We start from the raw sequence: 144,179 nt of genomic DNA, 5'->3' as shown, positions 1-144,179 counted from the left end.
TCTTCTGGTGAAGATCCACTGCCCTCTCAGTGAAGTTCCCTTGGTTTTGCAGGGGTGTTAGTCATGATGGGAGCCTAGATGGTGCAATTCAGTTCTCCTGGTTTGCAGCTTTTCTTGTTTATTTTTAAGGAGGATACCTCCTCAATAATTGAACTCAACCTTTCTTGTTATTTGTGCCAGCTGGTAGGACTACTAGAATTTTACCACTTGTTAGCTCATTATAGTTCATTGCCAGATTTTCTTCTTTTTGCCCCAGTAAGGAGGAGGATGTCTTCACTGGACTTGTTTCTTGAGGGCATAGTCTTTTATAGGAAGCTACTGTAACGTTAAGAATTTGTCGTGTTTGATTCCAGCAATGCTTGACCTTCCTATGTGCAATAAAACTTGAATTCAGCAGTAGGACACTTAATCAAACATGCAAAAATGCTTCATACTACTAAGTTCTGGCTTGTTATAAGATAAGTCCTTCAGGATGCATAATTAGAAATCCCTGGATAAACTGCTAAATCCCAAAGTATTATAAATTGCCAGTTTTGTAGATCTTCAGTTTGTACAAAACTTTATGTCAGAATATATACAGGAACAAGAAATTACAGCATAAAATTAGACAAATCTCTTGTTAACTTGGTAATAAATGTAAGCGTAACTCTGGTTAATGTTAGTCTCCAGCTTGTCATGACAAATGACATTTTTGGGTCACCTATAGTCACGAAAACTAGTTGTGGGTATAGGGATGCCTGGCATGTATGCTGGAGACTGACTGAAGTAAATGAATGGTTCCTTTTCACATTGTTCCTAGTCATCCTTCCTCACTGAAGAGTGAAAACAAAAGGTTGCTGCTGTCCTTAATGAGAAGTGGAACATTTTGTTTAAAATTGAATAGTACAGTTTCTCATCTTCCTGCTATTTTATATGTTTATTACTGCACCATTTTTCATCTCCATCTGAATTAAAAAGTACAATCTCTCAGATGACCATTAAAGTCTTACTTTGCTGCCAGCTTATTATATATAATCTCTTCCATCTATGTCATCTTTATAACTAATAGCATACATTTGGAATCCCTCAGGAAATTTAGGGAGAGAGTGTCAGAGCAGACACTCTTAAATATTGTCCTCAAAATGAACCATACCTTTTTCATCAGACATAAGCGATAATTTGTCCCTCATGGATAAATAATAAAGAAAGATAGGCTAACTCAATTTCTGAGCATTTTCTGTTTGTGAGGTGAACAGTTGGACCACTTCAACCTAATAAACTTATAGTTTCATAAAGTCATACCAGCTGTAATAAATGATTCGAGAGATACACAAAACAGCAAATGGAACAGTAATGGAAACGTATTCTAAATTTGAACTCCTCCACTTTGATTTCTCCTGAACTGTGGTAAAAGAGCAACAAGTTCATTTCTATTTTATGTTCACATAATACTGCAAGTTTAGTCTGGGGTCTGGTTCCAATTCACTACAGGTATTGTTACCAGCTTTGCAGTATTTTGACAGACAATCCAGAGAGAAATAGTAATGATGCTGCAATTTCCTTTCTTATTTTCCTAAATATAACAGCAAATTCGCCATATGTATTGAATTTTAGAAGCAAAAAAAAGTGACTGCTATTTCGCTTCCTGATGGATAACCTTCATGATGGCAAATATGATTTGTGTCTCTTCTAATGTGTCTTCAGTCTTGATAGTTACTAGAGCTACCTATTTTAAAAGTCTACATTTTATAATCATCATTTGTCAAGCTGATCATTCCTAAATAGACAAACATTTGCTAATAACTTATCCCAGAAATAAATTGCCAGAACTACTGACGCATGCGCAAACCATGGTTAGAAGCTCTCCGCTGTGTGTGTCATCTGCCTCCAGGATCCTCTTTGCGTTTTTGTATATTGCTGTTTGCGACTCGCAGTGCATCGCTTAGAGGTCTCATTTGATACGAGGGGTTTGTTATGCAGGATGCTGCATATACATGGGAAGAGAGTGCCTCTGCCTCAAAGTCCACCCCACACTCTGCTCTGCCCGGGCAGTGCAGAGGATGGTAGGAACTGTCCTTTCCAAGGGTCTTTCAGCAGACCTGTCTCTACCCACACCCCCTCTCCCCCTGCCACGTAGGGCTCGTACCCTTGGCATCATCCTCTGGTAGCGAGCGCGGAGATTGCACCATTGTTACTCAAAGGAAGTAGAGATGGGTCCTTGCGGCTGTCTGTCTGACACCCTCCCAAGTCTCAGAGGAAAGAGAGGAAGGGTAGAGATTTGTAATGTCAGATCACCATCAGCCTTGTACAAGGTGTTGCCTGTATGCCCGAAAGTGAGCAGAGTGCACAACGCTATTTCAGACGGACGCCTGCATGTACGAAGGTGACAGAGGTGAATCAGAAATCTGGTGCTCTTTTCCCTCCCTTCTGCTCCCCACTCTCGAAAATTCCCAGTTGCTCTCCAGTAACCACCCAGTCTGTGAGCAGGTCACTGGAGGGTCAACAGTAACCTCAGGCAGGGAATGGAGGAAGTTGCCAAACTCTTGGAGGAGATGAACACTGCTCGCTTCCTCATATATATAGAAACAGGCTGGAAAAACACAGCAGAGAACTGCAACAACCCCCCACTCTTTCCTGCAGTCCACTTGCTGCGGCACCCAAGCGGCACCCAGGTAATCACTGCGACTCCCCCAAGTCGGAGACGACTTGCACCAGCATTTTGTAAGCCATCCTGCCCAGAGTTCTCCCCCAAGCCGTCTTCTTTGGACATGGTCTGTAAAAGAGCAATACAGACTAGGAAACAAATAGTGACACCCCAGCGTGCCAGGAGCAGCCGTCATCCTGGGGCAATGGTTTCCGACGTGAGGTTACAGAAGTTACAGCCTGACAAAGGAGCAGCAGATTGGTTTAGAAATCTGCTGTAAACTGTAAGGTAGTCAGACTGTTGTGCAGGCTACAGCTGCAGTAGTTAAGACTGAGATAGATCTCTCTCGTGATTTAAAGACAAAATAAACGTTCAAGCATCTCCTCTTTGCAGTACTGCAGACGCTCCAATTAGGAGGTGAAATAACAAGAAACTGTTAGAAAAACTGCAGTCTCAGCTACAGCAGCAGACAGAGCAAGAAGAAGGTGTGGCTAGAAGAGCAAGCAATGAAGGAAAACAGCAGCAAAAATGCAGAGCAGAAGCTGCTCGCAGCACAAGCTCTACAGCAGATCTTCAAGACTTGACTTTGTCTTGAAATCTGTAAATATAATTGTTGCAAAAAAAACAACCTTCTTTTTTGTTTCCTTTGAACTGGTTTCCCGCTAGCTTTAGTAGTTTAGACCTCTAGGTTTCACATTGTATAGCAGCGAACAGATTTGTAGACCTCTGTTATATCCCCGCCCTGTCTGTTAGGCTGTGAAGTTACATGGCAGGTGAACGGACTTATACAACGGAACAGTGGTGCTTTTTTTCCTAAAAATTCACATTTGGCCTGCTATTTGGACCATTACTGGGCACTGAGCTGATGTCTTCATGGAATTATTTAGCATAACCCCACCATGTTGCCCCCGAGTTGTACAGATCAGCTCTGAGCCCATTATTTTACAATTGAAACTATGCATATCTTTACACTATACATATCACTTTACACTTACGCCTGTTGAATTTCATCTGGGTACATTTATTACAAGACTGAGTGACTTGGAAATGTCCTTCAACTCTTCATAGTCTGCCTTAAACCTTACTGCTAAGTTAACCCGCTTGTTCATCTCGTTTTCTGGTGAGCAGCACAAGTCCTTGTAGATACATTGGTGATCTCTCTTTAGCCAGACCTAAACATTTACTCTCTATTACTTAGCTTTTTAACTAATTACATATTGATGCATGGGCCTTCTGTTTTATGCCATAGTTAGTTTCCTTGAAAGTTTTGGTGAGGGACTTTGTCTAAAGACACTGATGTATTCTACTTATTTGTCCATACTCTGGAAGCTCTGATGGACCAGGTACCACAGGACATAAATCAGTCTGTCTTCTGATGAGGCTGGCCCACTAGCATCCTCATGTAGTGAAAAGACTACTCAAACACAAGCAACAAACACAGCATTTAAGAAGCACCAACAACTGCAACAGCTGATGCAACACACAGAGTAATGAGCTGCAGGCTGTTGCACAGTGAGGTAGAAAAATGCTGAGGGTCATAGAGTCACAGAACAGTTTGGGTTGGAAGCATGCTAGTGTGGTATGTGAATACGTATGTGCAAAATCTGTAGGGTACATACTGAGGCAAGGGTCTCTCTAAGCACCACGCTGTATGAACAAGGATGAGGAGCATTAGGGATAGATCCAAATCATTTTGATGCAATCATTTTGACCCTCTGGCAAAGGGTCACTATCATGTGATATAATTACTATAACTAAGCATATATGTGTGTGTATGAAACTATGCATGCATGTATATAAAATGATAAACCCAATATGTACTTTAAATGTTTAGTTTAATATTCAAGTATTGAATAATATTAAACCATTACTTATTAATTGAATCATTTGTTACTGACTAATAAGGCATGATTATTAAGTGATTAAATATTAACATATTTCTTTTTAAATTATTAATTTTTTTAAATAGTTTTAAAATTTGTCTCTCAGGAACTTCCATACCCTTTCATATTTAACTTTCACCTCTTACAGGAACTGTCAGGAATCCCAATATCATATGAATATTACAGGTGCCAATGCAGGAAGAAAATCTACAACCAGACAGCTGCTTTTCAGTTATGACTGAACCTAGAAAATCCAAGAGGTTAATTTCTGTTGCTACCCTTCTAAATCCAAGTGCCTCAAAGGTCACAGATTTTGGAATTCAGGGAAGCCACAGATAGCACTGTGACAGATGTGAGGAAAGAACCAGAAAAGACAAATTTTGTCGTGGGGTACTACCCAGCTCCTCACATATTTGATAATAAAATCAGATTTGTTGAAAGAAGAGCAATACCTTGAAAGAAGCTGGTTTAACAATGCAGTTCAAGTCACATATTTTTTCTAAATAAGAATTAGGAGGCAAGTTTTCCTCCAACTAGCATTTTTCAAACTATATTTCAGATCTACTTTTCTAGAGTATAGCAATAACTGTATGGCATAAGAGTGACAGAAGCTGTACAGAAAGTTAGCAAGCAAGATTTAAAATAGATCCCTGAGAATATGTGAAGAGGAAAATCATAGTCATACACATTGAATCAAGAATGTCCTTGGACGCAGAAATGTAAAATAATGAACATTTCAGAAATTTCATCTTTATTCTTAACACATTATTGCAAGAGAATATCTTTGGCTAGTAAAATACTTCATGTAAGACTTTTCATTTCTCTTTCTCTCTCTTTTTTATGAAAGGCAGAACGAGATTTTGGAATAACTTTGTTGTCATTACCAAGACTCTGAAGAAGCAGTAGGTAAAGCTTTGCTTTCAACATGGTCAGTGCATATCAAAGTACACTAAGTCAGGCAGAGCTGTTCTGGTTTTATAACCAGAGAGCCAGTGTTATGTTAGCTTTTCTTTCTATAGACAGTGCTGGGACACTTTACTCAGGTGTGCCTACAGAAATTGCTGGTGTGATACAGTACTAAAAAAAAACCCAAGAATAAAATAATAAAATCTGTCCCAGTAGATGGAAAATCGTTCTTGCAAGCCATCATCTCAGTAGTGGATCCAAGTTTGATGACCTATACTCAGGAAAGATGAATCTTAAAAGGCATGTGGAGGAGGCCTACCTGAGAGATGAAAGGAGCAGGGGGCTTGTTTTCAGAGAAACTGTGAGAAAGTATTTGCTGTTTGATTCCAAGCAATCCTCCTCTAAAAGGCAAAAATTATTCTAGCATGTATACCTATACACATAATAAAAGATATTTGAGGTCACATCAGGGAAGAAAATGAACTATTATGAATGAGAACAAATGACTCTTAATGAGCCATGACTAAATACCCATTTGAAATGAGAAGAGGATATCTAGACCATTGACACTATCATGTTCTGAAATGGGATTTTGAGGAGAGTAGGATCAAAAACCTCAAACAGTTTAAAAACACATCTTAATAAGTTCATGCTTACCATACAGCAGGACTGATTTGGCCACCCAGGAACTGTTCACAAGTTCCATTGAACAGGGGCAATCACAGTTTGGGTAGGACCATAAGCATATTGCATGGCTGTTTCCCTATCTGTGAATGACTGTGAAGTTGCAAATGAAATAATTTAAAACCATGAGAATGGCCTTCGTGAAGCAGGAAATGAAAGAATGATACTAAAGAAAACTCTCAGAAAATGGAGTCTTCTATTTGTATTTTAAAAACTATTTAACTACCTTTATATTTGAAGTTTTATTCTATTTTTAGGCATCTGCATCTAAATTCATATTAAAACTGCATCTTAAACATGCTAGTGATCATTTTCTATTCCTAGCCAGCGTCATCCTTCCTCTTAACTGACAGATTTTTATTCAGGTCCACAACGAGGTGCAGCAGGCAGTCTCAGACCTTCCCAGCAGAGTATCCTGAAGGTTAGGTCTTTAATGAAAATTAATTGACTGACATGACATTGAAACATTCAAAACCTATTGAAGAATACCCGTGGGAATAATTCTTCCTGTAGACAAAATGAAGAGTAAATATGCAGTGGCTAAAAAGTACAGATAATCTGAAAGGCAATGAAAATGCAAACACTAGATAGGTCACCTGCACTCATCTTAACCTCGTGTATAAAAAGGGCAAAAAGACACGAGAGAGATAACACAGGCAATTTGAACACTATGACCCCATACTCTCAGAAGTTGTAACGCAAGCAGCTTCCCTCAGTATATATAGGTGAGATTTTTTCAGAATAGGCTGAACTAAAAGCACTTCAAGGTGTTTATACAGTCTAAGTACAGAAACTACTGCTACAGCTCAAGAACTATATCATTTGCTTCACAAAGAGCTCATGCTATAAATGGTGTTTTCTGGAGTCTGACACCATGGCCATTAAACTGAACAGTGATAGAAATAGTGCAGCATCCAATATGTAATGATGTCAGAAGCCAACAAGTTACTATACTTAGGAACTCCTGTTTCTTATGCATAATTCACATGGAAGGAACAACAGATCTGAAGACAATTAACCAAATTCCAACTTACTAACTGATACAAATCTAGAAAATCTGGAATCAAATTATTAATAGTTTGACCACATAGCCCTGTAATACAGTTTTGTCATGGCTAGTGACAGGCCATAAGCTTTGTGCTGAATTTAAAAGGCACCAGACCTGAAGCTTCTCAGACCTGTTCTGTCTCAACTTTTCTTGTCCTGCCTTGTAAGTTTGCTTTACTTGGTTGTTCTAAATTAATTTACTTGGTTAGCACATGTCCATGGCTAACTGTTTTATGTGGGTTTGTATTGTACAACCATAGATTTATATAGATAACAGTAGTAGTAAATTATGCTATGTAGAATGGGATATCTATGCCTCTAACATAATGATAAAACATGGAGAAATATAGGCCTGGTAAGAGAGCAGAACGATAATACGTTTATTAACAGTAATACATAAAAGACACCAGATATAGTAAATTTTGATGTAACACAGAGCTGGAGATGAATGAAGAGTGAGCAAAGGTGTAAAAGTGTGTTAGAAAACATGGAGAAATGACCCCAAGTGGACCCTAGAAAGAAGACAACAAAATTATCAACATGAACATCATATTCCTCCTGGCAAAGGACAACAGGTGCTGACAACTCACCATAATATCCACCACTACCAGCAGAATGAAACCACAGACAGTGGGATCCAGAGGAACAGGGAAAGGGTGAGCATAACATCAAGAAATGGAGTAATTAGTGATCTGGATGATGGGAAAGAGTGCTCCTTCAGCAAGTTTGCAGATGACCCAAAGCTGGGAGAAGTGGCTGATATGCCAGATAGTCATGTTGTCATCCAGAGGGACATTGACAGGCTGGAGAAATGGGCTGACAGGAACCTCATAGGAAGTTCAAGAGGAAATGCAGGATCCATCCAATCCTCCCTCAAGTCCTTCCCCATCATTGGCTGGATTGAGGAGAAAACCACCTGGGTCTCCATGTGCTTGACCCTGAACACCAGAGACGCGCAGTCGCTCTTGATATGCTCGAGGTCTCCCCAGCAGTATCACCAATGCCCACATGGAAAAGCAAAAGGGGAATAGTGTGAGGGCTGCCCTTGGTACTCTTTCCACAATGGCCCAGATCCAAGCACCCAGCAAGAAGCAAAACTCCCTAGACAACAAGTCAGGTTACAAGTGGGAGCTTCTGTTTCCTGCAGGACGGAGTCTCCCACTGTCACCAAGGGTCCCTTCTTCTTGGTGTTGTCACATGGTTCAGGCTTGGCCAGCTCTGATACCTGCCATCCAGCCCTTCACCTGCTACCAGGGCACTGAACCGATTCTGTAGCTGCAGATCTGCAGCTAGAGAAGGAACTGCAGTCCTGCTGCCTGAAGTCACAAGCCTCCAGCCTTCGCAATCATGGAAGCCTCCTTTTGCCACCCTGATGAGCATGAGATCTGTCTGCTCCTGCATGCAGCCAAGAGTTCAGGCTCTTGTTCCTGCAGTGACTGGATCCAGCCAATCTGTTTCTTGTCATCCCTAATGCTGTGCTATGTGCCACCCTCCTCCCACAGCTCCTTAACCTGATGGCACACCTCCTGCAGGTAAGGACCTCATCTTCCTCTACCCCAGCCTTAGCCAGCGGCACCAGGGACTCCCGGCAGCCTCCCCTGGAGCTGCATCTGAGCAGAGACCTCTGATGCTCCCCGGGTAGTTGCTCCAGCCCGTGCTGGCAAGGACAGTGCCCAGAGGCACCAAGTTGCTGTCCCACACGCTGTCTCATTCTGGGATTAGTGAAAATGATGCCCTTGCAAGGAAAATACAGGTCTACTATGATTTAAATTCTAGGGCGGAGGTATGAGTAGTAACAATTTATCACACACAGTAAACTAATAGGCAAATTGGGGGAGCAGGGGGAGGGAAATGCTCCTTGCTGATATTACCAGGAATAAATACTGTAGTCTTTTGTTGTCTCCTTTCCTATTAGCCTTTAAAAAGCCAACTCTGAATGGTACTGATAATATTTAATTAGCTTCTTGTTTATCAGTTATTGTTCCTTTCAGAAAGAAAGTGTATTTTTCAACCATTCAATACTTTCCGTAAATATTCTGGCTATTTAATTATATTATGAGCAGTTAAAGCTGATCTTTCAGTATATCCTCTCAGCTAAGTTAAACTTAAAACATGAATTTTCCACTTGTAACAAGAAAACCTTTTGTCTAGCCTAAACCTCAAAAATATCATGTGCTGGTTCCCTCCCCCCACCTCTTTTCCCTGAAACTGTTTTGATGCCCACATAGTGTCCAAACTAATAATCTTCCTTGTTTGGCTGTTTTTCTCTCAGTCTTATCTAATGTTGCAGTACAGGTTTTTATCAATAGTAGAGTGCCAGTCATTTTCTGAATCTGTTTAAGCTCTTGACTTCACACCGTGGCTCAAGAGAAAAGAATTCCACCTGTTAATGATGCAAAAGAAATATTTTAATCCTATCACAGATGTAACAAGCTGTCTTCAGAAACAGTCCTGATTTTTTTTTTATTTTTTTTTTTAGAAAAGATCCATCAACCGTTTTGCATCCAGAATAACCATATCAGGATATAAAGAAGTCACGGCGGTGCATAGAAAGGGGATACAGCAATCACCACATCTCAGAATGCTTAAGACAGGTGTAGCAGATTCATATACAAAAAGATAATCTCAAGGAGAGAGCCAAAGTCATCCTCCCAGGCTTTTTCCACACATAAGTGAAGCAAACTGGCAAGAAATATGGGGGGTATTCCTGATCATCTAGGCTGATTCCTTCCTTTCATGATTTGGGAAACATATTCAAGTATGGTTGTAGAAGAAAAAAAAGGCTCTGTAAGGTGTCAGTCTACAAGACAGTAAACACTCCTACTAAGAGAATGAATTCTTTTGATAAAAGTATTTTAATAAATTGTTACTAAATTAATTATAATTTATTATATTGTATTATAAATATATTCTAAACAAATTTTAATAAATTAATAAATTGCTATTTTCTAAATACTAGGATTAAGAAACTAAAGAAAAATTATATTGATAAATATTAGAACTGTTAAATAGTTGAGAACAGAGATGCTTAAGTCCCTTAAAACTCCTTTCAAGAGAAACTGAAATACCAAGGTATAAAAAGCTTTCTTCTTCAGTTCATCTTGCAGTGTGGTCCTGTTTTAACAGGAGGGTTTTCTTCACTTCCCTTGATTTACTATGGGTGTAGGATGTGATGTAGGAAAGGCTTCCCCCCAAGTATTACCAGCTTGCTGTGACAGAGAGAAAAAAAATTCATGCCTATTTTTATTGCAAGCAAAATGAAGCTTTTATTTAAAGGAGCAGGAGGGGCAAAAATGTAAAAGCAATCTCCTGTTTATGCAGTTCCCTGTATTTTTCATGCTGCCATCTCATGAGGTCAACCACATTGGAAAGAAAAATAGGATCATAGAATAGCTCGCATTAGAGGAGACTTCAGCCTCAGAAGGTTATCTAATACAACATCCTGCTCAAAGCAGGATCAGCAAAGCATTACTCAGGGTTTTATCCAACCTGGTCTTGAGAACTTCTAATGATGGAGACTTACACAACCTCTCTGGGAACCCTGGTCTACCATTTGACTGTCGTCATAGTTAAGAAGTTTCCCCTGATAACCAGTCAGAACCTCCCATGTTTCAATTTATACCTGTTGGCTCTTACCATCCCACCAGGCAACCACTGTGAAGAGCCTGGCTCCACCTTCTTGATAACCTCCTTGTGGGTCCTGGCAGCTACTGTCAGGTCCCTCTGAACCCTTCTCCCCTCCATGCTCAGCTAGCCCCAGTCCCTCAGCCGCTCCAAGAAGAACACATGCTGCACAATCCCTGAGCTAACTCACTTTCAACAGCTTCCCCGAAAATCTGCAGCTAGATTAAGGGAAAGCATGGGTATGTGAGCATCCTGACATCAAACTGCAGTCATAACTCGGAGAGTGTGCTGTCCATATGGCCGTGGTCAGCAGGAAAGCTACAGCTCTAGGTTAGCTACAGGCTTCTGCCCAGTGGCGAATATCACAGGAGACACGTGAGGCACTGGGATGGAGGGTAGGAGACAGAAAAAATAAAACCAGAACAGATTGAAGTTCATTAGTCCTGCTGCTCATAAACCAGCCTGCTTCTATGAGGTTTTGTTTTCTTCAGATACAAAATTCAATCAAACTCATTATGTAGGATTTGTATTTGCCATAGCCCTTTAAGCCTGTTGCTTCTGCATAGATATTATGATTATATCTATTCATTGTTCTCCTCTTTATAGTTAGAAATAGAGCATGAAGCAAACAGATCAGCTTGAACAATTTTATTCTGCATTTTTCAACTCAATCCAAGTCATCAATATGTGACTTTTTCTGAATGGCAACTGTTTTCCATCTTTGGAGAATAAAAGTAACTTTTGCAAACTGAAAAGAATTTATAAAAGATGAAAATAGCTTCAATTGTTTCCACTGAATGGATATACAGTAGTTATTCCTGGAAAATTACAAGCCTGTGCATGGACATTTTACTTTGTGGGACTCCCTGAGGTTAGCTTTTTTTTTTTTTAAGACTATCATCTCAAATAGTGAACAACTTAATTAGCAGCATGATTTACATTCTACGGATACACAGAATGTACCTGCAGCAACAAAGGAGACAAATTTAATCAAAATGTTCTCTGCTTCCAAATCTTGATATGTCACAAATGAAAACTGTAGTTCAGTGGGATGCAGGACTGACTCATAGGTCTAGAAGACCATATTTTTAGGTAGGTTTCCTAAGAAAATGAAGCTTGTGCAATTCCGTTTTCTAGCTGTCCATCTACATGTCTTCTATTAGAAGATTCTGTTCTATTATCCAGCTTCAATCAGGCTTGAAGGGGGTGAGTATCAGGCAGCCGACAGAGTTACTCTAAGTCACATGAATGTTAGCAGCTTGGTAGAGGAGACCAAATCACAGCAGCGTACTTGAGGAGGGGAAGTTGCAGAATTCAGCTTCTACACACTCCATTTATCAACCACTGAAGATGCTGACATTTGAGTCTTAAGTGCTTATAAAAATATGAGAGGGCGATATTATTATTTCAGTATTTTACACTTCTCAAGATATTTTAAAAAAAATAAATCCTGCATTATATTAAAACTCTTCAGAGCACTTCCTTAGCTGCTGTAAACCAGTTAATTCCACAGCAGTGTTCTGACATGCACCAACAGAGGAAGCATCCCCACAGAAAATAAGGTAATACTGGATTGCAGCTAAGGAGAAAAGAATTACCCTGATGCATTATACAGTCTGTCTGATCTGTTTTTTCTCTCCATGTGGGGGCATACTAAATGTTTTTATAATGAAGTAATGAAAGTCATCTAGATTTCACCTCCCAAAGTCCATGTATAAATGGAATAATTATGGAGTAAAAATTTACTAATTCCCTGCATGTGAAATCACTGTTTTTTCAGGAAGGCGAGTGATTTAGTGTTAGACATTGTTAAGTACAGGGACTAAGAGTATTCCTGCATACCTCTAGTAAACACTGTATAGTATGAATTAAATACATACAAAGAGGACATATTTAGTTTAGAAACCTCTTTAAAATCATGACCAAGGGATTCCTACACACATTACAGCAGCTCCCAGGCTGCCCTAACCTGTACCCAACCAGAACAGCCGACAGTCCAAACCAGAGGGCAGACCAGATAGGCAACACTCAGAAATTTGGTGCAATTAAAATAATCAGTGGAACATTGAAATGATAAGGTACAGATTAGATACAAAAGAAGCTTCTATACATTAGACAGAGCTTGAGTTCATATATACATAAGTACATTAGCCTTACTAATATTTACCACAGACTCCACTGGCCTGAATCCTGTGTGTGGGTAGATGCAGAGCCGTACCAGAAACAGCATAGGCTGCACAACAGAGCAGTGGGAATGACAAGTTGAGATCAGAGTAGTGGCAGATGGCAGAACAGACAACAATAACTGGAGGCTCTAGTACCACACAGTACTAGAGGTAGGTGGGGAAGTGGTCCAGCGGTGCACAATGGCCAAAGAAAGTATTAAGTCCCTGTAAACGCCTGCAAACTTCCTCTCTTGTTTTATTCTTCTTCTTTTTCCTCACCCGCTACAGGTCCCACTGATCTCTCCCTCCACTCCCCCTCTCTGGTGCCTGCGTGCAATTAGCGTACTCTTCATTTTCTCCTCACTCTAAAGCCCTTTACCACTCTCCTGTGTAGTTGAAGGAACCAGTATCACCAGCCCCTTTTAATGCAATTTTCTTTATTTCATCTTATTATGCCTTTTCCTAGATCCCTTTCATTGCAGAAACTCCTTTTCTCCTCTGTCCCTTTCCCTTTCCCCACAAACCACTCTCAGCTTATCTGGAGACAGCTTACCTCACCCTGAAGCCAGCTAAAGCTCTGGAAACTGCTGCCTGCCTCTGAGGGTGGTGAAAAGAGATGTAGCGGGAAAGAGATGTCTCCATCTGGACCACACAGATCCCCTCTCCAAACCAAGTCCTTTGCAGCTCTGGTTGTTGCATCCAGAGGTGTTATCTCGCATTCAATAGCCCTGAACGGGTTTCGTTTCTTGGGATTTGTCCAACTGCTTCTCAAACTCAAATAAGATTTCACATACAAAATCTTTCAGGAAGAAATTGGGCAGCTAAACCAGGAGTTACAAAAATTGTTCCCTTTGATCGCTTTTAAACTGCACCTGCGTGATTTGTTTGATGCTGTTCAACTGTTATTAGAAGAGACTGGCAACTGTTTGCTCACCTGATATTTTAGACCTTCATCATGTCCATCTTCATTTATCTTTTGTCAAAGGAGAAAAGTCCTAATCTGTGTATCCTATGCAGTCTTATATGGAAACTATATAGTTTACATAGAAAGTAAACAGGACATTACTCTCAGTCTCTCCAAATTTGGCCATACTTTGAATAGATGGCCCAGATTCTTAAATTAATCTGAATTGAAGAATGCATGTAATGACTGAGAGTTATGCAGAAGCAACTTATGTGGGAAAAAAAAGACATATGGGCCAGGCTGCATTGCTGAAAGCTTTTTTTAAACCTGCGTTAAATGCAAAGTAAGAAATACAATACCAAACCAGAAATCTAAATTATTTTATGAACCTCCAGCAGACAAAGGTTTGGCAAAACACCAAAGGTTTGATACATGTTGGGATCATCCTGCAAGGGCTCGACCTTGAGGAGAAGGAGCTGTGGCATTGAGAAGATGGTAAACAACTAAGAGGAGGTAAAGACACCTGGAGGGTTTGACCTTGAGGAGAAGGAGCTGTGGCATTGAGAAGCTAGTAGACAACAAAGGAGGAAGTAGAAGCGTGGGATATTTTTGTGAAGGGCCATGGGGAGGTACTGGAGCAGAAGAAGGAAGGAGAATGGTTAGAGAAGAGCACGTGGACACCAGCAGGCAGCCAATCCTGACTGTGTGAGAACCACATGGACTGTGTGTGGTAACCAATCAGGATGCATTTCGTGGCGCGTGAGAGAGCTGTAACTGTATAAAAAGCAAGTGCCTGTAGCAATAAAGGTCTTTGGCTTGAATCCCTGCCAGAGTTCGTGCCTTAATACTCCACAGATACACAGTAGTGACAAACCATGATTTTTTTTTCTGAAGGACTACTCATTATACAGCCTAGGAAGTAGCCAGAGAGAGAAACAGGCTCTAGGAAAGATCTCCTTTTGGAAGAAAATTCAAGACCCTTCCGCTACGGTAGAGCAAATGCTTACTTCTGACAGTGAAAGCCAAGCAGCTCTGTAAAACCACACATTTTTCACAGTGTCAACATAAACACAAAACAATGAAAGTCTTAGATGCTCTTACTCAATGTTTGTCTAAAATGGAGGCAAGTACCCCAGCAAAAAGGTACAAGATGAGAAATAGATGTTAGTACCCTTATCTCCAGTAATTTCCAAGAAGTGGAAGGAAGATAGGAAAGAAAAGCTTGGGGCAGGGGGGTACAACGACACAAACATAAAACCAACACTCAAACCCAGAGTGCAATAACTTTAATTCTGGCACATGAAAAGATAATCTTGTGAACAAATACAGTTGTGTTTAGAAGTTCTTCAATTAAATGGAAAGGCCTATTTAAATACAAGGTCTACTGATTTAGCCTGTTTCACTTGCAATTCCAATTCCTCTTTAAAAGCACAAAATTAACCCTTGACGTGATTGTAACACAGACTCCTGCATACAGCCTGTGCTGCACAGAAGAACTGAATGAGGTTCTGGTTTGCCCATGTCTTCGCTCTGTGTTAGAAGAGGACTTTTATTCCTATTTATTCTTCCCCATGCACATTTAGTGAACACAAACTCATTTGCCATGGTCATGGCAGATATTACGTTACTGACTGAAGATTTCACTCTCTCATCTGTTTAACCTTCAGAAAATAGTATTAATAGTAAATGGACCACTGAACTACAGCTGGGTAAGACAGGGAATATTAGTTCCTGTTTGCACAAGGCAAGGAATACACTTGAAAATAGCTCCAAGCATCATCCAGATTGGGTGTCTTTTACATCCATGCTGAGTATACTCTATTTTCAGCTTGCATCTTAAACTTCAAGGGAGAAGAAAAAAAAAAAACAAAACAGACATTTCAGGCCACCTAGAGAAAACCTGTCAGTGTCACAGTTCCATTCCCAAGAGCACTTAGGAATAAAAAAATCTCTTCTGCAAGCTAAAACAATTAGGAGCTCATGCACCTGAGCTGGATGTGCGTAGTTAAGGGACTGAGAGATCCCTAAGAAGGAAACAACAGTTTAACATCTGGAAGTATAAAACGTTATGCTGGTGGTATGGCAGCACAGCACAAATCAAATGTAGGTTTTCCCAGGTACAGTTTTGATAGAAAAAGAATTACCTTGGTCAGTGTTCCATTACTGATTACAAATAAAGTGTTCCGAATATTATCCTTATGAAACAAAATTAAATTACGTTTAAAGCCACCCTGTGCCTCAGGAAAGGTTTTTCAACCAAGGCAAGCACCACCTCCAAACCAGAAGCGGGTGAGCCGTTTACTTTGCGATGGGACACAAGAGCGGTGCAAGAGCGCACCCTCTCTGCAGTCAGGGCAAATTTAATTTAGCAAATTTCAATTACCATATTAACACAGAAGAAAGTCTTGTAGTACTCGGTAAGGAGATAAGTAAGAAAAAAAATCCTATACTTTTAAAGTCTTATTGCTAGATGAGCAACATTCAGTTCCAGGACTCCATGGGGACTTTCACTTAAAATAAAATTAAAAAGCTCTCCAAAATGCACAGGAAAAAAAGCTCTTCTTTTCTCCAGATTCAATGTTTACCTAGAAAAAAAATAAGGACAAGCTAATTGTGAAGTAACTACTGACAGCAATCTGCTTAAACAATGCTGAAAAAATGAATTCACGTTCACCACAATCCTTTTCATAAAACATCCTTAGAAAGATCCTGCTGAGCTCTTTCTACCTCATGTGCATCAGAAGGGTCTCTGAAATTTAACTGCATAATGAATAGTGCATTTTGCCTTGGTAATTTCGATAGCATTCATGCCTAGAGGATTACAGTCCTCACAATCTCAGATGCCTCCCCAGCCCTCCCTCCCCCACAGTCCTCTCTCCTGTCAGGAGCTCATGAGTGCCAGAAAGCACAGGTTTTTAGTTCCTACAAAAGATAAAGGGCTATAGGGAAACAGAGAAGATAGCTGTGAGATGAATGAACAGGTGGAGCATTCTGAGAAGCATTTATTAGCCTTTTCTTTCTTTGATGTTTGGTTGACATTACTGTTTATGCCCTTGGATACTCCAAGCAGCATAGAGCCATAGAATCATTTAGGCCAGAAAAGACCTTTAAGATCATAAAGTTCAATCGTTAACCTACCACTGCCAAGTCCACCACTAAACCATGGCCCTAAGTATTACATCTACACCTCTTTTAAATACCTCCAGGGATGGTGACTCAACCACGTCCCTAGGCAGCCTGTTCCAATGCTTGACAACCCTTTTGGTGAAGAAATTTTTCATAATATCCAATCTAAACATGCCCTGGTGCAACTTGAGGCCATTTCCTCTCATTCTATTGTTTGTTACTCAGGAGAAGAGACCAACACCCACCTCGGTACAATGCCCTTTCAGGTAATTGCAGAGAGCAACAAGGTCTCTCCTCAGCTCCTTTTCTCCAGGCCAAACAACGCCAGCTCCCTCAGCCACTCCTCATAAGACTTGTGCTTTAGACCCTTCACACTCCAGCACCTCAATGTCCTTCTTGTAGTGAGGGGCCCAAAACGGAACACAGGATTCGAGGTGCAGCCTCACCAGTGCAGAGTACAGGGGCACAATCATTTTCCTACTCCTGCTGGCCACACTATTTCTGATACAGGCCAGGATGCTGTTGGCTTTCTCTGGCACACTGCTGGCTCCTATTCAGCCAGCTGCTGACCAACACACCCAGGTCCTTCTTCTCCAGGCAGCTCTCCAGCCACTCTTCCCCAAGCCTGTAGCATTGCATGGGGTTGTGATCCAAGTGTAGGACGCAACACTTTGCTTGTTGTACCTCATACAGTTGGCCTTGGCCCATTGATCCATGCTGTACAGATCCCTCTTGCAGAGCCTTCCTACACTTCTTTAACCCTGGCCTCAGGGAGGAAGCAGACTTCCCTAAGAAGTGGGTCCAACCTGCATATTGGGCCTTCTGTCTCCTTCAGAAGGGAGTCTCCTATGAGAATGACAATTTTTTCTTTAAGGAAGCAGTTTTGATGCAGGGCCTAAGCCAACTGAACCTTGGCGACACCTCCAAGTGAGATCAACCATCATCCTCGTTGTTGTTTGGTTCCACTTGCAGATCCTTGTACCTGCTATGCAAGGGCACCTGGGAAGATGGGGTAGACACAGAGGAGACGGCCTGCTGCGCTGGGCAGGAACTTGTCGCCATTGCCCCATATCCCTTAAGTCACTGCGCTCAGGCAGGTGGAGAGAGGATAGGGAATCCTCCATATCGTGTGTCCTGCCTGCCTGTCAGGCCTGTCTCGGGGAAGGCAGGGTGCGATTCCAGAAGTCTATCTCTCACTCTCTCTGATACTCCTCAACCTACTCACCTCCTCCCGGAGCTCTGTCATGGAGCAGAAGAGTTCCTCCACCTGGACACACCTCCCACAGGTGTGCTCACCACTGCCGTCCGGCACAGGCGTAGGAGCACGGCACAGCCTGCGGCCTGGCACCTGGCAGCAGCGTGTTCCCACCAGAGCTCAGTCTGGGAAGCTGCGTCGATCATGAGGCCATGGCATTCTGCCGGGTGGGTATCATCGCTCCCTGGTCAAGCCGGAAGAGCTTCAGCGCCCTTCCTGCACGCCCTTCTGCGCGAACTGCCGCACCATGCCCTGTTTGCCCACCCTGGTCGCTGGCGCTCCCTAAGGGCTGCTTCTGGGGGCGCGGGGCTTGGCCGCCATTGCTCCTGGCCTGCCCAGATCTCATCAGACACTGTCGCACAAGCTGGGGGCTCTTGGCAGCTCTCTCTGCTTCCCCAGAGGTTCCCTCAGTTCAGGAAACCCCCTGTGCTCCGCATGGAGCGCTCTGCTGCGGATCGTGCTGGCACCGGAGACGCTCACCTCGGCGACCTACGTCTTTGGGTCTGTCTGGACGTTTCTGAATCTTCCAAGCAAATAACGGCCTTAGCACTGCTCTGCAAAATGCCGCCGTACGCTCGGGTGCCTCAAGAATGCCACAATGTTTGGTAAAGGTACACGTGGACATGCCATCTAGCTGTTCTGAACACATTCAAGATGGAGGCATTTCTGAGCAAAGCTCCCTGCATGGCTCATGCCATGGTAGAACACGTGCTCTGATCACTACGGCACATCCTGTGATTACTGCGTGACCATGTAGCAGACTCTTAACGTGATCTAATATGCCCCATCAGCTTGAATGACAACTGCATAGTCAGGGTTGGTCCCAACGTCCTGTCTGCTGTAGGTGCAGCATTGAGACTAAGGCTTAGTGTCACAAGCATCTCCTAGGTGTCAAGAAAACTTCAAAAATTCCTCTGGCCTGGAAGCCTCTGATCTGAGAAAATAACCCAATAAATTAATTTCCTAATTCAAAAATGTACTTCAGAGAAAGCTACATCAGACACTTGAAAGGACTGAAAACAGGAAACTAGCAAGGATAAAGATTCAATAAGGTCAGATCTGTCATTAAGTCCTGAACCTTGACTCTTTCCACGAGATTGGTGACAACCACCAAAAATTCTGTTGTATAAAGCTATACGACTATGCTATAATCTAAGGGCACGTTCATGACAGATTATTTTTTAAGCATCAGATTTAGACCTGCAGAGAGTGTACAGAGGAAAAAAGCAACTATATCCTGCATAAAGCTGAGAACATTGGTCATAAGAATATTGCAGACTGAGTAACAGGCAAAATCAGCTTTATGGAGATATTTTTCCCCTTTGGGACAGCCTAGATTATTCATACCAACTTAAAGCAAATACACCAAAATAGTGGAGAAGAAAATTCTTTCAGGTCACTAAGATATTACTATACTAAATGAGAGAGGGACTTCGGGAGAGGACAGACAAATTTATTCCATTTAGACACAACAATCTTGTGGTAGATCTCTCCTTCCCCATGGGAGGACCCTTCTCATTGATTAAGAACTAGCCTTTTTTCAAGTCATCACAGACAGCTAGGAGCCATGCAATGAGAATTTAAATAGCTTTCATGCCTACAGGATTGCATTCCTCACAATCTCAGATGCCTCCCCACCCCTCCTCTCCCACACTTTTGAGTTTGACCTATCCATATCAGTATGTCAATGAACAGCAATGGGAAGCAAGAGCCATCAGGGACTGAGATAGGTCTTGGATGCCAGGCTGGGTCAAAGGGCATCATGAAATTCCCATCGCATTTTATCCACTGAAGTGCTCAGGGTTATTGGAGGGGTCTGTGATGTTGCATCCCTTTTTCTTCCAGATACCATAAAAGCATCTGACAGGAAGCCCGTTGTAAAACCACATGCTGTTCTTCATCAAAATTGGGAAAGGAGGGCTGGCTACCCCAGTCATACCACATTACCTAGACTGGATCTTCTACTTGTCATCTACAAAACTGAAATGACAGTCAGCTAGTGTGTTCAGCATCCCCAGGAGGCCAGTCACTCCTACATCAAAGCCAAAGATCAAAAGTTTGTCAATACAAGAACAGTGCAAACTGATGCAAAAAGCTGGGTGATTGTATCTTTCATCCCTGGTACTTCACAATATTTTGACATGACATCATAGAAGCTAACTTGACCTTTGATGAATCTCCACATGAAGTAGATTCTCAAGTGTCACAAGATTCTTCAAGCCTGTGTCTGTAGCCCCTGCCATGACTGAATAAAGAAAAAAGAGGGTTACACTTCTTTTCTTTTTGTTCTTTTTCTTTTTTTTTTTCCCCCCCCTGCAATGAGAAAAGCCACAGGTAAAACTCTGGACTTGTAATAAAAGAAAAATCACTAACGCTACTGGAAATATTTCATTTGATATGTGTTAGGTTCACATATAATCTGTATGAGACAAGTTGGTGAATTCAGTCATACTGTCAACAAATAGGCCCAGGTCTCTCTCCTCTTTATCATTTCTAAGCCATAAGCTTTCAGTGTTTGGAAGTAGCTATAGATTCTTAATTTCTAGCCTTGTGCTTTGTATTTCATCCCATCTCTAATACTCAGTACTACAAAACTCTAACACTGTGTATTAGCCAGGCTTCCCATATTTGTCATATCAGCAAATTCAGCCAGTGCATGGCAGTTCTTTCATGTCACGATCATCAGGAAACACAGTTAAAATAATCTGTTTCCAAAGTTAATCTTCAACTCACTGCACCACCTTGGCCCAAAAATTTGCACTCAGCGCCATCTATTGATTCCATTCCGATTAAGGAGAAGGTAACACCCTGGTTTATTCATCGTGGGGCACTGAACCGTATCATATGCTTTACTGAACAATTAAAAAAAAATTCTTTCTTTTTTTTTCCCCAGTAGCAGCAACAGTGGGTTAGGCATTGCAAAACATGTGATAAATTAGTGTTAAATTTTGCCTCAGTTTCTAACTAGCCTTATTCTGCTTTCCCACAGAAATAATGATGAAATACTGATATAAGTTGTCCAGTTAATGACTTTTGCCATTTCTTAGCAGTACCAGTATCTTAGAGATCCTAGAGTTCTTCTCCATACACTATACTAGCACTAGGGCTTTTTTTTGCTGGTGGTTTTAAGTCCTTATTAGTATATCTGCAGCTTGGCATGTCACAATTCCCATCTGCTGGGATGGTTATTTTATATTTCAAGTTAAGACTATTAAGGTCTTAGATTTTGCTTCCTTTTACTTTGTGGAAATTTCCTTTTCTATACACTCACTCCTAATGAGCATTATTCTCTGATTTCTACGATGCAAAGTAAGGGACAGGTCTGATCTAGACACATATGATCTAGAGTTATTTAAGTAAAACTTGGGCTAATAGCAGCTTCCAAATCTTACCTCTAAAAAAGCCTTTTCATTATGTTTTCAGCTCCATCAGTGCTGTTTTACTACCTTTCAGGCAGCATTAGTGTAAGTAATCTACTTACTCCTGTACTGCAGAATAAATCAAACAAGCAGATTTTAATTATCAAAAGCTTCCATGATGAATCTATGCAACTCTCATCAGGAAGAAAAGGTGTAGGTCTTAACATTTTGTAGTATTCTGCTGATGTCCTACACAAACCGCTACTCCCGCACATCTTCATTGTGTTACCATTGCAAATGCAAGTTGACAGAAATCAGGAAAGGCAAAATACATGTTTATCAATAATAATACAGAGAAGATAAAAACAAAAATGCTTTTTAGTCAGTAAGATTTATTGATTTGCTTCTTGATCAGTAATCTATGTTTGAGGACTATGCATTTCCAGGGATTATTACCTTCAGAAGTCAGTACGTTCTTACCTGTTTCAACCCGTCGGTCCTAGAACTTGCAGATACATTTTATGATCAAGTGCAGGACAAGGCAAAAAATTGAACGATTCCTGCCTGACTTCTATCCCCATTAAAACACTTCATAAAGCTAACAGAGATAAAGTCAAATAAAAAAATAGTTATTATTTTTTGTGAGATCATAGAAAAATTTAGATTAGGAGGAGCCCTACAGAGGTTACATGGCCCAACCTCCTGGCTCAGCAGAACTGATTTTGAAGTTAAATTAGGTTACTTGGGGCCTTGTCCAGGCAGGTTTTTAAAATTTCAAACAATGGCAGTTTCACAACCGCTCTCGAGCATTTGTATTCAGTGCTTAACCACTCGTGATTTCTAATACGCACATCCACACAGTGCATGTAACTCGCATAACCTTACGTCTCTTGACCACTCCTTTTTAACAGAGGAGTGGGAAGAAGTGGCAAGTCATTTTGTTCAACCGCTATATCAAGAACTAGTCAGAAAACTGTTGCACGGGCCTCGTCTTGAGCAGAAGTGGCAGCATTTCCTTTTAATCTGAGGGGCAAACAGACCTACTGTGCTGACTTTGCTCCCCTCAAGGTCCTCGGAAGGACAGCAGGACAAATCTCGCACTTGCAGCGGAGTACTGCAACTCTGCTCTGCTCATCTGCAGAAAACTGCACGCACATACATGAAAGACTAATAGATTAATCTTATTCTCTGTTCTTCAGTCTCCTAAGAAATTTCCAGAGATGATTTGATGATCTCACCCATGATTATACAGGAAGTGGTACTCAAGTTGTCTGTTATGACCTGGACAGGCAACTCTTGACAAGGGTGAGATTTCACCTATTCATCTTGGATCCTCAACTTAGCCAGATGCATCCAGCAGTAATCCTGAAGGGCTGGATGTAGCCCATCAGAAGATTCAGTTTTTCCTCACGGGAAAGGAAAAGCAAGAAGCAAGGGATCTTCTTGCAAAGATTTTCTCAACAGAACATCCCCAAGGGGATCAATGCCAAAGTTTTCACTGAGAGGGTGTGGTAATTGCAGCAGAGAAGCTACAGACTTATAAACACCGCTTTCATCCTCTCACACAGAAAATCTTGTCATAGAAGCTCCTAAATCCTGCTCAGTTTAGGTTTAAAAATGAGTCAGCAAAGCATTTATCTGGAACCCATTTTTTAGTAAGACAGTAAATCAACCTACTGTTCAACTCTCTTAACTTACTGGAGCAGGAAACAGCTTGCTGCACAGCTAAGAATTCACAACAGAAAAACGTCACATCGGTGCATAAGGGGAAAGTACCTGGGTTCGGTACCTTTGCACCCATAATCCTGGCATGAGAGGCAGTGGCACAAAGGCCATTAACAATAACACAGCAAAAAATTTTTCTGATCTCAAGCGTAGACATGTACATCAACAGTATGAGCATGCATATGGGCTACTCCCTGAAGGGGGGGGGGGGGGAAAAATCACTGTTTCTTTTTATGTTCATACAACAGTCTCTCAATAAAAAAGGCTTGTTAAAAAAGCAAATGGTTCGAGAATCCCTAATTGATTTGAAACGGAAAGGCTGCCATGCCATAGGCAACATCCTGTGCTAAAATGGCATTCTATGATACTTTGGCAGTAGCATAATACTGAGAAGAAATGTGACCAGAGCTTTTGGCAGCAATTTGACATGTTTCTGGTACCAAGATGTTCTACAAGAGGCATCCCTATGATCCTTTCACTGAAACACAACTGTAGCCTGTGACCATTACTTCAACCATTTATAACATAAATATATAACTGATCTTCTACTAAGAATCTTCGGTTAAAAAGTTAAAAACATTTTGCCCAAAAGATGTCTTGCAGACAGAAGCTGTCCATAGGTTTCCTTAAGTGATCTCCTACTGCCAAGAACAAGTGAAGGACTTCTGTCATCCAAAAATAGGCAAGGCACTTCCAGGACTGAAACTTCTGCAGTGTGTCGGAAGTAAAAAAAAACAAAAACAAAACCAAAATAAACCCCAAACAAACAAACAAACTCACAAACTCGCCAAATTTAATACAACAAGTTAATAACCTGGTTGAAAAGAAAGCCTAAAGCCATCTGAATATTTTGGGAAAGGTCAACTATAACAGGCTTCTGGCTGGGAGCCTGAGGTGCAGTAAACAGTATTGTGGTTCTGATGCCATTTTCTATTACAGGTGAATTAAACAACCACCTGTACTGGGTCTAAATACCGGGGTTTATTTACAAACCAACAAGATCAGAGCTTTTATCCCAGATGTTTGTTTCACACACTCACGCACTCGCTCCCCCAAGGCATTACATTTGCTGGGGTCTCAACCTCCTTCCCAGCAGGGAGGCTTGCTGCTAGCGCATGAAGGTCAGGCAGAAAACCGTGCCCCTTCGTGCCATACACCTACCCACAGTTACCAGTCTGAGGCAGTTCCAGCAGCATCCCCTGGTATTTTTCTCCACGCATCTTCCTGTTCTCCAAGATCTTTCTTTTCAGGCTTCCCTTCTTTCTAAGGGCATTTCCAAAACCCTTCTTTTTGGCACCACATCTACTTTCCAGGACACTCCAAGCCCCAATCAAAATAGTCTATGTGCAGAAGTACAAGACATGATCAGCCACCTAATCAATGGCTCTGTCATGTCTCTTAGTTGGAGAATTCAGGCCGTAACTTTGGTTTAGTCCAGGTGTTTAATTAAATTTATAACCAGACTATAGTGGCAGCAGCCAGCAAGTAGGTGGCTTGCTGTCCTTGAGAGCTCGGAAGTTGACATATTCGCCCAGACACACGTATACACTGAGTTACCTGTTGCCTGCTAGCATTCACAATTTAAGCTTTTCTTTTTGCCCACAAACAATAAAGAGGTCACATTGCTTGAAGGTACGCTGTATTTCAACACTGCTCTTTGACAGACTGTTGCTATGCCCATTCTCAAGATGCTGTCCCACAGCCGTTCCTATGGAAAGAAACACTGCTGAACCAGCAACACTGCACCAGCAGTCACGTTTTTGTCTTCTCACCCTGCTGCAGTGCATGGATGGATGGAGTCCAATGCGACACCAGCGTTGACATCTCTTGGAAATAGCAACAGACAGCAACTAAGTTCTTTCTATGATGTACTGTGTGGGTCCTGGTCATCCATTCAATTTGCAGTCTCCTTTCATATCTAAAGTCCATGGCTAATTTTGCCGATGTACAGTACAGAAAATAGTCAGTAGGGCTGGGAAACATATCAGGTGGAATATCTGACATTATTATGAGAGAACAAGGGTTCAAAGGAACGGAAGTAAGACTCATGCATTAAAAGGAGACTGCTAACAAGGATAAACAGTTGGGCAGAATCTGTGGGAAAAATAAAGCAAAGTCATGATCTGGACAGGAAAAAGGAAAAGGTGGAGCTGAGGAAAACCGCATTTCCAAGACCAATGTTGCTGCACTAAATCTTTGTGTCTGCAGAGATTATATATGCCACTATCAGCCATCCCACTGGCTAACTGACCTTGACAGGAACAAAATTATTATCCCAGCTATTACTTAGTGCTTACTATTTTCCTTTCCCTTCCTACCACTTCTCTATTTTTCTCCAGGGGACACTCATTAAGACTGACCAAGTACCACACACCTCTCTGATTCCAAATCCCTAGCCCTGCATTACTGTATTAAAATACTCTAGTTCCCTTTCTTGGAGTTCACAGATTTTTCACACGTTCCTTCCAAATAGTCAATTTCTGAAATTTTGAATTCAACTCAGCTATTGACATTTCAGAGTCTCAGAGGGTTAATAGAAATCAACAAAAAAGAAAAGGTATGTCCAATCTTTGAGGAGGCTAAAAACTGGACAAAGAGTTTGAAAGGAATTCAGAAGCTACAGGGAGGGACTAAAAAATTGTATGGAAAGTTAAGGTATCCCAAGGATCAGTTAGTCAATCGCCTCTTAAGAATATTGTTGGCAATCACCTCCAGCTCCTTTGCTCTCTCATTATCAAGGGATCAAATCCACAACTATAAAACCAGCAGCCATGTTCATTACTCCCTTTATAAACACATCACAAACATTTGTGGAGGGCATCCATCCACCTTCCAAGTTCATTCTGGAGGTGTTCAGCATGAACAATTTAAAGCAGATGTTCCAAGATGTCCCATCAAACAATGGGGTAAAGTCAAGTATTACTTCATCCATTAAATGTACAGAAGAATGACTGGTCTCCAAAGTTTATTAAAAATCAAAGAATAGAAAACTTTACATAAAAATATGTCAATTTTAGCTTCCACATAGTTGTCCACACAAAAAATTTAAACATGATTTTTTTTAAACCTGTAGCACATAACCACAGTGATAGCCAGGCCAATTTATTTGGTTCACCATGACTGAAGTGTTACATGATATCACTTTTCAAATGAGTTTTGCTTTAAAATGGACGCTAGAATAAGACACCAACTAAAGCCTTTGAAGGCTCTTTAATGTAATTATGCTCAATATTGCTAGTGTGTGAAGACTAAGCAGTACAGGCTCATGTAACAGCCCTTAGATATTATTTATGAATCAGCTCACAATTTTTAAAACTCTTTTTAAATTGTGATGAGTCTGGAGCATTAAGACAAACTTTTTGCAAACAGATATGCACTACTCTACTTTGGAATGTTGCCCTCTCTCCCCTCAAGAACCTGTTTGTGTTTGACAGATTCAGTAATAACATGAACTACTTCTGCTTCAAAGGCATACAGCATATTAAAAAGCTTCATGCTTGACACCTCATTTTAATATTCAGATATCAGTTTTAAAACCTTCTATATCTGTACACAGTATAGATGTCCTGTTAACAGGATTCTTCAGCTTTCTCTGTTAGTGGACTTAAATAACTGATCTGTAGTTTTCTGTATAGCTTAAAGAACTGTCATAAAAAAAATGGGAAGTCAGAGGGCATGAGATGTGACCTACTCCCAGGACAACTGTGGTGCTTTAAAAACTCAGGGTTAGGCAGGATGTACATTTTTCAAAAAGTTAAAGACAGTGTTTGTCATGGCAATACACACTTGCATAGTATACCTGTATGCATCTGTAAATTAAGTGCCAGCCACTCATACTGTGTACAACACTGGGCTGTGCTCTCCTGCAATACATTAAAAGATACTTCTCATAATGCTTAGAGCAGCTGAAGTACTTTTTATATATTTGCTCTTAACAGAACTAATGCATACTGCTATACAGATTCCTTAATGGAATCAACATATTTCCTTTCTCCACATTCCTTAAGCCGGGTACCTCTGTTTAATAATGTTGTTTGAACCCAAACATTAACAGGTTACATTACTAAAATGCATCAAAGCGTGTAGTTCACAGCTTTTTAATTTCACATCAGGACTTGAACCAACCTTTTTCCCCTTCCTCTCAAAAGTTTTACTTCCAATACTACAAATGCTGGGTTTGTTGTCTAGTTAAAGGAATAAAATTAAAACTCATTGGTCAGAGCAAGACAACTGATAGAGGCCAGACAATGAGCTAAAAAACACAGGGTCAAAATGCTTTGGAGCTTAATACCTTCTTAAAACTGTAAGCCAAATCGCGCTTTCATTGTGAATCGAGAAGCCTCAAATATTACCAAATGTCACGTTTGTAACACTGCTCAGACAACCTGCCAAAACTATGAACCCAACTTAGATAATGCAACCTGGGAAAGGATCTGTAAATTAAAAAACCTCTTCCCCTTAAATATAACTTATGTGACAATATGAAATTAAATTAAAAATTCCAAGTTATTGCACAAATTATACTTCCAATATTTACAGAGCAAAAAATTCCAAACTTTGAAACAAAAACAGGAGAGCAGCAATTTTACTTTTATGAATTCCCAACTTGATTTGCTGCAAAGAAAAAAAAAAAAGAAGAATTCCAAGGGGCTGAAGTTTCCTTCACTTCTAAAATAAAAGAAAACAGAACCCACAAAGGAACAGATGTAGCCACAGCAAAAAAGCCACAGCATTTGTAAATGTCCTTGCAGTTCTATTGTCAGAGCTGCTTCGGCACTGTATGAACCATTGTGGGAAGGCAGAAAACAAACTTCCACATTTAATAAGGCTTCACAGATAAGCACAACTACTTCTTGAAGATGGACTGAACCACCACACAAAGAAACATGCAAAGAAGTCAGCTGCAGATATTTGGCAACACCAATAAAACGATGTGCTGGACGCTGGTCTCCATCCCTCAACTCGAGTGGCACTCGCTCAGTTTGTCTGAACAGGGAAGGTCATTTTGGCATCTGCCATTATCTGCTCAGACTAATAGGCAAACTGTCTCTGTGTTTTTTTCTTCTCCATATATTACGATTGTACTGGTGGTGTCCTCTGTTACCAACTGGTTGCCTCATGCCTCCACTGCTGACGGGGCTGTAGCTGTTGCCTTGGTTATGAGTTCCTTTCATGGAAAACTTCATTCCAGTGTGCTGCTAAAAAACACAAGATAAGCACTCAGTTTAGGCATACAAACAACTGAAACAAAGCATATATTACTAGTGGCATTTCCTCAACATACAAGTCATTCCCACAGAACACTGCTTGAAGCAAATGGTCTTTTCATGCTTGTCTAATTTTAGCTGTGCAAGTCCAATGGCACTAATAGCTTAAGAAGTGTTTTCTGAAGTAAATGTACTACAAATGAAATGGTGTAGATTTCAAAGTGTCCTTAAAACATTTGGATCTCAGTGTGAAACACACTCACTATGCATCACCCTTGTAAAAACACACACCTTCCACACTGAATGCTGTGACAGTTGTGTCTATTTTAGAGGATCTTAGCAAGAGCATGACCAAGTGACTCAATAAGACTTTCAGAAGCATCATGGATAAATGTAAGGGCATGATCATACAAGCTGATACATACAAAGCACAAGCCTCCTCTGCCCATAACCTCACTCAGCTACAGGTAAACTACCTATGGCTTGTAACTCCTACTGGTCTGACCATAGGGCTCATGGCTCCTAGACCATACGACGCATCCAGACCAAGGCAAACAATCAGGAACATAGCATGTCACTTTCTTTGGGGGGAAATCTCACATAACTTGGAACAGAAACTTCCAAAAAGGTTTAGTGGCAGCCTGAGTGGCAGCCTACCACACCATAAGGTACTACAGGCATCCCTATCACTTAACAGCATACAGTAAGTTGGTTTAACATGTATGTACTTTAAATACATGCAAGAGTTTCAAAAGATTAAATTCAAACAGATTTCCCAAATACTGGTAACTTCAATGCAAGCAACCTTTTCTGATGTCTGACAGCAGTAACTTTCAGACAGACAACTGACTGCCTTTAACAAAAGCTAATACATCATTTTGTCTACCATAAGTAGTTAAGCAGGAACACCACAAAGCTAACATTTGAGGCAACTACCTAAAATATGAAATATCTGCAGCAACTTTAGTAAGCTGTATTTCCAAACAAGTTTGGAGTAGAAAGAAATATGAGAACAAGCAGCTATCATTACAAATGTGTGCAAAAAACCAAAACAGTTATTGAAGGCATAATTCCGTAAGTAACATTTTACTGTCAAATTATAATTAGAAGAGACATGGAACATACAGAAAAACAAACTGATGAAGACTAGTATTAAGGAATAAAGTTAACCGCATGGTGGTAAAAAACCCTTAAACCGTTTTTGTTTTTTAAATTTGTAAAGTCTGTCCTACAGCAACCTGATCAGCCTTCAACATGTAACTTCTAGACTCCAAAGACATACATGCTAAGTGCTACCTCAGACTACCAATGGCAAAATATTCAAGGACAAACAGAAAAAGGGAATGCAAGGTGAGAATCCCTCATTCTTAAGAGATGCAACTGCTCAAACCTTATTTATTGAAATATGTTGCTAAAACAGCTACTAGAAGCTATTTATGAAAGGAAACATGAAACTAAAAAAAATTAGAATATGCTTTGTAATTTTGGCAAGTGGGCCTTCAAGCAAACACACCATCTTGTCTCATTCTTGCACAAAGTCTTCTAGTTCAGTAAGTGTACATCTGACAACTATATAAGCAGACAGTTAAGCATCTACATTAAATGAGGTCAAAATACTAAAAATGATCCTTCAATCATCAAAACACTAAAAACAGCCAGTCATTACAGTTACCCTCAACTATATGCTGAAAAAGAGACAGAAAAACTTTAGTTTTGCTACTGTACAACCAGAACAAAACTATGATCAAGGAGCACAAAGTCTCAGCAAGTCTATTGTCTTCAGCTGGAAATGTGAAAAATCTGGAAACTTCATCCTCAATTTGAGGATTCGGCCAACAAATTATTTGGGGCAGGAAGGCAGGTCACCACAAGATCAGACAAGCACTACAGCAAGTACGACACTTAAGCCTATCTACCTGTATCCTAAAAGAAGTCATATCCCTGCTTTGTTCAAAGAATTATTAATAAGCTAACCAGAAAGTGATTTCTAGCTTGACATGAAGCATTTTGCATTGGGTTTTTAGGCCATCAAGGCCATAAAGACTGTCAAACTATCAGAGCAGAATCTGAATCAGTCTTACCAGACTGAGAGCAGGTGCTTAAGGATGTTGACTCAGGGACCTCTTAAGCCAGAGATGATGCCATTCTATTTACTGGTTCTCAAGTAGGTATTGTTCGGTAGTTTGCTCAGGTTTTGAAACCATAAGCTTTTAGCATCCTGTGTCCTGTGCTATGGCATTTCACAGCTTAAATGAGCATCATGTTTAATTTGAACCTACTATCTGATGATTTTTTTAGTTCAGTAATTCATTTCTTGTCAGTCTGCTCTCTGACTTTTCCATATACTGCTTATGACTACACAGTCCTAGATCATACACCTCCTCATTTTCTTCTCCAGGTTAGAGACCACTGATTCTTCACACAGAAGCAATTCTATATGTTTGACCACTCTTACCATCCTTCCCTGTTCTTCCATTTGTATTGTAACTTCCTTCTGATGTAGGAGGCAAAATTATACTGACTGTGGTGGGAGATGTAAATGGATTTTTACATGATGTTTTCATTTCTGCTCTTTATTCCTAATAATATCTGAAATTTGGTTTGACACTAAGTTTTCAGTAGGAAATCAAGAAAGCATTATCAAAGCAGTTTTCTGCAAAAATGTCAAGATCTCGTATTTGCAAGAAACTGTCAGCCCAGGGCCTACCACTCTCTACAAAGTTTAAAGTATTTCTCACCCTCCTGATGCATCACCTTGAAAGGTCCTTCTGCACTACCTCTCAATTGACCCTTAAAGAACTTAAAAACATGAGCAAACTTCACCACACTTCATTCATTGCCTTTCAGATGTTAGGCAACTGAAGACCCAGCACAAACTCCTGCAGGGCTTTTCCAGTGAACTCCGTTTACTACAAAAATTAAATCTTTGTTTCTCATCTTCTAACTAGTTAATTGTTTTCAAGAGGACACACATCAGAATCTTTGGTAAAAGAAATTTACTTCATATCTTTTGGAAATCCCAAGATGCTGTATCAAATAGCTCTCTCTTGTCCCCACAGTTCTGGATATCCACATGCTCAGGACTCGCATAATCACTGAGAAATGTCATGTCCATAAGCAGATGATGGAGAGATATCAGATAATCAAAAAAGAAAGCCCTTCATCGCTGATACAACAGACAAATATTTTGTTTAGATGTTTTGACTTCTTTAGATGTATTTCTCTTGACAGAATGATACCCTCTCCCATCACAGGGCTATCAATTCAACAACTGAATAATAGAACTGGTTTGGGTTTTGGGTTGTTGGTGTTGGGTTTTTTTGGACAAGTCTGTAGCATTTGATCCTCTGCAGATTAAAGCTGCTAGATCTGGAGGGAAAAACTAAAAAATTGTATTTAAGACAAGCCAGGGGGCTAGAATTCTGTATCACATACCAAGTTAAAAAACTTTCCAGATATTTTAATAGAAACTTAATAGAAGGATATTCCTGGACTTTACCCCGAACAACAGAGATCTGGTAGAAATTGAAATACCAAGTAATTATTTTCTAAGGAAAACAAACTTTTGTTCAAGTACTGCCAAATTTACTATACAAAACTGCTGACATTCAAAGACTGTCATTATTCAAAAAGAAAATTTATAGCCAATAAAAAAATTTATAGCCAATAACACAATTAACATAACACAGCTGAAGTCTAAACAAACAGCGTTTCTGAATTGTTTGGTGTTTTGGGGGTTTTTTTGCCTGTTGGTATCTCTAAAGTAAAGAGAAAAAAAAGCAGAGAAGTGTTAGTGATAACAAAGAAGTATCAGTACTCTTCGCTTTAAAAGAAGAGATTATTCATACAGTGCTCAAAAGTAATTGGTAAGGACCTACGAAGCTAAAGAAAGAGTTTAGAAAAAGCCTAAGACCGTTTAGAAAGAACACATATTTACTATTTTGTTAAGACTACAGAACTAATGGCCTTGATTGAATCTAGTCTGCAGTTAATTGGAATTGTAATCAAACTTGTACAATTCAAAATCATTCCATGTGAAATATTACAGAAGTACTCAAAAGAACTTTAATGCACCGTTAAGATTTTAAGTATCCCCTTACATAATTTAATATAAATCCTCAAAATACTTCATAAAGTTCTTTTCAATTTCTCACCATATTTCCAAATTCTCTATTTTGTAGCCAAAAAAAAGGAAATATAAATAAAATTTTCTAAATCCTTTAAAAAAGGGTTACTTTAAATTTTGAAACTCACTTTCCCACTTTCTGAGCATAACATCTGGAAAGATACTTTAAAAAATGCATCTTGCATCTAAGTAAAATTTAACTTCTTGTTCTTCATGAAATAGATTCACTGTTTTGTGGAGAAACAATGGGCAATGATTTAACCAACATTTGTCGTTACTGCACGAGCAATAAATCAAGCATTAGGCAATGGTTTAACCTAGCGCCTCATTACTTCAAATTAGCTAACAGGATTCTACAAGATATTTGCACCAGCTACCTGGTCGTATTCTTAACATGGTAAAATTTACAAGTGGTTTACATTTCTAAGCTGAAGTATAGCAAAACCAAAGTAAGTTCTCACTCAAGTTGTTTAGAACAGGCAATCTGGGGGAATAAGGCCCAAAGCACTGCAAAGACACTTCCCCTCCTTTTGGGCCCCTTGTTTGGACCTACTGCTTACTTTCAGCTACAACTGACATCATCTTGAGTCCTGAACAGATTTTATAAAATGAGCCAAAACCCATTTCTGCTCCCATTAAAAGGAGAAAACAACCTTTATGCAACCAGCTGTGAGAGCAGCAAAGAAAAAAAAAATCAACATGGAGACTAGAAAGACCTCAAAATCAAGAAAAGTTTTAGGTGTTTCTTATCTTCTAACACTAGAGAACTGAAGGGCTCAAAGCCACAAGGGAGCAAACTGTATCAGTTCTTCATATCTTATTTCACTTTGTGCAGTAGCTCTGCCAGCAGCCTGTAACAAAGGGAAGCTTTTGGTTCTCTTCACCTTTAACAAGAAGTTAGGCAACTATTAGTATGACCAGTTCAAAGATAAAACTAGTATTTGAGAGATCAGAGGCCCTCATCCACAGAATGAAGGACTGAGTAGAGACTACCATCATAATCTGAGTGCACTTTGAACTACCTTATGGCAAAGAAAGTAGAATCTGACACACAAAGTACGTACCCTTTTTGATCTTGTCACCAGTCAAGTTTCAAAATGAGGGGTGAGAATCAAAACAACACTACCAAAAGACAGAACTCATACTGCAACTTTGCTACTGTTGTGACATGGGCCATGAAGTGTTATCTGCATACTTGTCATTAAGGAGAACAAGAGATAATAGCTTCTCTAGCATAAAGCTGACAATTTTAGACCTTAAAAAGAAATCTTACGTCACTGAGATTCCTCACCTTTTTATTTGGAACAAAGAAGTATTATCACAATGAGCAGACACAAAACACTTTCCAAATGGCGAGCTGATATCAATACAGTACATGTGAAAAAGTCAGTAGAGGAAATGCGTAATATGAATATTCAAATCAATCTCAGTTTGGGAGCAACAATCTGATTACAGTGACATTGGAAAATAAATGTGTACCATGCAAACAAAAATCAGGTATTACTTCTACAATTACATAAGTCTCCTATTTATGGTGGGTTTAGTTATGTTCCTAAAAACTACTATTTAGACTTTCTGTCTTTCCTGCAATTAAAAAGCACTCAGGAAGCAACCAAGGTGGCCAAGACTTTCATACAGTCATAGAAACATCTAGGATGGATGTTTACATGGAGACCTCTGGAGATCGCTTCTACTGTAAACAGGGTCAGATTAGGTTATCCAGGGTCTAGTCAAGCTGAGTCAGTTTCCACACACAGAAAGATATCACCACATAAAGACTGCCCATACAAATATATGACAATCTAAGATGAAAAATATATTGAGTACTGTTTTCAGCTGAACAGCCTCTGAAACTGAGATGCAGTTTTTTCTTCTCTCTGTTCTTTAGGAAAGGAAATGAAACATCATCATCTTTTCCTAATTTTGCATGTATTCAATCAAAAACCAAATAATGTTCTGTCATACACAGAAGATGGGAGTCTGACATTAAGAATCTAAACTGCTTCCAAAGTAGACAGTAGTACCCTCCTTCCTTTGCTTAAGAAAATGCATGGACACCGAAAAAGTATTCCACCCTAAATGAGAAAGCTCTAAATAAAAGATACGAGAAATGCCATTTGGTTGACTGAAGAAACCTTCAGTACCTAAACAGCTTAATAATGCCATTGAAGGAACAAACCAGGACATTTCTAAATTGAAGTTAACATACTAAAAACTCTGAAGCGTCACACTATACACTGAGGGAATTTAGCATATCTGAACTAGTTGATGACACCTGCATTCTCAGAAATATTTGGTAAAGTCCAACCTTGACATGAATTAAAATGTATCTTTCCAAATGTATCTTTCATCAAAGTGAACTACACTTAACCACTTGCACTCGTCTAAAAGAAAGAGATTTTTGATTCAAGCGCCTGACTAATGTTATTCATGTTTCCAATGCTGCTAACTTTTGAGGAATCATTCCAGAGATACTAGCAGTATCAGCATTACTAGTGAGACAAAGCAAGACCATTAACAATTGTTCTGGATAAGAGCAAGCTCCGAAGCAAAGTATTTTAGCCAGTGAAGTGCCTGTAAAACAATATAAACAAGCAGTTTATAAGTTAGTGCCTGACCTTATATGGCCAAACACAAAAGAATCTAAAAAACAAAACTACTTCTACAAGTTCTTCTAAGAGTTATTTAGACTCTTAGTGGTATTTCAGCACTGACATTAAGGTTTTATTTCCTAGTTGTCTCCTGTGCTTCACAACTGAGCCAGTGAATGCTGCTACGAAATTTTTAGTGAACATATTCATGATCAGACACCACTCACCTAAAGGGTCTTCAGTAGAGGTTCTCTTAGATACACTGGAAGCCAGCACAGCAGAAGGACTGGTGCTTACTGGCTTTAGATACTTTTGAATCAAAAGACCACTTTGGGCAAAAAAACACAACTTAAAAAGTAAAAGAAGATAGTACTTCTGACCTAAGCAATATGAAGTTTCTTCTGTCTTCACTGGTGACTAAGTGACCAGCAATCCAAGGACAAACTGAATTTATTTCATCCCAAAAATAAAAACAAGGAAAGTAGTCCTTTCTTCTCCATGGGAACTCAGCAAGCAATTTCCACTCCCTCATTCATCTGGACATGCATGCCAATAATTATTCTTCTGCTTATTCTAGTGGGCAGCACTGCTTCATAAACTCTTCTGCTCTCCCAAGTGAAATGTCAAACTGCTTGTCAGCAAAGTAAAGTAATTATTACCTTGGAAAAATTATGATGATGATGATCCCGAAAAGCACACAGACCTGTATCAGGAGCTTAATTAGTTCCTAAACTACCTGGAAATTCTCCAATTAATTATGCAGTATGTAAACAAAATTGCTAATCATACCAAAGCTGTTTCAAAAAAGAAAGTATCAGGCAGCTCTATGGCAGAGAATTTGCCTAGAAGGCTGCAAGCTGTGCACAATACAGTTAGTGCTCTTGACATTGGCACCTCCTGCTTTTGAGGGTAGTGCTGGACACTTAGGTATAGCTTCCAAGCTGAACTGAGACAGAGGAAGCTGCCAGGGAAAAGGCTGAAGACACCATGCAGACAAATTCCTTTCAAAGACTTTTTGAATGTGAAGGAACACTTGCTGTTAAGAAAAAGGCTTGCACATGTTCAAGTCTACCAAGAATCCTCTGAGCTACTAAACCGTGCCCATTAAAAGTTATAAACTAGCAAGGTCTTCAAGATACAACTGCAAAAGGAAAGCCATCAATCTGATCTAGCTCAGTCATGCTCCAGCAAGTTGAAAATGGAGACATTTAAAGTATTCTGGGTGGGTAGGATGATTTCATTTCCCACTTCTGACTTGGTCATAAATCCTTAGCAAAAAAGAACATTTCTACTTCAAAATATGTAAGATTTTGATAAATTCAATGCAGAAAAACCATCATCTCATTTCTGAACTGTAGATAGCAAGAAATCCCTCTGATTTAATAAGAGTCTCAAAGGCACATCTTTGTCAAGCAAAAGCCACAGAAAAATTCACAGAATCATTAAGGTTGGAAAAGACCTTTAAGATCATCAAGTCCAACCGTCAAAACCCAACACCTCCATGCCCACTAAACCATGTCCTGAAGTGCCACGTCTACACGTTTTTTGAACACTTCCAGAGATGGTGACTCCACCACATCCCTGGGCAGCCTGTTCCAATGCTTGAACACTCTCTCTGTAAAGAAATTTTTCCTAATATCTAATCTAAACCTCGCCCGGCACAACTTGAGGCCATTTCCTCTCGTCCTATCGCTTGTTACTTGGGAGGAGAGACCAACACCCACCTCACCACAACCCCCTTTCAGGTAGTTGTAGAGAGTGATAAGGTCTCCTCTCGGCCTCCTCTTCTCCAGACTAAAACAACCCCAGTTCCCTCAGCCACTCCTCGTAAGACTTGTGCTCCAGAACCCTCACCAGCTTTGTTGCCCTTCTCTGGACATGCTCCAGCAACTCAATTGTCCTTCTTTTGTGAAGGGGCCCAAAACTGAGCACAGTATTTGAGGTGTGGCCTCACCAGTGCTGAGTACAGGGGCACAATCACTTCCCTACTCCTGCTGGCCACACTATTTCTGATACAGGCCAGGACACTGTTGGCCTTCTTGGCCACCTGGGCACACTGCTGACTCATACTCAGCTGGCTGTCAACCAGCACCCACAGGTTCTTTTCTGCCAGGCAGCTTTCCAAATTTTAAACATATAAGTATTGTACAAACTACTAAAAGAACAGTTAACAAGTATTGGAAAGGACAGCCAAGTAACAGAAAGCTAGAAAAAGTGCTACAAAGCAGTTGTTTTCCAAGATTCAAAATTACAACAGAAATCCAAAATTCATGCAACACATTGCCTCTTCACAATTGAGGCAAAAACTCTTGATGCCAACTTCTTTTGCACCAACAACTGCATGCCTCAAAACTGGATTCTTCTTTTGTGTAATTTTGATAAAGTTAAACTCCAGGATACCTCTTCAGAAAATCGGAGTTGTTAAGGAAAAGAATAAACTAGACTAAGGTTGTATTTTAGATGAAGTTTAACTTAAAACAGATCTCCAATTTTGAACAAACTTCACAAGTTTCAGACTGTACACTAGCATGTGAATACTCAATTGCACACTAAAATAGCAATATATTGTTCTATTAGCTTCTCACTAATAGAAAACATTTATCATGCAGATAAGCTGTTTTTGCCTAGGTGAGATTCAGAAGTAGGGGAGGACAGGGAAGTGGGGAAAGGAACCTGTGTAATCACCTAAAAGACTAAAATAAGACATATACCTTGAGATACAAGTGGGGATTGGTAGATGACTGAGGATTGCAGAGGTAGCTGAGAACAGCATGTGATAACAGCTTTCAATGATTCTATATTAACCTGCCTGCAAGGAAATAGTGGAACACCTGCAGTATGCAAAGAGAAAGTAGCCTGGTCTCAATGAAAGAGAGGGTGAAAAATATTTCAGTGAAGTGACTAAACCAAGCAGTTCTGTAGTAACTGTGAAGAATTTTGGCATCAAGCTGTAACATGCCCTAATTCAATGCTGGTGTTACTGAACATTGAAAATGCTGTCCAGGTGAAATTTTTTCATTATTCATCTAAAAGTTTTAATGTTTAAAGCACTGATTTTTTTTATTATTCTGTAGTAAGTGACAGTTACCATCTCTAGACATAGAAATCAAACTCACAAGCTGAACGAAAAGTATTCCATTACATGTCAGGCTCAAAGTATTCTGATCAGCAGCACAAAGTCCAGCTGGAGGTCAGCAGCTAGTGGTATATCCCAAGAGCTGACACTAGGGCCAATACTAGTTAACATCATTAATGACCTAGATGATGGGAGGAAATGACTCTCAGCACAGTTGCAGATGATACAAAATGGAAAGGAGTGGCTGATACGGAAGACAGGTGTGCTGCCATAAAGAGGGACCTCAGAAATGGGCCGACAGGGATCTCATTCAGTTTGAAAAGGGAAATGCTAAACTCCGCCCTTGTGAAGGAATAATCCCACACACCAGTACACACTGGGCACTGACCAGCTGGAAAGCTGCTTGGCATAAAATGACCAGAGATTCCCAGTGGACAAGCTGAACATGAGCCAGCAACATGCCCTTGTACCAGGGAAGGCCAACAGCATCCTGGGCTACATTAGGAAGAGTAACTCTAGGAGGTCAAGGGAGGTGATCATTACCCCTCTACTCAGCACTGGTGAGGACACACCTGGAGTGCTGGGCCCAGGTCTGGGCTCCCCAGTAATAGAGAGATATGGACATATGTAATTGAGTCCCATGAAGGTCCAAGATAAATAAGGGACTGAAACACTTGTCATACAAGGCAATGATGACAGAGCTAGGACTGTTTAATCTCGAGGAGAGCGCGCTCGGGAAGGATCTTATTGACACAGGTCTAACTAATGAGAAGGTGTAAAGATGACTGAGCCAGACTCTTCTCACTGGTGCCCAGTAAAAGGACAAGAAGCAATGGGCGTATGCTGAAATACAGAAAACACCATTTAAATTTAAGAAAAAACTTTTTTACTGGAACAAGTTACCCAGAGCAGTTGGGGAGTCTCCATCCTTGAAGATACTTAAAAATCTGACTTGAGCAACCTGCTGTAGCTGACCCCATTTTGGGCAGAAGGGTTGGACTGGGTGACTTCCAGAGGCCCCTTCCAACCTCAACTATTCTGCAATTCTGCAAAATACTTGAACAATCTCAAAGCAGAAACTGAAGCAAATACATCTTGTGTCATGCCCAAAGCATCAAGAAAGTGCTGAGTCAAATAAGACAAGGTCATTAAGTTGAAAATATCCTGGGCCTACATTCACAAGAACTGTGATAGAAGTATTGAGAGAAGGTAAACATAGTAAGAACCTGACCAAAACTAGGTTTCAAAAAAACCAGCTCATTATTTTACCATAGGCAAACTACAACCCACAACTTGCATTAAAGATCATGTGAGGCAGCTGTTTTGACTAATAGTTTTAATAATCAAGACTGAGGGAATACTTTCCTCCCAGATAGAGGCACTGAGGCTGTAAGAAAAACTGAGGATTTTTCTTGCCCTTGCACTATAATGGATACATTAACTAAAATACTTCAGGCTAGTTGAGTAACATACAGTTTCCCAGCACATTCAAGCACACATGTAATATTTTGGTAAAAACTCTTGTATAATTTTCATCATTTTCTGTTCTCTATCTTTAAAATGTATTCCAGAAAGTTACAAGTGTAGTCAGATCTGTTCGAAAAATTCAAAATCAAGACAACTAAACAAGCCTAGACAGGTCAGTAATATTTCTTCAGATTCAAAACCTAGCTTACAGATACATCACCTACATGAAGTTTCTATTTTAAGAACAGGAAGTTAAATAGCCTACAGATTTGCAAATATCCCACTGGTTAGGCACCAGGAGTCTCAAATACAACATAAGGAGTCACACATCTGACAATCTCTCTTCAACTTATTCCTAGGTGTCAGTGTGCTGTGGAAGGGCTCATATTCAGAGATGCATCTCAAACACCAAACCCTTTCCCACCCATTCTTCTCCCCACACTTCTGACATGCCAGAATAAGTACTTTTATGATTACATGAAGTTTAGCACATGCTATATGAAGGTTCTCTTCAGAGGTTTTTAGACTGACAGCACAGCGCAAATGATCTACACTTCTGGTTTGATCACTTTCTCATTAAAAAGTCGCTCCATTTAGTTGGCTCATACCTGATTACTGGCGGCCATTATCAAGGTTCTCGTAGGCGCAGATTGGGGTTTACCACTTGGCATAGGCAATGCGGGTGGTAAACTGGCCATAAGCTGAGTCGGTGCTTGCAGACTGAACTGGTAAACATTAGGAGCTGTGCAAGGTGGTGTATCAGAATCCTTTTGGCAGAGAAAAAGGGGAAAAGAAAAGCAACTTTACAGAAAGTACAGTATATACAGGCTATGCATGTGAAAAGGCACCCAAATACCAACTCATGTGAATACTGTAAAATTTTTTTTTTTTCCCATGGTAAAAATAAAATACAAGCCAGCGCTATGTTTATTTTACACATCTAGCAAAAGTTTAATTGAACCTGCATCAAGGAGACAATGTCAACAGGCCTACAGCAATCAGGTCAGTTCCAATCAGCACAATCTAAAGCCAAAGTTATATCTCTACCAAATTCGAATTAAAAGATGGGAACTAAAGTTGGGAAAAAAATGGAACAAGAACAGTGACACTGCTAGTGTTACAAGGGCTAAAATTTTTAGTGTCATGACAGAATCAGTCCTCTGAATAGTGTTCTGGATTGTACTTATCTGTACAGCAAAGTTACTCACTGTAATTGTTATAGTCTTCTCCCATTCTACCCAGCAACAGCAAAGTTAGGGCTCCACCTACCAAGAAACAAGGAGATGGTCTGCCAGTCAAGACTAGTATATGCATACCAGTCACTTCACTGGTAGTTAGGAGTTCTATTCCCCTCGCTTTCCATCAGAAATCTGAGTGATAATTCTTCAGGGGAAGCAAGATGGATGTAAGATTACAGAAAAAGATCCTGTAATAGAACTGGTATTACTGATTACTATTCCTCCTTCTTCCAGCCTGACTGACAGCAATTACAGATGCATCATAAGCAGTCATACTGGTGACGTTAAAAACACTGAGTGCCTGAAGCACTTAACAGACAACAAGCAAAGAGGCAAGCACAGATGCATGGGTTTATAGGAATTACTGAAGTCTGAAAACACCCGACTGACTGCCTCAATTCTTATATGACCAATTATTTTCTAAGCTGAGAAAGTTGAAAAGCAAGCTACAGCCTTTAGAAACAACAGTGAACACAGATCTTGTAAAACTTATTTTTCAGTCATAACACAATGGAAACAGATAAGTAGCTTTACCCACATTTTACTGCTGCTTTTTTACCTTGCCCTTAACTCCAGAGTATTCTGAACTTGAAAATAATGGAAAAACCTATTCTTTATCTCAAACCACTAGTGGTTTTTTTCCATTTCCAGCCATCTGGCTCAAAGTATAGCAAGAGATGGGGCTTGGCCAATTAGTTTAGGAGTTACCATATTAAAAGACATTAATGGCTCCTATCAGCAAGGATCTTTACTGTTAAAGTAATTACTGAAATATTCTATTGCTCTTTCTCTAAAGATTGATTGCCTGGAAGCAAAGACTCTTCACTTAAACCAAGCAAACTTTAAATAGATCTCCAACACTACTACTTGCCCTTACATGGCCTTGCTTTCCAAATTAGATTCTTCAGTTAGAGAATAGGCTGTCTAGGAAAATATTTTCAAGAACAGAATCAGGAAGATATTTTAAAGTTTTTCTTGGGGAAAGAAGAAGGTCATTTAAGAGAGACAGACAGTTGCAAATACTGGGCAGTCTACGCAATGACCTACTAGAAAGCAGAACTGCATCCCAGCTGAAGTGAATACCCACAGTAGAAACAATCCTCAATAAAACTGTCTGCTATTAGAACAATCACTCCTTTATTGGTCCACATAAAGTTGTGCTTACTAAAAAATAAGTTCTAGAAAGAAAGGAGCTGCTCTGCTACTAGGTCAACTCGTGATAAAAGTTACAGTATGCCTTTGTGAAGCAGTTTCAGATTATTTACATCACAAATTCACTAGAGACAGATCATACTGGTAAGAAGAATCTGTGCAGAAACTTAAGTCTTATGAGACAACTACATGCTGTAGCACTGATCAAAAAATTAAGCTTAGTTGTATGCACATGCAAAGATGACTGCCTGGATGAGACGGCATTTTTCTTCTTTGCCCAATCCTACAATATGAGCCACAGGAACAGGCTAAGGTCTCTACAAAGATGAAGCTGGTATGTTCTTAACTAAGCAGGTGGTAGAGTCAGGCACAGGGGCACGAATTCGGATTTCCAAGCTGAAGTTTTGTTAGACGCTATTGGTCATAGAATTGTTAAAAAGCTTGTAAGAAGATGGAAAAATATAAGAAGAGGGGGTAGTCATGTTTGAACTTCTGAGCAAGCTCACAAATAACCATGAGCAGGCAGATGGGAGGGAAATGGGGATCTTACTGTCTATCCAAGCCAGTGTGTTATCTTCTGCAATACAATCTTCACAAACCTGACCAGAGAATAGTTTTTGTCTCTCCATTCAAAGAATCTCCCCTTTCTCTTCTGCTTAGATCTGTTTAGGCCGTCTGAAGATTCACACACTTAACCCAGATCGGACGTTTCCCACTTGTAAGATTCCTAACTTTTTGTTGCAGAAAACCTCTTAACTCCAGTATGGAAGCAGCAGCAGATAGAAAAGGGATTCATATGGTTTAACTGAGACTAGATAAATTTCAGCCTAAGGAAGCTTGTGTTGCATTAATTTTGTAACAGGTATGTTCTTCTGCCTCATGTCTCATACAAGTAGATTGTATCTCTCTTCTGAGGCGATCCTGGATTGCTAACAGGATTACTGTATGGAGTTGAAATGATGACTTCTCATCAGCATCAAAATCCTTTTGTGAAGAGAAGCATTACTTTTCTTACTCAAACTGAAAGGTTAATCTCAGTGATCAGAAAATTGAGCGTAATGTGAACAAAACTGATTTTCCACAAGCACTGCCTCCACTGAGAGATTAAGTATTACTTGGTCTTCTGGACAGGATTCTTAAGTGTAATGTGCAAACTTGAAGCATTACAGAAGCTTGGAAGACCTACAAGTAAGTTAAGTGCATACAGGTAATACTCCAACTCTTTAGATCCATGTCCGGAAGACAAAAGCTCTGACCCTTACTGGGGTAAGGGCTACAGAGGTCACATTGTAAAAGGATGAATCTAAAATAAAGGGGTAAGATCCCCCAATTCATTTTAGCAAATAAACTATCGATAAAGCTACAAGTGCTTTAAAAGACAAGATAAGTTCCTGATCTCTTGAATACTACCACCTTGAATGCCTATCATACAGCGTCCCTCATCCAGCAAGGAAAATATGTTCTAAGGAGATGCTTTTGGAAAAACAAAGAGTGATATAGGCTTATCCTACTGTGAATTTTCCATTTTAAAACATACTCAGGAAGTCGAAATTGGTTTAAAGAGTAAGAACTTAGTACCTGAAAGGACAACTTCTGCTACTCATAGCATTGATTACCGAGGACTCTCATTTACCTTAATGTTGGAAAGAAGATAAAGTACGGAAGAGACCTCAAGTGTTACTGATGAACTCTCACCTAATTGCAAATTTTGCTTGATAAATGGGATCCCCTAGCCTTCTGTCTAGACAAAAACAGTGAAACACTGCAGTCTATGAAAGATGAAGAGCTGAAGTAATCTTACAATCCAAACTTCTCTTCCTGACATTGGAAAGAACAAAAAAAATCCTTTACTGTTCTGCAAAATGCATGTCCCATTACAAAAAATCCCAGGACCTCATCAGCAAGAGATTATTTACTCACCAGAAGCTCCTTACTAACTAGGTCTGGCCGTAAGAGCTTATTCAAATTCCATTAATAACTTGAGGCTTAAGACAGAAGGTAAACTGTACTGGTACATTCATCCATCAAGACAATAGTTCAGTTTCCACAAATTTCATATGCACTCAATTATACTCATAAGCTTCCTTTCCATGATTCTAAATGCATGAAAAAGTGGCACCTTCTGCTTTGTTTCACGATGTAGTCAGTTGAGATATTCAATTGGCTAACAATAGCTACCATTTTAGAGCTTTCAACACAGTATATTTTTAAAAATTGGAGTGGCCTAAGAAGATTAATTCATGATCCCAGTCTAAGTTTTGGCCCAGTGATAAAAGACTATCCTAGAAGACAGTATTTAGAAATAAAAACTTAAACAATAGAATATAAGTTTCTTGCTAATGTGATATATTTGGGTTCTTAACACCCCACTCACCCCCCAAGAATGAACTACAGAGGTCCTGGCAAAAACGTTCTTATTGTTTCCATTCTCCAAACTGCTCCCACTAATTAAACAATTATTTTTAATTTCCCACAACATTCAGGAGCTGGAAGCTGTGAGAGAACAATGACAACTTCAGTAAAAATTGTGTTCTATCTTTGAAAGCAAAGAACTGAAAATAGTAAGAAAATTGGTGTTTACAGTTAACACTTTATACAGATTTTTTTCATGTGCTCCTCTCCTTTCTTACAATTAAAGTGATTTAACAGATAACTGCTGCCAGTCTTACTCCTTTTACCTCTTTTCCATTCTGGCCTTCTCCATTACACTTGCATTAGCATTTGACATTATTACAAGACAATTCACAGAGGTGAACCACAGAAACAGCAATCCCCTTGCTACTAAGCTTCATCTTCTGAATCAGCTCACCACAGTTTTAGGTGAACACCAGTGCAGAAAGCAGGAGCTGTTAGTTAACAGAAACATCCCTTGCAAGAACATGTAACTAGTGCATTCGCTTAGTAAAAGTGTAAAACCACACTCCTTAGAACGTAAAGCAACACCAGCAGACATTTCATAGTTTGGGGCCACGTGCCAGGGCAGAACTTCAATGCATACTCTATCTTGAATGGTTTTAGCCCCAACATACTTTAATCTGCTTGATAAATCAACATGGTTCCAATGTGATTTCATGGATTACACTCCCTCCATCTCATTGATTCAACATCAGCTTGTGCCATTTCCCTTTTTGGTAGGTGGAGCCATAACTTTAACAATGGTGTAAATAAATGATAATTGAAATGAACAAAATTTCTACTTCTATGGGATGCCACAGAGTAGAGAATTTGCATCAATACAGTTGCACCATTTCCATTTGGCAGCCTATAAACAATACAAAACAGTTTTGAGTAAGATGCAATTGGTTGCTTTTTCTACCTTTAGGTCAACTGCATTACATAAGGAAAGTATCTTGGTCATTGTGCTTACAGAAGGGGAAAAGTGAAGGAGATATAGGATACACAAGCAAACTGTAAAATATGCATCCTCCAAAAGCATTAGTGTTTGTTTTACAGAAAGACAACTAAAAATGCAATCTCATTACTATCTACCAAGATTAAACACAAGCACAGTACCCCTTTAACCTCACCTCATTATATCCTGCCAGGCCTGACTGTGGGCTTATTCCATGTTTTATCAATACTCGCTGTATTTCAGATAAGCCACCTTAAAATAAGGTCACGAATAAAATTAAGTTTAATTAAAATTAAGTTAAAATTAAGCCACGAACAAAAAAGGTCCCAGAAGTGTGTCATTTCAAATTTCCTTTGTTACCCTCAATGTTTTAATTTCACAAGCTTTCAATTGGTCTGTTTTGTTAAGAGTACAGTAATATTTCAAGTTGGTGTTTTTCAAGGTAAGCACTAAATTATAGGACTCATTATGCAGGCTGAACATATACCATGCTAGAATATAAATATTGAATTTAGGTTTTCTTCCATCCTAAAATGGCTTAGGTACCTCTGTTTTTTTTCAAGGGAGCTAATGTTAAGATATGGCAAGAATACGACTAGCCTTTGGGCATCAGAAAGTAATCTGAGCTTGACTTTTACAAATTTGTGTGCTTCTCTCCTTGCTTCACTGACATCATAGCAGTAAAATCCAATTTTACTTGCTGATTTACACATTGTTTCTGTACCTTTACTGTTTAGAATAACTTGTTATTAAATAAACTTACGTTATAATTTTGTGTTCAAAATTGTGCCTCCTGCAGCTTTGCAGAAATTTACTTCAAGTGGATACAGATAAAAGACTGCTCAAGCAACTGAGACAGAAGAACTGAAGGAGAACATGGGACAGTGTAAAACAGCACATGGCCAGAGATATGGGTTAAAAAAAACAAAGACAAGTGTGGGACTATATGGCAAAAGAGGAAAATAGGCAAAAGCAGCACTGAGAAAATTTTTTCCCCTCCGGTCCACAGAAACGGTCAGTAATCTGCACAGCAAGAATAGAAGAATAGAGCTTTAAAGGATTTGGGGCTTAAACTCTTAAATGCCCCAAATCAAGTGCCAATCAAAAGCTTTTCCCTGGTAACATCAGGTTGTCTATGTCCTCACAATCAGGGTTGCCCACTGTTTTATTTGGAGACAAGCTGGCTACACATCAACACTTGTATCTTTCTTTAAAGATTAAGAGGCCTGCCTGCATTTTAGAGCACTTGCCACTATTTGTTCAGGAAGGGGAAAAGAGTAAGATATAATCTGCATTCTTCCACAAAAGGATGATCAAATAACCATACACATACTTGAATTGTTACTTTGGTTAGGACATGAGAATATCCAGGCATGTAGAAAGAAGGGAGAAAATCTGTGTAGCTCTTGCTCTCAGACTGAGAATTTTGTTAGGTCAACCCCTTCTGGCCCCTCTCCCTACACACACACATTTCAACTGGAACTCTACAAATTAATCACAGTCATTAAGACAGATTTCACAAGACTACATGAGCAGCTGCTGCAGTAACTATTCTGAAGTGTCTGTCCCTCTACTGCAGATAAGCACAGGCCTTACACCTGCAAATTTAATAATTTAAAAAAAAAGCAACATTTATCAGGACAAGATAATTCATACACTCTATCACCTCTATCTGTGCATAGGGAAGTACAACAGTTCCTGCTAATAAACTGAAATTCACAGTCTTTGACTAATAGGAAAGAAGGGGAGATAGTGATAACTTCATTAAGCATGTTGAGTTCAAATATTAAGCCACAATTACTGCAGAGCAAGTAACAGTTCCAAAGTCATTGTGGATCTTGTATGCACTTAGCAGAATGATAGGAATAATGAGTATTAGTCTTACTGGTCATATTTATATAATACTCTCACAATGTAAGCATCTGATGAAAGTACTGAATACGTAATACTTTAAGACAGTGAAAAGACACATTCCATGAAATGCTTAAGGTACTGCTTGGCATATCCCCTAGCTGATGGGGACAGAATGGTGGGCAGATCAAGCACTGACATTCTGATGAAAGGTTGTTATAAATCCTGAACAGCAATGGCTACAGCTAAAATTTAAAGAACAGTCTGAAACAACATAATGTAAATGCTAAAACGTTAGAGGCAAGGATTGTGTTCTCTCCCAAACTAGACTACACAGGTACCTTATTCACTGAAACTTCAACTACCTTGACATGACTGCATGGTCTTGAGAAGTCAGAACTCTTCATAAAATTATCTTGTCATAGAAGCCCAAAGAACATTATCACCAGAAACAAAGATAAGGCATATGAAATTTCTTAGACTCAAACTTCTAACAGACAGCTTTGAGATTCTGTGCTGGACTGGATATGAGATTATATATCCATTAGGAACAGAAAAGAGCTTTAGAACTCGCCTATGAGCCATTACATCCATTTCTGATATGCAGGTATCACTGTCACATTAAATGCTATGCCCTATTTGGCATAACTGCATCAAAACTGCGGAGCATTCTTAGCACCAGGAATTACACCAGACCAAAATGAGACTGCAAAAACATACCTAGGATTATTTTCTACTTGGCAGAGACTGTTGATCAGGCAGTAGATATTCTCCAGAATCACTCTAGCACTTCCTGACCTAATAAAAAGCAGCTTTCCACAATGCTTAAGTAATAAGAAATCCAAGTCACCAGTTACAGAGTGCAGGTCCATAACAAAAAAGCATCCAGGAAAAAAAAGGCATTTTCAAGAAGAATTTGGTCACTGCTTAGGTCCTCAGACTGACATCTGCAACTAGCCAGAACAAGCAGAGAGCTGGAGGCAAACATAGCTCATTTCATTTGGTTTCAGATTCTCGTAACAATCACTCAACTCAGTATGAAGGTTAAAGTGAGATTTCCTAATGCCAGAGGCTTATTTTCTATTGTGGAACAGTTTGACTCTTGCTCCCATAGAGTAAAAACTCATACACTTTGCACTGTCCTTGACAGCAAAGGTATTTATAAAGCATCTTCCATTATTTACTTCAACATTTGTTGGATCATGTGGGAACGTGTAGTATTTTGCAACTTACCTGTTTGCATAAGTGAAGAATACACACTACCTTTTTGTCAGGGCAGCATATAGTATTTTAAATACCTGCACAGCAGAATAATTCACTGAGAAATGACTTACTACGTAGATCAGTTTGATAATTAACAGAATTCAGAAACATGTACACGCAGTTGAATGCATTCTGATGATCAGATTCCCTGTATCCATAGGTTTATTTCCATGTGTTCCTCAGTTCGCTCTTGATCACTGATTTTTATATTCTTCACAGAGCTGAGGTAACAGGCCAGGAACTTCAGTACTCAGTATTCAGCGAGGAACTATATTAGAAGTGCCAGTGAGAGAGTCAGAGCTCTGTGTTGACATGTGCAGTAAGACAAACCTATAAACTGAACAGCTATCTCACTAATAGTAATGCCAGAAGAGATTTCTCTTCTACACAGTCTTTGATCCAAAATTTATTGGTCTTTATGAAAGGTTTATTTTATTAAGATTTCGCAGTTTGCTAGGACACTTACGAAAGAAGGCACAACTAGAATTTCATCAGCCAAATAATGCTAGCATAAAGTATTTTGCAAATAGCTTTGCTGCCTTGGAAAAATCTATAAAAGGATACTTTTTGTACAAATTATGATTCAGTCTCATTAGATCCAGTTCTTAGTTTTGGGCTCTACAGACAGTCGCCCAGAAGTGTGCTCCCTGCAAGCTAGCCCTGGCTGTGCAGAGATGAAAGCAATCATCCTTCTGAATTGGAGACAGGGTACTGAAGAAAAGCATATACATCTAAAATACAGGGAAAGAGAAGACTGTCCTTGAAGGAGGCAGTTCTCTTGTTCCTCAGTGGCACACAAGTTCTTCAAAAGGTTACCATCAGTGTGGTCACCAAAGGAAGGAAAGCAGTAGCAGGAATGGAAAGAACTCAGGGTAGTAACTTCCATTTTTCTGAGTATGTGCAAAAGTTGAGAGGCTGACTTCTAAGTGTTAGCTCGAAGTTTATGCCAATCCAGTCTCCATAAAAACCCACTCCTTACTGTTCTGACACCTATTCTCCTGCTGCTGGAACAAGTCTATAACCATCTCTATCTCTGAAGTGCCCTTAAGTCCAAGGCACCAGGAGCCTTGTCTATTCAGCTGCTGAGCCACATTTACAGAATATAAGGCAAAATCTGTAATGCTGCAGAACTTCAAGGAAGTGGATCTTCAGAAACCATACAGCATGCTGTATTGCAACCAACTAAACTGTTACAACCAACTATTAAACTATCGAGTTTAATTAAAAAAAATCTAGGACTCTATGAGCAAAACTGCACTGCTTTTATAATGCTTGCATACTTAAAATACACTGCCAAAATTGCTTCCAGAACATATTGATGAATACATGCAAGGCCTCCAGACTCATGGCCAGTGTACAGTGATGTCATGACTTCAGAATATAGCTACCTCTGTGCTAGAGCAGACAGATGGAATACTTGAACCTCAGTAGAAGCCGAAGTTCAGAGAGGGGCAATATGACCAGGTAAAGTGACAAGTTGCCAAGCCTATTTCCTTTTCCTCAACATACATAAGGTGACTTCTATTATATTGGTTGGCAGATCTCAGAAAGGTCACGGTGCATCTGGTCACTTTTACTAATGAAACTTTAGCAGTAAATTGAAAAGCAAATACACTATCAAGTCCCTCTAAAATTTGACAGCTAGGATCTTGTAGTTGATACACAGAAAAAGATATTCTACAGTCATGCAAAATAAATCTCCAAAAACAGTGTCTTGATGCAAACCTTGCTTAAGGTCAACAGTAACATCATAAGGATAAATATTTTGCTATTAAAGTAAAACCTTCATTATTGGGAAGAGATCAGCAAACTATCAATCTAGAATCTCCCTTTCTCCTACATTTTCTTTATAATCCTTGCTTTCAGTCTTCAGTATCAGAGAAATTCACAAGATTTAACTTTAAATGAATACAGAATCATTCCTGAAGAACAATCCTTCCACAAGATCAGAGCTAACACTACATATAAATCTACAGTGATGAAATACACCATATTCACATTCCCTTGTTCTGAAGCTGGCACCAAAGTTCACTACATCATACCTATTTGCAGTGCACCACAAGATTTGGCACACAACCAGTTGTCACACAGGCTAAACATTCCTTTGCTGGAATCTGGGCATAATATTACACCAGATCATGTCACAGATAGCCTCTTCGACTCCAGTAGAACAGGCTTCTCTTCCTGAATCAGGTGCTCAACCAGAACTTGCTCATCCTCACATATCCAAATATGAGTAGGATAAACTCATCAGTTATTTGTCAGAAACCTGCCATTCCATTCCAAATTAAGACAACATGCTGGCAGTCTACTAAGGACATAACACCAATAAATGACCAGGGCTTAAACTAGGGCCTGTCACAAGCACATAGGCATAAGGCTTTTTATTTTGTTAAAAAGGGTAGCATTTCCATTTACTTTGTGAATGCCCAAACTGATTGCAGGTCTTTCTTGTTGAGAGCTTCCTTTTCATTTTTCATTAATTTCTCTGGCATGGGGCAATGAAGTTTCATCTTCAACATGAGGCAAGGAGGGACTAACAAGAGGTCATAACCATTCACCACCCATTACACTGGGACTGCACAATATTAACCAAATATTTGCATTTTCCCATAAAAATTACTACAGCAAAATCTTTCTCGCTGACATACTCAAACCAGGAGCATGGCTAGTAGTATCACTGGCAAGCATCACGCTGTTCTTCTTCCATTGGCCAGATGGTGCAACTAAAGCATTTACTGTATTTACTGGAGGTGGACTGAGAAGACAATGCAACACAGAAAATTCAGTAGTGTAAAAGAATTACAGAAAGTAACCAGAACATATAAAGAAGGCACTTGTCCCTCAAAAGTTATTAAATTTTTATTGAATACAATTCCCAACTTTTAATTCCTTATTTGACTAGTTTTTGAAAGCAGTCAAGAGACAGGTACTTGGACATCTCTTGGCATCATCCAGTTATTCACTGTTGTAGTTAACCGGATATTACATCTTGTTCCAGCCAATACCTCTGCCTAGCATAGAATGCTTCAGTAGATCTATAATGAGCACCTCATGCCATGCAATGCAATTTTGTGCTTTATAATCTGCACTGCCCAATTCCATGTTGATTTAACTCCATACTGAAACAAAAACATCTTATAGAATCTTCAGAATCTGGGAACATACCTAAAGAGACTACAGCCTCCTCTTCCAGGAAGTTACAATAAAGCCCAGCAATTACTTTCCAACTGCGCTTTCAAACAAGGATGGTGACAGCCTTATTACTATTAAAACATGAACTGACTGCTTGGCTGAAAATAATATGGAATATTATTCACAGCATGATATGATGTTCATGTTCAGTTTGGGGTGTGGGGAAAAAGGATCAGAATTTGACAATGGGAGATTTTGCTTGATGAGGAGATTCATGAAGATGTATTTCTATTCTTCTACTTAATTAGCTACTGTCAACTTGGGTTTTTATATTTTATTACATCTAACTACTACCACAAAGAGTACCGAAGATTTAGGATGGAATTAAGACCCATTTAATGAAAATGTATCTGATCTTAGTAATTTCTCTGAGCAGGGAAAGCTACTAATTTGCTGTAGCAGTTTAGAGATAGTATCACATTAACTGCTGTTGTACCAGTTGAGGCTTTGAAGAGTATGATAAACTCTGCTGCTTATTAGTCTAACCCATTAAAAGAAAAAGCTTACAATGTCACTGCCGGAGAGTGATGATACAGAAGAGGCAGACGAGCCAGAGGATAACTGTTGTGTACTAGCCAATGACAACGCCAAACGTTGGTTGTAAGATGGTTCAGAGTCTCTGTTCTGTTGCTGTTCTCCATTGCATGGAGTTATCTGGTCTCTTATTTTCAACCTATTATCTGTTAACAGAAAACATAAGTATCATTTAAGAGCACAGAATACGAACACATGGGCCTTGACGTCTAAGACAACCTGCAGTTTAGCAAGCTAATTGAAAAACAGGCTCTGACAAAACTAGTCTTGGGTTACAAAGTTACAAATTCCTTTTACTTTTTCCCACATATCTGAAAGTCGTTAATTTCAAGGCATCAGTATTTTGAGTTACATCAAATTCAAGAACAAAAATTTAAGTTGATTTCAAAGTTTCCTGCTATACCTACCAAGTTCAGGTGATAAATTAATTTTGCTCCCCCACTTCTTTTTAATCCAGGCCCTGTAGTCAATCACTTCTTGGGTCACTTTGATGATTCTACCTAATGTGCTAAAAAAATTTTCAATTAGGTATTAAACAAGGACTGTTGGTTACGTATTTACAAATATTTGCAAGCATTTCAACAAGCAATCAAATTATGCTAAAAGACAGTTTCAGATAACCCTAACCAAAGAATCCTTTTGAACTTTCATTTCCTTAGCCCACCATTGAATCCACTGAAGTGTCACAATTTTTACATTACTATATTACTTATCTTCTACCATACTCATAAGCAAGCACTGACACATAAGTAAGATTTTTATTCTGTACTTCTAAATGGAACGCATCTTAATTATCAAGTATGTACATGCAGATACCAGTGTATTTGATAAAAGCTAGTTGCAGATTCTTGCATTTTTCTGTACAGAAAATATTTTTTCCACAGAATCTGGATTACAACAGTTATGGGATGCATTGAAGACATTAATATCCCAGCCCCGCAGCCAACCTTCACACTGAAGACAGAGACCTTCACTAGTCCTTGCTTACAGATTTACAAGATAACTTAAAATGTGCAAGATCTCCACAATTATAAAGGAAGTACCATGGATCGTGAGGTAGTGGGAACAAGAGACAGACTGGCTCTAAAACCAGAGTAAGTTAGAATTTAAGAAAATTCATAATAGTAACTGGTTCAAAGAAAAAGCCTACGTGGTCCTGCTGAACAGTGACTAGTTAATCGACAAGTAAAAAGTAATGGCTTTTCCAACATACCTACCTTCGCAACATTCAGCTATTTGAATTGTACTTCTTGAGCAGGACTTGTGTCCTTGTTTGAGAGCTAAACTTTCAAACTTTCCTTTCATCAGGGACTAGTGGCTAAAATACTAGCTATAAACTCCATGCTCAAGGTACACGAAGGACTGACTATTGTACAAGAATGGGGTGTGAAAAGTTACTATCCTGGAGAAGGTAATGTTATTTTAGTTTTGAAAATCTTCAATGGTTACAGTAAAGCTTATTTTGTATTTCACATCATAAAGGTACATTGTACCTGTACCGCAATTTTCTTTTGGTTTAGGTGTATAACAGGAAGGGAGGACATACATAGCCTAAATGTATTTAGGCTACCTTTATTAGGTCATTTCATAGTAACACTTTAAGAAGAAGCAATAATACTCCTACTGGCTTAGGGATTACTATTACATGCAAGACTAAATACCACATGTTCCATGTTTAGCCTTCCAACTTCGAAGACATGTCAGTGTGTTAGTACTGAAAAAGGCAGTCCAGCATTTTAAGAAAAGTTGAACCAAACAGTATCATCTAAGTCACAAGTCCAATAGCAGCAGAAGGACCACACGGACAGAATGAACATCAACCACCATCTTATTTATGTAATGTAAATAAAACGATGCATGTTGGAAAATAAAATCATGAATTTCACATGCAGAATTAAAGGCATGGTTGTCACCACTCAGCAGCTGAAGGTCTGGGTTATAATACATAATTCTTTGGAAACCACAGTTTAATAGCTAAGTAGAGCACATTAAGAAAGGAACAAATAAAACACAGGATAGTATTTTGTCAACATACACTCCCATGACATAACAGCATTTTAAATACTCGATGCAGTTCTGGTTTCTCAATCTCAAAAAGGAAGTTAATGAAGACAGGGATGACCAATACTTCAGAGAATCAGCTGTGGCCTTGAAGCTGCCGTTCCCCATACAGCAATGCCAGTTATAGGACTCAAACATAAACATGCTGGGTCTGTTCAGCACTAGGACAGAGAAGGAAATCTTGCAGCTGAAAAGTTTCATCTGAGAATGTCTTCAGATTTGAGCTTTTACTCCAGGATAACCTATAAACGCCACAACTACTACCAGCTGTGGCCTTAGAACCAGAAAATGAACGTAAGTGAATAACACAAGCTCTTACGGAGAAGTTTGTCAAATCTGAAGCTTCTTGAAGTACTTTCCCAGAAGCAAATCAATAGTCATGTCTTTATATACAAGAAGGAAAATGAATGGTATAGGATGGTATTTTCATCAGCCTGGTGACTGATACACCAAAAATGCCTGCTATCAAATAGGTGTAAAGGGTGAAACTACTGTTACACCAACAACTATGGCAGAGTTGCACATACAGAACCTGGGAATCTTCTCTCACTAGCTCCTTTCACAGAGAATAGAGATCAAAGCCCCAAACTCTCATTTTTGGTAGAAAGATAGAAAAAAGGGCAATTCACTAAGTTATTAGGTCAGGAGTTCAAAGGCAGATCCATGCTACATTGCTCATACACCGAAATTAAACACATTCATTATGAGACATCAGAAACTGAAAGGTGGTTAAGGCTATACTGCCATATACTTAATATAGCAGCAAAGAAACAGGAAGCAAGTGTAATCAAACTGGATACTGCTCTCAAAGAACACTATTTCATATGCATGGGACTCGAGCACATCCACAGGTTCAGAGAACAATTTTTTTAAAATAAACATTTAAAAATTGCGCTTATATCTGTTTTCAACACTGAAAATGCTTAGGAACAAAGAAAAAAACTGTTAATCTGTCCCACCTTTAGTGTGAGGAAATTTCATGCTTTTCCGTTTCTTTCTTTGGCTGAGGCCAGAATTTCTACAGATATGAGACAGTCCCACAACTCCTCAAAGATGCTTCTTTGGAAGACATGGGAAAACCAGTTAACTGGTCAATAAAATTTGACAGCTCTCCTATGAAAGACACCCCATTAAGGTTTTTCCCTGAATATTATCATATAATAAAACCAGGAATAAGCTATTTACATACCTAGTTTATTTTATGATAAGAGCTTAGACGCTCCTCTTTTTACAGAACGCAAGCCCTCAGTTCACAGGGACACTTTCTAGCTGTCATTACAGCATAACTACAGTGCAAACAAATCTTAACATCACTGTTAAAGGGCTCAGATTGCTGACATTAAGATTCAGTAAAATCAAATATCTAAAGCTCCAGACAAGCTCCATATGAACAAGAGTACCAGAGCAGGAAAAAACATCAAGTCTGTGAAAGGTCAAAATAATTTTTCAGTTGTCCTTAACTGAACTTAAAAGATATCCCCCAATGTTAAAAGGACAATATAATCTAAAAGCAGACTATGGAGCTCCTAAGTATCTGCTTGAGCATGAGGACAGAAAAAAAAATAAAAGTCTGACACCTTTACCCAGACAAATACTCCTTGTAGGAAAAGCTGATATTGCTGATACCTCTTAAGAGACAGCATGTGTTCTAGTGACAACCACCAACCATTCAAGATGTGAAGCAAAGGAAGGACTGTTTCAGACAGCATATTTCTGCTTTCTGTATCAGCAGATCTAGCAGGCAAATGTAATATTCCCTTAGACAGTTCCCAGAGCTCCCAGGACTATCTTGGCCATGCAGGGGCAACCCAAATCTAACACACAGACCTGTCAGCAGCTAGATCAGTTGAACTGTACGCTAGGAACAGACCGAACAGCTTTCAAGCACAGAAGTGGAAAGATCACTTTATACATGGCCCAGACTACTGTTGTTCTTAAGGTTATCACCTGTAAATGACAACTCCAGACATACAAAACCCTGCCAAGACTTCCTCAAACTCTGAACTCTGGCCTGTTGGCATGACAGTCCCTTTCCCTCATCCACCTGCACCACATGTCTGGCACCAAAAAGGAGGAACCTGTTACCAATCTGCAACTCTACAAACTGAAGAAAGGTTTCAAAAGTCTTAGTTATACTGGAAGGCACATCAGAGCAGAACCAGTCTTCCATTCCTCATTTCATATGACCTCATCTGCCTCCCAAATGTGGCTATGCTGCTGTTTAAAAATGCAGTCTGAGCACACATTTCATATCTGAACCATGTGACAGGCCAACATGTAAGCCAACATCATTATCTACAGACATACGTATTAGTCTAAGGATGCACTTTTGTCACATCCAGATCAGCATAAATTGTGGCTGTCAAATGGTACAATACCACTCTCTCCATCTTCCCCCAAATGTGAACTCCTGCTGCTTCTCTTGCTTCTGATCTGCCCATCATGCAGCCACAAGCTGGATCAACTTCTTAACATGACAGAAGTGTTGACGTATTTGTTTTCAGTCAAACCAGAGAGTTCATCTGACTTGCCTTCTGACTGCACGATCACTAGATCTGATCCAAGGCAAGACTCAGGAGTATTCAGACTGAGAAGTAAGAAAAAGAGCAGCTGACAGGAGATAGCTCACAGATAGGCTAGACAAGGTATACTGTGAAATTGCACCTTACTATAGAGGCCATGGACAGAGTAGTAACAGATAGTCCACAATTTCAAATAACATGAATCAATGAGCAAGAGCTTGTTGCCAGACATCTGCTAAGGTTTCCTGTGGTTTATCAAGAAACAGATTAAAACTGGGAAAATGGTCAATAAATTTAAACTTCGTGACCAAAGAAGAGCAACAAAGCTGGTGAAGGGCCTAGAGAATAAGTCTTACAAAGAGTGGCTGAGGGAACTGGGGTTGTTTAGCCTGGAGGAAAGGAGGCTGAGGAGAGACATTGTTGCTCTCTACAACTGCCTGAAAGGAGGCTGTATCAAGGTGAATGTCAGTCTCTTCTCCCAAGTAACATGGGACAGGACAAGAGAAAACAGCCTCAAGTTGCACCAGGGAAGGTTTAGATTGGATATTAGGAAAAATTTCTTCACTGAAAGGGTTATTAAGCATTGGAACAGGCTGCCCAGGGACATGTTTGAGTCACCATCCCTGGAGGTATTTAAAAGACATGTAGACATGGCACTTAGGGACACAGTTTAGTGGTGGACTGACTTGGCAGTGTTAATAGTTGGACTTGATTATCTTAAAGGTCTTTTCCAACCTAAATGATTCTGTGAAAATATCACTCCTCACAGACTTCTTTAGTTAGCTCACTTAAGATGACACACTCTTCTCCAGAGACCAGCTATGGCCAAAGACCATACTAAAGCTGTTCAAAGAACATACTGACACTGACCCTCAAGCAGGAGCTATCCTGTCCATAACTGCATTTTACAGCTACACTCATGTCCCCATGGCACCAAATATTAAGAAATCAATTGTGATTTTCAGTCACCTTGGCTGAAGTCAACACCAAACTTCACCTTGCATACAAGTTGTACAGATTCAAAACAGATCAGTCTCCTCATTTTCCTGCTAGGAAAGCCCTTCGTTCCAAGATGATGGGCATCTGTTCACTCTTACAAAATCTACTGAACTGTCTATCAGCCTCTCCTGAGCTGTTCTTGAAACGGGTCTTGGGTGAGACAGACTGGGGACAAAATAGTGTTAAGGTAATTTGGGTAGCTGTAAGAATTACCTTCAGGACTCAGCTGATTACTGTTTCCACTCAGATAGAAGACAGCTTCCAACTCCCACTACACTCCAGATGTTATATTTGGAAGCTTAAATGAAAATGTCCGTAAGAGTGATTTGAATCTACCCCTTACTGTTCTGTGGCACTTGTTACTACAGAACATGGACAAGAAAGGCCTCGGCTGAAGGACCAAAATCTGACTTTTTTTTCCACACTGGGAATATCAGAAGCAGCAGCTGGCTAGAAAGACTTAAATTAACTTAGGTTTGTGTTCCTTTGAGTTGGACTGACCCTGAAAAAGAGCAGTAATGATGATCACCCAGAAAGATTTGAAATCTACCGAGGTTGTCATCTACAAAACAGGACTCTACACAGAAATTTTCCCTGCAAAGAGCTGATATGAATTCAAACCCACCAGGTAGTTCAAGAACAAACCTTTCCACTTAGAGGAAAGCTAGCCTCAATTATGATAAAACTGAATAAATTCAAGTCAGCCTGGGGAGTTCAGCCTCCTTCAAGTTCCTAAGAACACCATATAGCTAGTTACTGTTCTTAAAGGGAGCCCATTGCTTACAGTTTAACCTACCACTAACAAGCCGGGGCGGGGGGGGGAGGGGGGCAGAATGTATCAGAAAAAGGGGCTCATGGATGGCTAAGGCTTTAGGTCAGGCCACCACAAAAGTCTTTATACAGAGCCTGGACCACTCTGCTGAACAGGTGGAATAAGGATCTGAAATACACCTGGATTGCCAAGCACATCAGGTTTAACTAAAAACTGAGACTGAACATGGACTGATGTTGAGGTTCTGCAACAAACTTGTTTGCCAAACATTGCATCATCCACCTACAGGTCCTTTGGCATTGACAAGACTGGTGCTGGGGGAACTAGTTGCGTACAGGACTTTGTTGAATGCTGTTCCTCTTGAGACACCACTCCCTTTGACAGAATGGCAAGCCACTTGCATGAGAAGTTCTGAGCCTCAGACATCACTGGCAAAGACATCCCAGAACCAGCAGAAAGACAGGTCAGATATACAACACCTGAACACTGCTGCTGGGACTTCTCCCCAGGTTTGAAGTTGTGACAAAATTCAAGCATTTTCCCAAATACAGTATGAAGTGTACATGTGAAACACACATATTGATGACATCTGAGGCTTCCATTAAATGCCTTTATAAATATACTTTTTGATGTCTGTAATAAATTTAGGTACCACATGAGAGAATGACTATATTCTTTGGAGAATCACGAAGATGTTAATGAAAGTCAGGACCCAGGACTCAAGCAAAACTTCAAGAATCCCTAAGTTGTTCTATCTCTACTTATATAAGAATGAAGTTTCATTCAGCAGCAAGAATTGTCAGATAGGACACACATTTAACAGATACATCTTTAATCTATCTTAAAAGAACAGTCTCAAATGTCAGTGTGTAGCACTAAGTACCGCTCCTCCTGTACCTCCATCACACACACAAGTACAGTCTCAACCTTTGCAAATTTAATACCACAGAAAACCTAGATATTCAGACACTATCAAAATACTGTCAATTTTAAATCCACTAGTGAAAGACTGCATCCACTTTGTGGTAAACTTACTGTAGTAGAACTATTTCACCTTCCAGTGACATTAATGCTAGAAGTTAACAGCTTGACGAGAGTTTGGAATTTTATCTAGATGGTTTGTGTGACTTGTTACAGCCGTCCCTCCCCAGATTAGCTGGGGAGCTTAAAGCCATTTGGATTCTAGGGAAATCTCCACAAATAGATATCCTCTGATCTAGCCCAAATAATTTGTGCTGAGGATTAGAATAACAGATGCTAGAGCAGATAGAGGAATGAAAATACACGGCTGACTTGCCTTCAATTTCTTTCTCCTCCCCCTTTCAAAAAACAGAAAACTTGCAAAGGTGAGAGCTGAGAAAGTACTAGCTGTACAGTGTTTCCATGAAAGACATGAAGAACAGCATTAAAAACGGCATGTCTAAAAGTATGCTACTTTTAATGGCAGTTCTGACACTACTGCCAAGCTGAACTGATCCTTTTAATAGCTCAATTACCTATCAAGCCTTTTAAAACCGCTTATGGGAATATGTATTAAAGAACTAGGGAGATTTCTAGCCTTGTTGTCTAGTTTTGTGTCTAAGCAAGCAATTTGATCACACACATTTCTTTCTGCCATAGTACAGACATACATCATACCAAACATTAAACCATAAGACCTTCCTTTGAAATATTTTATGCAGAATGTTTGAGGAAAGGCCGATTATCTTTTGGCTCCCTTCCACACTAACAGAACCTCACACTGAACAGAACCAACATCCTGGGTTTTGTCATGCTGTCCTCACTTCAGTGCTGTACATTGAAGTATTACACTCATACCACTGGGCAGCCTAAATTTCTGGGCAGATTTCAATACAGCCACAGTTAAAACATTAAATAACAATATTTCTTTTATTGATTCAGATGCAAACGTTCCTAATTGATTACACAGACAAATGGATATTTAAAAAGTGGACTAATTACCTCTCAGAATCTCTATTTGGATATGATCTTGCAAGTGGTGATACTGCATGGCTAAGAACAATGTAGGCATAATCAAAAACTTGTTTCACTTGCATGGCACCGTAAGAACTTCTGCCAACGTCGTTTCCTGAAATAATGTGACAGTCATCAGATCATCTTTTTTTAATATCAGTAACCATAAAATTATTCATATTTAAACCTCTGAAGCCTTAACAATACAGCTTAACTCTGTTTAAACTGGTTAACCCATTCAGCTCATATCAGGAACAACTAAGTGTGCCTATCTCAATAAAAGAAGCTAACCTTAGGAATGATATTTAACATTATGCATTCAATTTACCACTTTTAAAATATTGATGTATCAGTACCTGAAAGAAACAAAGAATAGAGATCACCTTAATGCTCTTACAGTCGTCTTAAGGGGGAACCTACCAAGCTTCAAGCATCATGTCTCACTTACCAGTAGAGTTTCTGCAGGCCAAATTCAGCTTAAAATTCCACTTGTGCAACCATATTATCTTCATAGGGCCAAGTATACTTACATCAACCCCTACTTAACCTTATCAAACTACAGATTAATAAACCAGCTCATACAGGTTATTTATCTCCACAGGATAAACCAGTTTGTCAAAATCTATCACAGAGGATTCCAGAACTTTGCACAGCATTGTTTTTTTCATCAAGTTTGTGGCACTTCTTGACTGCCCCTCTTTAAGCATGAGTGACGTTTATAGCAGAACTCCTTCCAAATCCAGTGCCATGTGTGAGGAACTGCAGAAGTTAAGAACATGCTGAAGGTTCTATATCAGTGACAACGTACAAGCATTGGTCTCCCATTTGACACCTAGAAAGACCTTGCTATTACTAGCAAGAAGAAACATTTGAGGGTTTTTTGTAGATATGTTTGGCAGCAGCCAGCAAAGGTTCGTTGCCACCACTCAATTTAAGAAACACAAAGAAAACTTCCTTCAAATTGCATGTCTAAAATATAGACTAGATCTTGAGTGGGTATAAAGCTGCTTACAGTAAAAGACTCCCTCCTTCAGAATGATGCTTGAAATTATCTGAGAACACTGGAAAGAGATGAACCACCAAACATGTTTATTTTAAGCTTGAAAATTAGATCAGGGCCTATGAACAGCTTTTAATGAAGATTCTGCTTTGAAAATTGATGGGTAAAGGACAGAATCTATCCTCTGGAGGACTGAATCCAATGAGACTGAATTTGATTTTAAAGGAACCCTTCACTCACTGAAGTATTTTGTCCAGCAAGCCGTTAGATAAACATGCTGACCTCTGCCATGCAAGAGAAAGAACAGCCTTGGCTTTACTACTTGACAACACATTTTAGTCCTTCCAAGATTCTCCAACCATACTGCTACTTTAACGGAAAAGCATAATCAATGAAAACAGACTGGGGACATAAGAGCATTTTGGGAACACAGAATTTCTTCAGGAATTTATATGGTCAAATAAAAACTGATCAAGAAATACTTCCTGTTTACTGAGGTAACTGAGTATCTTGTTCTGAATGCACTGCTGCAGTATCCAGCAGTTACTAGGCTCAAAATTACAGAAGCCTCTCTAAATGCTAAAGTCTATTTGCAATTAGACTCTATCCTGAAGTAGAAGCAGAGACTAATGCGGACCTAGGACAGTGAATCTCAGAAGAAACACATTATTGTTAAGCTAGAGTTGCACTACAAAGAAGCAAAGGACTTCACAAAGGACTTAGTCCAAAGGCAGTTGAATAGAGACCAAAGTATTTCAGTGGTCAAGCAATCAGAACACAAAAATGTTAATTGTACTAGAAAAACAATGATTAATTCAGTACAGATTTTCCAGGGGCAGGATAAACTGTTGTGTCCTGCAACAATGCCACCTTCTGCATAATGACATGGTGAACATATATACAAGAGAATTAAATTGAGAAGCAATACAGAAATGTAATATATACAAGTGGCTAAACACATACAATTGCACCTACCACTAAATTCGAGTCCATCTGCAGTTGGACTCAATGTTTTCAAGGGTCTTTCCCAACCTGAATGATTCTATAAATTCACGTAACAGGAATTAAGAACGCACACTCAAACAAATTGCATTAGTTTAGTCTAATCTGGTGCTAAGGCAGCTACATTTGACATGCATCCTGCATGGAGTTACAGCAAAATGAAGACACTGCTGCTACAAACTGCTGGTTACTCCTTTTGCCAGTTGTTGTCACCTCTACTGTTGTGCCAGCAAAAGAAATCATAAGCCTTCCTTAAACCACTTATGGCAAGCTCAGGCAATTTAGTTTAACCACCACCAAAGTGGCGTATGAGTCTTGATTGAAGCAGATTTAAGAACAAAGGCAGGATAGCTCATGCCATAGCATGCCTAGGTTCCTGCATTGCCTCATTCTGCACCTGTAATTAGTTCAAAAATGTCTGAATATGTGTCTTATTCAATTATACAGCCTGCAGAGCTTCTGACTCGCACCGCAGCTGAAAAGCGGGTAGAGAGCCAAAAGATACTACGTGAGCTACTGTGAACTGTACCAGTCAAGTCTGTATAGAGGTGACCCTACCCAATCCAGAAAGCAACATATTAAGGAAGCCAGAAGATCACACGTTTGCATTTGCTATCCTGAATAGATTTTCTTCTGAGAGCTCGTTCTCATTAGTAGATCACGTCTTCAATACCTAAGCATCCTCCTTTTGTCACAATCTACAGACTGATAAGTTAAAGCACGTAACCCAAATGCTCTCACTTTTTAAAAAAAATCATACAGAATTCAATTCTCAGATGTACATTAGTAGATAAGAATGGTGTGTGATTTCATGTATAATTCAATCTTCATTCTTTCTTACAAAGCCTTCATCCCTAAAGGTGCAGATCTAGGATTTCCATCACTCACTTTCAGTATTACCACTCCATCAGGTAGCCTTCCATTACCTGAAGCAGTTTTAAGAACATGGCCTGGAAAGGTAAAGGTAAGACCATGAGCTAGAACTGATGCAGATCCATTTATGTTAAGCTATTATTTAATAAGTACCTGTTTGCAACATTCAGTGTTAAAGGGGTTCTTTCAGATGCTAACTTCAATGAACTTGTGTATTTTTATAAATGCATATATTTTATACACACACATATATTTGCAGGTTCTAGTGACAAATAGCAGATATTGAAAAGCTGCAATGAATAACTTTGGGCAGCCATTAAGGCTAGAACGGATAATCCCAATAGTTGTTGCCAATCTCAAATCCAAGTGCTTCCTGTATTTGTGACCTACTAAAATGCAGAAGCAAGCAACATGAAGCGTAATTAGTTCTGCAAGTTAGAGTGTCTCTTTTCAAACAAAACACATTGAATTTAAGGCTTAGAACTGTTATTAGTGCCCATAATTCAGAATGAAGAACGACCTTTCTCATGAAAGGGAGCAGCACAGGTGAAACTTCAAGTCTAAAACTACAATTCAGGTACTTGCCACTGCCAATCTGAACCAAGATCAAAATCATTCCTGTTCTCAGCATCAGACATGACTGAAGGACCTTGCTAATCACCTGATTCACAAAGGCATAAAATAATAAGCTTCCCTAACAATCTGCTGAATAAATGCCAACTTTGTTTTACAACTACAGATTAAAGATGTCACCTGCAACCAGAGTCATGTCTTCCAAGACAGAATACTGCTAAACCAGCTCCACACAAACCTCTTCTAGGATGATATCATCTACCCTGCTCCAACGTGTTCCTGTGAACAGACTTCTGAGTGCCTGACCTTGCTGTTCTCCTAAATGAATGCTTTCACTTTTTTACACATCAAAGAAAGGACAACTGCTTTGAGAAACTGAAACGGTGGCAGCTACAAGATGTTTATAGAAACCCCCTTCTTTGGATTATGCTAAGGGAACGACTTGCATCTCACTACCCTGTCCTAGGACACTAACTCAAGATCAAGAAGCTTAGGCTATGTATGAAGATCAAGTATAATGCATCACCAGCTAGATTAGTCTGCCATCCCAGATTCCAACACACTTCCCACTTTAAGTGTAGACTCCTGACATCTCTTGGAATCTGAGTTCTCAAATCACCAAAATTATAATCCCCTAGCACCCAGTAATCAGACTTTGAGAATCTCAGAGGAAATCCTACAGCACCCAGAAGAACCTAAGCAAAACCCACCAACACAACAGGTTGATGCCTGTTCCTTCCAAATGTAGGAACTAACACAAGGTATTGAGCAGGTAGAACTGAAGTATCATACACTTCTGATGACATCATTTATCTGTTAGCCAGACATCATTATTTCACACTGAAGAAAAAACAGTTCCTACAACTTAAAAGAAGTAATCCCATAGTACTTAATCCTGTCCCCTACAAACTGTCTAAAGCTATTCTTATGAGTTATACCTTTCAGCATCCTATTGCTGAGCTAGTCCATATACTCATAAGAGGGACTTTTATACTACTTGGATAATCTTCAGAAATTTAAAGGGTTTTTTTCATCCCTGTATTTTTTGGCTCATATCTGGATTAAGAAGTCATCTTTTGACATGCTCTTCAAAGGCTTAACCAGAACTTTAGAAAAAGCTGTGATCAGGCTAAAAAAAAGGGTCACAAAAAAAAGCTTAAAAACTTGTGCATACAGTGCAAAAACAGGCTTGAGGGAAAAACTCGACAGCAGCTTATGGTAACTTAAGTCAAGAAATATCTGTTTCCACTCTTTACCAAAATACTTGTTCCCATCTCCTCCACAGTACTGGCACTGACCCTCATGGAGTTAGACACTGAGTGGAACTGACCACAAACTAACCAAGCAGAGATGATGACTTGTCAACTGGGCAAGGACCTGAACCCTTGGAGAAAAAATTCTGTACTGGGACACAAGCAGTAACAAAACTAAACTAATTAACAGAATTCTAGACATTATCTACATACATTTGACAGGTACTTTTAGATACTGTAGGAATATGTGATTAAGTCTAGATCTAAGGAGGCTATATTCTTGAAATCTGATTCAAAGAGCCATCCTATATGTTCTATATAATTTTCCTCCTAGTTCCATCAGGCAAGTCCTGAAGCTCTGTGGTAGCTGCCAGAAAATATCCCTATGGGACATAGTAGTCAGATAACTTCAAGTTATTGTCAGCTTTCATTCCCTCACCGAAACGCTTTCTCTCCTGTAAGAATTACATTATCTCAGCCCATATAACCTCATCTAAAATTTAATTCTTATCAACTCTTTCATAGCATATAATTAGATATCTTTCTTCTAAACTATAGTTCTTTACTTCTGCAAGATTTATGCTACAAGGTACAGTTCAGAGCCCCTACTGGACTTGCAATTTATTTTTCTTCTTCTCTGAAGAGTCAAAGAGAAGAAATAATTCCAAAGCGCTATTAGCAGTGATTAAAACATTGTGCAGCATACATAATTTCTTCTCTCTCAGTCCTCAGCAGATAGGAAGGAACGTAACTGGAGGACAGTAAAGGTTTTTTGATTCTAAAGAAGTGTGGCTCATGCTGCCACTCAAATGGGTCTTCAGGCAAGTAAGTACACAGCTACTGAAGCAAATCTCAATAACACAAAGTTGTGCAAAATCACACCTATGCTTGGCCAAGTGCAAGAGTCACGACGGACACAAACTCAAAGCTACAAACATATCAGATGTAGTCAGACAAATGAGTATCTTAGCTTGCAAGCTCTGCTAGAGAACTATGAACATTCAGCATATTGAATATTTAGAAAGTTGCCAGACTTCAGCTCCTGATCCATGGTATTTGCTTTAAAAGTGCTGTACATAAGCAGTTTACCCACAACACATGACAGTACAGAGTTTGAGTGCCAATTACATTCTAGAAATACCAATGCTGAAGTCCAAATTAACGGAAAATTGACTTTGTTAAAATGCTGTTTTGGAATTCCAGCTACTTGTGTCAGTCTAAATAGAATCCAAACTGTGTACTATAGAACTAGAAATTTTTTTCAGGAGCTCAGCCAAAATTAATCTTCATTATTTTGAAGGTTACTGAAACAAAAAACCTCCACACAAAAATTCAAATATTTTTTTCTTCTTTAAGTTTGTTACTTTCAAAAGTACATGCAACTGTAACTGGCATTCCCTAAAGGTCCCTGTGCAGCACAGAAGCCAGTTATGCAAACCACTCTTCACACCAACACCATAATACAGCTGCTCCCTTGCTACACATTCATGAGTATACACCCATGTTTCTGTGCAGTCTACTGCACCTCCCTGCAGGACAGGTACCTCATCTGGAGCATTTCTTTCCCATATGGTATAATTTATCATCTGAAGTACGGCACCACAGACTGTGGCAGGAAAAGCTATAACTTTCATTCTCATTCTCTCATAATGAACAATGGAGAGCTGTTCCTACTAACAAACACCCTTCCAGGATTTCCTGGACCTCCTTCTTTCACTACCTCTCAGCGCTGTTAGAGAATCTTATACACTAACACAGTTCTGAATCCCCAATGCATTATTTATCTGCACTGTTTGCGTGCAATCCAATTTACTCTGGCTATGAATCTTGGGAGACTTCAGGTCCTTATCCCTTAGCCCATCTCCGTAACTTCACCTCAACACCAGCAACAGTCGCATCTCAGTCTGGCTTCTTAACTCATTTGACATACTTCAGGGACTAACATAAGCTATGAGAGCACAAGTTGAGCCAGAGCTCTGGAATATTGCAAGAAGTGTACAATCTTACCAGGCAGGAGAGGATCTTCAATACATAACATGGATGGTCTGTATCCATTAGTCATGACTTTCATTATTTCTTCTTTGGCAATATAGGCACCTCCATTTTTTATTCTAATACCAGTTTTCAAGTAGTTAAAATTCCTCCCATAGAGTTCAAAAAATTCTATCAGAAGCATTCCAAGGTTTTCATCAGCTCTTCTGGCATCAATTCTTGGATGCAGCTGTGATACAGAACAATTATTAATTATTGAAAATTAGTAATTTTCAGACCATAACACAGTGCAACAAAAAGCTCTCATTTAAACAGCTGAGTATAATCTCTCTACACAAGTCTGAATTGAGTCATTAATTCGGGTACTTAGATGACTTTTACACAACCAAGACGCAGCAGTCCTTCAGCAGTATCTGGAAGCCAAAGAATTCTTTCTTCCTTCCTCTTCCAGCTTTTTGAGGGTTAATGAGTTCTTTTCCCTCGGCCAAAAGCCACAAAGTAGTACTGCATACTACATATACAGCTTAGTTAGTAACAGAGTAATACCTGATATTTCACAGCAAATCCATTGGTCTCAATGTTTTCAGAAGCTGGAAGGGGGATCTATTTACCCCAATTGTCATACGGGGTTTTTTTCCCCTCAATCTCCCCATATTATATACGATATGTAAAATCTAATGTAATGTTTCAATTAATCATTAACAGCAGCAGAATATGTAGGTTTTTCCATTATCACAGCTGCTGAGAGACACTAACGTTGTACCTCATCATACTTGTCCAAAGCGTACTGTCACAAAAATATATTGTAAGAAGTTGTAACTCAGTAGCTATTTTATCAGTTATCTACAATATCCACCAGTTTTAAGTACGTCAAAGCCTAACCAACATAAAATTAAAAAAAAAACTGGACTGATTTCATAATTTTAATGAACATTAAAATCAACTACTCTGCACATTCAGTATCACTAGTCTAGGAAGCAACAGACTTAAAACTGCATACTGCCAGATGTACAAAACACCAGTAGTATGATTCAGGTACTGGAATAGGCTGCCCAGGAAGGTAGCATAATCCACATCACAGGTCCCGGCATAGAAAGCAATTCACAGCCTCTACGCCATTCACAAGGTTCCTGCTGCTGTTTCACTTCATACAGTGAGCAGAAGGTCTTAGAGATATGAGATGTAGGAGCTGCCTATGATCAAACACCTAGAGACGTAATAGCAAAGCTGTGCATTGCTAGGGGAATCTAAAGAAACAGCACCATAAGAGGGCGTAAGTACAGAAACCAAAATAATTTAAAGAACACAAATAAGGAACAGGCTTACCTGCAGGAAACTAATTGCCATTAAAATTAGGCTGTAAGAGCTAATTCCACCAGTAAAAACTTCATTTAAGTCCCTCTGAAGGAGGAACTGTTTTAATACTAAAATCAAGTAAGGCAGCAAAGAATATTTCTGCAAAGTAAAATAGGTCTTATCAATAACAATGTCAACACTCCAAAACAAAGAACAAACTACACAATCTCAACACAAGAAGATTAATCTTCTGCTACAAAAACGTTATTCAGTATTTTGCTATAAAGTCTTTCCACAAGAACTGAAACATGCATTTTTTCTATTCTAGAAACAGATGAATATACTTCAATTCTTATTTGATCAAAGAGCTTACTTCTGAAATTTATTCCCCACCCCCAAAGCAAGATTTTTATACTCCTTTTTGAATGCCAGTGCCACTCATAGTCAAAAGCTTTCCATGTAAACAGTACTTTCACTGCAGAGCGGAAAAGTAAACTTGATTTTAAGTATGTAACTACAAAAGAATTGGTTTTAGACATTGTTTAGCAAGATAGTATTCATAATCAAGCATCACTTAAATTCAAGGTAAGCAAAACCAGAACAGACTTGCTTTAAAAGCAAGTTTAGTATCTATCTGCAGATCTAGATATGACTGTAGATGTTCTTTCAGTGTACAGGTTTATCCATACAAACACCTAGAATTCAAAGGCAACACTGAATAGATACCAGTAGAAAATAAGTTAAAATATCCATGTTTAATTAGTACTAATAGTAGTCAGCAATAAATTTTCAAAAGTCTTAAGCCATATCAAAAAAGGTTAGCTAAGCATCTAGCACATCCTTGCCAAGTAGTATAACATTCATTACATGGCTGATACCTTCATGTATTCCTTAATAAATCGAGCTGCCTTCACACCAGTTTCTACATTAAAACTGATGTCAACTTTCACTTCTGTCTCCTGGTCAGTAAGTTTTATTATTGGTACCTGAAAGATATTAAAACAAGGTTTTATGAATCCCCAGAAATGCAAGACTGGTGCTATTCTCCACCTTACTCAAGACACACAGATACTATCAGTCCAAATGCAACTATCGAGACAAGGAGGTGTGGTTTTGAGGAAAGATAACAATCTTGACTGACAAAACAAACACTTTTTAGTGAGGCTATTAAAAACACAGGCATGTATGATCACATTAACTTATCACTCATGTACTCTCCCATAGCTATTAGATACCTGCCTCCATAGCTGCAATATCAGTGTTTTGTAAGACAATTAAATTTACTTAATTTCATGACTCACTGCTGCTAATAGGAGACCTTCTACTTTCATAACCTGTGGGAACTGCATTCAACTGACCCAGCACTGCAGCATTCTCTTGCTAAACTGACAGAACACCAGCCTAGCAGAAAAAATAAAGCACTGTCTGTTGGTTTATCAAGCTGAACTGGTTCACTCTGGTGTCAGACAAAAGCCAGAATGGATAAAATCAAAGCAGGAGTAGCAATACTTCCTCTTCTGACAGCAATAAATTATTACCGAACTACTGAATATGTAGTCTAGTGTTTATCTCGTGATATTGAGTTGTCTATATTGAGTTGGTGTCACACCACCACTTTCAAGGCAGTATCCTACAAAACTGTCTTACAATCATAACTAAGCTTCATCTGATAACATTTATCTTAAATCGAACTTCTTGTATTTTTGATCTGAAATGGAAAACAAAAGAGAGCAGAAGTATAGCATCATTTTATACCAACAGCAGAGGGAATAAAATAAGAAAGGTTAGTAAAATTAGTAAGCCTAGCCTAGTGCCATTTTCCATCACTAACTGGTATCACTGATTCTGAAAATCTCACTCATTCTCAGGTAAACAGTAGCTCTGGTGATCTTTGGTTATGTACTGCTACTCCAACAGAAGCCACAGGAATCTTCTAGTCACCCTTTTTCAGAGACCACAAAATGTAACAGCTTGCTAATAGAAGTTTGGAATACTCAGTCTCCTGGAGAAAACACCACTTGCTCAATAACATAAAATTCTCATACTTTAAGTTTTTAACATACTCAATATGACCCACCAAGCTTACAAGACAGATGCAAGAGATACTACACATCAGTTTCACAAATGAAATAAAGCTGTTAAGTAGCATTTTTTGGATGGGAAAAACAAATGTTAGGTTTGGAACACTTCACTAGGCCAACAGAAACAAGACAACCTGAAAAATCAGGGTTTCAAGCTAGACAGCTCCAGTTACTGGCCCCTGACTACACAAACGCCTCTCAAAGGTCAGTGGAAAAAACATTATACAAATGGTTAACTTATTTTACTAGATATTTTGCAAATACTAACTTTCAGACCTTTATTGACAACATTAGCATAAAGTATGGCCTTCCAGCAAATACAGTACACAGAACTACCACTGTCCATGTAAAAAACTGTGTGCTATTGCTAAGCACGTACAGAGTCTACTAAAATCTTGCACGGACAGAAAAAAACATTTTGCTTAAGACAGTGTCATTTGCTTCATGAATTAAGAAAACTATTTATCACCAACATCTTAGGAAGTCCGAAAGCTTTTCAGTTTAGTATTCCAAAGGCTATTACTTACCGTAGCTTTATCAAGTACTTTAATGGAATACGGCTCAGCCACATTGTGTTTTCTTAGTGCTTGCTCCAGCAGCTGTAAAGGGGGCCGTTCCCATTTCCCAAAAACAACTAGATCAATATCACTAGACAAAAAGAACACAGCATGAGATCCATTATGTCTAAAGCATAGTACTCCAACAAAAAAGGTAAAATTGGCACTCTGCATATTGCAAGTCCTCTAAGGTGACCATTTTGCAACCTTTAATCTAGGTTCCAAATAAGCTTCCTTTAGCAATGTTAACTAAGAGATGGTCTAATGTGCTTTAGGACCCAAAGTAGTGTTCTAGTTTCTTGCTTCCAGTTCTCTGATTGAGCTCCTCTCCCTTTTACATTTCTTGCTCCCTCCCCTCTGACTTCCACAGCCCAATCCCATCCCCCATCTACCCATGCTGACAGGCATGTTAATAGTCCAAGTAATTTTTATCACTGATTGTTATTCACAGAAATTAAATTTCCAGTGCTTTCCTACTGAAAATTTAATTGGTGTAAAGACAACATAGTCTTTAAGACACAGCCACACAGGTCTTCCACATCCATCTACTGAACCATTAAGCGACATAAACAGCTGAATTAAATAAGACATTTTGCTCTCCAAAAAGAATAGGGAAACACAGCTGTGATGACTCCTCTGACTTTGCACAGTTAACTCTGTGATAAGTGACACTCTCAGTAATTCACCTTATTTAACAAAGCACAATCTTTACACAGGAAATACTGAACATTCAATTTCACTGTATCTTGAAAACAAAGAACAAGGAAGAAAAGGTAATTCACCAAAGCATCAGTAAGTACCTAGAGCACAACAATGATGTATCAAACACTTATCTCTAATCTCAGAGAGTTGAAAAGCTCTTCCCTTTGTCACATGGGACATCAGGCAAAAATTTTACTGGAAGTTTGATAGGTTTACACATTCCAGTCTAAATTCCCCTTTGAAATTTACCATTACTGTAAAAGCAGACAAGCTTTTATACAAAAATAAATTATTACTTACCTAGTTGGAAGATAAAGCCCTGTACTAAAGCTGCCAAATATCTGGACCTGAAAAAAACAAAAACAGACCAGTGAAATATCTTGTAATTACAAATGTTCATTTCATTTTACTTTCACAAGACTTAAGATTTTTCTGGACCTGTTAAGGATACAGCCCAGTAAAAAAGTTATTGAATTTACTACATACTCTGTTAAGCCTGTACAAATATACATTCTCTTATAGATGCAACTTTAGAGGAAACTGTGCAGGAGTTTTTTTAACATGAAATGACTACCCAATCCTGCTACCAGCAGAGCACAAACGTTTGAAAGAAGCTCTTTTCATAATTTATTCAGAAGTTCAACAGAAGTATAAGCTGTTCTAAATCTCCTTTCTTCCTCATAGGATAGCTTTACTGAAATTGGAAGAGTTTAACTTTTTCAAATTTTTTGGTTTAAAAAAAATAGCAAGTGCATGTAAACATATAATTCAGATAAACATGAATAGTCCAGATTTTACTGTAAGAATGACTATGAAATTGCGGTAGGTGTTTGTGTGTGGAAAAGAAGGCACGCTGAAGAGACATTCACAGTCCACATCAAATACTTTTCGTGTGCTTCCAACCTAGAGAATTGAGACATTCTTCCCACTCTGCTACAGGAGAGCACAATTTACAAGTCCACTTCTTTGAAGTGACCTATGAAAAGGCTAGGCAACACTGCGCCGTTCCGGTGTTTTTCTCTGTTCCCACAAGCTAGAAAAATGTTATTACTAAGGAAAACCCCAGGTGAGGATGAAGTAGATGAGCTTTACAGTATCTTTAGTTCAGTACTGTGGCCACAGCCCTCAATCTTCATCATGAAAGGCTATGAAATCACAGTGGTCTGAAACATTTTCTTACTTGTTAATGACAATGCTACTATCTGGTAATCAGAACGGTAATGCTCAAGATAACAGTTTATATTACACTCCTTTTGGATTCTTTTGTTTGGAGGAAACTTACTCTTTGGTAATAAAGGGTTTGAAAATACAAAACTTTAGTTGCAAGATATCTCAGGAAGTCAAGTCCAATTTTCCCACTAAAGCCAGGCTAAACTAATTCCCTGAATGTCAAATTTGCTAAGAGTACCAAAAAAAACTGCGGTTTTTATCTGTTCTTTTGTAAAAATATTTGTATTTACAAATATGAAGTGTCAGGACTCCTTTCAGTAGTCAGTCCCACATTAATATTCAAAATGAAGTTATGTGAAGATAATTTAATAAGCTTTTACTTTAGGAAATGCACTTCTTAAAGTGGACAGTTCTTCACATCCCCAGTTCCCAAAATGAAAAAATTATCAGTAGCCTTCATTAACCTGAAATCTAGGTTTTAAATTTCCTCTGCTTTTTAAAATAAACTGCCAAGTACTGCAAGAGCTGTCATATTAAGTCAATTGCCTTAAGTTTGAAGTCTTATCTGTTCATTTCTAACACACAGAAAGATAATAGCAAGGTTAAGTGAACAGAGCTCTACAATTTACTAGAGAAGCAAATCAACACTTAAATTACACTCACATCAGCTGTAGGCCAAAGATCTTTGATGACTGTTTCTATTCTTTTCACCACTTCTCTTCTCATAGCTGCTTCTTCAGGACGAGGGGACATGAAGTCATAGAAGTCAATTATTTCTTCATGTAGTCTAAAGAAGAAAGTAGCACCAGTTATAATGACAATTTAACTATTACAATAAATTTCAACAAAAACAGGACATAGGCATAACTTAATATTTAACCAAAATCAGCAGTAGTCTCAAGAAAGGTGAATGCCACAACAATTAGGCTTTCATATGGGAAACTGGAGGGGGGTTGGCATCTGGGATTTGTGATAGATATATTCAGACCTGATTTTCATGGCAGCACCTCACAGTAGTCTCAAAAACTCCTACACATCAGACCTCATCACACTACCTAAGTGCTAAAGATGTCAAAAGAAACAGGACAAAAACACCAGTAAACATTTACTAACCTTCTTACTGGCTCAACAGTGAAGGTCAAATTCAATTCCTGATTTGCAAAGACTGTTTTCTTTGATTGTTTTCTTTCCTAACACTATTTAAAAAATAGTCTTAGAAACTATGCCATGATCCAAATGTTTATCGGCACAAGAACAATTAAAATCTTCAAGCAGGTTTATTCTTCCAGGGGTTCTTACTACTGTGTATGTGGAAGTTTACACAGACTTGGAAACAGACCACTGGCATTAATGAGTCTTTGTACAGGGCTGTAAAAGGGACATTTGAGTATTCCTTGATGTGAAAATGTCCACTTTGACTCAGGGATTCCTTTGACCACTCAAGCCCTTTATTAGCCATTCATTCATATAGGAAGTAACCTTCCAACCGAACTACTCAAAGTGAGAAGTGTTAAATATATTCTCAAATGTAAAGTACATTGATACCAGTGTTACATGAGTTCTGACACTGAATCTTTATACACCTGTTAAGTCCTTTTGTTTCCCATCTCCTAATACTGTAGAACACTCACTGCCAAATTTGAAAGAAGATACTGAACCTGATACTTAGCCTTCCAAAAGGAAAATTTTACACATCTCTAGTAGAACTCTTAGCTCTTCCCCTGAGACTTTTGCAATTCATTTTACTAGGGAATTCCCACTCTGACAGATAGCCTCCAACAGACCATATGCCAAATTTTTTAAGTGTCAGGACTCTTTTACATACACAAAGATATTTTAGCAGCAAAGCACAAAGATACTTCTAAAAAGCATACATATTTAGAATTACTGTTTGCCCTTTCTTTTATCTTAAACTGGGCCTGGATCCACAATTGAAGATTTAACTACACAGCAGACTTATCAACTAAACATTTCAATTTGATGATTCTACTTGATTTCAAAACTTCAGAGCAAGACAGAAAATACAAACTAACATGCTTCTATTTTATTTTGTTTCTAGAAAGTATGCTCTGTGCCTGCTCCCCCCCTCGCTTTCCAAGATGACAAGACCAATGAAGAAAATACCTGAGTACACCTAACAGCAGCCAAACTAATGACTTTCCATTGTCCTGCTTATAAAAACCAGCAGTAGGCAGATACAAGGTGAAAGCAAGAAAAGACAATGTGGTTATCCAACTTTCTCACAGCAAACCTTCCAAGCCTCCAGTAATTTCATTTGGCACACTTTTGGGCTGAATCCCAACCATAATGTATATTAGCTCAAATGACTTTTCTTCTGCTGATTTTTCCAGGTCTTTTCAGTCCACTTATGTTTTTGTCATTCATGGCATTCTATGAGAATTTAGGTATGCATCAGAATAAAGCAGCGCTTTATTTTAAACTGTTGCCTGTTAAAGATTTTATGTGATGCTCTTTTTCTTGGGGGAAAGAAGCTATTATTGGCAGTTCATCTCCAAACCTAGTACTTCTCAGGCGCTCAATTCATATCCACTTGTCTCTATCTACCAGCTCTTTTTCACATTAGCAATCCTCATCTGTTTTTGTCTCCTTAACACAGAAGCAGGTCCAAAGTTTGATCACTGCTAACCTTCTTCAGCTTGTTTTCAGTTGCACCATGTTTTCTGACAGGTGGCCAGAAATGCACACAGAGTCAATACAGAATTACACCATTCAGTCCATGACACACACATGTTTTCATTTTATTGTCCATATATTTGTAAAGAGTGCTGCCAACTGCTATTTGAGGATATCTGAGCATACAGCTGCTCTTTAAAAGAAACCATTATGAAGGAGCTTCAAGGTGTTTTCTGAACAATAACCACCAACATAAAGCCCATCCACTGGGTATATTCAGCCTGAATTACTTTTCTTCAGATTCATGATTCCATATTTACTAGAATTTAGGTTTATCAGCAATTTTATAACCTAATGAACAATGAACTCCCGCTGCAACTGCCTGCAGTCAGCTCTAGCTTTCTACTATTCTTTCTACCCTTTTCTCATTCATTTCTTCCCTCCGCGTATTTATGAATATACCAAGCAATAGTCTTGAGCAATTCCACTGGTAACCTTCCCTTATTATAAAGTAAATAATTTATTCTTTCCTTCGGTTTGTTCTAAGCAGTTAACCCATAAGCCCAGCAAAACTGTTCAGTTTTTACAAAGTCTTCAAAAAAGAATCTCAGAAACATTCTTCTGAAAAAACCCAACAGCTTTGTGTCATCAGATTGACCACATGAATAAGGATTAACAATGAATCCTTCAAGGAAATGAGACCTGTGAGACACAACTACCTTTATCAAAGCATGCACAAGCCCCTTTATGTTTACACACAAATAAGTTCTATTTTGTTACAGTATCAACCCCATCCAACCACTCCAGGAGATCCAGACGTTCCTAAGAAAAGCATTTACAGTAGCCATCCCATACTAAGGAAAGAGGAGAACAAAAGGGGTCTCAGTTCCCCTACACACTGTGGCCTCTACGATACACAGTGTAGTCTTTCAAAAGCAGCCCCTAGTGTGTCAGCAAGGTCAGAAAAATAGCAGGCACACAAATACTCTCTCACTTCAATGCCCCACTGAGCTTCTGTTCAGATGATTAATAGTGTTGCAATTCTTAATCGTATCATGAAAGACTCAAAAGAATACCACCCATCACTAGTCTACATTTCTTTCCCTAATCTACTTTTTAAGAAGTCAGATTCATATTTTCTACCTTGCACTGGCAAGGCAGCAATTCATTTAATGCTTCAGTTTGCATGGGACAACAGCACAAGAGCTAGATAATGAAAACTCATTTAAAGTTCAAACCATACAGCATGGTTTCATGGTTAAGTTCTGCTGGAATTCTTCAGCATATACCACCAGACATGGCTGTACAACGGTTAGCATTCTGCTGGTGGATTTAAACACTCCTTACTGAAATTTCAAGTGACAGTTGCCTAGAGTCAAAGAAAGTTCTGGCTGAGAAGCCTCTTAAGCCCTTCTCTGACAAAAAGCAATGCAGTTAGTTCACCAAGTTTTTACTACATGACCTGACTTCTCCTGGGTGCCCTTCCATGTTTCTCTCCGAGTCCTAGTGACTCTGGCAAATTTTGTGCCTTCTATGTGCAAGGTTTTCAGGTTTTAGTGCACTTAGCAAACCAGTTCTCAAACCCTCTGTCTTAACAGGCTTCTAATTTGTTTGCTCTTTCCAGTTTTCATGAATTGAACAGCTTCTACTTCTCAGAGAGCATCATCTTCCTGGTCTGCATCCTTCTGGATAAGAATCAATGCTATCTTCACAGTCAGCATATGACAGCACCACCATCTTAATGTGGCACTTTCAAGAATTTTACCCTTTTGGATTCCTCCTGCAGAAGCTTCTCGAAACTGAGATGCTTTTTTAAAATTTAATGTTACTGTAGTTTGCATTTTTCTAAACATCTTTGCTCAGACAAGGTTATTGGAACACAGTCATAAAAAAGCAGCTCTGATACACACAGAACAAAATGCTGTATGCTGCTCAGGACCAATCCTAAGTAACTTCTCTACTAGCTGAAGGAATAATCTGGTGTCTGAAAAAAACAGATCATAACAGGATATTCACCCAGCCAATACAGGAGTAGTTTTCAGTTAAGTATTTTGCCCATGTAGCCTCTATGATCTTCATAAGCACTTGTTACTGTCACAGCCCAGACTTAAGAAGCACCTTAATCATGAGGAACAGAATTTCAATTTGCAACACATGATGGCATGCAGATATAAGTAACATTTTGCCTTTTTTTTTTTTTTTTAAATAGAACTTCCTTCAACATATAGCACCAGTCAATTTTTTCAATCTCCTTCTGGCTTCATAGAGAATTTGGGCTCCAAAAGCATCCCAGTACCTAGCTATCTTCTATCATATTCTAAGATGCCTGTTACACTACTTTCCTAGCAAAGATAGGCATTTTAATTGCCTTTCACAAGGCAGTTTCACTATATTTATAGAAACACTGAAAACAAAACTTGTTGGTGAGATAACTACTTTTAAGTACTACTTTTAAGCAAGGTGGAAAAGATTAGAATGCAGGGATGCAGAAGAGAGGCTACTTGTACTTGCTACGCTATTCAGCTTGCTAATTTTAACCGTCTGGAGGAACCTGCCATTCACTAATGCTATTACTGCCAAGCATGGTAAACATCTGCTGCTTACAAGCTGAACTATGCAATAGAATTGACACTTTTTGTTTACTAAGAAGTTACCCCTTTTACTGTTTTAGGAAAGGCAGATACATTTCTAGTCTTCAGGTTAAAATAGTACTCAGGAGACATTCTCAGACTTTTGTACTGTTTTTCCTCAAAGGCAGGTTTCTAAGATCATTTACTGTATCTACAACTGTTATTATATATAACACTGACTTGTTACTTCAAGGGCTAACTTCGATGCAGTGAAATGAAATTCTTAAACAGCATCGACAAATTAGGTGAATTAAAACCTACAGAGACTCTGTGCCCTCAAGTAAGCATCCTGTTCCTTTTCAACATCATGTCTCCACTACCAAGCACGTTAATTCACCCTAAAGGAACAGACAGAAACATGACTGCATCATTTATCTGGAACAACCGATTCTTTTTAAAAACATACTCATTCTAGTAAGTAAAGAGTATTTTCTAACTGAAAAGTCTAACACAATAGCCAAGAATCCTTACAAAAGGAAAGATTAGTTGCCACCGTTAAAGCATGTGGGTGTAACACTAGGGGTGAGTAGGAAATGGAGGTAAAAAAAACAGGGAAGCATAGGCAGCATTTCAACACAGGCTTTGTTGAAATAGAGGATACAAATGATAGTATATGTTCTTTCAATGAAGTGTGAACCCTGACACATGCCTGAGGACTTCGCTGTCTCAAGATTAAATGGTGAAAGGCCCAGCAGCCACTATGTGTATTTCAGAATCTGTTGAACTATACCTTCACATACAGCTACTGCAAAGTACAATCACGTTATCACGGAAATGTGGGGAAATCTTACACTTTTAGATCAAATGCACTCAATAGTTGAAATCAGTGTTACAGTCTAAAACTCAGGAACACAATTTAGTGAAATAAAGGAGAATATATATATTTGATTGAAAGCAATAGTATATTCTGAGATACAGACTTTTTCCACTATGATCTAAGTTTAAGAAACCTACAAAAGCAGCAAAAATATAACTATGACTGAGAAGGAGATGAACTTACAATTCTTCTCTTCCCACCCCACTCACAACACCCACCAGGTGCCTTTAGTTTTTTACACCAGTCCTCCTCACTACCCGTAACACTCAGGTAATGGTACTCTTCACTACCTATAACACTCAGGTAATGGTACTCTATGCCCTGTACAATTTTCTAAGCTTACAGATGAGAGAAACTATGAAAACACAGTGCTACGTTCACTGACTGTACTGCCACAGCAAATCAGTCTCATACTACTCTGTAATTTTGACAGCAATTATCTTTGTCACTCTAATTGTATGCAAGGCAGCAATCTCAAAGACTGGCAGAATAAAAAAAAAATCTCAACTATACAGAACTTATGAATCAGAGCTGTGAAATGTTTTACCGGTAGGTACCCTAAATACTAAGCTCAAATAAGAATCAAGCTGACTTTGCAAGTTAGCTACTAAGGAGAGAATGGAAGAAAGAAATACTTTGGTCTCATCCACAGAACAAAGAGTAGTTTATAAAACATATTGTACCTTTTCCACAAGAGATCATATTGTTCTTATCTCTTCTCTAAGCCCCATACTCTTGCAAGTCAGAGCCAGTCCTAATTTTAGACTGAGTTTCTCACCAATCAAATTTTACATCTTAGGAGCACTTTGATAGCTCATGCATACAAGAAATTAAGCTTGTTAGACTGATTTACATTGCAAATTTACACATTTATGTAACAGAATTTGTTTGTACTTTGGAAGAGAAAAAAATCAAAAACTAATCTCTTTTTGCAAAAAGTATGTCAATCCAATAAAACTCAACCAATTACCTTATTAATGGCTGGATGTACTTTGAAAAAGCTGCAATATAAAAATCTAGAAAAGAAACTGATACATATTTCCAAGTTAATATATGGCAAAATAGATCTGCTACATCAACTTCTGAACAGCTGTGTATTACTCCTGACTTAGGCTGCTGGACTACACCACAACACCAAGAAAACATCACATAATTATTTTGTTGCATCAGTGAAGGAACATACCATATGTTAAACCTTGGAACTGAATCAGCAAGCTCGCTATGCCAATAAATAGAACCGCTAAACACTGAAATTCCTGTCTTAATACTATTCTTTTCCAAATGCCCAAAGATAGTAAACGATTAACATCCCAGACAAGTCAGAAAGGTTGCAACAGCAGAAACACATTAGAAATGAGAGACTAATTATGCCTGTATAGATCAGGTATGCATTATGCCAGGTTAGCCACTGAAACGTTTAAGAGGAGAAGCAACTCTTGACATAATCTCGAGCAGTAGAGTCTAATTCAAAATGCATCCATCAAAGCATCACTAGCAGCAAACCCTGCACATTCAAAGTCAGCATCTCTGCAAGGCAACAAAAGCTAGAAAAGCCTTTTCTGGATTTAAGTACTGCTGCAGTTCACCATATGAAAGAGGAAGCTGCTTAATTTAAGAATCTCAACCAAAAGAATAAGGTGTTTCAGAGACTATTAAAGATACCACACTGGCTGTTTAGCAAAAGCATGCATCACTAATCAGATTTTAGGTGAAAGAAAGAGCTTCTACTACCTTCTCACAGGATTCCATCAGAAGATGTCTTCAGAAACCCTGAAGTCATGTACAAAGCAGGAAAAGAGGATTGGAAGATTAAGAATATCAAAAAGGATTATGAGGAACAACTTAACGAGATGCAAACCTATGCTTGAGAAAGGATAAACTAGCTCAGGAGCCCAAAAAACTGCTTCTGTTAAGTGAATTAAGGGATCAGAGCAGAGAAAGTTAAGTGAACACAACACATGACAAGTAGAGTAGCTAGTTTTTTGGTTTTGTTTTTTTTTTTTAATCCCTCAGAGATTTCCCTGATCCCTAACTATACAGGGAGAACTTGTCCCAAACCATCTTTTTAGCAGAAAATATTTCACAGCAAAGTCTATTCCTGATAATTTGGTATTCACCAAAAGCAGCACTCACTTGATATTGCATTTGTATCAGAAGAACAATAAGCAGCAATCCTTCTTTTATTAATTTAAAAGCATTAGTTTTGACATTCATAATAGTCAAACCAGTCAAAATAGAATCAAGGCAACACCTGAATAGTTATGACTATATCAAGATGTCAACATAGCTTTCGTAAAAGGAGGCCGTGTCTTAAAGAAAACTATTAGGAATTACTTGCAAGAACCAGCAAACCACAGAGGAAATCCTGTTATCTACTTGAATTTCCAAACGGCATTTGATAGTGGTCCCACATGTCTTTATGAAGACTTATGAAGAAACTAAGATGACATAGGATGACAGGGAAGACCTTCATGTAGACAGAGAACTGTTTTAAACATAAAACAAGCAGCTGGAACTCTTAGTTTTCATATTAAAGGAAGGTCACCAGTGAAGACCCAAAGTGCCCTATGCTAGTCAACATCCTCCTAAGTGATCTGGCAAGGGGATAAATGGTAAAACAGAAAAGTCTGAGGCTCCAAGGTTATCTAGAATAAGCAAGCTCAAGAACTGCAGTTGGACATTAAAATACAGACTGCAAAATGAAGTAGCAGGCAGGAGCTGAGACAGGATAAATATAAACACAGCAGAGAAATATGAGTGTATTTTATCTTTACAAAGATGCAGTAAGGGGCTCTGCACCGGCTCTAAACACTGAGAATAAAGATCTTGAAATAAGAATTCTGCTAAAAGGTCTGTTCATTACTCAGTAGCCAAAAAGAACAGGCAAGTCCCATGTTAGTAATCAGGAAACAAAGTACAAGATAGAACACGATAGCCCAAGATGTAGGAATACTGTGATGCTATCACACACACATCTAGTTCATCTGAGTCCCGAAGATAAAACAAAACTTTAAAGCATACAGAGGTGATAAAGACCTAGAGGCAGGAAACAGCTTCAATAGAAAAAATTATTGAATAGACTAGAAAACAGACAACTGTCAGGTGATTGAACTTTTCCCTTCCCTCTTTCAAGTCAGCTGCAAAAAGCACTCATGGATTGCCTCATTAATGCATAGACCTGTGACTGGCAGCAACTACAACCCTTGTGACAGCCTCAAGACAAAAAAATCTGGATCTTCACATAATGCATAGCTTAATTGAGGAACACCTTGCCACCGGGCACTGCTGATCCCAGAAGCTCATATGAGCTGAACATGAGATGAGACAAATTCATACATAAAATCCACAGTAAGCTTAACAATGCACGGCTTGGTAGCCCAGGTAGTCGGAAAACCATGTATCATTGAAATCTAAGTGATTATTTCAGGAAGTATCACTACAGGCTCATGTTGATATTATTCTCCTCCCAACATTTGGCATTGGCCTCTAATGGTTTCACCCAGTACAGCTGTTTATGTTCTTAGTGCCAATTATCTCCACTTCCAAAACCTAACAACTGTGAAAAGCATCATGAAGCGGATGCCAGGATTAAACTGCTCCCAACATGTCCCATTCTCCTTTACACAGATGTTAGCACCTGTCATACAAAGCCTTCTCATGTTTTACTACTGTAGCTCAGACTTTCTGACCTCTAGTACTATGTTCTCTGTCAAGTCTACTGCTGACAAAATATCCCTTTAATTCCATTACCAAAAGCATCACTTTAGAGTAGGTAAAGCTCAAAGTTTCCTTGTGAAGTGGATGCCTAGCGTAGAGTTAGTCAACTTAGTCGACTGCAAAAAAGAAATGTTCTGTTCTTTTGACAATTCATCCAGCAGCTACGTTTGAACTCTGCTGCATACCAACCCCTGGCATGAAAACAATCTGTTCAACCACGTCCTGATGCTCTCTCAAGTCTCTCTCTGGACATTTACTACAACTAACAGGCAACCACTCCCTCCTTCCTCCCTACATACTGCAGTATATACTGCCTAGTTCTGCCCTGACCCTAAAGCCAGATGAAACAACAATCAAGTGTACATTGCCAGCACTGCCTGCCTCTTACATTAAGAGCTTCACTACAGTTATCCACCTAATACTGCAGATAACAGACACTAATGATTTAACAGATGAAGCATAGCCCATTGTGTTGATTCTTTATTAGACAGTATTAGAGCAAGACAGCACTGTTAAATACAGGGAGGAGTTAGAATATCACCCTTGGGATTCCCCTAAAGCACTTACATGTGCTGGACACCCCAGAGCAGACAGTAAAAGCTTCAGAGTTTCCAAAGTCTGCATTTTTTCAGCTCAGCCAAAGTATACAAAAATAAAATTTGCAGCAGGGGCTGACAATGTGGCATCCCTACACATTAATTTGCATTGTCCAGCTCTAACAGCAGCATAATAAGAAGCAAGGGCTGACAAACATGGATCTAGAGCTATGGAAGATCCTGAATGCAATACATTTTTAATACCGCATTGCACAAAACCCAGAAACTGAATTTATCTTGGTCACCAAAGTTCAGTGTATCATAAAAGCAAAACCCCAATAAGACTGAAATCAGAAACACTTTGGCATACAGGTGAAGAAATAAACAAAACCTAATACAGACTTCATATATAGTACACCACATCTGAGCAGCTACAGAAACGAACCTCTGGACAACATTTCTGGTACATAGTATCCTTCAGCTACAAACTTGTGAACACTGAAGCAAGTCTTCTGGGGAAGCATCATCATAAGCTTACCTTGCTTATAAGAACTCTCCCCAGGTATCTGCTATGATCACCAGACAATGCTGGCCTGAATCCTCCTTCAGCCTAACCAAACGTGGAGATGTTTGCCCTCTTGTGCTCTACAACGGAACTTTTGTGTCATTATCAAGAGATGGTTAAAGACCACCGGTATGGAAGGGGAAAAAAATGTATGCAGTAGATTTTCAGATGCTATGCAGTGCTGATTAGTCCAGACAGAGCACCATTCCAAAGTATCATAACACTTCTGGTATCCACGCTAATCCTCAACAAGCCAGTTCTGTTGTTTCTGCACAGCACTGTAATGTGCCAAGCAGATATGCCAGGTATTTCAGCACTAATCTCATTCAACATCTACAATTAATCTGAAAACTTAGTTGAAAGTATTAAGCAGAACAGGCTCATATTGTTAAAAATGCCTCCATTCTTTACTTTATTAAATTCATATTAAGAACCAGAAGAATTAAATCAGATATGATTTTATACTACTCATAAGCTATTAGTTACATCTTAAGAGAAAGTGCCCTATTAGCGGTGTACCCACAAGCAATGCAAATTTAGCAGTACTGTCCTTAGTAAAAAGTTTAGTATAACTTGATTCCATATTTTGAAATAAAATTCCAGCACTTTTGAACTCTCTGGGTGCTTGAATTAGTCCAATGTATCTAAAATACTGACTTTACAGAAACAGTAGGTATTACTTTGATGTACAAAGGCAGCAGACCCTAAGATGCTAGATGTAGTTTAAAAACACTCCAGAGGATACTTTAGAGTAGCAAGAAATCACACGTATTTCTGAACATCAGTACAACAGTTTGGGCTAACCTCATAATCTTAAAGGACATATATCTGCATCACATCTGAAACCAAGCATTTCATCATTCCTACTGTGCTGTACTCCTAATCCAAACCCAGGCATTTAAGAATTTACACTGTTGCTACATTAATCACTGTGTTGAAGCACTGGCATAAATATGGCTTCATTCTCCTCACTTCTTACCTTCCAAAAATCTGGAAAAAGGTGGCACAGGTCAATCTAGGGCATCCTAACGCATAGCTTTAGGATGAAATCTAATCAGCATGGCTATTCACACCTGTGTTTTACAAGGGAGAATTTCCTTTACGACACAAAGATTGGCATGCTACTGTCAGAAGGTGGTACAAACAATAGGTGCAAGTCCACTCGAAAAAAGGAATACTGTACATAAAACAGAGCAAAACACAGCCTTTACAACATAAAGCATTCCTACACATCACTACACCTACCACCACAAAGCCTCTGAATATGATCCATTTGAAAAAAAAAATGGTGACAACTTGCACTGCTACAGACCATACCCAGTTCTGAATGAGAAAGCGGAGAGAGCACAGTACTATTTCAAAGTATGCAGGCATTTCAAAGTACTACGGCAGCCTGGGAGAGGGCAAACAGAGATTGCCCTTCTTAGTCTGTTACCAGAAGACACTACAGTAACAGTGTGAGCTACTGCTTGTAACTTGGAAATTTCAGCATGTCACAGAAAAATGCTGCAGAGAACAATATTCATGGCAGAGTAAGCTCTAACATTCACATATAAGTATAGGAGCATCAATGATCAAGTGCTTCTTCCTATAATCTATGTCCAAAGCAGACTGCAACTGAAGATTGCAAGGTTCACATTTTTTGACAGTTGCATACACCAGTTTGACACCAGTGAAGATGCTCTGTCAATGAACCATCACAGTCATGGAAGTGATGCTTCAGGACTGGGCTGATAGTTTCAAGGCAACAAATCAGGAACACAAAGGATCCAGAGGAAACTTCTGTAGGGATCTGTTCCCATTCCAGTCTCTTCAGTGCATTTTTATTTGAAGAGCCAAATAATACATCAGCCTGGCTTCAGGAAAATTAAGTTAAACTCAACAATAGTCAGGAATTACTGCAGAAGACAGACACTTAAAGCCACTCTATCAGTGACAATGTTTTTATCATTTCAATCATGTAAATACTTCACTAAAAAAAAATTAACACCACACCAAAAATTGTTTTAGAATACATGCTTGTCTAAGATTCACCTTGGGTAACAGAACTCAAAGTTTAAGGCAGAAACTGCTTTTCATATTTAAGTCTATAGTCTCAACTTCCATGCATTAGTTCCCTGCTACTCTAAGGAAAGCTACAACATTTGTACAGTTTTGTGAAGCTTAATGATGCGACAAATTAATCATGAGTCTGGAACTATGGGATCACACATGCTGTAGTTACTGGTGTCCCATCCCTAGCATCAGGTCTCACTGTAGTAATCCAGATCCCTGACAGAAGATCAGGAAACAGAGCTTCCACTTCCAAAGATCTTTAGCCACTTGTTCTTCTGCTGATGAGTTAATGACAATCTGTATTATGGAACCGCATAACTCAACTGAAGCTTGGCTAAACCATTTTCTTGTGTATGGATTCTCTATAAACTTATACTTGAAAAGTGGCATAACCTTTATTAAAGAAAAGCCAACAGAAAACAAAAGGGCAGAAGATGAAAGAGAAGGGTATGTGACTGGCATAAGTGGTGCTGCCTAACAGCTAGAGGACAGAACCTGCAGTGCCTGGATTCGATTCTCAGGTTTGCCACAGACCTGCTGGGTGACCTCAGGCAACTCCCTCATCCACCTGCCTAAAGATCTACCTCAGTGACACTGGCTTGTCCAGAAAATTAAAATATTAACTCAGTGTTCTACTGCATCTCTATGGAAATAAATCAAAGAAATTCAGCCTGTTTTTAAGATAATATTGGAATTGTAGACATACATCTTACTAACACAGGACCCAAAGCTCCTAGCATGACACCTCTTAAACATCCAAATCTTAGCTTCCTGTAAACAATTTTCATTTTCAATGTCAGTTTAGGATTAAAAAACAGTAGTCACAAGTCTTGTCCTCCCCAGGAGAGGCTATGGCTTGCAAAAACAGAACTTTCAAAATTTCTTTCAGTATTTCTGTGTAACTTTAATACACTCAACACCTGACTGTATCATCCTAAAGAGAAAAGGAAGACACTGTCCTTGAGTTAAATCTCTCACTTAAATTTCTCCAGCTCTGAAAGTATATCCTGTTATCTTCATCTATTTCCCTCTACAAATATGCACTGCCTTTACTCCATGGGTATCCAAGGGTCCTGGATTTTAGGAGTTCCAAGAAACTATTTTTAAAATTACATCAGAAATCTGTTGTGGTCAACCAATGCAGCTAGCACTTATTCCATGAATAAAACATTAGAAAGCAGCATCTCCCCTTGACTGAGTGAACTTTGACAGTGGAAAGAGAGAAACATCATGGAGGTGTGTTATTCAAGTTTAGTCCCGTCTACTTATCTGTGTGTATCTGACCAAACTCAGCCTAACTAGCCACCTGTGAGAAAGTTATGGCTACAGAATAGGATGAGCTTCATAAAAGTGTTCTCTTTAGAAAGCCAAGATTTGAGTTCAGATATTGGCTTGCTCAATCTTTCTAGAGATAGAACATTTCCCTCAAAAATGTTCTAAGACCACAATGACTTTCGCACTTATTTCAGACAGAATTGGGCACTTCCCTGTCAATTAATGTTCCTAATATTCCCCAAAGTAACCAGTCTGCTACAGCTTAAGCAGAGGCATTTAAAAATTAGTGCAAGGGTCTTCTTTGAGCTCTTCTAAACTGAAGCCTCCCACTTCCCCCTCACAATCTGAATTGACCCCCAAAAGGCTGACAAGCATCCCCCACCCATCTTCACTTTAACTACTGTAGGTGTCATTTGATAGTGGCCTGACATCATCTTCTCTCAACCTACTACTAGGCAAGGCCTAGCCCCCTGTATCTATGGGTTCCCAGGCCCTGCCTGCATTGCTGCTTCGGCCAGGAGCCACCCAGCCGGCACAGACCAAGGCGATTTACAAAAGAACACGGGTTTATGCCCTGCCATCCCCTATCATCAACCTCGCTGCCGCAGTCGGCTCCAGAGGAGTTTGTGTGACCCCAACCCACCCACTCCCCTGCCCGGAGGGGCCGCAGGAGAGGCTGCCGAGGTTCCCCTTTCCACTCGGGCTGCAGCAGCCCCAGAGGCCCCGGCTGCTCACCCCTGCACGCCCGGGCTGTATTTCCTGGTCTTCCAGGGCGTGCCGGGGCTCTGCAGTGCTGGCTGAGGCGGCTGCCGCTGCTGGTGGGGCGAGTTGTTGATGGCGACGCCACGGCTGCCGGAAAGCAGGTAATTCATCCCATAGGTGCTGGCTTTATTCTCTCGTTTCCTCCGGCCCGGGTGGTACTGGTGCTGCTGGGGAGAGGCCGGCGGCGGCGGGTGGGGGCTGCGCGCCAGGTGCGGGGGCTGGTGGTGCCCGTTCACACCGTTCACTTTGTTCTCATGGAAGTTAAAAAACTCCCCGGGTCCGGCCCCGCTGCCCAGCAGCCCGGGAGGAGCCACCGCCGCCGCCCTGGGGCCGCAGGAGGAAGAGGAGGAGCCGCCGCCTCCGCCGCCGCTGCACGATCCCGAGGAGGAGAAGCCGGGGCTCTCGGTGCCGGACTCCACCGACGAGCAGGAAGACGAGGACGACACGGAAGGCGACTTCTGCAGCCGCCGCCCTCCCTCGCCGCCGCTCACCGCCGTGGGGCCGGCGGTGGCCGCGGGAACCAGTCCGGTCAACAGGGCCGGAGGGGAAGGCGACGGCGAGGGCGGCGAGGAAGAGGAGCAGCAGGCGCCGCCGCCGGGCGCCCCGAGCCGCACGCAGCTGTGGCCGCGGGGCGGGGAAGTGGCGGCGGAGTCCAGCGCCGGGGAGTTAAGGCAGAGGTAGTGCGGGAAGCTGGCGCCGCCCCGGCCCCCCACGCCCTGCGAGGTCTCCCAGATCTGCATCCACAGCGCATTCGCGGGGCCTTTCTGCTCGGGCTGGATCCAGGCCACGCGGGGATCCATCCACGCCCGCCCGCCTCCGACCCTCACGGCCCGGCCAGAGCGCCGCGCCGCCGCCCGCTCACCGCCCGCCGCGCACTCCCTCGCCTCAGCGCGCCGGGCCCGGCAGCGGCGCTAGACACGAGCCGGGAGCGGCGGCATGTGTCGCGGGGAGGAGGGAGGGCGGCCCTAGGCGCGGGCGGGCCGAGCCGGGCGAGGCGAGCGCGGCTCGGGAGGAGCGGAGGCGGCGCAAACTGTACCCGGCCCGGCGCTGCCCGGAGCGCTCCCCTCGCCGTTCCAATGTGGCGTCCCCCTCGCCAGGGCCAGAAGCAGTAGTGCGCATGCTCCGCAGATTTTAAACCTTCACTGGAGACGGCCGCCCTGGCAACCGCACATGCGCGCTGGCCGCCCCGGGGGGAGGGGCCAGGCCCGCCGAGACCGGTGGGAAGGGGGAGGGAGAAGGACGTTGGGATGGCTTCCCCCGCTCCGGCGCTCTCGCCCTCGCGCGCATGCGCGCCCGGGGGATGTCGGAAGGGTTCGGAAGCCCTCGGACGGGAGGCGGGGCTTCGGTGTCTAGCACGCGTGCGCGGACCGCGCCACCGTCAGCTCCGGCCGGGCTTGGCAGAGCCGCCCGGGGCCCGGTGGGCAGGGGGAGGTGGCGGGCAGGGGCCGCTGTCCCCGGGCCTTGCGAGCTGGGGCTCTGCGGGTGAGAGCCTGTGTGAGGCCGTGGCCCTTAGCAGCTGGAACAGCCGCGGTGCGGGGTAGCAGCCGGCCGCGGCCCAGCGGCGGTTTAACACAAGCACTGCGTTCGCTCCCTCTGTGCTGGGGCTCATCCCTGTGGAGAGGTGTAGCCCTGTTCCCACAGAAATACAAGGGTGAATTTTGAGGAGTAATTGAGATAAGAAGCGGGTCCAGTTAGACCTGCTTCCAGAGGGGCTGGGAGTGGTGGGATCTGAGCCGGGCCCTGCTTGACGCCAGAGGCCCAGAAGCTGGCGGGCTGTGCGTATGGCCCAAAGCATGCAGTTCATAGGCAAGGGAAGGCTCTCCCACTTGTCCTTCTAACGCCGAGAAAGCCCTGTGAAGCCCTACGCTTCCACTGGATACTTAGGTTTTTATCTGGCTTGAATCTCTGGGGCGTTGTTGCCTGTTCCAGGGGGTGTCTCTGCAAGGAATGTGTTTCATCTGCAGTGATCACTGGGTAAAACGCAAATAGCTGTTGGAGTGGGGTGGAATGCAGGTACGCTATTTCTTCTGTGGTCTAAAGATCAGCTTTAACAGCCAGCCTTCCACAATGATGTTCATAACTGTTCTCTTTCTAATCTAGTGATTTGGCCTTTTCCTTGAGCAGCTTCAGCATGCATAGGGGATCAAGTGTGCTCTCCCTGGGGTACTCCCAAAGTCTACAGTGGTCCAAGATTCACCAGTCAGTTTGATACAGCTCTCACCTGACTGAACAACAGCAGAGAGAAGGACTGCAGATGTGTAATGACAAAAACTATCAGGGAATCCCAGTTACAACAGCCCTCAAAATGCAGTTGTGTGGCACATCTTAGGTGGTCTAACAACTTGCTGCCACAAAAGAGGAGAAAAGGAGAGGTCCCACTCTCCATAATCCTGCTACTCCCTTTCCTTGCTCCCTTGCACAAAGCCCTGATATTGATCAGTGGGCCAATGTAACTCATTAATTCAGCAGAAAACTGCACTGGGAAGAAAAGTAATAGTTTTCAGCCGTTATCAGAGCTGGCACTAAGGAGGGGGTGGAGAGAGGATGAGAGAAAAGAACTGGCATTTGTTAGCAGAAGGCAGTTATATTTGATACAGCTATATTCTCTAACGGTACCCTTCAGAGTAAGAAAAACTGATTTGAGGGTGACAGCCTAATGTTTATTGTTGTAAGTCATTTAGAAAGCAAGTCATTCATTTGTATTTTGTTAAGATACAGATCTATTTTCAGGAATAACAGACAAACTACACACAGAAGTACACAATAAACTAACCAAAACCAAACCACATGAAAGAGCTGTTAAGCTTGTCTCATGTAAAACCATGTTCACCAGAATTTCATCTAATGAAACCAAAGTGCCCTTCTAACTTGCGTGGTCAACTAGGTATATAGATTTTCAGCACAGATTTCAGCTGCTTGAGTTACTGATAGCAGTCCTTCATTTTACAATTCATCTTCCCAAAGAATTCTGTGTATTTTTGTTTTGTTTTTAATTCAACTTGAATGGAGATAAATAAACAGGTTCCTCAACTCGTTCTTAAATAAATGCCATAAGAAATAAACCACAGAATTATACTGTCTCTTTCTTTTTTTAGCCCTGGATACTTTGCATTCTTGCCTGTGTGATGGCCCAGGTTCAGCAAGGAGAGGCGAGAATCAGCAGTATTTCCGCAAGCCTAGCCGGTGTGGTATGCTAGTGGTTAGAATGATTACTTTGTAGATCCACTTTGAAGTACTGAGAAGGCTGAGGAGGCCGTAAGAGCCCCTCAACCTTTTTAGTTCCATGTTCTGACTTTTCACACAACAGGTGAAGATCACATCTTCAAGCTGCTGAGTTAAAAATCTTCATACAGAAGTACTGGTCAGTGTTTGTGGGGGAAAAAAAAAAATGCAAGGACCAATCTTATGGAGGCAATTCTAAGCTCTGCAATTTCATGATCTGTTGTCTTTATTTCCTTTCCTGCCCTGCTGCCATCTTTTAAAAGTCAGCGATTTCAAGAGGGCCTGATTTCCCACTTTGCTAAAATTATCTCCAGCTTCATTTTGAGGTCTAGCTGGTAGAGACTGCTGCCTTGTAAGAGGCAGTAACTCAAAAGCAGCTTTTGATCGAGGAAAGACACGGTATTCCTGACACTCTCACCAATCCCAACGCTGTCTTGGAAGGGGCCAGGCTGTTTCCTGAAATAGCTACAGTCTTCTCAGAAGGGGTTGTCTCTCAGTGACTTAAACTGTGTTCCTGTAGACAGAATTTCTGAAGCTAACATGGTGGTTTGTCTGTTCCCTCTATGGGGTCAAGGCAGCAATACCATGTAAGTGTAATAGTGGGCATGAGATGGAAGTTTTGGGCACAACCTACTCAGGGATCCGCATTTTAAGAACAAGGAGAAGAAGGAAGTCTCTGAGAAATCCATAAGCAATGGTTTGTTAACACACCAGTTCACTCATGTATCCCATGATGGTTCTTTGGAGCTTGCAGCAAGCCACTAAAATATCTCTGCAGAAAAGGAGACATGACATGTTTCCTTTCTAAGTGTGTATAATATTAAGAAATAACACCCAATAGCCTGTTGTGACACAGGGACAAGAAAAACTGTCATCTTCTAACACGAGCTTTTATTCTCTTCTGTTTCTAGCATCTCCATTGAGAAATCTCAGTAAAGCATGTTTCTAATCTTGTCTCCTTGGAGTGAGAATTTCCTTTGCAAGGACTGATTTTTTTAAAAGATTGATTGATTTTAATTCAGTTGTCCTTTATTGAATGACACTACTCACTGAAGGTAAGACTCTCAGAAAGTTTGAAATTCAAATACAGTTTTGATCGTCAGAAAAATTTACTTTCTTTTCAAAAAAGTTTCCTTCCCACTCGTGAACTTGTGAGGAACCAGGTATTGTGAAGATCCTAACCTCAGGCAACACAATGCCTTGTTTGCCGTGGTGAAGTTCAAACGCTTGATTCAGATTATTAATATCATATTAAAATGCCTTATACTAGCATTGCCTGTCTTATGTCAATAACACAATGTCTGTAGATCTTTTTCATCACTTCTGCCTCTTTAAGGTAGTATTTATCTTTGAAGTTATGGAACTAACGACTGAAAATGTAGTCTCATTATTTCTGAGGTAACTTAATTAATCTGTTGCAAAGTCTTTTAAAGTGTGTGCTTGTCACAGAAAACACAACCACAGCTCCCTTGTGGATGAAGATTGTGTTTCAGTTTCAGCGTCAGCCAAATACATTTTTTAATTTGGCAACAGTGGCAGTACTGAAGTGTTTGGTAACCTTGTAGTTGACGACTTTGATGTCCTGATAACTGCAATTCCAAATCTGTGAATAGTTCATATGTTTTGGTAAATAATGGCAATTGAGTTGAATACCTAAGTGGGATATATACAGGGCAGTGTTGCCCAATGCTTGCTATTAATCTATTTTTTCTAACAAACCCTCTGAACTCTTTAACACAGGTGAAGGCAGATACCTTTAGTATGGCTCAGTTTACACACCTGGAAATGATGAGATGCAAATACAGCATACGCGTGTGACGCAACCTTAGTTCTGTTCTCTGAAGCTGGGAATTGCCTCGGGTGTGATTCCACCAGGGCGATGTAGTGGCTGAGAGGCAACCAACAGGTTCTCCAACAGTTGACATTCTCCAGGACATCTCCAGGATTTTGTCCGATACAACCTTCATTCTGGTCACCCACAGTCTCGCAGCAAGCCTCTGACGCATCACCACCTTCACGCTCACCAGCTCTGATCTCCTTCATAGCCTTTGCAGCCCATAGGATGGATGGAGAAGGCACAGAGAGTAGGTTTCAGCAGTATTTCTGACCAGTTGTGTATCTGCTGGAGGCGAGAAGAGGAAAGAACTGAAAAAAACATGGTCTTGAGCTGGAGTGGGACATGAGAGAAAGACTGCCCAGCCAAGAAGGCGCATCCCTAACAAATGACCTTCAGAGTGTGCTAGTCACCAGGAGACAGTGCTGGGGAGGAGGTAAAGGGGAGAGTTTCCTTAGCTACACTCTTGTCACCTTTTTTTTTGCAGTAAATACATTCCTGGACAGGAGAGCAGAGAGAGAATTTTCCTCTCTCAGACAGAGCTGATCACAATGGAGAGATGAGTGGAAAGGCAGAACAGGAATTTCTGATTCTTACAAAGCATGATTTAGGGCATACTTGTAATTTGTCCCCTGGAAGGCTTTTACCTTCTTCAAAATGGCTTCTGGCTCCCATTAAGGAAGGCCTGGCACGAGTAACCCTGAGCAGGCTAAAATCATGTCATCTTTTCCTCCTTAAATCTTCCACTTTGCTCAGCCCTTCCTCTCTTCATGGCTCAATGTCCCCTTCTGATGAACACTGAGCGTCAGCCAAATTTAGGGTGTTGAGGCATATTCAGAGCCAATTAAAGTGCAGAGGCTGAAACAGCTGTCAACCACCAGCCATCTCCTCTTCCCACTCTGTCTTCCCCCACTCTTAGGAGGGTTGCCAGGCCAATGTCAGAGAAGCTGAACAGACAATAAATCAACAGCTGAACAGCTGCAGCTTCCATCCAGGCATGTTCATACACATAAAAATCCTTTTCTAGCTGCCTGCATAACATAGCTGGGTGGTAAACGGAGAAGGCGTGGGAGGCGGTTCACAAGCCATTCAACTACGCTTGCAGTCAGGGTGGCAGCTTGGGGAAAAGAGAGGCTGCATGGACAGCCAGGTGTGGTTCTTGCCTCACACTGCTGGATGTGTGTCGATGTTTCTTGCGGGAACCCTATCTTGGAGACCTTGCGTCACTGTGTACGTTGTGTAGATGTGCAGTACTACAACAGGAGCAAGATAAACGTGTCACCTTGATATACCCACGTTCTATTTCCATTGAGATATTTGGGGCTCTGAGAGGGATTACTTTCCAAATGCTGCTTTATTATGAATATTTTTCTTGGCATATTACACAGATATTAAATATTTAACACATCATCTTTTACAGTTTTCAGTGACATAAAACAAATAATTATTGAATTGTTCCATTTCAAGAATGGTATATGCAAATTTTTAAATTGTTGTGTTCTATTTTGTTTCTCTTCCTCATTTAGAGAAAGTTTGGGAGGATACAGATTTTGGAAGGCTTTTTTTTAACTCAGAGATTAGGTATTTCTGCTTTAGACTAGTCAGATTTCTTAAGAGAGACTATGACACCAGCACTAACATCTAATTGAACAGAATTGAGTCTTACAGACTTTCTTTCTTCAAAGGCTTATTTAGACATGGAAATTAACTTGTGATAAGAAGAACAGAGAGGGGTTTAAGAATAATTTTAGGTGTAGAAAATAATCTGTGAGAGAGATCATAAACAAGTGACGTTTATGTTAAATACCATAAAGCTCTTGAAAGTATTTTTCTGAGTGGGATCTGAAGAACTATATGAAATCAGGTGCTCTGTCTTCCTGTCTTGGTTAATGCAGAACCGTGCAAAGAGTTGCTTTTATAAGACGGACCACTTGCCTTTGAATGACAGGTTGAGGGAGCACATTAAGGAGACTCTCATTGGTGTGAATTGCTGGAACTGATCAGGACTCTTCCCTTAGTCATGTTTGCAATCTAGGGGGTCCTGGGATCATCTTTAAGTTGTCATTCTCCATGCTGTTCTGTAGAGAACAGCTGAGGGCCTACAGAACCTGCTGTGTGAATCATGGCAAGAGGGATCCCAATTAACGGCATGGTTGCACATGCTCCAAAATGGAAGGGAAAAGTAGATCTGGCTAGACCTGCTGCTAGGAGAAGAATCTGTGAGTAATGCATTCCTCCTAGGAATAATATTACAATAAAAATGTGTTCCTTCAGATCTGTTGAATGTAAGTTTTCTGCTGAGGAGGGCAAGATACTATTAAAAAAACAGGATAAAAAAGTGCTAAGATGCACAGGATAAGCTGTGAGAGAGCCGATGTAAAATTTGCTTAGTGAGGATGTGTCCTGGAGCCTTTGTATGCCATGTTAACATGGCACCAGATAGGGCCATGTTTAGTATAGCTGCTTCTATACTAAACCTGGAAGTGTCATTTATGCAGAGCAGAATGACTGTGGAAAGAATTAAAGAAAAGTTACGTCGGGTGTCAGCCAAGACTATTGTAGTGAAAAAAGTAGCCCACTTTTATTAGCTCTCAAGCTAGATCAAAGCCATGTTTGATCTTGTACAGATTTCTAGAAGGTAATTTATCTTTTGTGGTTAGCTGCTGAAGTATTTTTCATTCGTTCAACCTGCTCACTGGTCCTCGCCTATAGGCAGCACATGCACATACCTATATGCATTTGCTCTTTAAATGCACTCTGTTGCAATGCTCCTCCCTCTCCTTAGGTATGTCTGTGTTCTGCATCTCCACCTTCAAAGCTATTATTTTTAACTGCTCTTGGGCCACAACTAAATCACTTGGACATCTCAGGAAGGAGATTTCCAGAAGAGAAACAGCTTGATGCCAGTATCAAAGTGCTGACCAAAGCCATATTCACATTGGCCCATAGGTAAGTGAGGAGTACAGAAGATCAAAGGAGAGCATGATTTTTTGGCAGGTTTTTTAGGTAACATTAACGTGCAGCAGCTGTAGGATAGATTAGATAGGGACTGATAGGAAAGAATAACACAGTTTAGCAGGTCCTTTAGAATGAGGATAGAAAGAAGGATGGGAAAAGTGTGAGCCAGTATGAGAGCATGGTTGAACAATTAATCTTATGTAGAGAAAAACCTGGGCTAGGAATAAGGAGAACAAAGGAGTGGAGTGGAGTGGACAGATGCGGGTCTTGGCCAGGGGTGTAGGAAAACTGGAAGAGCACTGACTCATCTGTCAGCACACACATTTGCCATTTGCTCTTTGAAGGAGCTAGAGGCAAGGCCAGGGACCAGCAGAACAGTATTCAGACACCTCTGCCCCAGACTTTCTATCAGGACTGCACCAAATCCTCCTGAGCTCAATACTGGAACCACATAGCACTTTATACCTTCCTCTGCCTCTCTTGAGACATGATAAACAGCCTCACCACCAGTTCATTCCAGTGCATGGACTGTGGACAGAGGTCAGCTGGGACTGCTCTAAGACTTCTTCAGTTTGTCAGTACCATTTCATCTTGGGACCTTGTACACATGCAGTGGAACAGACGTGCCTTTGGGATCTTGCAGACCGTAGATGAATGGGACATACCTGAATATCCCAAGGCCCCCTTGTGATGGCAGTGTCTGTATCTCCTGTCTGTGGGTACCGACAGTGAACATGATAGTTATCTGCAATGGCAGTCTCCACTCCACAGCCATGTGGACTGAGTTAAGGAGTCTGTTCATGATATCAACATCCAGTCTGAGCAAGCATCAGCTCCCCAGGAAGTCTATGCCTCTGAGCTCCTGGGCTGCTGAGCACTCTGTGGGCATACAGGTAACATTGAAGAAACAGCATTCATTTACTGGTGGTGGTGGTGAGAGCAGAAAAGGCATGAGGAAGGAGGAGTGAAGTGACAGCGCTGAAACAGATCAGGATTTCTGGTTGTCTGCGGTGACTGTGCTTAGGTTGAGCTAGGAGAATAGCTGCTGCCCCTCCAGGCAGGTCATGGGCCAGAGCAAAGAGAGGCTGCCATTCCTGCTGCCACGTGCCAAGGTCAAGCACCCACGTAACTTCATGAAGGGGCAGCTTAGTTTTTTTCCCATGCCTCAAAACCACCACTGCTCAAAGCATCCAGAAGGCTAGAAACAGCTCCAGATTCTTCCAGAGAGGCCACAGGGAGGCCTTACGGGCCAGTGATCCTTTCTGCTGAGTCCTGGTGTCCAGACGGTTCACTGATGATTCTTGTGCTTCCCAGCTGAGCAGGAGGTCTGACCACCCTGCAGCCAGGAGCCTGCCTTGGAACAGCCTGGCCTCCAGTACTACAACTCCGACTAGAAGCTGTTTGTTTGGCATAGTTGCTGCTGGATGAAGCAATGGGATACTCTTTTCTTGCAGAGTCTCTGGCAGAGCTCATGGTGTTGTATTGACAGATGCCATGGAGTAGCTAGATGGAGCACTCATTCTGCTCACAGAAACACAAAACTGCATCAGCTGTCTTTTTTTTTTTTTGTGGTGTGGTGGCAAGGATGCATGGACCTCCTTCTTTTTGGAAACAAGTTAATTTGGACACAGGACAGATGTGCTTGTGGCTCTAGGGCTGCCTAGTGGGACCTGGAGAGTGTTTTAACATCACCAAGCTGTAGCTGTTTTCTCACTCAGAGTTGCCTGGTGATATCTATGAAGTTTATCCCAGATGGTTCCTCATGAGGTGGTGACAGACATGGTTCATGAGACCTATTTTTATTGGATGGAAATAATCTCTTGAGCATGTACTCAGAAGGTGGCAGACATTAACACAATGTAAACCTCAGGCTTTTTAGGATTGTGCAAAATTCTTAGAGCCTGGCTAAGCCATGTAGCTACCAGTGCGTAGAGTTAAGATCTGTGCTGCCAATGAGTCTTGCGTGGTGGGAGAAAACTGTAGAACAAAATGCATTGAATGAACAACTCTTGAGCAGTCTCTGCCTCTTATTTGCTCAGTTCATCTACCATGAATTAGGAGGAATTCAATCAGACTGGCCATACAGACAGCTCCACAGAAGTGATTCTGAGCATAAAGCCATCCTACTGCCCTTTCCAGCTGCACACATCTATCACTTACTGGTTGAAAAGTGCTTCTCTGACAACTTTGTTGCCATTATTTCTAAATGCTTCTGTTGATTCCTGCCCCTGTTGATGGTCTAGGTCATGCTGTCCAGAGGCAATCCTTTCTGACAGTAGTGTTCTCTTGGGACGCTGTGTCAGGGACTGAACCAATTCCTACGTGATACAGTCATCCTCCTCCAGATTCTTGTTTGTATAGATTGACCAGTCCCTCTGCACCTCTAATGGCAACTCTCTCTCGATCATTCTCTTCCTTAACTTACCTATGAGAACAACACATAGTACCAGTCTCTACCCCATGCTACTCAGTGGGATGCTTCAGGAGTGCCATTGCATAAATCTATGGCTGACTCTTGGCTGTGAAGTGCAGAGCACTTCAGAGTCTTCCCTTGGACTATATCTGTTGGGAGTGGAGAGCAAAAACTATGAGGAACTGTCTACAACTGCTGTCCTGAGGATATGGAAGCTGCTGTTTTCACCTTTTGCCCTGTATTTCTTCCTGCTGCTTTCTACTTTCAGCATCTGTGTGACAAGGGAAATCCTTCCCCTGCCCTCAGTGTAATGCATTTCTCGTTTCTTGTTGACGACAGGTTACGTTGCATAATGTGCTATTTAGCCTGGCTGTAAGGATCCTATTGCCTGGTGCTGGCTTGGAAACCATCTGTCTTTACTAGAAATGGATCTGACATAGGGCTAGGAGATAGGATGGAAGTGGTTTGACCTTGATTGTGCCATTTATGGGATAGACAGCTTTGCCTCAGCTTTCTGCACAGCTTCTAAGAATGATTTCTTGACATTTGTACTGCATGGCGTAATTCTTTGCTGGGCCTCATTCAAGCTCTCTCATTCATTTTGAACTCTCTTATTTGGGCCACATGGAACTCAGCGAGAATTATGGACAAAACGTTTTGGTCTCACAGAAATTACACCTGAAGTTACCCACAAGGAAGAAGAAATGGTCTGTGATGTCTCAGGGCAGATCTCAGCAATCACCCAGGAAAGTTTCAAATCAGATCTGCTAGAACAAAATATTTACAGTATACATTAGGAAAGATGAAAGCTTTTCTAGATCAAGTAGAGCTCTGGCTGAGTGCCCAGCCTTGCTGCCAAACAACTGGCCTTGCCGTTGGAGCAGAAAGTAGAAAAAGGAAGTACATTTCTCTGGAGACATCTATAGAGAGGTTAACAGAGGTAAGAGATCTTGTTCCTGCAGACCAAAATTACCTGGAGACTTCACAAATATCCATTCCAAATGCTTGCTGGAGAGTCTTTAAGAAAATTGATTTACTTAAAATGAAAGCCCATATTCAAGTTGTGAATCACTAATAAGTATAGGACCAAACTCTGCTTCTGGTCAGTACCAGCATTTGCCTTTCTGCTTCTCCCATCAACAGTGCTTTGCCTGAAATTCACTGGCACAAACACAAACAATTCTATGTTAAAGAGACTTTATATTATTTTTTTTTAAAATACAACGAAGTAAAAAAGAACAAAGTAAAACTTTGCTTCAGTAATCAATCTTTTCTCCATAGTTATTTTCCAGATAGGACTAATACTGTCATACTAATGAGAATAGTAATGACATACTAATACAAAGTCATGTGAGTGACTTATAGAGGCTTGCTTTTCCTAGCTGGCCTCAGTCCCACTTGCTTTCCTTTCTATAGATGTTTGGAAAGCCCCTCTGCTCAGCCTGCACATATATGGGCCAGCCTGCATCGTACTAATTTTTACATATGAGTTACATCGAAGTTAAAGTCCTTCTGTGAACATCAGATAGTAATTCTGTTTATGCAAATGGTTGTAGAGCAGATTTTGTATTAATCCCACCATTTCAGATTGCTAAAGGAAATGTATTTTGCTAAAAGGAAATTGACTCAGGGAAAAAAACATGTTATAAAACCTAGATCTTGCTAGTCATGAAACAGAAGGAGCATTAGAGATGACCAAGAACAACAAACAATTTTCAGGTATTCTGGTATCCAGTAACTCCTCTTGTGCTCAGTTCATGAGAGTGTCCATAAATTCACTATGCACAAAACAATGTTACATGAATAAAACATGGAATAGTTTGGTTTTTTTTTAAATTGAAGGTGTTTAGAGGAAATCTGAGCAGAGAATAAACTAAATATACCAGCAGCTGGGGTGGAGCTGTGGGCCTCTGAGTTTTCCATGCCCAGTTGCTGTCAGCTGTGGAGAGAGGATCCGGGGCCGCTTGCTGGATGCCCTCCTTGTCTAAGCACAGTTAATGGTGGATCCATACTGTGCCTCCATGTCCGTGTGTGCGTGCATGCTGTTGGCGCTGTTTGTGTTTGTGTGTGTGCCGAGTGTGTCTGTCTCTGCTGATCTATGTGGCCAGTCATGTATATATGTATGTATGTGTTGTAAATGGGCGTTTCTCTGCCTGCCTACTGGGAATACGTGCTCAGCCTTGCTACTGGTTAGACCTGGGGGCATAGAACTGCCTTGCCTCTCTCAGGCTGCTGGATTTGGCAACCCCTAACACCTAGAAGTTACAAGTCTCTTATACTTCATCATATATCTGTGGACATTTAGGAAAAAAACGAATCCCTTATATTTGTAACATTTATGTTACAACAGCTACAGCAGCATGTATGAAACTTAGCCCTCAGGGTAGTTGCTAGAATTCCCAACTATTGGGTAAAATAAGGTTGCACATGCTTTATTCTTGTTAGCTTCTTGTTCTTTCCTTCATCTGATATGCTGTTGTTATTTTCACCTGATGCAGAAGACACAGTTCTCTCTCTCCAACTCCTGACCAGGAAAACTCGGTCTTCCCCTACTCTGCTAAGTCTTCAACACTGAAAAGCAATCTCTGATCAGCAATCCCCATCAAACCCTGTTGCCTCAAAACTAAGCACTTTTAGAGAGCTCTAGTTGTGTGCATACCATGCAACATTTGGAAAGATCCCCAGTTTCCTACCTATTTCTGGGCCTTCAAGCCTGTTTGCCCAGGTGTCTCTAACACCAAACACACGTTCTGCTCCCAGCACCTCTGTCCCGTGCACAGTACAGCAAAAAATGAAGTCCCCTCTAGGTAGGACAGCTGATTCCCCCTGCCCACCCCTCCCCAAACAAACCACAAAACCCAAAACCAAAATAACAACCAAAACCCTTCCAAACCCAAACAAAAACTGTAAGCCTCTGAAAGGCTGGATTTTAAAATTCTCTATGTATGTGGGTTTCCATCTTTCCTGGCCTGCTTGGCCAAGCGCCATGATACCAGGTGAGAGGCTGTGCCCTAGGTGCTGGCAAGGAACTGGTCCAGTTACCAGTAAGTTTGTAGAGGCTGGTGCACGCTACTAAGGGCTACCGTACTGGGGGCTGGAGGAGAAAGAGGCTCTTTCCTAGCGATTTCTGCGCTAAGCAGTGCTTACTGGGGACTGGAAGCTGTGATGCAATAGGTACCAAGTAAGCCCACGTTTGTGCAGTGCCACAGTAAGACAACCGAGAACAGTGTTTGACTGTATTTCACATGTAGCAAAGTAAGTTAGATAACCAGGTCATGTTTCTAGTTAGCCTAGTGTTAAAGCAGAAGCCAAGTGCTAGAAGATGACATTATTACTTGATGAAAAATAAGGCGCGGTTTGTTACCTGCAGTGTTACTTGTAATTTATCTTTTTTGATCTGTGTCAGAAATGGGAGTATTCAAGAAAATCTCTGAGTTTTAGCCACAGTACCAGTAGCAGGTGGGATTACACTTGCAAAGGAGTTGCCTGTTTTGTCTACTTTGAATTGAAATTAAAAGCTGTTGCGAAGGCAATTCATCTAGTATGAAGAATTAGAAAACAAAGTACGATTACTTCACTTTTATGGACTTCTGCTAGTAACCCTTTTTTAAAAAAAAAGTAGTAATTACAGCATATTATCCACTGAGGTTTGAAATGTCTGCCTTCCAAAGCATTGCATGACAGTTTCACTTTAAGAAAACCGCTTAAAGCAACTGACAAAAGACTTTTGCCTACAAACGTCATGTAATTGTTTTATTTAGCAATTTTATAAAATAAAACTTGGTATTGGGTCTGCATGGCAAGGTTTTGGTAGCGAGGGGCTGCCGGGGTGGCTTCTGTGAGGAGCTGCCAGAAGCTTCCCCTGTGCCCGACAGAGCCAGTGCCAGCGGCTCCAAGAGGGACCCACCGCTGGCCAAGGCCGAGCCCATCAGCGACGGTGGCAGCGCCTCTGGGGTGACGGGGTTAAGGAGGGGAAACACCCGGCAACAGCAACTGCAGCCGGAGAGAGGAGTGAGAAGGTGTGGGAGCAGCAGCCCTGCAGCCCCCCCGGCCAGGGCAGCAGGAGGGGCAGGAGGGGCTCCAGGCGCCGGAGCAGAGGGTCCCCGGCAGCCCCTGGGGAAGAGCCTGGTGAGGCCGGCTGTGCCCCGGCAGCCATGGAGCTCCACGCGGGAGCAGATCCCCACCCGCACCCGGGGAGGGCCCCACGCCGCAGCAGGGGGATGCCCGAAGGAGGCCGTGACCCCGTGGGCAGCCCGCGCTGGAGCCGGCTCCTGGCAGGGCCTGTGGCCCCGTGGGGAGAGGAGCCCCGGCTGGAGCAGGGGTGCGGGCAGGACTTGTGACCCCGCGGGGGACCCAGGCTGGAGCAGCCTGTTCCTGGAGGACGACACCCGTGGGGGGACCCAGGCTGGAGCAGCTCGTGAAGAACTGCAGCCTCTGGGAAGGACCCATGTTGGAGAAGTTCATGGAGGACTGTCTCGCGTGGGAGGGACCCCAGGCTGGAGCAGGGCAGAGCGTGAGGAGCCTCCCCTGAGGAGGAAGGAGCGGCAGAGACAGCGTGTGATGAACTGACCACAACCCCTATTCCCCGTCCCCCTGCGCCGCTCGGGGGGAGGAGGGAGAGAAATCGGGAGTGAAGCTGAGCCTGGGAATAAGGGAGTCCCTCATCGTATTTTTTCTCCCCCTGCCCAGCTGAGGAGGAGAGTGAGAGACCAGCTTGGTGGGCACCTGGCATCCAGACAAGGTCAACCCACTACAAACTTGCATAAACATTTGCCTAATCAGGAGCAAATAACGATTCATTAGAAAATTTGATAGCAACAGGAGTGATGTGTTTTATAAAAAGCTTACATATTAGAGGAAATTACAGCATAATAGCAAAGAGACTGAAGAGGGTAAAGGAAAAAACAAATACTTCAAACTAGGATTTTAAAGGACAAGTTGCACAGAGCAGGGAGTTGCAAGGACTAATTTTCAAAGGAAGGGGAAATCAGAGGACAAAACTCTTCCACAGCAATAGCCGCGTGGCATCTAATGAGGACACCAGACCTCAGTGAGCAAAGGAATTAACAAGTTGAGAACTGAGAGAATCACATATCATGGGTATGGCAATTTTGAATTGTACCTTTTTTATATCTAATTTTTCTATAAAGTGAGTTGCTCATTTAAAAAAAGAAAACAACCTAAACAAAAAAAAAAAGTGATCTTATAAAATGAGTGAGTGAAAACCAAAATAATACACCTACAAATCTGCCTCAGTGGACTTGCCTAGTTAAAGAGATAAATTTCAGTTTCACAGCATGTTACTATTTTTGTCTGGTGAGATTTGGGGGATGAGAAGGTGTGCTGAGTCCCAGGTGCTTCCATCCTGATCAGTCCAACAACATAAATGGACCTCTTCAGAGCTGTGTTAGCGGTCTTCCTCCTCAGTGGGCCACATGGCATCCCTTCTCAGAAACAGCTCTGAGAGATTAAAGTGTAGATGTTGTTGAGACATTGCTGAGAACATGCTAGAAAGCAATGAGAAAGTTGTGCTCAATTCAGCAAGCATGCCTCGGATAAGAAGGGCTGTTGCCACGTGCTCCCCGACATCCTCCTCCTTACCATTCTAAGCCATGGATCTAAAAATGATGTCTAGGAATAATGCTACAGGAATACTTCTTAGGGAACAATTAGTGGGGATTAAACTACTAAGGCAGAAAAACCTTACCTAATTTATCTGCACCTAGGGATCGTGTTTAAAGGAGGGTTTTGAGGGTCTTCAGATGGGATCCACTGGTTCAATGCATAGCGCCAGATTTTTCCTTTACTATTTTAATGACTAATATGAAATTATCACAGTCCCAGTAATCAAATGTATTACCTTATCTCAAAATAAAATTAATAAAAATTATATCCTGTTCATCAAACTAGTTCTCTTTTTGCTCGTGAAAATATCCCAGTTCATTTTTATCTCAGAGCTGATATTTCTTGCTCATTTAGCTTTCTATTCATAACACTAAGCCACTGTATGCTATCTGCATAGCTATTTGTATTTTCTAAATTACTTTTCCTAGTATTACTTTATTCTATCTGTAATGATCATATACTGCATTGTTTTATGCTAAATATTACACTTAATCTAGTAGTCTCCATTCTGATGCCTAGTAAAATTTGCAAGGATTATTCAAAGCATCCCAAAGACTTTTTATCATCGGTTACTGATGTTAATATATATTAATGACTCTGCTTGAACGCTTTCAAAATACTATTGGGACTTTCAGGTCAGATCTCCTCTTTCAATACAGCCACTGTTTTTCACAGAGGCAGGTAAAGAATGGAAGAGGAAACATATTTGCCCTTCCAAAACATTAAAATCCTGCAACTCTACATTAGTGCACTGGGCTGCTTTCTCACAGGGCTTCTTCCCGAGGCCGCTTGCGTATTAGCAAAATCCTGGCTCTGCATAGCATCTGGTTCTTGGTCTCCTGTAGCAAACACAACACTTGGGGCAGGGGGACATGGCTGGAAGCTTCTCAGACTGTCCACCAATACACCGATAGAGATTAATAAGGTTGCATCCCAACCCCGTGCAGCAGCCAGCAAGACACAATCGCAGCAGGTCCCTGGGGTAGTTTCTGCTGCCTCACATTGGACAGGCCTTTATTTAGTCTTGACAGTGCTGCTGAACATGTGAACCACAGCTCACGGATATGATCACACAGCTCTTTCTTTTCTGGTAGGAGTTTATATCGAAGTTTGTACTGGTTTTCATTTTCAATAGCCCAAGAGAAATGGAGTGCTCCCTCCCAGAGCAGTGGGAACATGCGTCTTCACTAGTGCTCCCTCTTTGGATCCAGCCACCCGTGTCCTCTCAGAAACTGGAGGGGTAGAGAGGCATTTCCAAAAACAGAGGCTGCAAATATTAGGGAGTAGGTACAAACAACATCATTGCAAGGCCCTTGCTATTGCACTGGTAATGAATCATGTCTGGAGAGGCATTACACCAAGTGCTGTACCAGTTATGTAGGTACTCTTTCATCTCTGAACAAATAACCTATTGCTTCCACTGACCACTCGTACACAACAAAACATAATGTATCGATTTTGCTTTCAAAGCAAACATGGTAAATAAAGCAAGGGCTCTACAAGGCACATTTTTTTTGTTTGTTTTTTAAGAAGCACAACTGCAAGGCGCAGTTGTGCAACTTTCTCAGACACAAACCTTGTTTTAGGCTTATCCCTTCAGTTGTCTTGCAACAGGAATTTCCAATTTCTTGCTCACATGTTTTTGTGTGGGCATACACATGCCAATAGATACATTGCATCACTGCAAGAAGTGGTGCAATATTACCCAGAGGTCAGTTTTCCTCACAAAACTGACTGAGGTATGTGTGAAAGGCTGCCCTGACACATGCAACTGTTACTGGCAAAACTTGGTAGCATAGAACAGGCTGGGACGTTCTCATACTAAAATTATTCATTTATTTAAATTAACAAACAAGTGTTTGTTAGAGGTGTTTCTCCCCAAACAGACTGTAAAAACTCTGTGGTAGGCACTCAGGATTTCTTGCCCGCTGAAAGAATACAAGTTTATATAGCAAGCCATTCCTCAAAAAGACAATATGCTGCTGAACAACAATTAAAATAGTTGAAATAGCAGGTGCTACAGTTGTTCCAAATTAAAAGTTCACCATGACCTCACAGCAGAAGAGGAACCCAAACGAGTAGCCTCGGCTTCTGTTCACCTTTGCTCTAACCGCAAGTGTAGAACATCTCAGCTATATATTTTGTTTTACATAATGAAGAATGTATCACTAGACAAATTTATCTTATGACTTTTAATTCTTTAAGTGCATCTTGTCAAGTTCATATATGCATGTAGGTTATTCTAATACAACCTTACTATTACAGTCCTCAAAACCTCATTTGGGATAATAAGGTCACAAAAGCCTTGGTCAACCACTACAAGTTATAGCAAGGATTACTAACAGAAAAAAAAAAATGTTCAAGCAAGACACCGCATACCATGTTTTATTAGTGGGGGATTTTGGGGAAAGATGTAGGCAGTCTGAATAGAAGTGTCTCAGTTAAAAATTGCTACAGATACTACACCCAATCACAAACATACATGTTTTCTCCTTCTGGAATGGGCAGAACAGAGTTCATTTCCACACTAAGTATTTAAGAAAATTTTTTCAGTGTCAGATATTTTCTAACAGAAAAATTCTGTCAAAGCTGCTGAAACAGGAAGGGAGCACAAGTGAAGGATGACATGAGATATTGTTTAAACAAAAGGCAGTTTTAGCATTTGACTGAGTTGATAGTAAGCTTTTCACGAATGCACCTTGGTCTTGAAATGCAAGAATCAGAATCATTAGGTTGGAAAAAGACCTTTAAGGTCATTGAGTCCAACCATTAACCTAACACTGCCAAGTCCACCACTAAACCATGTCCCTAAGCACCACACCTACATGTCTTTTAAATACCTCCAGTGATGGTGACTCCACCACCTCCCTGGGCAGCCTGTTCCAATGCTTGACCATTCTCTCCACAAAGAAATTTTTCCTAATATCCAGTCTAAACCTCCCCTGGTGCAACTTGAGGCCATTTCCTCTCATTCTATCACTAGTTACTTGGGAGAAGAGACCAACATCCACCTCACCACAACCCCCTTTCAGGTAGTTGTAGGGAGCAACAAGATCTCCCCTCAGCCTCCTCTTCTCCAGACTAAACAACTCCAGTTCCCTCAGCTGCTCCTCGTAAGACTTGTTCTCTAATGAACTGCCTTAAATAAATTCTGTACTTACGGAAGGTTCCAGCAGTATAATGAGAATATAAAATATAAACACAAAGAACAAAGTCTTCTTCTGTTTTTTTTTTTTTTGGTAATCCAATTAACTAGAATTTATAAACACACTGACATTCACACCCCATAGAACTTAGTTTTTTGTGTTCCACAATACAAAAAAGAACACAGATAAGCTGTCTTATCACATTTCAAATCCCCGTCCTGCTATAGGTAAACCATAAATTAACATTATGTGAGCAAAACAGCTGAACTTTTAATCAAGACCAATATTTAGTAGCACAGCACCGGAGCAAAAACCAAGGCATTAGTACAAATTTTCTCTAAACAATTACAGACTGCTGACTACAGAGAGCTACAGCTTTTGAATACAAGGAAACATACTGAACCCCAAGCAGTTTCTTTCACTGTTTACTATTAAAAGAATCTTTGCCTTTTCATAAAAGGCAAAAAAAAAGAAGTGGTGGATTAGAGACTAAAGTGCTGCAGCCAGATCTTTTTTCTGGTTGGTTGTCCCATTAATGATTTCTTTAACAAACATCCCTAAAGATATAAAGATATTAATTCAGCATAACCTATGCAAGCATTTAGACACCTAGAGTAGATAGTGCTCTTTGAATCCTGTAAAGTATTTTTTCTCCTAAAACAGTTTTTGATAGCTGGATGATTTAGAATCCAAGATTTTAAGGACTGCCCCAGGGATGCAATAGGTTTCTAAAATTCTCTTCAGAATATGCTTGAAGTGATCCTATTGAACTTTTATTGCTCTCTAACTCCACTTTAGCATTGAGGGGCAAATCATCCTCCCCACTATCCTCTCCCCAGGGAACTTCATGACTGAGTGTTCATCAGACAGCTAGGATGATATGTCTAATTAGAGTATGATAACAAAAACGACAGGGGAAGCCTCAAACTTCCTGTAAAACACTAAGGAAAGATGTAAACACTAAAGAAATTATTAAACCATTTGAGAATCAAGTAATGACACTGGCAACAAAGGAATGGGTATTCCTATGTTCTCCCAAAGCTGGAGTTTTTGGATATTGGCTGAGAGCAGGATCGGTCATCTTAACATTATCAGGAGTGACTGGCAGTTCAAGGGCTTAGCTGTAGGTAAGTTATCATCACTGCAGGACTAGCAATTTCTCTCCCCTCCTTCCTTTGACTACTTCAGTCCATAACAACAGAAATTTTTTCCACACTTATTTACACAACTGAATGAATTATTAAGGATAGCCAAGACTTCAGTACAGTAAGTACTGTATAAACGTGGAGAAGAGGAAGAAACAACTGTTGAGCAGAAGCAACAGGGTCACAAAGCCCTTTTTCACTGCCCATTTCCTGAATGTACTTTTTTTAAACTACTGTATACAATTTTAAATATAAAGTTCATCAGATATGTTGCTTGGATTACTAGAACAGTGTAACTTACCAGCAAAGACACAATTTTGAACTTTAGACAAAGCTTACTGCAACACCATACTGGAAAACTCAGCATCTGGCAAAATGATATTACAACTTGCTTTGAAGAACATAACCCAACATACACAGTGTAAACAGATAAAAGACACTTGACAAAAGTTTGATTTCCCTAGATTTCCAAAGTATATTAGCAGCAGAGTTTTGGGATTTTGTTTGTTTGGGTTTTTTTGTTTATTATTTGGTAGATGGTTTTGGTATTGGGTTTTTTGAGGGTTTTTTGTCTATGGGTTTTTTGTGTTTTGTTTAAGTTTGCTGTAGAATTTTTCAGATTTTCTTCAGCAATTAAAAAAAAATTCTTTAATACCACAAGCATGCAAAGGACACAGAAGTGCCTAAAACTCAAAAGTCTGTGTGCTTGGGATCTCATCATGTTTTTGAAACCTTTCAGAAGAAAAATATAGGAGTGTGCACTAAAAGATTCCAGATTTTTGGAATATAACATCATCTAGATCATTATTGATAGGAGAAGGAAGACACTTCATTATTTTTTAAACAGCATAGTAAGAGAATTTTGTAAAAATCTTAAGGTTTTTTTATAGAGTAAGTTAGAAAACATTACACAGTTAACAGTTCTAGACTGGCCTAAGTATCCTAAATAAAGAACGCCTTCCAAAAATAATGCTGAGTGAGAAAACACATACTGAATATTCAGATACCTATCAAATTTGACAGACAGATGACAATCTTAATCTATTATTTGGGAAAAGTAACACTACCATTGTTTTTGTAAATGGCATTAAGTATTATCTATACAGTGTCCCTATCTGTGTAAGAATTCCAAGAGGAGGAAGAGCACTGCCTCTCACCTAACAGCAACTATATTCATCTAATGCCCTCGGTCTGCATCATCAACTCCTGGGAAGGCAGGTGTGGGGAAGAAAGGATTAGGAAGGCAAGGAAAAAAAACTCAACAAAAAAAAATCAACCCCATTTGTGTATGCAGGTAAATAACAGGCAGAACACACCATTCAGGCTGCAGTGAGGGTGCCTGGACTCACGGCACAGTCCTCAGGACAGTGCAGCTAGGTCGGGTAGGAACAGCAGAAGCCTGTGTAGGCAGAAAAGGAGGCATCAGAAGTCCTGTACAGCACTTTCCACGATGTGAATGCAGACGTATTGCCTAAGGTACTTATGATAGTGCTCCACTGTTGGAAAAGCTTTTCTGTTCCTATTCACCATGCCCATCAGATCCTGGGTTTTCATTATGAGGAAAAGCAGTAACTAATAGCAGCACTGATGCAAAGGCTTTGTCACAGTGATGATCAGAGTTTGTGGTTAACCAGCCAATGCTTGCAAAGTGTTAGCTGTTACAAAAAGCAGCCACTTCAAAAACAGCATTAAAAGCACAGCTCAGTACACAAACGGGATCACAATTTTTCTGCACTTCGGGTAGTCTTCAAATTTCTCAAGGTACCATCTGAAAAACAAAGACAGAAGCCTGATGAGTACTAAGTCTTCAAAATAGTGTCAAAGAAATTGAGTAATTGTACATTGTGGTCAATTCAATTCATATATTTTCTGGCTACTAACCAGAAAAATGCCTTTAGAGCCTACTCTGTATAGAAAACTGTCATTTACCACACTCATCCTAATGACAGCTAATCACCAACTACAACAAAACAAAGTTACTGATTTCCCATTGCTGACAGCAAACTAGCAGAGGTTTCCCCAGAGCAGCCAGGGAAAGAATAGCCTGTTGTTGTAAAATGTACAGTTAGGCATCCTGAATATTTGTATTTTAGAAGTAGAGGGGAAAAAAACCCCCAACATTCAAGGGGATAACATGTCAAATTATATAATGACTTCATGTGGAAGCAAGTGATGCTCCACAGACTGGAATGACAGACAGTCCTGTTCTGCATAGAAACATCTTCAGTTCCCATCAGGATGTGGATAATCAAACTGAATGTGACAAACATTACACTAGACTTACTGCTAAACCCCCTCAAAGACCATCACTATTTTCAAATACAGTCAATTTTAAAAGAATAAATGCATAGTGCTACCAAATATTATTTGTCTGATCATCATATATAACAAATATATTTACTCCCATTTTCAAATATTTATTCTTCTTTTTTATTTTAGAGAAGCAGAAAGGAATTAACTTCATCTGGGGTCCCCAAAGATGCAGGTATTCATATTAACAGCTAGTTGCAAGATCAAAGCTGGAATAAGCAAAGAACAAAACATGCAATGCATGATTACCTGAAGCTATGGGATACCAGCATTACACTATTTATCCTTTTCAGTCATTTATTCTAAGTTTATCAAACTTACAGACTACACCAAAATATTTCTTCACTTGCATGGAATTTCTACTTTTAGGGGTTTTTTTTCTGTACCCCTCTTCCATTTTAATGCATTTTCTTTTAGTGCAAATTACTCTTCAACAACCTTCAGCATTTCATAAGCTCTGTAAGTCAAGAGCTCTGAAAGAGTTCTGTCAAAAAGCTTAAGATAGACAGAAACATGGAATTTGAGCCTGAAGAACATACAAGGAGAGGCTGAGGAACCTGGCATTTCTGAGTCTGGTGGGGAAAAGACTATGGGGCCCTGTTATTGCTGCCTATAGGTACTGGAAGGGGAGTTAACACTCCCGTTAAGGAGCAAAACTATGAATGAAATGCAGACTCTTGCAGCTGGAATGCAGTGGCCCCATGCAGAAGTGCAGGCCAGAGACAGACTGGCTAGATAGCAGCTCTGCACAAAAGGACATGAACATCCTGGTGGACAAGTTGAACATGAGTCAGTAATGGATCCCTGCAACGATGAAGGCTAACTGCGTACTGGCCTGCTTTAACAAGTATAGAGCCTCCAAGTCAAGAGAAGTGCTTATTCTCCACTGCTCAGCAGTTGAGAGCCTGCATCTGCATTACTGCCTCCAGTTTTCAGCGTCCGGTGCAACAGAGAAGAATCCAGCAGATGGTCATTAAGACAACTGCATAGCTGGAACACATGATGTAATAAGAAAGGTTGAGGGTACTAGGCTTGTTCAGCTTGGAAAAGAAGTTAGAAGGCAGATCTAATTGCAGTCTTCCACTACCTACAGCGATACTAGAGAGAAGACAAAGCCATACTCTCCTTGACAAAGCCATACCCTCTTTGGAGGCACATAGCAAGTGGACAAGTGGCAGGGGATAAAAGTTGCAACATCAAAAATTCCAACTGGGCATTAGGGAAAAACCCTCTTCCCCACGAGAATGAGAAAAATCCTGTTCCGGTGCTTAGCCAGCAACGTGGTGAAACCTCCACCCTTGGAGACACTCAGAACTCAACTGGATGAAGCCCTGGGCAATCTGGTATAGCCTTGTGGTTAGCCCTGGCTGGAGCAGGTCACATCAAATGACTGGATTGGACATCCTTCAGATGCTCCTCCCCATCTAAGCTATTCAATGACTCTGCTCAGTAACAGAAGGTAGTAAAAAAAGGAAAGATGGTCACAGGCAACAGGCTTGGGAGGTTCAGGTTGGATAGTAGGAAACACCTGTTCACTGGGAGTGTAATACAGAACTGGAACACCCACAAACAAGGAGCAGGAAAAACTCCATTTCTGGAGGTTTTCAAGACTCCACTAGACATAGCCATGGCTGCCCTGACACTGTTAGCAATGGCATTTTTTTCAGCCTATTTCCTCCATAAATTCAGATTTATTTCCTCTTATACCACTAAGTTTCAGCATAAGAACCAAAGCAGGAAGCTGAAAATAACCAAAAATAAGATTAAGGTGTTCAAATTCTTTTAAATATGCTATTCCTTAAAGAGAATTCTTTCAAGAAAGAAGTCTTCTCAAACCATGATCCTTCTGTTAGCAGGAAAGCCACATTACGAATACAGTACATTAGCTGTCAGACTGTTTAATTACAGAGCTGAGACTTTATTAAATATCATCTACCAGAACTGTTTTCATATTGTCTATACACTTGATTATAGACAATGTGATAGACTTGACTGTAAAGGATGCCTGTAACAGAAGCCATTAGAGTGATTTTCAAAATTGTAATATTATAGAAACAAGTTTGAGCTGCAAGGGGAAGTATAATATATGATTAAGTAAAGAATTTTCCCCAATGTGTCTATAATCTTTACAGGTCCAGGATGAACTATGACCATTTAAAAGCCATTATTCTGACCGTCTCATTGTACATTGTGTGTGCTTATGCTGCTTAGGCTTAGTACTATCCCTTTGAAATTCTCATATACTCAAAGAATATTCTCTATCTGCAGTAGCAAGTCTTTCACAAGACTTGCTCTGCAACATCCCTATGGGATGAGGCATAATTTGTAAAATGGAAATGAAGTGTGGCATAGAGACAACAGAAATTATAGGACACAAACACTTACTGGTGGTGTTGCTTTGCCCTTGAACCCAAGATGAAAAGCGTACACAACGCAAATGCAAGGCTTTCAATGGTGCAGCACGCAAGGGCAAACCCAAACCATTCCAGGATCTCTCCAAAGAAGTTGGCTCCACTGACATACTCAAACAATCCTCCTAAAACCAGGACAGAAGTTATTTTAAAGGCACCTTAATCAAGATGTCCAATGCTCTTTTTTACTGTAAGTCCAATAAGAACTATATCACCAATGTTTCTATCTATATGATTTTAAAGGCAGTGGAAGCAGTGTTTTTCAGTTCAAGCTGTACTATGAAGGATCACTTCAAACCTCATTCTAAGACAGACCTTCTCCAGCTCCATTTTACCTCTTTAAATCCCGGAAGAAAAGCAGATTTACCAGTATCAGAAGCAATTTCATGTCTTTGTAGATAATTAATTAACAATGATATCAAGCTGGCTCTTTGATAAACTAAACCTTTTTTAAATATGTAAAAATAGAAAATATGCTCCCCTTTAAGAGTCTCAGAAAGTACTGCTAGGGTTAGTTAGCATACAATGTTTAACTTCTTTAATCTGAAGTACTTCAGAAATTAAGTTAATTATGAACAATATTATTATTATGAATTAAAGTTCTAAATTTATTCTCTAGCTTAAAATGTGTTGCCCTTTTGTTCCTGTCCCCCATAAGGTCTACTACTTCAGCCCTGACACTCAGTGAAATAAGTAATTAGCAGTCTGCATTACATGTATTTTATAGCCAATTATGCATAAACAGTCAGTACTCACCTGCTGGGAATTTTATAAAGGAAGAATTTGCACCTTAATTCCAAGGTTAGTGTACAAGTTGGTAACATTTCAGTATGTGCTTTACCAGCGGGACCAAACAAACACATATTTGCCAAGTGTAATAAAGGCCATGTTTTGACCTTGGTTTAATTGCTTTGCTTTTGTGACAAAAAAGAAGCAGAATTCTAGCAGTTTCTAACTTCCTCTGGATTTCTGTCCTCTCTTCCCTGCGCCTCCCTTACTGCAGTGGTTGTTCTCCGATCACCCAAGAACGCTCCGTCTTCATACATGGGACAACAGAAGATGGGCCAGCCACACAGTCACGTAAGTAGCTGAGTACTTTCTGCCTGCCCCCCCCACTGGGATGACAATTTAAGTCTTCTTTCTCCATCCATCTGTGCTTCTCATAAAAGTCGTGGAATGCTATGTTACATTTTTACTACTTTTTAAAACTACAGTCAAAGTTGGTCAAGAAATTCAAAGACTCACACAAGCCACATGATATCGTGAAATAGATCCTTTAGAATACTTGGCTTAAGGGGGAAATAAAATAAAATACTTCCCACACGATAAGATCACTTTTTAAGGTTGACCACTACTTCCAGTTCCCTCTATCATAAGTTACTATTCCCCTTAAAATACACCAAGCTTTAGAAGATCTTCTTTACACAGAATCATTTTAGGTTGGAAGGGACCTCTTGAGATCATTTAGTCCAACTGCTCCCAGCTCAAGCAGAGTCAGCTAGAGCAGGCTGCCCAGCACCACATCCAGTCAGGATTTGAGTATCTCAACAGATTGAGACTCCACAACCTCTTGGAGCAATCCATTCCAGTATTTGACCACTCTCACAGCAAAAAATATGTTCAGATGGAATTTCATGTGGTTTAATTTGTGCCCGGTGCCTTTGGTCCTGTCACTGGGCACTGCTCCTGTCACTGGGCACTGCTAAGAACAGCCTGGCTCCCTCTCCTTCATTCCCTCCCATCAGGTATATATATACATTGCTAAGATCCCCCTGAGCCTTTTCTGCTCCATGCTGAACAGTCCCAGCTCTCTCAGCCTCTCCTCATGCGAGATGTTTCTTTTGCTATATAAATTTCTGTAACATTTTTACTCACCTCTTGGTATCTTGTAACCAGTTTCACCTGGTTTTCTCAGATTTCTGAGAATATGATCAGAATGAATATTGATTGCCATGCCGATCAACCACCCTATAAAACCTGAAGAGAAATATTTAAATAGTATCTTTAATATACTGAGCTGAAGTGCTCAATCAGAAAATAAATTACAGTCTTATCACACGTGTACATTATTACTGCTTTGAAATAACATGCCTAACAGTATATGCATGTCTGGTGACATCTCGCACAATCCCAGTCCCACACTGAGCTCTTCAGTCAGCAGAGCTCACAGTAATCAATCAGTGTCCAGACAGGAAGAGTACTGTAAGTGTAAAGTTTATTATTATGTTGCTAGGCTTACATAAAAGTATGCATGTCCATATATACAGGTGTAATGTGTATATTTCCCTAACTTCCATGTGGAAAATCAAATATATAAAAATTTTAAACACTGAAAGAACCATCCATTCTCATTCCAGTCAAAAGGACACATTTTGGTGTTGTCTTCCCCCCACTTTCTTTAATATTGACAGCAATTCCACAGCAGACTTCTTTGCAATAAAAGGCATAGTGAAACTGTGAAGGAATTGTGCACCATTTACTGTTCTCTTGTGTCAGTGTAAAGGTTAAGCCACCTTGCCAAATAAGTTTTCATAGAAACTGAGATTACTGTAGCATCCCACATCCTTACGTCTTGTTGCCAGCATTGCATGGGATAAATCAAAAGGAATTCAGGACTGAATTTCAGTATTTTCACCCTTCCATTTTGAGTCTCTGGCTACACGTTACCTATGCTCTCTTCCTTTGAAGGCAGCATTCCTTGTTGCTACGAGTAGACAACATTTGTGATCTGATGGTAATATATTGCATTGCTTTGAATCCACCTCCAAAGCTATTGAGTTTTATTTAAATTGCTAAGTAAATGCCAGTGAGGTGCTTCTTGAATAAAGTCACTCTGTTCATACAGCGGAGTGCAGTAAGTTTCCACTAGCAAGCAATCAGGGACTGTAGATGCCAAATGCAAAGTGTCTTCTGTAGTAAAATTTTATCATAATCCTTTCAACTATATATTCAGTGTAACTACACCACCACGAGATGGATTAGATCAATGATTTTACAGACCAATTCATATAAAGACAATATTTGAAAACACAGGGTGAATAATTCAAATACTGTTAAATTCTACTTTTTGGAAAACAGACAATTTTATCTTTTTTTCTTCAAAACAGAGGTCTATCCAAACAGACAATACTGAACTCCTGCTGCATCCAGCAACAGAAATAGTTTGCTTCTCTCAGCATTAGTAATTACGTATCAATTTGCTAATTGCCAGAAAAGATTGAGACTACCTTGGAAAACAAGGCATGTTATTCATGCAAGTAAATAAGCAACTCATTATCTCTATCCATACTATAATTTGAAAGGAAGTTTCTTAACAAGCACACAGATTAATTGTACTTAAATGTAAACAATTATTTCTGCTAATTTACTTCAGTCTTAGCATGAGGAAAAATCTGTACTGAAAATCAGAAATGTATTATTCTTCCTAGAACTGATACTTTCTCAGGAGAGGAAATGAGAGACCCTTTGACTTCTCCAACATGCCACAGTCATTTTGGAGAATGTTACCTGTGTATTCTGTATTAGTATCTGTTTGTAAATTAGTATGTGAACTACTAAGAACTTGTTCAGATAATGCAAAAAGACTGGAGCTTGATTTAAGACTGCCCAGTTACTACAGAAGATCAGTTTGATTCTGTGCATTTTTCTACCCCTGTTATTTGAAAACTACCATATGCCAGAAGGAAACAATCAAATCTCTCGTCATGGACAAGCAGCCGATGAATGCAGGCTATTTTCACAGCACTCCTCTTCAAATTGAAGATGCCCTTTCCCCTGAAGTACTGCATGACCACGTTCCCTGCACCTATACTCTGTGGGCATTGTACTTCACTGGCCTCACCCTCCGATCCTCACCATGGCTGAACCCTGGGACTGCACTCTACAAAATCAAGAGCTGGGTACGTACCATGATCTGCATGACTTGGCTTCCACCTACGGCAACGGCGGATATGTAAACAGGAAGGGAGCCACAGCGTACTCCCATGGATACTCAGATCCACAGGATGCACCACGCAATATAGATGAGCTCACAAGACTATAAAACTCAAGAGGCTTTTTTCCTTCATAAGGATAAACCTGGAGGTTAAGGGCTGAGTTCATACTAGGAGGACACTTGCATAAGAAGGACAGTAACTAGGTCTATATTGCCAAACAACCTAGTGCAACAGAAAAGTACATGCGCGTTGTTGCACAAGTGCCCTCTTCACCCTCACCCATATAGAATCTCATACAAAAAGACCTATTCCTGCTCTGCAGGCTATTTCAGAGTGACAGTATGGTAACTGCTGTCTGGCTCACCTCCCTGCTCCAGGTTTCAAGAACGTGCCGTGCAAAATGCTGGATAGAAACAGCAGGAGGACAGTTTCTACAGCTGCGCTGAAAAGTGCCTGGTAGACACTTCAGGTGAACCAGCGCCTCATCTCAGATTGTGTGGTAGTCTTTCCAAGAAGGCACCAAATCATTTGGAGCATCCAGATATTAAGATAGATACTAACTTGGATACCTTGGTCATGAGACCATATCCAGATATGGACAATGCCTATGCTCTCGTTGTGTCTGTTCTGTGTAGAGCAGAGGTGGCACGTGTGCTTAGTTGCCTGACTGGAAGATGAAAAGCCTCACGCAACAGACTAGGTGCTGATGTTCTGTCGCCTGCACCTTCTGAGTTACAGGTACTGCTCTGCTTCACAGAGCTGCTGTGAATAAAAGCGTTTTGATGCACAGAAGGGTTAGCCATCAACATTAGAAGGAAGTAGTTGAATGGGGATTTGAAGGAGTAAGAAAACACATATGGCATACTGCAAAGGGTTTGATGAAGCTAAAGCAACCAAAGGAAGGAATGAGTTTCCAACTAGAAGTGCAGACAGATTAGGAAAGAACACAAGGGTGAAACATGCAGATGCACATGCCCCTGTTTGTAGCATTCACCACTTTAGGTTATCATGGGTGCTCTTGGGAAGTCACAAGTTTTTTATTGGCACATGTGTGTAAGGTACACTCTGAAAGATTATGAAGTTGTTCCCACATTGGTTTGCAAGCTCATGGTTTTATCAAGTGCTGTACTGCATTTGAAGCAGAATATTTCCATTTCCTCTGAAAACAGATGAGTTCACTGCTCTGAACTAAACCAACACACAGTCCAGAGGGAACCACATCAAAGCTGTATTGCTGCTCCAAATCAATTACTGGTGTAGATATAAGCTATTGCTTTCCCAGAATTAACTCCTAAACATCTGAAAACAGACAGTCAAGCTGTATACTAAGGCTCCACAGAGAGAAGACATCAGTTGATTGAAATCTCCCACCATGATGGTTAGTCAGCCTCACTTCTCCAAATTTCTGTCTTCACTGCAGATTTCATGTCAGCTTCCAACTATTGAACCTTGTTTGGCTGCTACTTGTAGACACTCTCCCATTTCTCTTCCACATGTAACTTCATATAAACTGAAGAGATATCTTGTTATCCCTCAGCAAATATGCTTTCTTGTTATTGTTATTTTCTAATCTTGACTTAATTTTTTTTAGTCATTTTAAACAGAGGCTTAAAGATACTGACAGATGTTTTTCAAGAACTAGAACATAATAGTCCAGTTGTTCAGGGAGTATCCACTGTACAATACAGCGCTTCTGCGTTTGAGTTGACCAAAGCTACAAGCGTAAATTGCAGATATTTGGAGGTACCTAACTGGGATGAATAGCAAATAGGAATTATAAATATCCCCTATGTTCCAGTTATGTTGATGTGCACTACAAGACAAAAAAAAGCCCAAAAGATATTCTAGTTACAGGAATAAAAGAAATGAGAAGTCTTGGGTTCGGCTGTTTCATAGCCATGCCCAACTTCATCTAAAGACTGTAAGAACAGTCTCAAAAAAGCCTGTGAGAGAGACTGTTAAAATAGTTGCCACATATACCAGGAACCTTCACTTTCTTAGTTTTCAGGATAACTTTTTAAAGTATTATTTTGACTTACAATAGTCATGAAAACAACACTTTGCTTATGATTAGCAGTACTGGAAAAAAACATACATATGTTCCAAAAAAGTATTATTTGTAAAAAAACCAAACCCAAACCAAACTAATCCATATACAGAAGTATTCATAACTGAAGGCAGATAAGCCTAACTATTATCATTTATACATTTACATCTTTCAGAAATCCTTGAAACTCAAAAAAACCCCAAGGAAACCTGAGTCTTACTACTTTAATTTTTTAAGATCTTTCATTAAGGAGGAATCGATTTATGGCTCCTGACTCATGATTTGTTTACAGCACTGTATTGAGATCACTTGATTCAGGTACTAAATTAGTCCACCAGAAACAAAGTCTGCATTGCATCAGAGTCTTCAACAATTTTGATCAACAGTTCTTTTAGTCAGTTTTTTATTGGATCCAAGTTTAAGGAGACTGGAATTTCAAAAGTACCAAGAGAATTTCAAGTATATCCAAGTGCCTAGCGCATACTGAATTCATTCCCTTGTACCTCAATTTCTCCGTTTTTAGAGCACAAGCAGTACTGCCTCCTAATCTTGGCAAGAGAATCTACTTCAATTTAAATGTCTTCAATGACATGACAGCTATGACAGACAGTCATGACAGCACGGTGTTCTTCTGCTGTCATCTACAATAACACTGCAATAAAAATAAAAACTTCTTACTCTTGCTATACAAGGCTTGAGAAATCTGGGAGAAATGCTAACTTGCCCTGGCTCCAGAATAACAACAAGAACAGTACTTGGGCAGATCAAGGATCCACACAGCCCAGTATTCTGCCTTCGACTGACAGGGCAAAAAATTCTGGTTTATCTTCAGATCAGAAAGATCATTCTGTAAAGATACCCTTAGAAAATGATACTATGTTTTTGACGGTAGGCAAAAGTAGATGCCTAGGAAACAAAAAATAGGGCAAAGACAGTACATTGTCACTAAACATCTTAGCCTTTTAATCATATGCATGGCTTCAAATATAAATGTAACCTCACTTCCTGATAGGAATGAATGATCAACCCCTCCACCCCCTTCCTCGTGGGCCAGTTTTGTTCCTTCACAAAGCCCACACTATATGCATGTGTATATATCCTAGCACCACGGAGTTTTGGCATTAGAAGTGCTGTCTTGGTATCCAGCAGCTACCCTTATTGGATTGTTACTTGGTGAATTTGTTCACTTCTGGTTGACTGCATACAAACCTTTAGTACCTACAACATCAAGAAACAAGGGATTTCATGTTATGTGGAAAATCTGCTTTGTTTGTTCTAAATCTGTATGCTGCTAGTGCCATTTAATGCTTCAAGTTCCTATCTTCAAAAAAAAACATGACCCATATTTACTTTGCCGTTAAAGAATAAAGATGACAGTCAGCTTGTCTAGCACTGATACTGTAGGAATAAGTGTCAGTTCACAGTCCTAAAGTAAAAAATGTTAAACGGCTTCCAGCTACAGCAAACAAGACAATTAACCATGAGAAAAGCTATAAAATGGGATTGAAGATACTATAAAATTATAATAAGAAATAAAAAGTTGTGAAGACAAACTATGCCAATTGTTCTCATAACATGTTTTAACTCACCTATAATGAAACATGGATCTTTTAACCAGCCTGGAGGGTATTCTGCATAGTTGCTTAAGCTTCGGCCTTGCAAGTATCCATTGTAAACACAGAAGAGAAGTGCTAGCACAAAAGTGAAAAATGGTGTTGGTTTTCCTTCCCGGATCAGAAGAGGAAATATGAGTGCCCTATAGTGAACAGGGAAAGAAAAATTGTTGCATTAACAAACAGAAGATATACTCTTGATATCCAAAACTGTTAAATCCATAATCCATATTATCCTGCTTTTCAAATTCTCAGCAGAGACTTTGATCCCAGTTCACAAAGATGGTTATGCTTGCTTTAACATCGAAACATTAATTTTGCTGCCTAATCCGAATTACAAGATCAGTCCTCTCTCCCCTTCTGACAGAAATGTTCAATTTTGCATCCAAGGCAATTACTTTGACCAGAGCACTAAAGGGAACTGATGTTAAGCACAGCTTATTTTTGTCCTCCTTCATTCCTAAATCCTCAGTGGCATCATCAACCTTTCTGAAACAAGCCAGGTTTCAATCCCTACCCCAAATCCACCAGCACTTTCAGGGGGGAAAGTCAATCCCCGTGAAATTAAGCTAATTGAGCTCAGTTTCCTCCTTGCCCTAAAAGTCACTGAAAAACATTAATTGCTTTGCCTTGACAATCTTGGTCTACCCTATGACACCTATTAAAAATGTGACAAATCCTCAACTGCCATCCCATTTGGGAAAGGAATCTTGATTGCTTTTCCTGCGGGATTACGTGAGTAAACAAACAAGCGCCAAACAAGAAAAGCAAGTGAATGTTTTTGTGCTCTGCCCCATAGGACTAGGCAACTCCCAATTGCCTATCAATTTAATTACAATCTGTAATGACATAGGAGCAGGATTCTTGAAGCCTGAGCATTCTTCATGTGTTTTCCAGCTACCCAGAGACTACTGCTTCAAAGGAGCCTTTCCAGAGGAAGCAAAACTGTAATTGCTTTCAAGAAAGCGTCACAAATTCATTAATATGGTTATTTAAAGCCCGCTACATTACAACAAATGGAATTGGGTAACAGAGGTCTCTCCCAGTCTACATTCACCTACAGATCAGTCCCTCAGTCCAGCAATAGCAATAAGCAACTGGAAAAAAGAAACCGCGGTACAGCTCAGCCTTCTACACAAACCTTTGCCTTGCGTTTCTAGCTTTTCCCAGACATCGAGGACGAGATAAGATCCCATGCCAAAGCTAATCTCTTTACTCATAAGAGCAGAAAAAGATGGAGTAAGGGGACACTCCTGGGTTTGCAAAGCCAGTCAGCCACCAGGCCAACCGTACGTTGCATCTCTCTCGACCGTGAGGATGGGGGGAGTACTTCCCGTCAAAAGCAACCGCCTCTCGCAGTAAGCGCTGGAAAACAACTGTGCATCAGCCATGCACTCAGCTTAAAATGAGCCTGGCAAATCTATCTCTGTTGAATTAGTACGGTGGCAAAATTACTCGTGGAGCGTTACCAGTAACTATTGTCAATGACTTGAAGGGAACAGCAAAATCTTACCTGACCCAAATACCATTGACTACCTGGTAACATGAGGCACTCAGCTTTGACAGTATTTTAATGAAACATTGAATACCCTGAGCTGGAAGGGACCCACAAGGATCATCAAGTCCAACTCCTGAAACGAACACTGGAAAATAGCTACTGTTTCACAATATTAAAGTTAGACTGGACTTTCCTCACCCTGCGTCCTTAAGACTACCTGGTCAAGTCATTGCTTAAACAGGGGCCATCACAAGAGCGACAGCTCTAGCGTACAGACGATACGGCTATAATGAACACTCCGTTTTTATGCCATTTCCAGAAGGCACAGTAGCACTCCACTGCACACCCCGCGGCAGCAAAACCAAGCAGCAAGCACCGCACCGCCACCATTATTTGCTCAGGTCACATAAAAACCTTAACGTAGAGAAGCAGAAAAGACTTTAGCGATTATTACATTAAGTAATTAAAATTAATTAACAGCAGAATCTCAATCCCTGCAGAGAGGTAACAGTAGTCGGGCGTGTCTATCAAGTTTGACCCCGAACGGCCACAGAACGGCCCTTCTCCTGCCAGCAGCCACCCCCCCGCTTTCGGGCACGCCCGAAGGGCAGCACCCGGCCAGGCGCCCCGGCACAGGAGCCCCGCCGCTGCCCGCGTCCCCCCGCCCCGGCCGCGGGGCCGCACCTGTGCGCGTAGTGCACGACGAAGCAGCCCAGCAGCAGGCGGTTGGGCCAGGCGGCAGCCGCCCCGCCGCAGGCAGCGAGACCAAGCGGGACCAGGAGGGAGGGCAGCTCCTGCAGCGCCCAGGCGGGGCGGGCGGGCAGCAGCCAGCCGAAGCGCCGCGAGGAGTAGCGGCCGTAGGGCATGGGGATGAAGCGGAGCAGCAGGGCGGAGGCGGCGCCCAGCGCCATCAGCCCGTAGGAGAGGAGCTCCAGCAGCCGCTGCTCCTCCGGGCCCGACACCCGCCGCCAGAACCCGCACACACCGCTGCCGCTCATCCCCATTCTGTGCCACAGACACGCGCCCTGCCGCCTCCATTCATCCGGACGGCCAGCGGCACGCCCACCGGTGCCTCCGACCAATCGGCGCCGGGGGCGCTGCCTGTACCGCCCTCTCTGTCCTCCGGTTGGTGGGGCCGCCGCGGGAGGGCGGTGGAGCTTGGGAGCGGAAGTTCCGCCGGGGCGGGAGCGGCGCGACGTGCCGCCGCCCGGAAGGAGCGCCGGGGGATGGTCCGCGCATGCGCGTGGCGGCGGGAGCACGAGGCGCCGGAGCCGTTCGGCCCGGCGGTCCGTCAAGGCAGGAGTGACGGGGGCGGCCGCACCGACGGCGGGGCGCGTAGGGGGGCTCGGCCGGTGCCTGGCCGCCATGGGCCGCCGGGCACGCGACCGCAGGCGGCAGCAGCGGGGCGACGGCGGCGGCGGGGACCAAGCGGTGAGAGCCGGGGCGGGGCGGGGTGCGGCGCGGCAGGGCCGCCGGGCTGACGGTGGCGGCGTGTTTCAGGGCTGGGCCGGAGGCTACCCCGAGATCGTGAAGGAGAACGAGCTGTTCGAGCAGTACTACCGGGAGCTGGGCATCGTCCCTGCCGGCGAGTGGGGTGCCTTCATGGCGGCGCTGCGGGAGCCGCTGCCCGCCACGCTGCGCATCACCGGCTACCGGAGGTAGGGGCCGCGGGGCGAGCGGGGGGACCCGGCACGCCGCGCTCCACCGGTGCCCTGGGTTGGCGAGTACCCGCCGCTGTTACGCGGAGGCGGTCTGCTCTCTGGGGATGTTACTGTTACTCCGTCCGGTCTTCTTCTGCCGGTCTCTCTCCCTTGCAGTCACGCCAAAGAGGTTCTCCACTGCTTGAAGGACAAGTACTTCAAAGAGCTGCAGAACCTAGAGGTAGATGGCCAGAAAGTCGAAATGCCGCAGCCGCTGAGCTGGTAAGGGAGCTGGAAGTGAAATAAGGCACACTGCATGCTCCCTACATCGAGCCTGATGAGTTGGTTTCGTTCGTTCGTTCTTTCATTGGTTCCTTCCCTTCCTTCCTCTCTGCCCTTTTTCCGTCTCTTTTCCCCCAGGTATCCAGAAGAGTTAGCATGGCACACTAACCTGAGCAGAAAAATCTTACGCAAGTCGCCGCAGCTGGAAAAGTTTCATCAGTTTCTGGTTAGCGAGACAGAATGTGTAAGTTGTGGATAGATTTTTTTTTTTTTTTCCTCTCTCATATCCTGAGCAGTGTTTTACTTAAATGTGTTATGAGAAATTGAGACTGCATATTTTTACTCAGAAGTTGAGTAGCTCGGAAGAATCTGGATTTTATGTTGCTGTTGGCAGCAATTCGTCCCATGACTCTGGCACATAACTGCAGTTACAAATATTTCTCCTAAACTAATTGCAGTTTTTTTGTTGTTTGTGAATATGAAAATGAGTCCTTGTGAAATAATTAGTTGCTGTTAGAAAACAGATGTTTGAGTCTGGTAAATGTGCATGTGTGTACATACCAAGGCTTACCTTTTAGTGATGGATGTTTCTCACTTGGTTGAAGCCAGTTTCTCATCTCTTGAGCAGAAACTATATCCGTAGAACGAATAAAATTAGGGTAAATATGCAATTATCAGAAATTTCAATTGGGTTAAATACTGTGATTTTGTTTGTTAAATGCTAACAAAATTTAATCTGAAGTTTATGATAGTGTGGTTTTGATTACTTTATCATTTTACTACATAGAGATTTGAAAAATATATTGCAAAAGAAATGCATTCTTTTGTAATGGCATAAAAAGGAGTTTGTTTTTTCCTTTCAAGGGAAATATCAGTCGTCAGGAAGCTGTTAGTATGATCCCACCTCTGCTGCTTAATGTCAACCCTCATCATAAGGTAACCCTAGAATATACTGCGTACTAGACTTTTTTCCGGGAAGATAGTTTGATTAAACTACAAATTACTACAGCAGTATCAATGCTGATACACAGTTCTGTTTTATGCTTGTGCTTATAAACCACAACAGACAACTAGTGTTCAGATCACAAATAGACTGCCAGAGGAACAGCTGTATTTTCAGCTTTATCTAATACCCTGTAAAAAAAAAATGGTTTTTAAGTAGTTACATAATCTTACTTTCACAGTGTAAATTTATTTAGCTTGCATCTAAGTTACATACTCATGTTTGAACCCGCCTTTTAAAGTAAGATGACTGATTTTAACTTCATGCTATCCATCACACTGCGTACAGAAGTGGTTTTCCAGATCCAAATGATAATGTTCTTTACCAGCTGGTTTTCACCCCTCTGTGCCTTTTGAAGAAGTTGCAAACTTACGCTCTACAAATCTGTCAGGCACAATTATTTGTGTGAGTGGAAACATGCTGTTTATGGTGGCTAAAGAGTATAGATTGCTAACTTTAATTGGGGTGTCTAAGGAATGCCCGTGATACTTTCTAGTGGCAGATTGTAGGCATGGGGATATCTGGTAGCAAAATTCCTGTTCTAACCTTAGTGGTGTTTTCATAGGCTACGTTTGTTTGCAGAATGAATCTGTCAGGTGGCCTTTTTCTCTTAATCTGTTAAGTTAATGATCTAGTTAGAAGTGCCTTGCTATCTCAAGCAACCATGTTGTGCACTTCTTTCTTAAATTTTTCATGACGTATCTTTAAAATTTTAAAGTTTTCAAACTTCTGACCTGTATGCCTTAGAGACTCATTCATACATACTTGTTTTTATATTAACATACTTAGCATACATAACTTTTTGGTTTATTTTCTCCTACTCTGACCCCAACTCAGTGTACGATACAGGGCTGATGGCTGTGTTACATGAGACGAGGTCTTCTCGCCTCTTTTAAATCAATAATGAATTGAGTGATAGATTCAGGCCTAATGTGTCATAGGTACGTTTTGGGTTTTGCTGGGAGTTGTACAAGTAGCAAATGTGTTTGACTTGATGTAAAACACAAATTGTGAGAATATTTTTGCACACACCTTACATTGCATATACTAACATAGCAGTATATGTTTTTTGCATTGAATGTTTAACTTCAGTGACTATATTTCAATGAGTACTTTTCAGAAATGCCTGTAAGATTTTGCAAATTTCCTCGTAGATCAGATTCAGAATGGATTCTTTATCCTCTCTTCTGACAAGACAGCAAATAGCTGCTGTAACGATGCCTTGGCTGTTGTCATTTAGGACCTTTTATGGTTCTTAGTGCCTTGTTTTCCGAGTAGCTTGTTGTAACCAGCATTGCATGTTACTTTTCATGCTTAACCAGGCTGTTCTATACATCATATCTTACATGCTTATTCATCTCTTACACAAAGATCAGCTTGATGACTGTCAAACCTCTCTCTAGTTGTGTTCATTTTTAATCTACTTTTCACAATTCAGTATTCCCTCACCATCAATTTGCTGGACAATTTTAGAGTGTGTTTAGGCTTGCTTATTCTTCATTATCTTTTCCATTATCTACAAAAGTAAGTAGAAGAAACCAGTAGCGTCACAACTGTTACTTTAAACAGCAGATATGATGCTCTTTTACTGAGTATGTCTCATGATGTGTTAACACTGCTGCGTGGCAGCGCTTATCACATGCTCTCTGGAACTGTCAGTAAATGCTCTTTGCGTTTCTCTGGGGTCTGTCTTCCAGTTTAGTGTTTTTCATGCCAGGTGCTAGTATGAGGATGTGAGCAGATCTGTCCCCATCTTTTATCCTGTGGCACAATGTCACCTCACTTTTACTGGGGCTAAAGGTCCAGAATATAGTCCTGTTTCTGAAAATCTGTAATTAGGCAAGAGGAAAGACTCTAAGCTTCCTTACTTAACAGAACAGCGTTAGCTGTCAAATGATGTGCTGTGAAAGCAGCTCTGAGTGACTCAATCACAAACCAAGTTTGTGATGAAGCAGGAGGGAGCAATATGCTAGAAATCAGGTGTTGGTGTCTGTGCTGTTCTGCTGCCCAGTGATGGTTTGAATACTTCACAAGTACTTGCATCTTCCAGGATACAGAAACAGGCAGTTTATACTGCCCTGATTTTTTTTGCATTAAAATGCAAATGTGTGAGGAGGGGTAGTAATTCATTTTTATAAAATCTATATAAGCAACTGTGTCTGATAGTCTCTGGTTAATTTACTGATAAAGAAAAGTACAGCTTGCTCTTGAATGTAACTTTTCCCTTAATGTTTGTGTGTATATGTAAAGTTCCAGTTAACTTCAGTCAAAATTGCTTGTGAGCTGATAAAAGGACCATATCCCCATATCTATATTCAGATTTCTTTTTCAGATTTTTTTTTCAGCTGATGTATTTGTCAATACATCAAATTTGTCAATACAAACCAAAGTCCTCATTATATTTTAGACCCTCAGAGATAAAGCTGCATTCTGTGATGCATACAAAGAACAGAACTGTACTTTTTGGTTTTGCAAATTGGTGTTCAGAACAATCATAATTCTGCAACTGTATGCAAAAATATTTAATTTAAACAAGAACACATAGTAAATTTTTCAAGTACTTAAAAAATACAAGGTAGGACTTCTTTTAACTTTCTGGTGTTTGTAGATTCTAGATATGTGTGCTGCACCTGGATCTAAGACTGCACAACTCATTGAAATGTTGCATGCAGACATGAATGTTCCTTTTCCCAGTAAGTCTGGAAACACTACCAAAAGCTTTTGTGACTTTGAATTTCCTCTTTTTCTTGTAGAAGATTACTTTTAATATCACAGATAGGTAACTGCATTTAAGTACATACTGAATTCCAAAAGTAGTTGAGTTATATGACATGGCAAGTACCCCACCTTTTCCTGGAAACTTCGTGGGTTTCCTTTGTTTGAAGGGGAGAGATGGATTATAAGTCTTCACGGCTCAGACTACAGTAGATGTGATCAGAGCTTAATTTTGGATGGTGGCCCGTGAGCACTTGTGTTTTAGTAGTATCCTACAAACACTGGATTAAGCTGCTTTAGCCTTAAAATGGTTGTGATATTTATCTTTTTTTTTTTTTAAGCTTCAGAATCTTTACTTTTAGTTAGATGCTTGCAGAAAATACTGTCCATAAAAATTGTGAAGTTGGGGAGTGGATTCTTTCTGTGTTCTACTGAAAATCTGCTGATGTACAGAGATTGTCTTTGGTGGCAGTGGAGGTTTTCTCTGTTACAAGGGGTTTACTTCCAGAGTGAGAAGTTAAAGGGTCCATGGTTGTGTCTTAATTCTGCTGCATGCAAGCTAGAACTCTTGAGACTATATTTGACATATCAGTTAAACCTTGACATACTTTATGTTATATTATTTTCAGCAAGGGGTCCTCTCTTCATAAGTAGTCTTTTAAGTAAAAACCTCTAGTGAAAGGTTTACACAACTTTGAAGCCAAAGCAATAAACTATGTAAAATTATTTAGCTGTTGAATAGTAAATCATCTTCCCTCTATTTTGTGTTCCCAGAGGGTTTTGTGATTGCTAATGATGTCGACAACAAGCGCTGCTATTTGCTGGTTCATCAGGCTAAGAGATTAAACAGTCCATGCATCATGGTGGTAAATCATGATGCCTCCAGCATTCCTAATCTACAAATAGATGTTGATGGAAGAAAAGAGGTCCTTTTCTATGACAGGATTTTGTGTGATGTCCCCTGCAGGTATTTTGCATGTAATCTTCAATACACAGATTTTAGTGCACTAAGTGCAGTGCTAGAATTTTTGTTACTGAACTACGCTTTTTGAGTTGCCTAGTCAGTTATGATTTACAGTAACTTCCAAAACAGGTGAATGCCTTGAACTGTCTTAAGTAAGGGATACCAAATCAAGGTGAACTTTTTTTTATTGCAAGTGGTACTTAAATCTGGTCAGCTGAAGGGCTTCTAATTTTGAACTTACAGTCAGAATGCTGAAACACAAAGATAGTGTAGAAACAAACAGTACAGCATAGGGGAACTAGTTAATGTGGGAGAGAGACACTTAATTTTTTGCTGCTATAAATGACTTGGTTATGAAATGAGTTTTGCCCACAAATAATACATATCTGGTCAACCTCTGTTACAGTGGGGATGGAACCATGAGGAAAAACATTGATGTATGGAAGAAGTGGACAACACAAAACAGCTTGCAGCTCCATGGGTAAAAATGCTTATTATGCATCTGCACTTCTTTCATTTCTCTCTCCTCTTTTTCCCATATCTGTAACATCTGCATGCATTCACATGTTAATATATGACAAAGCAAAGGCTCATAAGAGTTGCTTTTCTCTCAAATCAAGAGCTTTTGTGCTATTCAAAGAATGTGTAGTGTTTCAGATCTGAGGTCAACCTCTGGTGGAATGTGTGAATATAAATTTCTTGTATTATGAATATCTGACATTAATATTCATTGAATTAATTTAGACAAGGTAGCTAATAAAACAGGAAACAAATGATTTGGTTGGGATTCTTAGCATTGAGGCAGGTAAAATACTGTTGGAAAATACAGAAACTTGTTAAAACATTAGTATTAAATTTTACATCTTTTTAGAATGTTAGAGACCATATATAAATGGTTTCAGTTACCTGAGACTGATTTGTGTTAACTGATGGTGAATGAGTACTTACCCTAGTGCAGGTGCATGGTAAAAAGCAGTAATTTAAACACAGATGAAAAAGCTTAGAACATTTTACTGTGCATTTGTAGCAAGTTGAGAATGTGGTCAGTTACTGTGACTCAGCTGACCTATGATGACTTGCTGCTTGGCAACTCTTTCATAAATGGAGGTTTTATTTTAGTTGTAAGTATGTAGGCAGGGTATCAACTGGTGATCCAGCTCAGTGATGCTTTTCTCAGAAGACGAGTGCTAGCTAAGCTGCATTATCCGTAATATTTGTAATAGTCAGACTGCTTCTCATTTTAATCCTAGATTTCGGAGAAAAGTAGTAAGGTTTTGGGGGTTATTTTTCTAGTGTTGTGTACTTTATAATAACCTTGATGGGGCAGTAGAAAGACCAAAATACAGAATGTTATGTTAAAAGTTGTTATGCGGTAGTGTTAATGTTTGACCTAATTGCTGTTTTAATAAGTCTAACTGTGAGCATGTCTGCAGTGTAGAGTGCACTAAGCTGACTTAGTTTAAAACTGACTTTAATTTGTGTACTGGTGCCAACTGTGGAACTCAGTGTGGGCTGACTTAGTCCATGGAGAGTTATGTGTCTGCAATATAGCAGAAATTTGATGGCAAATCTTTCTGCTTCCTGAATGATACCTGGCTCGACAAAAAGTGTTCTGTTAGATTGCAGTTAAGAATTGCAACCCGTGGTGTTGAACAGCTGGCAGAAGGTGGGAGAATGGTATATTCTACGTGTTCGTTGAATCCTATCGAAAATGAGGCTGTGATCGCGTCTCTGCTGGAAAAGAGTCAAGGTGAGAATGCGAGCTTGGACGTAGTGGGGAAATCTTTTTTTTCTCAGCCCAAAAAAGGTTATGTGTATGATAGTACTGATGATAAGCTTAGTGTAGGTAACGTGCTCCTAGTGTGCAAAACTGCAGCAATTTTTTGGTACCAGTAGGGTTTCATTGGTGTTTGTATGAGCAGTCTTCTTAAATGGACCAAATAATAAAACCTGAAGAATTTCTGTTAATGATACACAAAAGACTTCTACAGATCAAAGGAATTCAGAGTCCCTGTCTGACATTCATATTTCCTTTGGAAAACACAGCGTTGGACATTATTGCTGTACACCTTAGGAGTAAAAAGCCCAGCGTGTACTTAAGAGTTGTGCACCAGTAGGTGGGAGTCACTGATACCTTTGGCATCCTTTGACCCACATTTTGACATGCTTGGAGTTTTAATGTCTTTAAGGTCGTGGGAGTTTTTTACATTTCTGACTTGCATATGAAGGCTTGCATGAGTTGCTTTTAAGTCTCCATCATCTAAAGTAACAAGAGGTGGAAAGGTTGAGATGAACTGGGAAGCTCCACTGCATCAGTTTATGATAGTAACGCTTAGTAGCCCAGATTTCTGGTCTTGAGCTGATGGATACTGGGGTTTTTTTCTGAGTCAGTAACCTGAAGTTTGGAGACATCTAATGGGGTTTTGCATGAAAAGTTCCACAGAGTTCGTTAAGTTGAGCCTTGTACAGAGCAGAAGCAGCTGTATTACTCCTGGAGCTGAGCTGGTTCTGGAAGTAGAATAGCCTGTTTTGTGTAATGTTTTATGTGTGCCAGTCAGTATTCTGGCCCTAAATTATGCATGAAATTTCATTGTCTCCTGAACAGCAGTTTAGCTAAAATGCCTGCAGATAGTTAGAAATTGACTATTTAATTTTCACTCAAAGGACATTTTTATTTAGAGATAGTTTTTTTGGCAGACTGAGTGAAAAAACAACATAGACATGTTTCCAGTAAATTATAGTATGCTTGGCTTATTGAAGGCTGTAGTGTGCCAGAATTAAGCTTAACAATAATGAGATTGGAAAGCAGTAACCACTCGTTTGGATAGGAGCACAAAACAGTATGGGTGTTGACAGAGGCCATCAATTGCAGTGTTTGGGGCAAAGTCAGTACTTGGAAGTAAGGATCATGACTGCAGTATTGGACTGTGGCATCTGGATCCTGTCTCTGCCCAGTGCGAGTATTTGGAGGCTTACATGGAGGCTATGATGTGTCCCAGCAAGCAAATGTTATCCTTGAGCTTGAACACAGGTGTAGCTAAAGAAGGACGAGATAGTTGAGTGGTCTGCAAGGGGCATTGGACCTCAAAGATTTGCTCAGGTCAGTCCAGAAGGTTTGTTGGTTCTTCGATTTTAACATAGTTCCTAGCACTGTGTTGTACTGCTACTTGTGGAGCAGATCAGTGATTGCTTTCCCCTTGGGGCTGAAGGAGTAAGGAAAAGGCGCTTTTGTACCATGTTTCTCTGCTGGGAATTGTAGTACTTCTGATGGGCCATTTAATGCCTCATCAGTCTGATGTAGTCTTGAGACATCAGTTGAAGTCCTGCTGTAAGTAGGCAGGAGTATTCAAAGGACGGACACAAACATCAAGTTTAATCAGATTTGAAATGTCATTTTGGAGTTTGTCTATGAATTCATGTATCACTTTTTCATTTATTTAAAAGACTTGCTTAAACTGTCACTGTAAGAGTAAATGGTTAGTCATGTAGAACAGGCTGATAAATTGTGTACAACATGAGGAAAAGCCTACCTAATTGTTAACTAAGTATTCAGAATGACAAAAAGGAAATTTTAAAGTTATTCTTCTCTAGAGAGATCACCTATTTAAACAGTAAGTTTTTATATCATTCTTTCTGGACTTGGGGCAGTTTAAAGTTTTTATTTTGTAGATTAAATTATACTCTGTTGATGTTTCTTGTAATAATCTGACATATTTTAGGCACATAGCCTTTTGTCCTGTTAGGTTGATAGTACTTACCTTCCTGTTAAACAGTTTGGAATTTTCCTTTCCATTTAAAAAATAATAAATTCTTTCTCCTCTCACACTGGAATATATTAAGATTGTAAGTCCATTAAATCAGAATATATCAAGCATTTTAAAAGGTTTAGTCATCCCAAAAGAATACTTCTCTGAAAAATACTTACTTAATATTCAGATTTACTACACTGATTAAGTGAGAATAAAAACTACTGTGTCTGCATTGGCTGGAACATTGATGTTTAACAACACAGGTTGTAGAGTATTACTCTATGCAGCTGCTACAAAAAGTACCTAACCATTATCTTTTGGTTAATTTATAGATTACGAACTTCTGTAGTTACTATGAACAGTTCTTACCATCTTTCTTGTTAATTTACACAGGAGTAATTGTATAACGTTTTGTTCCTTGAAAGCTTGAAAAAGCAATGGTCTTAAAATAGTCTTAAAACTTGAAGGAGAACTATTTTTATAAAAGTTAAGTAGGAGCACGAGTCTCAAATTCGGTTTTCAAGAATGTTTATGTTCTTGGGGTTTCAGGTGCCTTAGAACTTGCTGATGTCTCTTCTGAGTTGCCAGGTTTGAAGAGGATGCCCGGAATTACAAAATGGAAGGTACTTAATTGATATTCCTATGAAGTTTTGGTCTATCGTAGAAGTGTTAAATTAGGAAAATTTTGCAGTGTAAAATTTCAAAACATTAGATTAAGCTGAAGTAATATGGTAGTCATTTGCTCTTTAGAGTTGTAGATAATATAGCATTGTAGGGGAGAAGGCTAAAAATCTTTCTGCTGGTAAGTTCTTGTCTCCTCATTTGCTCTCCTCTTTTTCCTCTGGCTTTCTTTGCTCCTTATACTTTCTTATATAATGTAATTCCCTTTTCTATTGCGTGCAGCATAGGGCCTGTAGATGGCAACGTAACTTCAGCCACTTCTTAAGTTATCCCTCCTCCTCCCTCTTTACAGTCTGTGAGTGTTAGATTCTACAGTTCTTTAGCTGGTCCATTTGAATCATTTGGAAGTAAAAGCTGTTAAACCCTTTCTGGAAATAAGCTATAAGAACTGCAGTTATGTGAGTAATCCTAGAATGTTAATAGAATCTTGCATCTTGTTCCAGGCCTTATGTGATTTGAGTTCTGGAAAATGACTGGTAGAGAGGGACAAAAAACCCCAAAGCTTCTTCAGCTTCTTGTTAAGAGTGTAATCAAGCAGAGTAGAAGGCCGTAATGGTAGTAGGGAAAGAAGCTCTGATTAAATTTTAGTTATGAGCGTGTGCCTTTGCAACACCACTGCTTGTTTTGTCTTCTCTCGCCGTTTCACTGGTCTGTTGCAGTGGTGCAGTCTGTAGGTTCGTGCCTGTGTGTAGGCTAATGAACAAGATGCATGGGGTGAAGATTTGCTTATGTTCTGTCATTGGAAATCCATCTTAGAAACTACCTGATTTATTTTTTCTTACAGTTCCAAAAGTTTAAATTGTATGCTTGTACCTGAAGGATAAATGTAAAATGCATGACTGTGGCTTTATGATATTAACTTTACTTTTTCTGTGTGCTGTACAAGGCTACAAAATATATACATAAAAATCAGTAAGAGTATATTGTATTCCCTGTAACATTTATTTCTGTGTTTGCAGTTGAAATATAACTCTCCCTATTGGGTATTTTAGAAAGTAGGCTAATAAAATATGTTGAAAGTTTGCAAAATTTTCTTCAGCCCTTATTTGCTGCTACTGTAATTTTTCAAGCCTCACTGGATAGCTCTTCATTGTGTTTCCGTGCTTTGGTGCTGTTTTTACTTGGTGTGGTCTTTTGTTTCCTGGTGAAAAGTCTTCAATGAGAGCTCTGTGACTTAATGATTACACTGAATATTCCTGAACATCAGTTGAATGTAAATCTCTGGAAACAGCAAAATAAAAATAAGGTTTTGTTCAAGGGACACTTAGGTGCTTGGAAATAGCATTCAGTACTCTCTCCTTGAGCCAGGTGATGAGTGAACTCAAATGAGTTATTTCAGAATCTTGAAGGAAGAGACCTTTTTAACTTCAGATATGTTAATTTACTTCTGCAACACTTTCAGTCTTTATTCTACCCTAATAAGCAGCTAGCAAAACATGCAGTAGAAGAAGACTTCAGCAAGTTCTTTGATGCTTTGTCATTCTAGCAGTTACATTGTGTGGTTAGACTGCTAAACCAAAACTGAACGGAGCAGGGCTGTTAGGCAGTTATTCTAGTACATCCAAAATAGTTCTAGACTTGTTTGTACTTCCAGTTATTTATCAGTCCAGTTGTTTGTTTCTCTCAAGCTGAACTCATGACTTCCAAAGAAGCGCAGTTCAGAATCACAGTCTTATCTTGTTTCCATCTAGCAGTATGACATGTAGCATATTTGGACCTGAAATAATAATTCTGGAATACAGTCATTTCTATTTCAGGAACATGCAAAGGCACAATAGTTTAGGTGTGATCTGATCAGTGTCTGAGAAATGGCAGACTTAATGATGCTGAAATCGGTGAGCTAGCATTCTTAGCAAAATTGTAGTCTAGATAAATCTTACATTTCAATTTCCCGTAGAACACTTAATTAAACATTCAAGACAATCACAGCCAGATGTATGAAAACACTTCATCATACTTGCCAGTCCTGAAGTCACCATCGCTGTGACTTAACAACTGTTGCCTTAACTGTTGCCTTAACAACAAAAACAGGCCTTCATTTCAGTCATTAATTTTATGCATTTGCCCCACACATTCCTGGATGTGATCTTTCTTCCAGCCATAGCATCCAGTACAGAAACAGGCATCTAGAGTTCTGAAATAAAATTTTCCCATTTCCCATTTTTTTCCACTTCGGTATTCTTGCTTGAAGAGCATTCAAAATGCCTTGCTACAAGACTTCTGGCTCTTGTATCTTAAGCCACCTTCAAAAGCTTTCACTGTTATATGCAATGAAGTGATGTTATGTCCACGCAGTATCTTAGAGTGGATTTATAGATGTGTTCTGAGTCCTGGATAAAGATACAGGCACTAGAAAATTCACGGGGACATGGTTCTTAAGTAACTTTCCATGAAAAGATCCCTATCTATGACCTATATAGGGCTGTGTCATGGGGCTGTATGCTTACTAAGCTGTTGTGTTGCACTCTTGCATCTTTCTTATGTAAAAATGAGGAATCCCAATTTTGTTAATCTCTACTAGACTGCAGTAACCCTTTTCCTTTGTATGCTGCTTGGAAGCTGCCGATAGCAGAATGTCTCACGGCCAGTCTCATGGAGAAAAAGAAGTAACGTATCCTAAATCTGATTGCTTACTAATCTTCTTGTATATTACACCACTGTCCTTCCTTTGGATTTTGGTGTTCTGTATGTTCGGGAAGGTTAACGGAGAACACTGCAGTTGATTCTGCGCCAGTCTTTACTTGCCTACACACTTTTTGAAGCATAAAAAGTGGAGCAAAGAGGTACAGCTGGCAACAATCTCCTGCTCTTAAGTGCACACATAAAATGCACATAGGAGCAATGCACTTTAAAGAACTTAATTTACTATATCACAAAATAAGTTCTCTTTTTGGCATCTGAACTTTGATTTGAAAGTATTTTAATTAAAACTTGTAATATGATGACCCATATTCTTCATGATGTTTATATTTACTCCTTTGAAGGTAATGTTGAAAGATGGACAGTGGTTTGAAGAGTGGAAAGATGTGCCTTCGAATAGACAAACACAAATACGTCCCACTATGTTTCCAGTAAAAGATGAAGAGAGGCTAAAGGCAATGAATCTAGAGCGTTGGTAAGTTTTCCCAGAGTAGATTTTATGCTGTTTTGATAGTTACTTTGTATGGTGGGCAAATTATAATTAGGAGGTCAGATTAGGAACGTGTTGCAGAATAGACCTATGCTTGTATAGGCCTGAGTATATTTTGATTGCTTCATATGTAATGGCAGTACACAATATTTAAATTCCAGTGAACTGAAAGAAATTATTGAAAGTTTCTTACAAGGAATAAGTATTCACACAAACAAGTCAAACTCTTTGCATCCGATAGAGATACAGAGCCAAAATTACTGGGAAAGTATGTAAAACTTTTAACATTTTAACAATATGACTTCTTTTCTATGAAAGACTTGCCATAGCTAAAAATAGTGTTTAGGAATGAGTCATTAAGGCTCAGATGTGAATGGTGAAATGAATGCATTGCACTGATGCAAGTTATTTTGCCAGTATGCTCTATTTTAGATCCTGTTTCTAGCTTGATAAATTAAATCTGTGCAATCCTACTAGGAGTACTTAGTTTATCCTGAAAGTAAATATAAATGTGACATTTCTAGTACTTTGTGAGAGCCTGAATGCTGATGATGAACACACTGCAACATTACCTTTTTTCCTCCCCACTCTAGTCTTAGGATATTGCCCCACCACCAGAACACAGGAGGTTTCTTTGTGGCTGTGTTAATAAAAAAATCTCCAATGCCATGGAATAAACGCCAGCCTAAGGTAACTTCTTTTAAAAGAGCTAAAATGTTAAATTTTAATAACAATTTTATAAGCTTACATAATAGAAAACATACTGTAACTGTTTTGTATCTGCCTTTCAGTTATAATTCAGTGTGTCAATTAAAAATAAAAATTTTCTAAATCCCTTAAGAACTTTAAAAAAATCTCCTTTCAAAATAGAAGGAAAAAAAAAAGGAGGAGGGATTTTGAAATCACAGTAAAATAGCAAGATAAAACTTGAACCTAAAATTGAGGCTTTGAAAGAATTACAGAAGCAGATTAGAGTAGCTAAAGCTGTCACTTCCTTCAGTTGTGTGTGGTCCCTCTGCTGAAGACTTTTTTTCTGCTGAGTTGTAAGCTAATTGTGATTTCAGTTTATCTTACTCTGTGGCTGGTTGCTCGGGAGTGATTCACTAGCAGATTAGTCTAGCAGATCAGCAGCAGGGGGAATGGATGTAAAACTGTTATGAGCAGCAGCAGCTTCAGCCATCTGATTTTAATCCATTTGTTGTGAATTGTCTTTAAAATCCTGCCAACAGGATTTTAAGTTGACACGATTTATTTATCTCTTACAGTGCTCATATTTTTGAGAGAAACTTCTTGTGTGAATCCCTTTAGCTGTTCTATTTGATTTGGTGCATTAGAACACCTTATGAGTAAAATGTATGTGGCAGTAAGGAAAAAGCATTTATTCAGAAGCAAGCGTTACCCAAACAGTTTATGCTGTTCTAAGTTTAATGTTGTAGCACTCTTAGAGAAAGTGTACAGCAGCAGGGTGTGTGTGTCACTTTGAGTGCTAGGAGGAAAACAGCAGATCGTGACTTAATAATAGTCTTTTTAATGCTTGAACCTGATTTTGTAAATGGTACAGAAATAGCTTTCTTGGACAGTGGGTAAGAAATTGTTCAGAGCAGTACTAGAGGTAAATGCAACTTAGTATGATACTTTGACTTAGTAATGAGATTAACTCCCTAAATGGATCTGTTTAAGCACTTACATACAAATGGATAAGAATTAAGCACATGCAAGGAAAGAACATAGGTACCTTTCATTACAAGTTAGATACTAGTTTTGCTTTGTTGAAAATACTATAATTTGAAATAGGTTCATCAGAAATTACCACAAAGAACAGGAGATACTGAAGTGACAGTAGCTAATTCAGATAATGGTTCGGAATGTATTACTGAAGAACCAACACTTGATGAAAATGAAGAGTCTAAGAAAATGCAAGAATTGCAGAATTCAGACACTGAGCAAAGCAAAAAGGAAGGAGTATGTGGGTAAGAGACCGTGTCTAAATATTTGTCCTGTGACAGCTTCGTAATTGCTGAGTATTCTATAGCTCATTTGTTATTGGACTTTTAATGAATTTGCTCATTTGTCCTATGTTTCCACGTTTTCTGTCTTTTATTTCAGCAAGTTAGGAAAATAACTGCTTTTATTAGCATTTGCAAAGTCTGTTAGTTCTTTCTTCTCTGTTAATGAAAAAACTACTTTCAGAAGTTAACCTTGGAAGATCTTTACTGTCTTCACACTTACTCAGAAATCTCTGTTTACTTGTTTTTGTGGTTTCTGTTTTCAAGCACTGCTTTCACTTCCTCATTTTAAGAAGTTAAATTGTGGGTAGTGTTGTCTTAGTGAAGCACAGGAAAATGTCAGTGTTCTGTTTGGCATACTGTCGTTACCATAAGGCAAGTGTTGGTTGACTAAGTGAACTGAATATACTGATTTTAAACCAAATACTTTTACAAAAACTGACAGTGCAATGGTATTTTCTTTTTAGGCCTCCACCATCTAAAAAAATGAAGCTGTTTGGTTTTAAAGAAGACCCTTTTGTGTTTCTCCCTGAAGATGATCCATTGTTCCTGCCTATCCAGTAAGAAAAAAATTACTCTGTTTTGGAAGTAAGATTTCTAGTAGTTGAGGAATATTAGTAGTTCAGTTCCTCACAAAAGATGGGTCTAGTTGGTCATACATAAAACTTTTCTGCTAACTTTGCACCAGGTGCCCCTCTCTTCGACACTTATACTCTCTTTTTAAGTGAAAATAGCCAACTCTAGTTTGTACTGGAAATTTTTGAGTCAATCTTAGTGTCTATGACAGCTTGTCTTTTCTGATGTCATGCATCTTAGAAAGTTTAATCCTTGTGTTCTGGAGCCAAAGTGTTAAGTGTTTGCAGAGATAGCTGGAGGAAATGGGCTAACCCATGTATTTTGAGTATGTAATTTCATTGTTCAGTTAATCAAAACAAGTATTATGGCTACAGGAAGTTTTATGCATTGGACCCATCATTTCCCAAGATGAATTTACTAACTCGAACTCAAGAAGGAAAGAAGAGACAGCTGTACATGGTTTCTAAGGAGCTAAGGAATGTGCTTCTGAACAACAGTGAGAAGATGAAGGTATGGTTCATCTCTTCAGGTTTTCACCATGGAGATCATCAGCATCAATGGATGTCTCCTTGAACTTTATTGCCAAGCTTATTGTTTATATAGAGGATTAGCTTTCTGATAGGCTTTTTTTTTTCCTTGAGTCTGAATTAATGTTTTCCTCTCTATCCCTCCTCTGTTAAAGAGATGAAGAGTTGTCTCTAAGAGGTAAATAATAGCCTGCAAGATTAGTATTGGTTTGGTTTTTGGCAGATGGAAGGGAACTTAAAAGTAGAGGAAGGGAATATGTAACTGCTCTGTGTGTACCAGCATTGTTACGTGATCTTCAGGTACCTTCATAAGTTTACATTGGCGCTATGGTAGTTATGAGCCCTGAAACCAGGACAGCCCCTTCGTTATAAAAGTACTAAGAGCTTTGAAAGCGTACCAAAAGTAATGGATAACTTCAGCTGATTGTTATCTGGCTGTGTTACATGGCGTCATTTTAGACTAGATCTAAGGAAGAAATTTTTCACAATGAGGGTGGTGAAACACTGGCACAGGTCGCCCAGGTAGATGCCCCATCCCTGGAAACCTTCAAGGTCTGGTTGGATGGGGCTCTGAGCAACCTGCTCTAGTTGAAGGTGTCCCTGCTCATTGCAGGGGGGTTGGACTAGATGGCCATTAAAGGTCCCTTCCAACCCAAAGATTCTATGAATTACCCAAAGTAATTTCAACAACTGAATATTTTGAAAAGTTGTTAAACTGAATGATAATAGGATAAGAAGTGGTTTTTATGAATTAGAGAGAAAAATGATCATTTGTTTTATATTACTCCCCATGGAAAATGCCTTGCAAATGCTAAAGATTTGTCTTAAAAGTTGTCGAATAGTGAGGTCATCTAGTCCAGCTTCCTTTCTGCCCCAAGCACGGCTAACTTCAAAACTAGATCAGATATGGTTCAGGGCCTCATCCAGTCAAATAGTGAAGATTTCCAAGGATATTCATTACATCTTTGAAACAGATCTTGGAGATAAAAGAATAGTTATCTATCCCACTTGCAGGAAAAGGCTATATAATTGACAAAATTTTAAGACACTGGTGCATTATATTAGGCAGTGAGACTCTAAGTACCACAAAGGGTATAGTGTCCTACTGCTAAGCACTTGTGCATTTTTAAAATCCCATCCTTGATTGACTTCCCCAGAATCACCCAGAAAATTCTTACTCAAACTAAAATTAAAATTAGATCTTAATAGTTCATTGCCCTCATTTTAAGACTAAAACTTCCTCCCAAGTATTCAGTTTTCAACATGGAAAGGAGTAAAAACTGTTTATGTTGAGAGACAACTATGTTTTGATAGTGGGAATTCCTTTTTCCTGTGCATGAATTTTCACATGAATTCAGTGTCCAGCTCAAATGAGCAAACATTACAGCAGAATTATCCTTTCTTCCTCCTTTTAGTCAAAGAGTTGAGGGAAAAAAAGGTCGCAGTGGTAATTTAGAGTTCATAATGTTTAATGATGCTTATTGGCTTTGCTGTTCGCAGGTTATTAACACAGGGATAAAAGTCTGGTCTCGCAACAGTGATGGTGAACAGTTCGGATGTGCGTTCAGGTTAGCACAAGAGGTAATTACATAGCATTGTATTTTCAAAGGAGAGGTTTCCTCTAGAGCCTATAGCACAGTTGCCAGTAACTTTGTCAGATTAATGACAATTTGCATTTTCAGTATGGTTTAAAATGTGAAAACTGTTTTCTGATATTAGCTAAAGGACATACTGTTTTTAACATTTTTCCTTCAGAAAGTAGAGATTGCATTTTGAAATAATTTTATTTATTTATTAAACAGGGAATTTATACTCTGTACCCATTCATTCATGCAAGGATTATAAACGTCTGCATAGAAGATGTTAAAATCCTGCTAACCCAGGAAAATCCTTTCTTAAGTAAATTCAGCAGTGAAACACAGAAGAAAGTCAAAGACATGGGTAAGCCTTCTGATTTGTGCTATAACAAAATTATTATTGTACAGTACACAGAAGACTATGAAAATACTGTCACATAAACTGTTTGCTAAAAATTTTGAACTAAATTAATCTTAAATATACTTGTTGATTAGGTAAGTAAGCATTACTGAAACTGTGTGCTACTAGAAGACTAGTCCTTTCTGATCACAGCCTTTAAAGTTTATGAACTCCAGAGAACAGAAGAGTTGCTAAACTTGTGACTTCTGTGAAGCAGTGCTGTAAAGCAGCATTTAAAATATCTGATGGACAAAAATTTTATAATATGCTACTGATCTTTATGCTCTACCTGAAACTGTTTGTCATCTACAATTGTTTGTCATGATTTTATGTATCGAATAGTCACTCACATTTGATTTTTCTTAAATATGGGGAGCAATGTCTACTTGTTAAGTTGTTATTTTCTCTACACCAGATGCTTGAAGAAATGAAGACTGGTTTTCAGTCTTCTGTTTGTGTTGTTTTATTTCCAAGCTATTGCTGGTCCTTTTACTTCAGTGTTTGATGAGACATAATAGGAAGAAAAATTTTACTAAAGCTTGGGCTGGCATATTCTTACTGTTCGTTTTACTTAAGTAAAAGTTCCTTGCTAGAATCACTGAGTAAATTAATCCACTGTGTGGTTTTGTATTTTAATTTGTTTGTTTGGGGTTTGGGAGGGGGCAGGGTTAGCAATTGCTTTTGTAACTATATAAATACTTTGGTCTGGGGAAAAAAAAAAAAAAAAGAGAATAAAAACTTGTCTATAGTTTACTGTACTGATGTAGATAGCTGCTAACCAGCATATGCTGTGTGGATGTCTGAAAACTTGTTTTCTTGAACGTTTTCAAATTACAGTCATTTTAACATTGTGCCAAGTAACACATCTGTTTTGGTTTTTGTTCCCCCAACCTCCCTTCCCTGTAGCGATGGGAAGCATAGTTCTGAAGTACGACCCAGACCCTGAGTAAGTAGATATGTTGCTTTCCGTTTACACAGTTTTAAAACTTGGACAAGAATTTATTTTCACTCAGCAAAAACAGAAGTGGAGTCTTAGAGATGCAGGGAGGTCAACAGTAAAACCAGACAGCATATACAGAATATAACAGGGAAAGAAGCTATCTTGCCTGTGTTCTTAAAACAATTGTAGAATTTAGCTTTATAAAGGAAAGCTAGTAGTTCTGCACGGGGTCCACAGTATCACTGCATGTTTGTTTGCTTCCCTGTGAAGTCCAGCATTTGGAGGAGAAAAAGTTAAACTTTTTCATAGTTCATTTTTTTTGATGGCGTAGTATCAGAAGCTCTTGAGAACTTTTTAAATGTAAACTTCCATCTTGCTGTTGCTTATATTAGTTTTGGAACCAGAGCAAGAAAATTGTTTTGCCTGTTGCAGAAATTTAATAGCATTGAGCTCTATTTTTTTTGCTTGCTTGCTTGTTGACAAGCAGGTACCCGTTTAGATATTGAAGTTAAGACCAATGTACTTGCTTCTTCTACAAATAGTTATAAAATTCATTCACTATTAAAGATTGTGCACTTACTTACCGGGGTATGGCTATAAAATTAAGTTTTGAAGATTAACTTTCTCATAGTTGACTGAACATAATTGCTTATTTGCAGAAAACCTGATGATCTTCAGTGTCCTATAGTGCTATGTGGTTGGCAGGGAAAGACATCACTCCGTGCCTTTGTGCCAAAGAATGAGAGACTTCATTACCTGAGGATGATGGGAGTTGAAGTGTTTAAAGCGAAGAGGAAAGATGAGGAATCAGAAAGTAAAACGGAGGAAGAAGTTCAACATAGGCTGGCACAAACAGAGGAAGGAATGGATGTGGAAGATAAAGAACATGATTTAGTCACAAAAATGGAAGCAGAAATAGGTGAAGAATCTTCCCACAGTCCTGTGGAAAGCAGTGCTATGGAAGTAGAAAATAAAATTGAGGATTTAGATCAATCGAGTAAAAATGCCAACAGTCCTGTAAGCCAGGAAAACAAAGACACGGGTACGAGTAATGGGAAAGATTAAGTTTCTTTCTCTATTACTTGGCAGCTTCCATGAGGCTCACATCCAGACTTTTGCTTTTAGCATGGAAGTATATTTTAAATTTTTGGTTGGAATGGGATGTTCCTCGTTTAAAGTTTTGCCTATTTTATTTTTTAAATGAAACTATAAAGAGATTTCTCTTCAAGTGTGTCATCTTTTTACCATTTTAAGGTCCATATTGCTGGTGGATTTTGTGTGTCTGTTGCTGGCAATGGACCATGCACCAGTAAAATCTAAAGCCCATATTTGAAATGGAATAATGATATGTACAAACGAACTGCCTATGTAACTCGTCAAGAATTCCTTCAGAAGGAAAAATGGGTTTCATTCAAAGCACACAAGTTGTAGAATAACATTTTTTCTCTTAAGATTGCTTACCCTACCTACCACGCAATCTGATTACTGCTTATGCAGGTTCTTTAATGGATAAGGGTATTGGTGTAAGTATGCATACAGATGCACGTATAGGATATCTAACTAACAACATGGTTAACATTTATTCAAAATAAAACCGTGCACAGCATCCTGGGAAAAAAAACACGCAGAATGCATTTTGCCAGAGACTGATAGCTGAGATT

At 40.1% G+C, this 144,179-nt stretch overlaps 3 protein-coding genes across 5 annotated transcripts; 1 reads left to right on the top strand and 2 right to left on the bottom strand.

The window, feature by feature from the left end:
• Positions 1-27,277: 27,277 nt before the first annotated feature.
• On the bottom strand, positions 27,278-88,971 carry TENT4A (terminal nucleotidyltransferase 4A; the record flags this gene model as incomplete). 3 transcript variants are annotated; one of them, XM_081996353.1, is made up of 12 exons in its annotated part: positions 27,278-28,499; positions 40,377-40,535; positions 52,327-52,499; positions 52,761-52,861; positions 60,670-60,796; positions 67,390-67,603; positions 68,701-68,829; positions 69,549-69,656; positions 71,279-71,399; positions 72,311-72,357; positions 73,844-73,967; positions 88,145-88,971. In XM_081996353.1, 12 exons carry the CDS (start codon positions 88,969-88,971, stop codon positions 28,320-28,322), a joined length of 2,310 nt encoding a protein of 769 aa, XP_081852479.1. In that variant the 3' UTR covers positions 27,278-28,319. The 3 variants fall into 3 exon arrangements, with proteins under 3 accessions (XP_081852479.1, XP_081852480.1, XP_081852481.1); XM_081996354.1 differs by having other exon boundaries at positions 27,278-28,496; XM_081996355.1 differs by lacking the exon at positions 40,377-40,535.
• Positions 88,972-110,215: 21,244 nt separating this feature from the next.
• Positions 110,216-123,332, bottom strand: SRD5A1 (steroid 5 alpha-reductase 1; the record flags this gene model as incomplete). Its single annotated transcript, XM_082015505.1, has 5 exons — positions 110,216-110,282; positions 113,210-113,360; positions 115,111-115,212; positions 120,807-120,973; positions 123,013-123,332. 5 exons carry the CDS (start codon positions 123,330-123,332, stop codon positions 110,216-110,218), a joined length of 807 nt encoding a protein of 268 aa, XP_081871631.1.
• A 361-nt stretch (positions 123,333-123,693) lies between these two features.
• On the top strand, positions 123,694-143,583 carry NSUN2 (NOP2/Sun RNA methyltransferase 2; the record flags this gene model as incomplete). The annotated part of the gene is made up of 19 exons (XM_082014862.1): positions 123,694-123,759; positions 123,829-123,986; positions 124,146-124,250; positions 124,389-124,494; positions 125,115-125,186; positions 127,862-127,946; positions 128,743-128,935; positions 129,339-129,413; positions 130,552-130,682; positions 133,231-133,304; positions 136,347-136,477; positions 137,086-137,182; positions 138,287-138,462; positions 138,966-139,058; positions 139,449-139,584; positions 141,102-141,182; positions 141,404-141,542; positions 142,485-142,524; positions 143,178-143,583. 19 exons carry the CDS (start codon positions 123,694-123,696, stop codon positions 143,581-143,583), a joined length of 2,364 nt encoding a protein of 787 aa, XP_081870988.1.
• Positions 143,584-144,179: the final 596 nt, after the last annotated feature.

The sequence above is a fragment of the Phaethon aethereus genome (genome assembly GCF_964289735.1).
Source record: "Phaethon aethereus genome assembly, chromosome: 2".
In the NCBI taxonomy this organism is placed as follows: domain Eukaryota; kingdom Metazoa; phylum Chordata; class Aves; order Phaethontiformes; family Phaethontidae; genus Phaethon; species Phaethon aethereus.
This window is presented reverse-complemented; position numbering and strand designations above follow the sequence as displayed.